General features: G+C 45.6%; 4 protein-coding genes and 1 long non-coding RNA gene across 33 annotated transcripts in view; all 5 read left to right on the forward strand.

Annotated features, from left to right (window-relative positions):
* Window positions 1–3,384, forward strand: part of LOC110527176 (charged multivesicular body protein 2b) — an 8,273-nt gene extending 4,889 nt beyond the window's left edge. Inside the window, exons 4-6 of the mRNA XM_036951440.2 lie at window positions 1–21; window positions 1,710–1,816; window positions 2,915–3,384. The exon at window positions 1–21 is cut by the window's left edge and continues 82 nt beyond it. Of these exons, the coding sequence (XP_036807335.2) occupies window positions 1–21; window positions 1,710–1,816; window positions 2,915–3,028 (242 nt within the window). The 3' untranslated portion in view covers window positions 3,029–3,384. The remainder of the gene's footprint in view (window positions 22–1,709; window positions 1,817–2,914) is intronic.
* Window positions 3,385–4,296: 912 nt separating this feature from the next.
* Window positions 4,297–6,666, forward strand: LOC149975341 (uncharacterized). 4 transcript variants are annotated; one of them, XR_016488188.1, is made up of 3 exons: window positions 4,297–6,029; window positions 6,063–6,285; window positions 6,395–6,666. It is a non-coding gene; the product is annotated as an uncharacterized LOC149975341 (long non-coding RNA). The 4 variants fall into 4 exon arrangements; XR_016488187.1 differs by having other exon boundaries at window positions 6,063–6,094; window positions 6,143–6,666; XR_016488185.1 differs by having other exon boundaries at window positions 6,063–6,666.
* A 4,793-nt stretch (window positions 6,667–11,459) lies between these two features.
* On the forward strand, window positions 11,460–41,218 carry LOC110527174 (uncharacterized). Of its 3 annotated transcripts, XR_016488213.1 has the most exons (10): window positions 11,460–11,659; window positions 12,947–13,092; window positions 15,048–15,129; window positions 15,402–15,537; window positions 16,046–16,248; window positions 26,066–26,202; window positions 28,222–28,363; window positions 29,435–35,474; window positions 36,553–40,663; window positions 40,735–41,218. XR_016488213.1 is itself a non-coding variant. In XM_090206873.1 (9 exons), the coding sequence occupies exons 1-9, from the start codon at window positions 11,534–11,536 to the stop codon at window positions 36,561–36,563; spliced, it is 7,023 nt and encodes a 2,340-aa protein (XP_090062999.1). In that variant the 5' UTR covers window positions 11,460–11,533; the 3' UTR covers window positions 36,564–41,218. The 3 variants fall into 3 exon arrangements, 2 of the variants coding, with proteins under 2 accessions (XP_090062999.1, XP_090063000.1); XM_090206873.1 differs by having other exon boundaries at window positions 36,553–41,218; XM_090206874.1 differs by lacking the exons at window positions 11,460–11,659; window positions 12,947–13,092; window positions 15,048–15,129; ... (1 more) ...; window positions 16,046–16,248; window positions 26,066–26,202 and adding an exon at window positions 26,221–26,370 and having other exon boundaries at window positions 36,553–41,218.
* A 961-nt stretch (window positions 41,219–42,179) lies between these two features.
* On the forward strand, window positions 42,180–92,841 carry LOC110510643 (ADP-ribosylation factor-like protein 13B). Of its 6 annotated transcripts, XM_090206887.1 has the most exons (11): window positions 47,813–48,399; window positions 51,160–51,230; window positions 51,355–51,460; window positions 51,715–51,858; window positions 53,147–53,252; window positions 54,467–54,669; window positions 70,297–70,414; window positions 71,805–72,023; window positions 72,148–72,175; window positions 79,874–79,942; window positions 86,259–92,841. In XM_090206887.1, the coding sequence occupies exons 1-11, from the start codon at window positions 48,326–48,328 to the stop codon at window positions 86,336–86,338; spliced, it is 1,218 nt and encodes a 405-aa protein (XP_090063013.1). In that variant the 5' UTR covers window positions 47,813–48,325; the 3' UTR covers window positions 86,339–92,841. The 6 variants fall into 6 exon arrangements, with proteins under 6 accessions (XP_090063014.1, XP_090063017.1, XP_090063013.1 ...); XM_090206888.1 differs by lacking the exons at window positions 47,813–48,399; window positions 72,148–72,175 and adding an exon at window positions 42,180–43,218 and having other exon boundaries at window positions 71,805–72,057; XM_090206890.1 differs by lacking the exon at window positions 79,874–79,942 and having other exon boundaries at window positions 47,814–48,399; window positions 86,259–86,483.
* A 372-nt stretch (window positions 92,842–93,213) lies between these two features.
* nsun3 (NOP2/Sun RNA methyltransferase 3) lies at window positions 93,214–102,718 on the forward strand. Of its 19 annotated transcripts, none has more exons than XR_016488216.1 (6): window positions 93,214–93,586; window positions 93,774–93,902; window positions 95,239–95,840; window positions 96,245–96,399; window positions 100,701–101,389; window positions 101,868–102,718. XR_016488216.1 is itself a non-coding variant. In XM_090206875.1 (6 exons), the coding sequence occupies exons 1-6, from the start codon at window positions 93,431–93,433 to the stop codon at window positions 102,139–102,141; spliced, it is 1,332 nt and encodes a 443-aa protein (XP_090063001.1). In that variant the 5' UTR covers window positions 93,214–93,430; the 3' UTR covers window positions 102,142–102,718. The 19 variants fall into 19 exon arrangements, 11 of the variants coding, with proteins under 11 accessions (XP_090063001.1, XP_090063006.1, XP_090063008.1 ...); XR_016488217.1 differs by having other exon boundaries at window positions 101,262–101,389; XR_016488214.1 differs by having other exon boundaries at window positions 95,239–95,728.
* Window positions 102,719–144,179: the final 41,461 nt, after the last annotated feature.

A 144,179-nucleotide genomic window follows, 5' to 3' on the forward strand; every position in this document is an offset into this window, starting at 1 on the left:
TGGAGATGTCAGAGGAGCTGAGTAAGACTGGATCTATACTACACATTCTATGTTATTGTCCTCATGATGATAAGACTGGATCTATTTTACACATTCTATGTTGTCCTCCATGAAGGTAAGACTGGATCTATACTACACATTCTATGTTGTCCTCATGATGATAAGACTGGATCTATATTACACATTCTATGTTGTCCTCATGATGATAAGACTGGATCTATTTTACACATTCTATGTTGTCCTCCATGATGGTAAGACTGGATCTATACTACACATTCTATGTTGTCCTCGTGATGATAAGACTGCTAACGTAGCATAATATATATATAGTGTACTACATGCTATTAATACCTATATAGTGTACTACATGCTATTAATACCTATATAGTGTACTACATGCTATTAATACCTATATAGTGTACTACATGCTATTATTACCTATATAGTGTACTACATGCTATTAATACCTATATAGTGTACTACATGCTATTAATACCTATATAGTGTACTACATGCAATAATAGTATTTCCATTAACAGCTGTGCCTTATGTTAATTAGAGGGATTTCTTTCTTTCCTTAATGCATTTGAGCCAATCAGTTGTGTTGTGACAAGGTAAGGGTGGTATACAGAAGATACCCCTATTGGGTAAAAGACCAAGTCCATATTATGGCAAGAACAGCTCAAATAAGCAAAGAGAAACGACAGTCCATCATTACTATAAGACATGAAGGTCAGTCAATCATTAGTTTAAGACATGAAGGTCAGCCAATACGGAATATTTCAATAACTTTGAAAGGTTCTTCAAGTGCAGTCGCAAAAACCATCAAGCACTATGATGAAACTGGCTCTCAGGAGGACCACCACAGAAAAGGAAGACCCAGAGTTACCTCTGCTGCTGAGGATAAGTTCATTAGAGTTTACCAGCCTCAGAAATTGCAGCCCAAATAAATGCTTCACAGAGTTCAAGTAACAGACACATCTCAACATCAACTGTTCAGAGGCGACTGTATGAATCAGGCCTTCATGGTCGAATTGCTGCAAAGAAACCACTACTAAAGGACACCAATAAGAAGAAGAGACTTGATTGGACCAAAAAACACGAGCAATGGACATTAGACTGGTGAAGAATGTTGGTTCCAACCGCGGTGTCTTTGAGACGCAGAGTAGGTGAACGAATAACTCCCCATTTGTGGTTCCCACGTTGAAGCATGGAGGAGGAGGTGTGGGGGTGCTTTGCTGGTGTCTGTGATTTTATTTAGAATTTAAAGCACGCTTAACCAACATCGCCCTACACAATCACCCGACCTCAACCCAATTTGAGATGGTTTGGGATGAGTTGGATCGCAGAGTGAATGAAAAGCAGCCAACAAGTGCTCAGCATATGTGGGAACTCCTTCAAGACTGTCGGAAAAGCATTCCAGGTGAAGCTGGTTGAGAGAATGCCAAGAGTGTGGAAAGCTGTCATCAAGGCAAAAGGGTGAAGAATCTCAAATATAAAATATTATGATTTGTTTAACACTTTTTTTTGGTTACTACGTGATATTTCATAGTTTTGATGTCTTAACTATTATACTACGATGTAGAAAATAGTCAAAATAAAGAAAAACCCTTGAATGAGTAGGTGTTCTAAAACTTTTGACTGGTAGTGTGTGTGTGTGTGTGTGTGTGTGTTTTAATAGGAGTCATCTCTCTGTCCCCTTCTCTCAGTTAACGACACGCTGGATGAGATCTTTGACGAGTCTGGAGACGAGGAGGAGTCTGATAGCATTGTTAACCAGGTTCTGGACGAGATCGGCATCGAGATATCAGGAAAGGTGAGACATTGGTGTTTTTAATTGTTCTCGATGATGTACCTGATTTTTAATAAATCTAGAGACTAAACCCTGAACGAGATCCTTGGGGCTGGTTTCCCAGAAATAGATCTGAAATAGAACCAGGGTTCGTCAGTGTCCGGGAAACTGGACCTGTGCTTCTACACCTGCATTGCTTGCTGTTGGGGGTTTTCGGCTGGGTTTCTGTACAGCACTTTGAGATATCAGCTGATGTACGAAGGGCTATATAAATACATTTGATTTGATTTTGATTTGATATCTAGCATTATAAACTGTCTGGTTCCAGCCCTGAATGCTGATTGGCTGACAAGGGTCCCACTGGGTTAGGGTCCCACTGGGTTAGGGTTCAAATGGGTTAGGGTGCCACTGGATTAGGGTTCTACTGGGTTAGGGTTCTACTGGGTTAGGGTCTTACTGGGTTAGGGTCTTACTGGGTTAGGGTCCCACTGGGTTAGGGCCTTACTGGGTTAGGGTCCTTCTGGGTTAGGGTCCTTCTGGGTTAGGGTCCTACTGAGTTAGGGTCCTACTGGGTTAGGGTCCCACTGGGTTAGGGTCCCACTGGGTTAGGGTCCCACTGGGTTAGGGTCCCACTGGGTTAGGGTCCCACTGGGTTAGGGCCTTACTGGGTTAGGGTCCTTCTGGGTTAGGGTCCTTCTGGGTTAGGGTCCTACTGAGTTAGGGTCCTACTGGGTTAGGGTCCCACTGGGTTAGGGTCCCACTGGGTTAGGGTCCCACTGGGTTAGGGTCCTACTGGGTTAGGGTCCTACTGGGTTAGGATCCAACTGGGGATGTCATTCTGCAGCTCTATGGAAATACTCTGTAAAGTAAGTTAGCCTTGTCTGAGCCAGAATGGCCCATAGGGCAGGAGCTGAATCTCCTGTTTCTGTAGTGAGACAGCTTGATGTACAGGACACCCCCTGGACAGGACACTAGTCTATCTCCTGTTTCTGTAGTGAGACAGCTTGATGTACAGGACACCCCCTGGACAGGACACTAAGTCCTGTGGAAATACTATGAATGGCGTATGGTTGGGAGAATCAAGGTTGAGTTGATTAATTTGTTGTTGTTTATTGATCGTAGATGGTGAACGCTCCTTCAACCAGCCGAAACAAACCCACCTCTTCTGCCACCAAATCAGACGGCATCTCAGACGAAGACATCGAACGACAGCTCAAAGCCTTGGGAGTGGACTAACACACACACACACACACACACCCTGTGCCTGGACACACACACACGACTCCCCCTGTTCAGTTTCTGACATGCCTTTTCTGGGATATAGTGACACTATTATATATATATATATAGTCTATATGACTATAGATGGCACTTGTAGTTGTAGATGTCCTGCTGTGTATTGGGTCTACGCAGTGTAGATGTCCTGCTGTGTATTGGGTCTACGCAGTGTAGATGTCCTGCTGTGTATTGGGTCTACGCAGTGGGCCACACAAGGAGACTGAGTTTTGAATAACAGGGCCACCACGTTCAGTGGCCTAACGTTGTAGAACGTCGCAGGTACAATAAAATGTAACGAATAAAGAGTCTCATTCCACACGTCAGAGAGGCGTGTTTTTGTTCTGTATAGCACATTTCTATCTGAACGCGCCCCCCCCCCCAGGTTTTCCACCTGTGTGGAGTTTCAGAACAGGAAGTAAAGGAGAGAATGCTGCTTTAGTTCCAGGTCAGTGCTCCAAAAGGTCACGGGATTTATCAAGATTTAAAGTTTAATAACAGCCTATCAATTAAAAAAAATCTAACTTAAAAAAAAAAAAATTAAGAAACAACAAAGTTGAATTGCATGTGTAACTGATGATTATACTCATTGTCAGTCATATCTTTTCATTTTGAATGCATGAACAGTAGAATCTGAAACTACCTTTCACCCCCCCCACTTAGCCTCACCTCTCCCTGTCCCCCCACCTCTCCCTGTCCCCCCCCTTAGCCCCAGCTCTCTCTGTGTCCCCCCCTTAGCCCCACCTCTCCCTGTCCCCCCCCTTAGCCCCAGCTCTCTCTGTGTCCCCCCTTAGCCCCACCTCTCCCTTTCCCCCCACTTAGCCCCACCTCTCCTTGTCCCCCCCCACTTAGCCCCACCTCTCCCTTTCCCCCCACTTAGCCCCACCTCTCCTTGTCCCCCCCACTTAGCCCCACCTCTCCTTGTCCCCCCCACTTAGCCCCACCTCTCCTTGTCCCCCCCCCCCCCCACTTAGCTCCACCTCTCCTTGTCCCCCCCCACTTAGCTCCACCTCTCCTTGTCCCCCCCCACTTAGCTCCACCTCTCCCTGTCCCCCCCATTTAACCCCACCTCTCCCTGCCCCCCCTCCCTAGCCCCACCTCTCCCTGTGCCCCCCCCCTCTCCTTGTTCCCTCCCACTTAGCTCCACCTCTCCCTGTCCCCCCCTTAGCCCCACCTCTCCTTGTCCCCCCCCTCCACTTAGCTCCACCTCTCCCTGTCCCCCCCTTAGCCCCACCTCTCCTTGTCCCCCCCCTCCACTTAGCTCCACCTCTCCCTGTCCCCCCCTTAGCCCCACCTCTCCTTGTCTTACTTCCCAATCAATCCTTTCCAGAACAGGTCCGTACAACTGCGGGACTGCTAGCTGTGTGTGTGTGGATCTGAAGGGGGAGTTTTACACAGGTGTGTGAGACACTCCTGCGTCTTCGTCTAGCGAGTCCGTCCTTCCAAACGTCACGGAAACCTGGGCTTCTGAGGCCGACTGGATCTCAATGTTGCTACATGTCTGTCGGTAGTGACTGTCTGAACCAGTAGGGGACTTTAACAGGGCTCACAAAGCCTCTGACTGGATCTCAATGTTGCTACATGTCTGTCGGTAGTGACTGTCTGAACCAGTAGGGGACTTTAACAGGGCTCTCAATATGATCAGGTCCCCTCTTATTCATTATGATCTAGGATCAGGTCCCCTCTTATTCATTACGATCTAGGATCAGGTCCCCTCTTATTCATTATGATCTAGGATCAGGTCCCCTCTTATTCATTATGATCTAGGATCAGGTCCCCTCTTATTCATTATGATCTAGGATCAGGTCCCCTCTTATTCATTATGAGCTAGGATCAGGTCCCCTCTTATTCATTATGATCTAGGATCAGGTCCCCTCTTATTCATTATGAGCTAGGATCAGGTCCCCTCTTATTCATTATGATCTAGGATCAGGTCCCCTCTTATTCATTATGATCTAGGATCAGGTCCCCTCTTATTCATTATGATCTAGGATCAGGTCCCCTCTTATTCATTATGATCTAGGATCAGGTCCCCTCTTATTCATTATGATCTAGGATCAGGTCCCCTCTTATTCATTATGATCTAGGATCAGGTCCCCTCTTATTCATTATGATCTAGGATCAGGTCCCACTCTTATTCATTATGATCTAGGATCAGGTCCCCTCTTATTCATTATGATCTAGGATCAGGTCCCCTCTTATTCATTATGATCAGGTCCCCTCTTATTCATTATGATCTAGGATCAGGTCCCCTCTTATTCATTATGATCTAGGATCAGGTCCCCTCTTATTCATTATGATCTAGGATCAGGTCCCCTCTTATTCATTATGATCTAGGATCAGGTCCCCTCTTATTCATTATAATCTAGGATCAGGTCCCCTCTTATTCATTATGATCTAGGATCAGGTCCCCTCTTATTCATTATGATCTAGGATCAGGTCCCCTCTTATTCATTATGATCTAGGATCAGGTCCCCTCTTATTCATTATGATCTAGGATCAGGTCCCCTCTTATTCATTATGATCAGGTCCCCTCTTATTCATTATGATCTAGGATCAGGTCCCCTCTTATTCATTATGATCTAGGATCAGGTCCCCTCTTATTCATTATGATCTAGGATCAGGTCCCCTCTTATTCATTATGATCTAGGATCAGGTCCCCTCTTATTCATTATGATCTAGGATCAGGTCCCCTCTTATTCATTATGATCTAGGATCAGGTCCTCTCTTATTCATTATGATCTAGGATCAGGTCCCCTCTTATTCATTATGATCTAGGATCAGGTCCCCTCTTATTCATTATGATCTAGGATCAGGTCCCCTCTTATTCATTATGATCTAGGATCAGGTCCCCTCTTATTCAATATGATCAGGTCCCCTCTTATTCATTATGATCAGGTCCCCTCTTATTCATTATGGTCTAGGATCAGGTCCCCTCTTATTCATTATGATCTAGGATCAGGTCCCCTCTTTATTCAATATGATCTAGGATCAGGTCCCCTCTTATTCATTATGATCTAGGATCAGGTCCCCTCTTATTCATTATGATCAGTAGTAATGCTGATCTAGGATCAGGTCCCCTCTTATTCATTATGATCAGTAGTAGTGCTGATCTAGGATCAGGTCCCTCTTATTCATTATGATCAGTAGTAGTGCTGATCTAGGATCAGGTCTCCTCTTATTCATTATGATCAGTAGTAGTGCTGATCTAGGATCAGGTCCCCTCTTATTCATTATGATCTAGGATCAGGTCTCCTCTTCATTATGATCAGTAGTAGTGCTGATCTAGGATCAGGTCCCCTCTTATTCATTATGATCTAGGATCAGGTCTCCTCTTCATTATGATCAGTAGCAGTGCGGATCTTGGATCAGGTCCCTCTTATCCATTATAAACTGATGCTAGATCAGCACTCCTGTTCTGAGACGCTTTGTGAACACGGCCCGATGTCTTAGAGCTGTGATGTGGTGGCCAACTCTTGTCCTGGGGAGCTACGCTCCTGCAGGGATTTGTTCCGGCCCAACAGTCATCTTTGTTTTTCTGCTATCCTCTCGTTTTGAGAAAGTGTAAATAAATAAAAATACCTTTATTTCATCAGAAATACAGTCTGAAACAGATAGCTGTCAGTGGAACCTGGTCTAAAGTAGTGCACTATATAGGGCTCTGGTCTAAAGTAGTGCACTATATAGGACTCTGGTCTAAAGTAGTGCACTATATAGGGCTCTGGTCTAAAGTAGTGTACTATATAGGGCTCTGGTCTAAAGTAGTGCACTATATAGGGCTCTGGTCTAAAGTAGTGCACTATATAGGGCTCTGGTCTAAAGTAGTGCACTATATAGGGCTCTGGTCTAAAGTAGTGCACTATATAGGGCTCTGGTCTAAAGTAGTGTACTATATAGGGCTCTGGTCTAAAGTAGTGTACTATACAGGGCTCTGGTCTAAAGTAGTGTACTATATAGGGCTCTGGTCTAAAGTAGTGCACTATATAGGGCTCTGGTCTAAAGTAGTGCACTATATAGGGCTCTGGTCTAAAGTAGTGCACTATATAGGGCTCTGGTCTAAAGTAGTGTACTATAGAGGGCCCTGGTCTAAAGTAGTGTACTATAGAGGGCCCTGGTCTAAAGTAGTGTACTATACAGGGCCCTGGTCTAAAGTAGTGTACTATACAGGGCCCTGGTCTAAAGTTGTGTACTATACAGGGCCCTGGTCTAAAGTAGTGTACTATATAGGGAATAGGGCCCTGGTCTAAAGTAGTGCACTATATAGGGAATAGGGTTCTATAGGGCCCTGGTCTAAAGTAGTGCACTATATATAGGGAATAGGGTTCTATAGGGCTCTGGTCTAAAGTAGTGCACTATATAGGGAATAGGGTTCTATAGGGCTCTGGTCTAAAGTAGTGCACTATATAGGGAATAGGGCCCTGGTCTCCAAATACCATCCTATTCTCTAGGGAACATGTCGTGCACTACATAGGAAATAGGGTCCTCCTCTGGTCGGGCAGATCAGACGTGACCTGGCTGTGGACAGGGTTAGTGGTGGTTGCCTTTTATCATACCAACCCTTATCCTGTCCTTTATTTCACCAACCCTTATCCTGTCCTTTATTTCACCAACCCTTATCCTGTCCAGGGTTAGTGGTGGTTTATTATACCAACCCTTATCCTGTCCAGGGTTAGTGGTGGTTGTCTTTATTATACCAACCCTTATCCTGTCCAGGGCCGTCCCTCTGTGGGCACGAGAACACCAGGAGACCCCCTGAATGAATGGAAGGACATTTAAAATACATAGTTGTTTCAGTACAACAATAAATCCATCAAAATTGAGGATAAAAAAATAAATTAAAAAAAAAAAAAGTCTGATTTACTGCATTGTGGTCCGTATCTGGCCATGAGAGCTTTCCCTCCCCGGCAGATAAAGATGGCCGCACCCAGCTCTTTAATCCCTGGTGTTCCAGAGGATTATAGAAGTCAGTGATGACACGGAGCTGTCCAGCTGAGAGACACCACACTCAGCACCCCGGCAAATCAGGAACAGAACCTCAGCTGCCGTGGCAACCTGGGCCTTGGTTCCGGAACCCTCGCGCCGAGCAGCTGTTGCACTTTCCCCATCCCGGCGATGCTGGCGACCATGGAGACCAAGATGGAGACGATGGTTCTGCAGGTCTCTGGGGAGAGTCAACATGGAGTCGTACACCTTGACCAGGAAGAGAAGAGGAAGTCATGCTGATACCTCAACTGTTAATGTGAACTTTTAGTTTTAATACAGAACCATCACTCTGTGTGTATGTAGGTTAAAATGTCTACTCACCATCTTTAAAAAGGTGAATGAAACACCAGTCAGAGAAAGTATTTAGAAAATGTGCTTTTGTTCCTGAAAATAAAACATCTTTGCATTAACTAGTGATGCCTCCACTTGTGTCACTTGTTGTATTCAAAATGGCAGCGTATTCCCCAAAGTACAGTGCCTTGCGAAAGTATTCGGCCCCCTTGAACTTTGCGACCTTTTGCCACATTTCAGGCTTCAAACATAAAGATATAAAACTGTATTTTTTTGTGAAGAATCAACAACAAGTGGGACACAATCATGAAGTGGAACGACATTTATTGGATATTTCAAACTTTTTTAACAAATCAAAAACTGAAAAATTGGGCGTGCAAAATTATTCAGCCCCTTTACTTTCAGTGCAGCAAACTCTCTCCAGAAGTTCAGTGAGGATCTCTGAATGATCCAATGTTGACCTAAATGACTAATGATGATAAATACAATCCACCTGTGTGTAATCAAGTCTCCGTATAAATGCACCTGCACTGTGATAGTCTCAGAGGTCCGTTAAAAGCGCAGAGAGCATCATGAAGAACAAGGAACACACCAGGCAGGTCCGAGATACTGTTGTGAAGAAGTTTAAAGCCGGATTTGGATACAAAAATATTTCCCAAGCTTTAAACATCCCAAGGAGCACTGTGCAAGCGATAATATTGAAATGGAAGGAGTATCAGACCACTGCAAATCTACCAAGACCTGGCCGTCCCTCTAAACTTTCAGCTCATACAAGGAGAAGACTGATCAGAGATGCAGCCAAGAGGCCCATGATCACTCTGGATGAACTGCAGAGATCTACAGCTGAGGTGGGAGACTGTCCATAGGACAACAATCAGTCATATATTGCACAAATCTGGCCTTTATGGAAGAGTGGCAAGAAGAAAGCCATTTCTTAAAGATATCCATAAAAAGTGTTGTTTAAAGTTTGCCACAAGCCACCTGGGAGACACACCAAACATGTGGAAGAAGGTGCTCTGGTCAGATGAAACCAAAATGGAACTTTTTGGCAACAATGCAAAACGTTATGTTTGGCGTAAAAGCAACACAGCTCATCACCCTGAACACACCATCCCCACTGTCAAACATGGTGGTGGCAGCATCATATTTTGGGCCTGCTTTTCTTCAGCAGAGACAGGGAAGATGGTTAAAATTGATGGGAAGATGGATTGAGCCAAATACAGGACCATTCTGGAAGAAAACCTGATGGAGTCTGCAAAAGACCTGAGACTGGGACGGAGATTTGTCTTCCAACAAGACAATGATCCAAAACATAAAGCAAAATCTACAATGGAATGGTTCAAAAATAAACATATCCAGGTGTTAATGGCCAAGTCAAAGTCCAGACCTGTATCCAATCGAGAATCTGTGGAAAGAACTGAAAACTGCTGTTCACAAATGCTCTCCATCCAACCTCACTGAGCTCGAGCTGTTTTGCAAGGAGGAATGGGAAAAAATGTCAGTCTCTCGATGTGCAAAACTGATAGAGACATACCCCAAGCGACTTACAGCTGTAATCGCAGCAAAAGGTGGCGCTACAAAGTATTAACTTAAGGGGGCTGAACAATTTTGCACGCCCAATTTTTCAGTTTTTGATTTGTTAAAAAGGTTTGAAATATCCAATAAATGTCGTTCCACTTCATGATTGTGTCCCACTTGTTGTTGATTCTTCACAAAAAAATACAGTTTTATATCTTTATGTTTGAAGCCTGAAATGTGGCAAAAGGTCGCAAAGTTCAAGGGGGCCGAATACTTTCGCAAGGCACTGTATCTGGTCTAAAAAAATAATAGTGCACTATATAGGGAATACGGAGAAATCTTTGGCCCTTGGCCCTCTGACCTTGCATCTGTCCAGTACTCTGCACGTCACAGTATCATCCACAGCCTCTACCAGAAGATCTGAGCCGTCACTATGTTGTTGCCGATAAAGACTGGGACTCTCCACAGCAACAGGACAAGATGATTACCAACCAGCCCACGACCCCTGAGATGAACGTGAATTCATCCCCTCATGGGGAAATGAGTGTCATCCTTACAGACATAGTATATTCACAACAGTTAAAATATATATAGAAAAAAATCATAGGATAATAAATATATGATTGGTCAGGTAAAACGTACAGTATAGTCTGCACAGTGGCCGTTACGGTGCTGGGTGATGTCATGCGGTGTAGGACTACCTACAGCCCGACAGACATGGTGGTCAACAAGAGTCCTGAACTACTGCTACCTGCAGGGGAACTGGAGCCAAAACAGGATCAATAAGGACATGATGCAATGAGACAGCGATCAATTACCTTTTGAGGAATCGGTCTGAAGAATAAAATTACCCTTTTACTCAAAGGGTGTAGGCCTAGTATGAACCACACGGGGTAGCATCTCAAATGGGCCAGTCGGCTCTTCGTCGTCATATTCACAACGGCTACGTTTAAAACACATGCCAATTCCAGGTTACATATACTGCCTTTACATAGTAGGTTTTAAAAATGGCAGAGAAATAAGGGGTAAAGGTAGATAAAAATGTACTTGCATAAACCAAATTGTTTGACAAACTCAAAGGATGAGGAAGGTTTTTTTTCCCCAAAGCATTCCATAAATGAAGCAGTTATAAGCATTGGTCACCTGCTGCTCAACTGTGACCTAGTCCTCCTTGGAATCAACAGCCAGAACTGATTCCTTTTAACGAGACAGTAGGGGATTGATTTATATAGGTAGGCGCGCTGGTGTCACCTGTTAATTAATAAATGAGCACAAGTCCAATATCATCTCATGTCAACCAATCAACGGAATGGAAAGATATAACGTGTTTCTGATCATGCCGCCGTTCTGAAATGAGAGAGACACAGACAGATAAAATCACTAATTGACTCGTTCAATATTAGGTTGGTGACAACGTTCAAAGAAACGTTAATCAAACACGTTGCAACAATGTTCCAATGTAACCCATAATATATAAACACACAAGATACCTTTCAATGTAGGGGCGTTTTTTTATTTTATTTTTTATGTGCAGTGTCCTCCAATCACAAGACGTATTTTCCGCCGTAGGGCAATACAGACGTGAGTTTCATCCAATCAAATCTCTCGACCGCGATACGCTCGGACGCGTCGCGTTTTAGTCGCTGTAGCTACGCGCTAGGCAAGACAAGCAGTATGGCGGAAGAAGAGAGTGAATTTGAGTTAGAAGGTTTTAAAAAAGAATTGAATGGTTTATTTGTCAGTAGTTCAAGTGAAGAATACGGACTTCAAAGCAAGTTATATTGTGTACGGTTCTGTAAGGTAAAGCAATGTATTGGAATTACACCTGGGGGAGAGAGAGGAAAAATACTTGTTTTCCCCAGGACAGACTCGTACTAGCTAACGGTAGCTAGCTAGCTAGCCAGAGCTCCTTTCTCTAATCTATGCTAAGGCTAACTAGCCAACCAACCTATTCCCCTCCCCCCCTCAAACAGACAGATAACAACCCGTAAATGGCTAGCTAGCAACCAATAAACCAACCTGTTTTTTCCCCCTGTAATGTCACATATGTTATATACTAATTCACCCTTTTCAAAATGCATGATAGTAGCTAGCTACGGGGAAAAGCATTGTCAAGTCGTTCTCGGGTAGCTTGCTTGTTAGCCAAGTTATCTTCAGTTCCCACTTTAGCGAGTTAGTTTAGTTGCTAGTTTACCAACAGTAGATTCGGGAAGGTGTTTAATAAGACCTCTAGTGGAATTCAATGTCTGCCCTTGTTTTTACAGTTTGTCAGATTGAAGCGTTAACGTTACATATACTTGTAGCTAGCTACAGTGTCTAGTTAGTGTGACTATGGCCTAGTTCTGTAATAATGTAGCTAGCTACAGTGTCTAGTTAGTGTGACTATGGCCTAGTTCTGTAATAATGTAGCTAGCTACAGTGTCTAGTTAGTCTGACTATGGCCTAGTTTGGTAATAATGTAGCTAGCTACAGTGTCTAGTTAGTGTGACTATGGCCTAGTTTGGTAATAATCTAGCTAGCTACAGTGTCTAGTTAGTGACTATGGCCTAGTTTGGTAATAATGTAGCTAGCTACAGTGTCTAGTTAGTGTGACTATGGCCTAGTTTGGTAATAATGTAGCTAGCTACAGTGTCTAGTTAGTCTGACTATGGCCTAGTTTGGTAATAATGTAGCTAGCGAAGTATTCAGTTGCTACTAAATAAGTTGAGATGGTGATACAGTGAAAGGGACAACAATTGTTTTTAATTGGGCCCATCCAACGTCTTGTTATGGTTTCCCTATCCACTGTCTTTATTTTTCCTCCCCCCTTTCCTACCTGTATCCCCCCCTTTCCTACCTGTATCTCCCCCCTTTCCTACCTGTATCTCCCCCCTTCCTACCTGTATCCCCCCCTTTCCTACCTGTATCCCCCCCTTTCCTACCTGTATCCCCCCTTTCCTACCTGTATCCCCCCCCTTTCCTACCTGTATCTCCCCCTCCCCACCCCCTACCTGTATCTCCCCTACCTGTATCTCCCCCACCCCCTTTCCTACCTGTATCTCCCCCACCCCCTTCCCTCTCTCCTCCCTCTGCTCCCTTCCCTTGTAGTTGGTGGAGGTGTATTCAGGACGATGGCAGGTACCCTTGCCACAGCTGCAGGTGCTCCAGACTGCTCTATGTTCCTTTGTCCAAGCCTCGGCCTGCTTCCCGTCTGACTGTGAACATGTATGCTACACACTGAGTAGCCTTGCCCTGTAAGTATGATGTGTTGACTTGTTTACCTGCTCCTTGGGGTACATAGTCATGTCACCCCCAGTCTCCATCTCCAGTATGAGTGTTGTTTTCTAGGGTGACTCTGCTCCTTGGAGTCCATAGTCATGTCACCCCCAGTCTCCATCTCCAGTATGAGTGTTGACTTGTTTACCTGCTCCTTGGAGTCCATAGTCTTGTCACCCCCAGTCTCCATCTCCAGTATGAGTGTTGACTTGTTTACCTGCTCCTTGGGGTACATAGTCATGTCACCCCCAGTCTCCATCTCCAGTATGAGTGTTGTTTTCTAGGGTGACTCTGCTCCTTGGAGTCCATAGTCCTGTCACCCCCAGTCTCCATCTTCAGTATGAGTGTTGACTTGTTTACCTGCTCCTTGGAGTTCATAGTCCTGTCACCCCCAGTTTCCATCTCCAGTATGAGTGTTGTTTTCTAGGGTGACTCTGCTCCTTGGAGTCCATAGTCCTGTCACCCCCAGTCTCCATCTCCAGTATGAGTGTTGACTTGTTTACCTGCTCCTTGGAGTCCATAGTCCTGTCACCCCCAGTTTCCATCTCCAGTATGAGTGTTGTTTTCTAGGGTGACTCTGCTCCTTGTGTCCATAGTCCTGTCACCCCCAGTCTCCATCTCCAGTATGAGTGTTGACTTGTTTACCTGCTCCTTGGAGTCCATAGTCTTGTCACCCCCAGTCTCCATCTCCAGTATGAGTGTTGACTTGTTTACCTGCTCCTTGGAGTCCATAGTCCTGTCACCCCCAGTCTCCATCTCCAGTATGAGTGTTGACTTGTTTACCTGCTCCTTGGGGTACATAGTCATGTCACCCCCAGTCTCCATCTCCAGTATGAGTGTTGTTTTCTAGGGTGACTCTGCTCCTTGGAGTCCATAGTCCTGTCACCCCCAGTCTCCATCTCCAGTATGAGTGTTGACTTGTTTACCTGCTCCTTGGGGTACATAGTCATGTCACCCCCAGTCTCCATCTCCAGTATGAGTGTTGTTTTCTAGGGTGACTCTGCCCCTTTCAGCCTTGTTATTCCGTCCCTGTTGTTACATTTATTAAAGGAGGTATGAGGCTCAAACAGTCCCCTCCCCTTTCTCTCCCCCACACCCCTCCCCTTTCTCTCCCCTCCCCTTTCTCTCCCCTCCCCTTTCTCTTCCCCTCCCCTTTCTCTTCCCCTCCCCTTTCTCTCTCCCCCTCCCCTTTCTCTCTCCCCCTCCCCTTTCTCTCTCCCCCTCCCCTTTCTCTCCCCCTCCCCTTTCTCTCTCCCTCCCCTTTCTCTCCCCCTCCCCTTTCTCTCCCCCTCCCCTTTCTCTCCCCCTCCCCTTTCTCTCCCCCTCCCCTTTCTCTCTCCCTCCCCTTTCTCTCTCTCCCTCCCCTTTCTCTCTCTCTCTCCCCTTTCTCTCTCTCCCTCCCCTTTCTCTCTCCCTCCCCTCTCTCTCCCTCCCCTTTCTCTCTCCCTCCCCTTTCTCTCTCCCTCCCCTTTCTCTCTCCCTCCCCTTTCTCTCTCCCTCCCCTTTCTCTCCACCTCCCCTTTCTCTCCACCTCCCCTTTCTCTCCACCTCCCCTTTCTCTCTCCCTCCCCTTTCTCTCTCCCTCCCCTTTCTCTCTCTCCCTCCCCTTTCTCTCTCTCCCTCCCCTTTCTCTCTCTCCCTCCCCTTTCTCTCTCTCCCTCCCCTTTCTCTCTCTCCCTCCCCTTTCTCTCTCTCCCTCCCCTTTCTCTCTCTCCCTCCCCTTTCTCTCTCTCCCTCCCCTTTCTCTCTCTCCCTCCCCTTTCTCTCTCTCCCTCCCCTTTCTCTCTCTCCCTCCCCTTTCTCTCTCCCCCTCCCCTTTCTCTCTCTCTCCCTCCCCTTTCTCTCCCCACCCCTCCCCTTTCTCTCTCTCCCCTCCCCTTTCTCTCTCCCCCTCCCCCTTCTCTCCCCACCCCTCCCCTTTCTCTCCCCACAGGAGTGCTTTTGAGCTCTTGCTGTTTTTGAACAGAAATAAGATCCTGCAGGATCCCTTGAAAACAATCCTTGATTCGTTCCAGGTGAGTTGTCTTAACAACCCCTTGCTTCCTAGCCTGGTTCCATATCTGTTTGTGCTGTCTTGCCAGCTCCTATGGTTGTTGTCATGTCAACAAGACGACACAAAGAGGCTGTGTTGACTCAGCTGACCAATCAGATCATATCCGTTTGAATCAGCTGACCAATCAGATCATATCCATTTCTCACTGCTTTATGGAATGCTCTAAAACCTCACTCTGAGTTTGGCAAGATGGTAAGATCTTGGACCAGGCTAGCCTCTCCCTCCTTTTTTCAGGAATGTTTTTCCCAGCTGGAGAGACACCAGAACATCCACCTGCTGCAGGTGGGACAGATCATCAGAGAGAAGGGACCGTGGACCAACCCCATACTACAGGCCATCCTGAAGGACTCACAACTGCCCCGGGATGAAGGTGAGAGTCTGGGAGAGAAAGGCAGGATGAGAGGGGAGGGCCATGGACCAACTACTCATCCATGTACCATGTTGTATTACTGACTAGAAATCTGTCCTGTAAATATCTGCTCTGGAGTCGTCCACCTATAATGACAGGAGTCCGTTAACTAGAGGTTCCTCTCTCTGTGGATTTAATATTTACTACTGTTACACTCCTTTCTCTCTCTTTACCCCAAATATAGAGCACTATTTGGGATGCAACATTGACCCTTGACCTGTCTCTCTCCACAGTGGACCGGTACCTAGGCTCAGAGGTGCTACATTGACCCTTGACCTGTCTCTCTCCACAGTGGACCGGTACCTAGGCTCAGAGGTGCAACATTGACACTTGACCTGTCTCTCTCCACAGTGGACTGGTACCTAGGCTCAGAGGTGCAACATTGACCCTTGACCTGTCTCTCTCCACAGTGGACCGGTACCTAGCCTCAGAGGTGCAACATTGACCCTTGACCTGTCTCTCTCCACAGTGGACCGGTACCTAAGCTCAGAGGTGCCAGTGTTCTTTGAGCTGCGTGTTCGTTACCTGCTGTCCAGTGAGATGTTCACAGAGGCGGTGGTCTTGGCTAAGACCTGCTCTCAGCACCCCGTTGCCGGGCGACACCTGTTCTTCCGACAGGCCTACCTCACCTGTCTGTTGAAGGCATCGCTCCCTCGCCATATGCACGAAGAGGTGAGGGGAACAAACTTTGGTTATTAGGATTCCTGGGTTCTGGATAATAGCATCTGCTATATGACTTAAATATAACATGTTGGGAATGGGGGGGGGGGGGGGGGCTAATGACTGCTCGGGATAATTACTGTAATTGATAGATGGGATCTACTGTAGAGACGAGGATGGACTGATATGCTAGATGGGATGTAGAGATGAGAGGATGGACTGATGCTAGCTGGGATCCACAGTAGAGATGAGAGGATGGACTGATATGCTAGCTGGGATCTACAGTAGAGATGAGAGGATGGACTGATGCTAGCTGGGATCTACAGTAGAGATGAGAGGATGGACTGATATGCTAGCTGGTATCCACAGTAGAGATGAGAGGATGGACTGAAATGCTAGCTGGGATCTACAGTAGAGATGAGAGGATGGACTGATATGCTAGATGGGATGTAGAGATGAGAGGATGAACTGATATGCTAGATGGGATGTAGAGATGAGAGGATGGACTGATATGCTAGCTGGGATCTACAGTAGAGATGAGAGGATGGACTGATGCTAGATGGGATGTAGAGATGATAGGATGAACTGATATGCTAGATGGGATGTAGAGATGATAGGATGGACTGATATGCTAGCTGGGATGTAGAGATGAGAGGATGAACTGATATGCTAGCTGGGATCTACAGTAGAGATGAGAGGATGGACTGATATGCTAGTTGGGATCTACAGTAGAGATGAGAGGATGGACTGATATGCTAGATGGGATGTAGAGATGATAGGATGAACTGATATGCTAGATGGGATGTAGAGATGATAGGATGGACTGATATGCTAGCTGGGATCTACAGTAGAGATGAGAGGATGGACTGATATGCTAGATGGGATCTACAGTAGAGATGAGAGGATGGACTGATATGCTAGCTGGGATCTACAGTAGAGATGAGAGGATGGACTGATGTGCTAGATGGGATGTAGAGATGAGAGGATGAACTGATATGCTAGCTGGGATCTACAGTAGAGATGAGAGGATGGACTGATATGCTAGCTGGGATCTACAGTAGAGATGAGAGGATGGACTGATATGCTAGATGGGATGTAGAGATGAGAGGATGAACTGATATGCTAGATGGGTTGTAGAGATGATAGGATGAACTGATATGCTAGATGGGATGTAGAGATGAGAGGATGGACTGATATGGTATCTGGGATCTACAGTAGAGATGAGAGGATGGACTGATATGGTATCTGGGATCTACAGTAGAGATGAGAGGATGGACTGATATGCTAGCTGGGATCTACAGTGGAGATGAGAGGATGGACTGATATGCTAGCTGGGATCTACAGTAGAGATGAGAGGATGGACTGATATGCTAGCTGGGATGTACAGTAGAGATGAGAGGATGGACTGATATGCTAGCTGGGATCTACAGTAGAGAGGAGAGAATGGACTGATATGCTAGCTGGGATGTAGAGATGAGAGGATGGACTGATATGCTAGCTGGGATCTACAGTAGAGATGTTAGGATGGACTGATATGCTAGCTGGGATCTACAGTAGAGATGAGAGGATGGACTGATATGCTAGCTGGGATCTACAGTGGAGATGAGAGGATGGACTGATATGCTAGATGGGATCTACAGTAGAGATGAGAGGATGGACTGATATGCTAGCTGGGATCTACAGTAGAGATGAGAGGATGGACTGATATGCTAGATGGGATGTAGAGATGATAGGATGAACTGATATGCTAGCTGGGATCTACAGTGGAGATGAGAGGATGGACTGATATGCTAGATGGGATGTAGAGATGATAGGATGAACTGATATGCTAGCTGGGATCTACAGTCGAGTTGAGAGGATGGACTGATATGCTAGCTGGGATCTACAGTAGAGATGAGAGGATGGACTGATATGCTAGCTGGGATGTAGAGATGAGAGGATGAACTGATATGCTAGATGGGATGTAGAGATGAGAGGATGAACTGATATGCTAGATGGGATCTACAGTAGAGATGAGAGGATGGACTGATGCTAGCTGGGATCTACAGTAGAGATGAGAGGATGGACTGATATGCTAGCTGGTATCCACAGTAGAGATGAGAGGATGGACTGAAATGCTAGCTGGGATCTACAGTAGAGATGAGAGGATGGACTGATATGCTAGATGGGATGTAGAGATGAGAGGATGAACTGATATGCTAGATGGGATGTAGAGATGAGAGGATGGACTGATATGCTAGCTGGGATCTACAGTAGAGATGAGAGGATGGACTGATATGCTAGATGGGATGTAGAGATGATAGGATGAACTGATATGCTAGATGGGATGTAGAGATGATAGGATGGACTGATATGCTAGCTGGGATCTACAGTAGAGATGAGAGGATGGACTGATATGCTAGCTGGGATCTACAGTAGAGATGAGAGGATGGACTGATGTGCTAGATGGGATGTAGAGATGACAGGATGAACTGATATGCTAGCTGGGATCTACAGTAGAGATGAGAGGATGGACTGATATGCTAGCTGGGATCTACAGTAGAGATGAGAGGATGGACTGATATGCTAGATGGGATGTAGAGATGAGAGGATGAACTGATATGTTAGATGGGATGTAGAGATGATAGGATGAACTGATATGCTAGCTGGGATGTAGAGATGAGAGGATGAACTGATATGCTAGCTGGGATCTACAGTAGAGATGAGAGGATGGACTGATATGCTAGCTGGGATCTACAGTAGAGATGAGAGGATGGACTGATATGCTAGATGGGATGTAGAGATGATAGGATGAACTGATATGCTAGATGGGATGTAGAGATGATAGGATGGACTGATATGCTAGCTGGGATCTACAGTAGAGATGAGAGGATGGACTGATATGCTAGCTGGTATCCACAGTAGAGATGAGAGGATGGACTGAAATGCTAGCTGGGATCTACAGTAGAGATGAGAGGATGGACTGATATGCTAGATGGGATGTAGAGATGAGAGGATGAACTGATATGCTAGATGGGATGTAGAGATGAGAGGATGGACTGATATGCTAGCTGGGATCTACAGTAGAGATGAGAGGATGGACTGATATGCTAGATGGGATGTAGAGATGATAGGATGAACTGATATGCTAGATGGGATGTAGAGATGATAGGATGGACTGATATGCTAGCTGGGATCTACAGTAGAGATGAGAGGATGGACTGATATGCTAGCTGGGATCTACAGTAGAGATGAGAGGATGGACTGATGTGCTAGATGGGATGTAGAGATGACAGGATGAACTGATATGCTAGCTGGGATCTACAGTAGAGATGAGAGGATGGACTGATATGCTAGCTGGGATCTACAGTAGAGATGAGAGGATGGACTGATATGCTAGATGGGATGTAGAGATGAGAGGATGAACTGATATGTTAGATGGGATGTAGAGATGATAGGATGAACTGATATGCTAGCTGGGATGTAGAGATGAGAGGATGAACTGATATGCTAGCTGGGATCTACAGTAGAGATGAGAGGATGGACTGATATGCTAGCTGGGATCTACAGTAGAGATGAGAGGATGGACTGATATGCTAGATGGGATGTAGAGATGATAGGATGAACTGATATGCTAGATGGGATGTAGAGATGATAGGATGGACTGATATGCTAGCTGGGATCTACAGTAGAGATGAGAGGATGGACTGATATGCTAGATGGGATCTACAGTAGAGATGAGAGGATGGACTGATATGCTAGATGGGATGTAGAGATGAGAGGATGAACTGATATGCTAGATGGAATGTAGAGATGATAGGATGAACTGATATGCTAGCTGGGATGTAGAGATGAGAGGATGGACTGATATGCTAGCTGGGATCTACAGTAGAGATGAGAGGATGGACTGATATGCTAGCTGGGATCTACAGTAGAGATGAGAGGATGGACTGATGTGCTAGATGGGATGTAGAGATGAGAGGATGAACTGATATGCTAGCTGGGATCTACAGTAGAGATGAGAGGATGGACTGATATGCTAGCTGGGATCTACAGTAGAGATGAGAGGATGGACTGATATGCTAGATGGGATGTAGAGATGAGAGGATGAACTGATATGCTAGATGGGATGTAGAGATGATAGGATGAACTGATATGCTAGATGGGATGTAGAGATGAGAGGATGAACTGATATGCTAGCTGGGAAATACAGTAGAGATGAGAGGATGGACTGATATGCTAGCTGGGATGTAGAGATGAGAGGATGAACTGATATGCTAGCTGGGATCTACAGTGGAGATGAGAGGATGGACTGATATGGTATCTGGGATCTACAGTAGAGATGAGAGGATGGACTGATATGCTAGCTTGGATCTACAGTGGAGATGAGAGGATGGACTGATATGCTAGCTGGGATCTACAGTAGAGATGAGAGGATGGACTGATATGCTAGCTGGGATGTACAGTAGAGATGAGAGGATGGACTGATATGCTAGCTGGGATCTACAGTAGAGAGGAGAGAATGGACTGATATGCTAGCTGGGATGTAGCGATGAGAGGATGGACTGATATGCTAGCTGGGATCTACAGTAGAGATGTTAGGATGAACTGATATGCTAGCTGGGATCTACAGTAGAGATGATTGGATGGACTGATATGCTAGATGGGATCTACAGTGGAGATGAGAGGATGGACTGATATGCTAGCTGGGATCTACAGTAGAGATGAGAGGATGGACTGATATGCTAGCTGGGATCTACAGTGGAGATGAGAGGATGGACTGATATGCTAGATGGGATCTACAGTAGAGATGAGAGGATGGACTGATATGCTAGCTGGGATCTACAGTAGAGATGAGAGGATGGACTGATATGCTAGATGGGATGTAGAGATGATAGGATGAACTGATATGCTAGCTGGGATCTACAGTGGAGATGAGAGGATGGACTGATATGCTAGATGGGATGTAGAGATGATAGGATGAACTGATATGCTAGCTGGGATCTACAGTGGAGTTGAGAGGATGGACTGATATGCTAGCTGGGATCTACAGTAGAGATGAGAGGATGGACTGATATGCTAGCTGGGATGTAGAGATGAGAGGATGAACTGATATGCTAGATGGGATGTAGAGATGATAGGATGAACTGATATGCTAGATGGGATGTAGAGATGAGAGGATGAACTGATATGCTAGATAGGATCTACAGTAGAGATGAGAGGATGGACTGATATGCTAGCTGGGATCTACAGTGGAGATGAGAGGATGGACTGATATGCTAGATGGGATCTACAGTAGAGATGAGAGGATGGACTGATATGCTAGCTGGGATCTACAGTGGAGATGAGAGGATGGACTGATATGCTAGATGGGATGTAGAGATGATAGGATGAACTGATATGCTAGCTGGGATCTACAGTGGAGTTGAGAGGATGGACTGATATGCTAGCTGGGATCTACAGTAGAGATGAGAGGATGGACTGATATGCTAGCTGGGATGTAGAGATGAGAGGATGAACTGATATGCTAGCTGGGATCTACAGTAGAGATGAGAGGATGGACTGATATGCTAGCTGGGATCTACAGTAGAGATGAGAGGATGGACTGATATGCTAGATGGGATGTAGAGATGATAGGATGAACTGATATGCTAGATGGGATGTAGAGATGATAGGATGGACTGATATGCTAGCTGGGATCTACAGTAGAGATGAGAGGATGGACTGATATGCTAGATGGGATCTACAGTAGAGATGAGAGGATGGACTGATATGCTAGATGGGATGTAGAGATGAGAGGATGAACTGATATGCTAGATGGAATGTAGAGATGATAGGATGAACTGATATGCTAGCTGGGATGTAGAGATGAGAGGATGGACTGATATGCTAGCTGGGATCTACAGTAGAGATGAGAGGATGGACTGATATGCTAGCTGGGATCTACAGTAGAGATGAGAGGATGGACTGATGTGCTAGATGGGATGTAGAGATGAGAGGATGAACTGATATGCTAGCTGGGATCTACAGTAGAGATGAGAGGATGGACTGATATGCTAGCTGGGATCTACAGTAGAGATGAGAGGATGGACTGATATGCTAGATGGGATGTAGAGATGAGAGGATGAACTGATATGCTAGATGGGATGTAGAGATGATAGGATGAACTGATATGCTAGATGGGATGTAGAGATGAGAGGATGAACTGATATGCTAGCTGGGAAATACAGTAGAGATGAGAGGATGGACTGATATGCTAGCTGGGATGTAGAGATGAGAGGATGAACTGATATGCTAGCTGGGATCTACAGTGGAGATGAGAGGATGGACTGATATGGTATCTGGGATCTACAGTAGAGATGAGAGGATGGACTGATATGCTAGCTTGGATCTACAGTGGAGATGAGAGGATGGACTGATATGCTAGCTGGGATCTACAGTAGAGATGAGAGGATGGACTGATATGCTAGCTGGGATGTACAGTAGAGATGAGAGGATGGACTGATATGCTAGCTGGGATCTACAGTAGAGAGGAGAGAATGGACTGATATGCTAGCTGGGATGTAGCGATGAGAGGATGGACTGATATGCTAGCTGGGATCTACAGTAGAGATGTTAGGATGAACTGATATGCTAGCTGGGATCTACAGTAGAGATGATTGGATGGACTGATATGCTAGATGGGATCTACAGTGGAGATGAGAGGATGGACTGATATGCTAGCTGGGATCTACAGTAGAGATGAGAGGATGGACTGATATGCTAGCTGGGATCTACAGTGGAGATGAGAGGATGGACTGATATGCTAGATGGGATCTACAGTAGAGATGAGAGGATGGACTGATATGCTAGCTGGGATCTACAGTAGAGATGAGAGGATGGACTGATATGCTAGATGGGATGTAGAGATGATAGGATGAACTGATATGCTAGCTGGGATCTACAGTGGAGATGAGAGGATGGACTGATATGCTAGATGGGATGTAGAGATGATAGGATGAACTGATATGCTAGCTGGGATCTACAGTGGAGTTGAGAGGATGGACTGATATGCTAGCTGGGATCTACAGTAGAGATGAGAGGATGGACTGATATGCTAGCTGGGATGTAGAGATGAGAGGATGAACTGATATGCTAGATGGGATGTAGAGATGATAGGATGAACTGATATGCTAGATGGGATGTAGAGATGAGAGGATGAACTGATATGCTAGATAGGATCTACAGTAGAGATGAGAGGATGGACTGATATGCTAGCTGGGATCTACAGTGGAGATGAGAGGATGGACTGATATGCTAGATGGGATCTACAGTAGAGATGAGAGGATGGACTGATATGCTAGCTGGGATCTACAGTGGAGATGAGAGGATGGACTGATATGCTAGATGGGATGTAGAGATGATAGGATGAACTGATATGCTAGCTGGGATCTACAGTGGAGTTGAGAGGATGGACTGATATGCTAGCTGGGATCTACAGTAGAGATGAGAGGATGGACTGATATGCTAGCTGGGATGTAGAGATGAGAGGATGAACTGATATGCTAGATGGGATGTAGAGATGATAGGATGAACTGATATGCTAGATGGGATGTAGAGATGAGAGGATGAACTGATATGCTAGCTGGGATCTACAGTAGAGATGAGAGGATGGACTGATGCTAGATGGGATGTAGAGATGATAGGATGAACTGATATGCTAGATGGGATGTAGAGATGAGAGGATGAACTGATATGCTAGCTGGGATCTACAGTAGAGATGAGAGGATGAACTGATATGCTAGATGGGATGTAGAGATGATAGGATGAACTGATATGCTAGATGGGATGTAGAGATGATAGGATGAACTGATATGCTAGCTGGGATCTACAGTGGAGTTGAGAGGATGGACTGATATGCTAGCTGGGATCTACAGTAGAGATGAGAGGATGGACTGATATGCTAGATGGGATGTAGAGATGAGAGGATGAACTGATATGCTAGCTGGGATCTACAGTGGAGATGAGAGGATGGACTGATATGCTAGCTGGGATCTACAGTAGAGATGAGAGGATGGACTGATATGCTAGATGGGATCTACAGTAGAGATGAGAGGATGGACTGATATGCTAGATGGGATCTACAGTGGAGATGAGAGGATGGACTGATATGCTAGCTGGGATCTACAGTAGAGAGGAGAGAATGGACTGATATGCTAGCTGGGATGTAGAGATGAGAGGATGAACTGATATGCTAGCTGGGATCTACAGTAGAGATGATTGGATGGACTGATATGCTAGATGGGATCTACAGTGGAGATGAGAGGATGGACTGATATGCTAGCTGGGATCTACAGTAGAGATGAGAGGATGGACTGATATGCTAGCTGGGATCTACAGTAGAGATGAGAGGATGGACTGATATGCTAGCTGGGATCTACAGTAGAGATGAGAGGATGGACTGATATGCTAGCTGGGATCTACAGTGGAGATGAGAGGATGGACTGATATGCTAGATGGGATGTAGAGATGATAGGATGAACTGATATGCTAGCTGGGATCTACAGTAGAGATGAGAGGATGGACTGATATGCTAGATGGGATGTAGAGATGAGAGGATGGACTGATATGCTAGATGGGATGTAGAGATGAGAGGATGGACTGATATGCTAGCTGGGATCTACAGTGGAGATGAGAGGATGGACTGATATGCTAGCTGGGATCTACAGTAGAGATGAGAGGATGGACTGATATGCTAGCTGGGATCTACAGTGGAGATGAGAGGATGGACTGATATGCTAGCTGGGATCTACAGTGGAGATGAGAGGATGGACTGATATGCTAGCTGGGATCTACAGTGGAGTTGAGAGGATGAACTGATATGCTAGCTGGGATCTACAGTAGAGATGAGAGGATGAACTGATATGCTAGATGGGATCTACAGTAGAGATGAGAGGATGGACTGATATGCTAGATGGGATCTACAGTAGAGATGAGAGGATGGACTGATATGCTAGCTGGGATCTACAGTGGAGTTGAGAGGATGGACTGATATGCTAGCTGGGATCTACAGTAGAGATGAGAGGATGAACTGATATGCTAGCTGGGATCTACAGTAGAGATGAGAGGATGGACTGATATGCTAGCTGGGATCTACAGTAGAGATGAGAGGATGGACTGATGTGCTAGCTGGGATCTACAGTAGAGATGAGAGGATGGACTGATATGCTAGATGGGATGTAGAGATGAGAGGATGAACTGATATGCTAGATGGGATGTAGAGATGATAGGATGAACTGATATGCTAGCTGGGATCTACAGTAGAGATGAGAGGATGAACTGATATGCTAGATGGGATCTACAGTAGAGATGAGAGGATGGACTGATATGCTAGCTGGGATCTACAGTAGAGATGAGAGGATGGACTGATATGCTAGATGGGATCTACAGTAGAGATGAGAGGATAAGGTTTTGACGAAGATGATGTGTTTTGTACAAGAGCACTAATACAAGCACTAAGTAATTCCTAAATGTGGTTGTTGCAGTCCATATTTGGAGTTGCTGCCTTTTCCCCTTGTTTGAAAGGTTTAGTCGGTCACGTATGGGGGGTGGGTGGGATTGCTGACTACAGGTAGAAGACAATAGTCATTTCTGCTAGCCTGCAATGTAGCGGGGAGAATTTTGCCGGTGTAGCGGGGAGAATTTTGCCGGTGTAGCGGGGAGAAATAGCTGATGTAGCGGGGAGAAATAGCTGAAAGTAACGCTCCCCTAACGGTGTAGCCCTGCGTTCGCCCTCCACTACACCACTGGAATCTACCGTATAAATGCTTGAATGATGTCACCATTTCTTCTTCTCTCTCTCTATCTGTAGATGTCTGACATTGACGGTAAGGACGCTGTGGATATCGTGTGTAACACAGAGAGTGAGGAGAGCGACGAGACGCTCCTGGCCCTCTGCACAGCCTTCCTCTCTCAGCAGCTACACCGGGGAGACATGTACTGCATGTGGTGAGCCCCGTCACTGTCTATACACATCATACTGGTCTGTGTTCACTGTCTATACACATCATACTGGTCTGTGTTCACTGTCTATACACATCATACTGGTCTGTGTTCACTGTCTATACACATCATACTGGTCTGTGTTCTACACCGGGGAGACATGTACTGCATGTGGTGAGCCTCGTCACTGTCTATACACATCATGGAAATCGATCCTATATCGCACAACTGACTTAATGCAATATCCAATCAGTGAGCAGAAACAAGTTGACGAGACTCGTCGTAATCGTTCCGTTTGGAAATCTGACCCCAGTTGTCATAGCTGTCAGTGCTGCTGCAAACTGTGACAGAAGAGGCATACCAAATGGGAAATGTAGAAAACATTGTCGAGACAGCGTGGCTAGTTCTGGGGTACGTGGTCTGGCCACTCTTGTTGCGGGGTACGTGGTCTGGCCACTCTTGTCGTGGGGTACGTGGTCTGGCCACTCTTGTCGTGGGGTACGTGGTCTGGCCACTCTTGTTGCGGGGTACGTGGTCTGGCCACTCTTGTCGTGGGGTACGTGGTCTGGCCACTCTTGTCGTGGGGTACGTGGTCTGGCCACTCTTGTCGCGGGGTACGTGGTCTGGCCACTCTTGTCGCGGGGTACGTGGTCTGGCCACTCTTGTCGCGGGGTACGTGGTCTGGCCACTCTTGTCGTGGGGTACGTGGTCTGGCCACTCTTGTCGTGGGGTACGTGGTCTGGCCACTCTTGTCGTGGGGTACGTGGTCTGGCCACTCTTGTCGTGGGGTACGTGGTCTGGCCACTCTTGTCGTGGGGTACGTGGTCTGGCCACTCTTGTCGTGGGGTACGTGGTCTAGCAACTCTTGTCGTGGGGTACGTGGTCTGGCCACTCTTGTCGTGGGGTACGTGGTCTGGCCACTCTTGTCGCGGGGTACGTGGTCTGGCCACTCTTGTCGCGGGGTACGTGGTCTGGCCACTCTTGTCGTGGGGTACGTGGTCTGGCCACTCTTGTCGTGGGGTACGTGGTCTGGCCACTCTTGTCGTGGGGTACGTGGTCGGGCCAGTCTTGTCGTGGGGTACGTGGTCTGGCCACTCTTGTCGTGGGGTACGTGGTCTGGCCACTCTTGTCGTGGGGGACGTGGTCTGGCCACTCTTGTCGTGGGGTACGTGGTCTGGCCACTCTTGTCGCGGGGTACGTGGTCTGGCCACTCTTGTCGCGGGGGACGTGGTCTGGCCACTCTTGTCGTGGGGGACGTGGTCTGGCCACTCTTGTCGCGGGGTACGTGGTCTGGCCACTCTTGTCGCGGGGTACGTGGTCTGGCCACTCTTGTCGTGGGGTACGTGGTCTGGCCACTCTTGTCGTGGGGTACGTGGTCTGGCCACTCTTTCCAGTTTCAATGTGAACGGCGCTAACTAGCTTAGCTCATTTATGAAACCGTGATCTGATGTGTGACCGGATTGGATGTTGCATTACAATTGATTTACTTTGTTAACTTTAAAAAAAAAAACTTTATTTACTTTTTTTACAAAGATGCTTGAGATGGTCACCTGCATCTGAGTAGACATTGTGTCCAAGTGGTTTCCCTAAATAAGAATTTGTTCTTAACTGACTTGCCTTGTTAAAATAAAGGTTAAATAAAATAAAAATATATATATATATATATATATATATATATATATATATATATAAAAAAATAAAAATACCTAAATAAATACAAGTACTGACATGTATTTATCCTGCTTGTTCTTTGATGTTTGGGGTTTTCTGGGCCTGGTTACCGTTCAGCACCTGGTGAGAACTGTTGGCATTAATGGGGCTTTATAGACAACATTGATTGATTGATTGATCTTGGACCACTTCCTACTCCCCCGTTGGGATCTGATTTACAAACCCAGGTTTTTAATTGAGTCCGCTAATGAATAAACTGACTTTTTTTTATTTTTTACACCAAGTAATAATGAACGTTTTTATTAATGAAGAGGATTTTTTATCATTTTGTTATTAAATCACTTTCTCTTCCAGGGATTTGGTGTTCATATGGAGTCGACTCCGCCTGCGGGTCAACCCTTCCAAACAGGCCTTCCTGGAAGAGAGTCATCGGTTGCTGCTGTCTGCCACCAACATCAGATCCATATTCTCTTTCATTAGAGTGATCCTTGCAGAGGTGAGCCAGGAACTCCTGCGATTGTTGATTTTTAGTGCTGAAATTCCAGCTGCCATTTTGTTTGTTCAGATGTAATGGAGTTGTTGTGGTAGAGGATGATGTGAAAAGCTTGTTTTTTGATTTGGGTTGTACCTCCGCTCAGGTGGCTTGGCTTAGGTCAGCCTTCTTCAGATGCTTTGTTGAGGATTACTGTGCCGACTAGAGAGATGAATAGAAGTCATGGCTTTTATTTGGGGTTTGACTGAGAATTTGTGTTGAACTGTCAAACAACATGAGCATTGTACGAGTAACTGAAAGGTTGCAAGATCGAATCCCCGAGCTGACGAGGTACAAATCTGTCGTTCTGCCCCTGAACAAGGCAGTTAACCCCACTGGTCCCCGGTAGGCCGTCATTGAAAATAAGAATTTGTTCTTTAACTGACTTGCCTAGTAAAATAAATAAAAATACCATCAGCTGGGGTGCGACTCAAATGGGCCCCTACTTATGGTCCCTGGTTAAGAATAGCACACTACAGTATATAGGGAATAGTTTACTTTTTTTGGGACAGAGCCCTGATCATTATTAGGCCGACTCGTTAGTATAATTGTTTGTTTTTCAGTCAAAAATAGACACCTTTTGATGAAGATGAGCAACAAAGACTGGATAAATACATGATCCAAATACTGAGCTATATTTTATTCTCCAAAACATTTTGGTATTATTTTATACTCGTATACAATCGCTCAGGGAAAGATTTGAGTTTAACCAGTACACAGAGTTTTCTAAACGACGCTTGGATTGGAACCTGGTGCTTCGGGTCAGATCACCTGTAAATAGAGCTCTTTGTCCACGCAGACCAGCGGTGTGTTTGTTGTCCAAATCAGGATGTATGAGCAGAGAATAACCCCATTACCTACTGTGGAATATGGTGCTGGATCTTTGATGTTATAGGGGGTCGTTCTGCTTCCGCTGATCCTGGACCTGACAGTGTGCCTAAAAATATATATATATATATATATAAATACATGTTTTTGTACAGCATGGGTAATTCACTGACCCCCTTCTGTTCTATTTCTGTTCTGCTCTCCCAGCTGGGAAAGGATGGTCTCCAGTTCTGTGTGGAGCTCTGCACCCACGCCCTCCAGACGAACCCCTGCGACACCGCCACCAAGTCCCTCGTCTACAAGACGGTAGCCTACCTCCTCCCCAACGACCTGGAGGTCTGCCGGGCCTGCGCCCTCCTCGTCTTCTTCCTGGAACGCACCGTGGAGGCCTACAAAACGGTGTTCCTCCTCTACACGCACCCCGACCAGGAGTACCACGTCGAAGCCGGTCCCATCGGGAACCACATCCGCTTTGAGATCCTCCAGACCCTGAAGAGAGGTCTCTACTTCGATCCAGAGTTCTGGAACCTTTTGAATCTCCGGACCAACTGCCTGAAGCTGATGAGCGAGAAGAAGGCGGCGTTGGCGAGGATGATGATGGAGGAGGAGGATGATGGGTGGGTGTCCAACTACTGCAGCACCGCCACCAAAGAGCCCTGTTGCAGCTGGAGCGCTGACCTGTCGGAGCGTGCGCAGCCTAAACATGTAGAGACTAAACCGGCACAGAAACACGTTCAGATTAAACCCTTTCACCAGGTAACAGCGCCCAAAAGGCGGTTCCAAAAAGAAGAGAAGAATCACGTTTCGACGGCGCCGGTGGCAGCCAAACGTGTCAAAGCTCAAAGGTTGGAAAAAAACTCTGTTGTTGAGTCGCAGCGGCTGCCTGTTAATCATGTGACGCCGGCGATGGCGAAGACTGAGAAGCTGGCTGAACCCCCTGTTGGCGAGGAACAACCTGTTATAAAAAGAAGAGGGAGGAAGCCTGGGCCGAAGCCGGGACCGCGGTCATCCGTCAAAACAACAGAGCCCCCAGTCGAGACCACCTCTGTCAGACGGTCCTTCAGACAACTGGACATGGCGCAGGAGAACCTGGCCAGGCAAGTCGGTCACAGACCACATAGGCACATGACCAGACTCTCGGAGAAGAAACCTCCTAAACGGAGGGGTAGGAAACCCCGGTGGCTCCTGGAGGGTACGTTCCAGGCTGAGAACAGTGCTCCCCGGAAGGGTCGCCGACCGGGGAGGAAACCTACACAGCAGAAGACCCAGCAGACACCAGTGGACAAGACCAATAAGACCTCTCGGTCTGGTGCCACTGTCAAGGAAAGCACAACCAAACAAAAGAATGCTGTGACCTCACAAAATAAAATGGCGGCCGCTCGTCTAACAGCTTCGAGGGAACAGGAAGGTAAACGTCAGAAGGAGATTCCCGCTAATAACCACCTACCAGTAGTATCTCCTGCTCATGACTCAAAGCTGGAGGTCTCCCTACCTGACAATGAAGTATTTGGGTTCTTCCATGAGGATTATCTCAGTAGGCAAGGACTGGTGACTCTAAACTGTGATAAATCTAAGGCACCAATCCAGGCACAGTATCGGGTGAAGGACAGACTCGGAGAGGTGTTTCTCCTTTCCGCTCAGAACGCCAGTCTCTTCATAGAGCAGTTGCACAACTACGCCCAGACGCCTAAGGCGGAAGGTGTCACGTTGAACACCGAAACCTGTTTGTTGAAAGCGACAGATGTCCGTCCCTCCCTGAACCAAAGTTGTCTGCCGGTGCCGTGTGACGCTTCAAGGGTATTTTACCAGACGTCTGCAGTGGAAATGGAAGTTGAGGTCTACTCACAAACTGTCACTGCTACAGACATGACTTTCACACCACAAGGTGGCGCTGTCGAACACATCGCAAGTCCCAAGGAGGACGGATTCTCTACCGATGCTCAGCAAACATGTATTCCATCTGTTCTCTCAGTGAATGTAATTGTTCCTAATAACACAAGAAGAAGAACAAATACATATGTAACTAATGTTCCAAGAGAACCAACGGAAGTTACGAATATTCCAAAAAAGCGAACCGCTTCTGAAGTCGGGGAGATTCTAGAATCGTCCAGGAAGTCCGAAGTTACCGACATTCTGAAAGAGGCTATGGATATAGCGAACATTGGTGTGGATGAAGCAATGGTGGGGGACACTGGCAGCGTCCCTGGAAAGGAAACTCGGGAGCTAGTTGTTCTTACTCCTTTCTGCTGGCTGGCTAATACCTCAATGGATGCGTTTGCTAGAGAGTTTGAAAAGTTTGCCAAGGCTCCGGATTCTGACGTTGTCGCAAAGCAGCAGTCGGTGACACCACAGACCACAGATGGTGTCTCGCGCGAAACGTTTGAGACGACATCGTCAACGTTGACACCACAGTCTCCAAAAGTCATCACTACGGCCGTCGCAGACCCAGTGGTCCTTGAGGACACTTCGAAAATAACCAAAGTCACCCCACAGGACACTACAGACATCCAGGAAAACATGGACACTCGACACACCCAACTGGACATTAAAGCTACCTCACAAAACGCGGAGCCGGAGGATATCCCAATGGCCGCTGAGAGCTTCCCACGGCTCACTGATGAGACCCGGCAGCTTGAGCACCCTGTGGACTCGACACAGGACAATGACACCCCTCAGTTCACTGAAGACCCCCCACAGAATACACAGGACATAAGACTACTCGCAGAGGACACCCTGAAAGTCACTTTCACCGAGGTCACCCCACAGGCTACTGAGGACCGCAGAAAAGCCACCGTGGATACTCCAGAGGCTGTGGACACACTACCACAGAACATAGAGGAGGACAGCTCGGAGGGAATTGAGGATAGCCGGGAAGTTACTGTAGACAGCCGGGAAGTTACTGTAGACAGCCGGGAAGTTACTGTAGACAGCCGGGAAGTTACTGTAGACAGCCAGGAAGTCACTGTAGACAGCCAGGAAGTCACTGTAGACAGCCAGGAAGTCACTGTAGACAGCCAGGAAGTCACTGTAGACAGCCAGGAAGTCACTGTAGATACTTCTGAGCACATTGAGGACGCCCTACAAATACAAAACACTGCAGACACCCTACAGCTCACAGTGGATGCCCCAATGGTCTCTGAAGAGTTCACCAAGGACACACGTGGTGCCACACGGAACAATGGGGACACGCCACAGCTCCATGAGGACACACCGGTCACTGAGGACACACTAAGAGTCCCCGAAGAGACGTCACAGGAACCCAAAGACCCCTCAAAGGTCAGCAGAGATACCCCGATGGTCTCTGAGGACACACTAAGAGTCCCTGAAGAGACGTCACAGGAACCCAAAGACTCCTCAAAAGTCACTGAAAACTCTCCACAGAAAACACAGGACACCCCAAAATTCACAAAGGACAACCCAACTGTCTCTGGGGATATCGGACAAACTCCTGGAGATGGCACCCCACAGGAAAATGAGAACAGCCCACTGGCATATCGCTGTAGTCTCTGCAACAAGGTTTTCAAAGGCAAACGTGTTATAGCCCACGCCATGTACCACTTCCGCAGGGACCAATGTATGTTCTGTAGGATGCTGTTCAAAAACGACCTGCTCGCTATGATGCATCTGTCCCAACACATCGACAAGTTGAAAAAAGGAAACCTACCGCCTGATATTGAGGAGGTCCGTGAGAACTGTAAAGCTGGGATGTCAGACACTCCTGGACGCTCAACGCAGAGGGGGAGACGGGGACGCAAGAGGATCCCTGTAAACTCCACAGAGTCAACACCTCCGGATTACAGGAAGCTACGGTCGACCAATAGGATCTCCTCTATAAACTGCTCGGAGTCAACTCCACCAGATCGCAGGAAGCTACGGTCTAACCCTAAGCTACTGTCGACCAATAGGCTCTCAACTGACTCTCAACCTTCACCAGATACTAAACTCGCAACAGAAGAGTCTGAAGGCAAGCAGTTGACGCAGAGGGTCAATGGACAGAGGGGCAGAAGACGAGTTAAGGTTGAAGGAACTGAGGGTGATGGTGATACTCAGGCAGAGGAACAAGAAAAGATCAGTAGGAGACAAGAGGAGGAGCACTCGGCTCTGGAACAGAGGGAGGAACCGGTGGAGATTGCTACTTCTCTGGTGAAGATATCGACAGGTGAACAAGGGGGAACCTGCTCCTCTCCTCTGACAAAGTTTTTGGAAGAAGGGGAGAAACCCTGTTCCTCGGCAAAGACCATGGAGGTCAACACAGAATCTCAGGCTGTATCGGTAACACAGGACAGGCTTTCAGTTTCACCTCTAGAGACCTCAGTTCAGGGTAAGGAGACTCCCGGAAGCTGCCCTGTGGAGGGATGCACAGAGATATTCACTGGAAAACGGCGTTCTCTCCTCGGACATATTCTGGACGATCACCGCGGCGACGCCAAACCCTTGGAAACGACGTTCCGTCACGGGAATGGCAAATGCAATATTTGCCAGAAACCTGTTTTGACTTTGCAGCATTACCAGCACCACATTTTATGGCACAAAGGAATTCCCAGGCATCCCTGTCTACATGATGGATGTAAAGCCCGGTTCAGTGCAGCGACAGAAATGAGGAACCACGCGAAGACCCATCAGCCGCTCCTGGCAGTGTGCTGCTTCCCAGGTTGTCGGGAGCGCTTGGCTTGTCTTCCGGAGCTGAACCGCCACGAACAAGAACACTATCGTCTTCCAAAGGAAGGGAAGGATGAATCCATTTCCTCTACCCTTGTCACCAATACCACCTCTGTTAACGTGATTAGACCGCGTAAGACGGGGAGGAATAAGCTACAGGAGATGCAGGGTGTAAAGAGACGATGGCCTCTTAGAGAAAAGGAGGGATCGGCAAAGGACCTCACTACTACTGTAAAGGTAACCAGGAAGTATGACTTGACCAAGACGTTAAAGAAAACACAGGTCACAAAGAAACTGCATGTTCATAGAGATCCTCGTACTACTGACCCCTCTACCGTCTCTGTAAAGGTAACAAATACGTTGAGGAAATTGCAGGTTAAGAGGAAATCGTGTGTTGGTAAGAAAATGGACGCTCTAAACACTCCCGTCACCACGTCCAATGAAAAAGCTGAGCAAGCGAGCAAGAAGTTAAAGATGATTCATAAGGTGAAGAAAGCGTGGGCTGTAAAGAGACAGAACGTTAGCGAAGATGATTATACCCCAACTGGTCCAACCACCTCCACCACCACTACCGCCACTGAAAAAGTTACCAAAAAGCTAAAAATCATAAACAAGTTGAAGAAAATGCGAGTGATTAAGAAACCGAACGTTAGCGAAGAAAAGGATACCCAACTGGATCCAGCCACCGACACAAAAGTTACAGAAAAGTTGAAGAAAACGCAACTTGTGAAGAAACCGAGTGTTGGAAAAGACCCCAGGAAGATGTCAAACGTTAGCACAGACGAGGACAACCCCCCCCAACCTGTTCCTCCCACCGTCACGCCGAAAGTCACCGAGAAGTTACCCGTGGTGACCGAGAAGTTAAAGAAAACACAAGTTCTAAAGAAACAAAGAGTTATCAAGGAACCCAAGAGGCCCGTTAGCAAAGAACCCAGGAAGACCTCCAGAAAACCTGTGAAGTCCAAGACCTCTGGTCCAGAGAAACATGTTCATGAAGTCACAGAAGTGGTAGGAGGTAAATCAAAGGAAGAAGATGATAAACCGTTGGTGGAAACATCAGACTCATCAACAGCTAGCGATGTCTGTGACCAGAAGATGGTTAACGGACACGTAAAGGACCTCCCTAAAGAATCGCCAAAATACCAGAGGAGTCTTAAAACAAGTACAGTTTCCAAATCCAAGAAATGTGACCCACGAAACCATAAACCTGCTACTCCCAAACCCCCTACAAATACTCCCAAACCCCCTACAAATACTCCCCAACCCCCTATCAAGGAGGAAGCGAAAAACTCAACTTTCTTTGGGAAGATTAACAACAGGCCATACATCCGGCCTCCACCCACGGCTTACCTAGACGAGCGGTACACCACCATGCCAAAACGCAGGAAAGAGATGTCCTGGACCCCTCGCTTCTCTCCGACGCGCCCGGACCTCGTGGTGGAGGCGTCGGGGACCACGGCGACACCGTCCGTCCGTAGGCAGCGCTGCGCCAAGTGTTTCTTGTCCTTCGACAGTGGAGAAGAGTTGCAGACGCACGTCTCGCTGAAGAAGTGCGCTACCCTTTTCGGCTTCGACTCAGACGAGGACAGTAAGTATAACATTGTCACTTGTTGTTAACATAGTTGTCTACTTCGGGGATTTGATTTCTCGTTGATTGATTGAATTAAAAAAAAAACATTATTTGAATGATAGTTAATACAAGGTAATTTAGGAGCTGTTTCCGGATGCAGATTTAAGCTTAGAAGTCGTGGATTTAAAAACAATCTCAACGGGGAATCCATCAAAGTATTCTTAGTCCCAGACTACCCTTAATATGTGTCTGGTAATCCTCCTGTAGTAGATTATGTGTCTGGTAAACCTCCTGTAGTAGATTGTGTCTGGTAAACCTCCTGTAGTAGATTACGTGTCTGGTAAACCTCCTGTAGTAGATTATGTGTCTGGTAAACCTCCTGTAGTAGATTATGTGTCTGGTAAACCTCCTGTAGTAGATTATGTGTCTGGTAAACCTCCTCAAAGTGTAGTAGATTATGTGTGTCTGGTAAACCTCGTGTAGTAGATTGTGTGTGTCTGGTAAAACTCCTGTAGTAGATTGTGTGTGTCTGGTAAAACTCCTGTAGTATATTATGTGTGTCTGGTAAACCTCCTGTAGGAGATTATGTGTGTCTGGTAAACCTCCTGTAGGAGATTATGTGTGTCTGGTAAACCTCCTGTAGTAGATTATGTGTGTCTGGTAAACCTCCTGTAGTAGATTATGTGTGTCTGGTAAACCTCCTGTAGTAGATTATGTGTGTCTGGTAAACCTCCTGTAGTAGATTATGTGTGTCTGGTAAACCTCCAAGTGTAGTAGATTATGTGTCTGGTAAACCTCCTGTAGTAGATTATGTGTCTGGTAAACCTCCTGTAGTAGATTATGTGTCTGGTAAACCTCCTGTAGTAGATTATGTGTCTGGTAAACCTCCTGTAGTAGATTATGTGTGTCTGGTAAACCTCCTGTAGTAGATTATGTGTGTCTGGTAAACCTCCTGTAGTAGATTATGTGTGTCTGGTAAACCTCCTGTAGTAGATTATAGAAATGATTTTATATGTGATTTTTCCTTCATATTGTTTTTATGCTGAAAGCTCCAGATATATGCTGATTTATGGTTTGTGATTTACTATTGTTTCAGGTAGCTCGTGAAAGCTGATAGACAAGAGGACATGTTTGGATGTGCTGCTAGGGAAGGGGGTGGTGTGGGAGCTGTTGAACCCCCCCTCCAAAACCTGCTAGGAGTGTTGAACCCCTTTCGACCCTGCTACCTCACTGAGGGGCGACCAGGGTTTACAGGACTCTGACATGACTTGCTGGCTAGTCTGGGACAGCCGTGCCAGGCCTCCCCTTGTGACTGAGGCTGGCAATCTGAGGCGGCTACAACAGGAGACGCCTCTCAACCCTGCTCCCCTTTTATTATTGAAGAGGATTCCTAAAGCGTTAACTCTTTTTTTACATGACTTGCTGACTAGCCTGGGATGTGACTGAAGTTGGCCCGGTTGGCTACAGCAGAAGACGGAGAACAGTAAAAGGGTTGTGACCATTTCTTCCATGTTCTGTCTCCCATGGTCATAGGAGTGACCTACGACCTTTGAACCCTGACCTCAAATCCAAAGTTCAAAGAGGTCTTTTGGGCTGACCGATTTTTTTGATTCGTCGACCAGGAAGCGTCTCTAAACTAAAGCCTTGAAGGACTTATGAGGCCTGGCCTGGATAGTTAATATATTCTTTGTTTTTTTATTTGTTTTCGACCGTATTTACTTTGGACTGAAGAAGTGCCTGGAATCCAACCTGCTACTTCCTGCTTCTCTTCTATTGGTCAATGGTCCAGGGGTTTCCTCCCAATTTGGCATCTTATTCCCTCTATAGTTGCACTACCCTATGTGAGCCCTGGTCAAAAGCAGTGTACTATTAAAAGGGAATAATTTGGGCCACGGAGACTCATTGCCGGGGTCAAGGAGTGACTCTTGAAGATGTGAGAACTGATGTTATGCAGGGATGTTAACTATACAAAATGTTCAAATATTTAACACACACTAAAAAAAAAATGTTTTTTTTTTTTATTGCTCATTGCTTTGCACTTGTCACTTAAACCCAAAACCCCCCTAGTGAGTTTAACAGTCAAACTGCCAGGGGGAACGAGGCTCCTAAACCCCCCTAGTGAGTTTAACAGTCAAACTGCCAAGGGGAACGAGGCTCCTAAACCCCCCTAGTGAGTTTAACAGTGAAACTGCCAAGGGGAACGAGGCTCCTAAACCCCCCTAGTGAGTTTAACAGTCAAACTGCCAGGGGGAACGAGGCTCCTAAACCCCCCTAGTGAGTTTAACAGTCAAACTGCCAAGGGGAACGAGGCTCCTAAACCCCCCTAGTGAGTTTAACAGTCAAACTGCCAAGGGGAACGAGGCTCCAAAACCCCCCTAGTGAGTTTAACAGTCAAACTGCCAAGGGGAAAGAGGCTCCTAAACACCCCTAGTGAGTTTAACAGTCAAACTGCCAAGGGGAACGAGGCTCCTAAACCCCCCTAGTGAGTTTAACAGTCAAACTGCCAAGGGGGAAAGAGGCTCCAAAACCTCTTCTATGGATTATATGTCTACGGCCCACAATGCAACAACGTGTATATTTAGATATCGTGTTGTTAGGCAACCGGTAACTGTCCAAATAAAGGAAACCCTTGAGTAAATGAGGGGATACAGAAGTTTTGTATATGTGTGGGGTGCCATTTTCCAGGCATGGTCCAGGTCCACTTGTAGAATCTATGCCAAGGTGCATTGAAGCTGTTCTGGCAGCTCGTGGTGACACGACACCTATTTAAGACATTTATGTAGGTGTTTCCTTTATTTTGGCAATTACATGTATTTGATCAAATTTTAACCAGTTATTATGATTTATTTTTATTTTTTTTAACTATTGATCCTCTGTGACTAAATTCTGTTCATTGAGAGCATGCTCCTGTGATTGGATATTTTTTTTACAACTCAATATTATTTTATATATATATTTTTTTGCTTCTTGGGCCCCATATGGGCTTGGGGTCCAGCCCCTGACTCACACCAATTGACCCGTCACATTTATTTATTATGCAGTTTATTTTATTAAATCAGTTGACCAATCAAGGCAGGGCCCCGCACAGTTACCCAATCAAGGCAGGGCCCCGCCCAGTTACCCGCGTGGATGCCCCTGCCTCCTCTTCTCTCCCCCTGTCTGATAATTAGCAGAGCGGCAGCAGGCTGTCTAAAACTCATTGACAGCGGGCTCCTGAATCCTCCTGTGGTTGGCGGTTGCAGTAAAATAAAAATAAATATCTCTATCTAATATATACTGTATAGAAGTGTCTTGGGGTGCCCCCCCTCCCCCACAGGCCTGGGCCCAGGGTTTTCAGCCCCGGTAAGCCCCTGCATTAATCCGGCCCTGTATGTAGGGAACAGGTTGCCATTTGAGACCATTGTGTCTGCAATGTGTCTTTCATTTCCATATTACCGCTTAAATTTACTATAATACAAACAACGTGTTAGCCATCAGGACTAAACAACAACAACAACAACCTGTTTGAAGCCATCAGGACTAAACAACAACATCAACAACAACCTGTTTGAACATATTAGCCATCAGGACTAAACAACAACATCAACAACAACCTGTTTGAACATATTAGCCATCAGGACTAAACAACAACAACATCAACAACCCATTTGAACATATTAGCCATCAGGACTAAACAACAACAACAACCTGTTTGAAGCCATCAGGACTAAACAACAACATCAACAACAACCTGTTTGAACATATTAGCCATCAGGACTAAACAACAACAACATCAACAACCCATTTGAACATATTAGCCATCAGGACTAAACAACAACAACAACCTGTTTGAAGCCATCAGGACTAAACAACAACATCAACAACAACCTGTTTGAACATATTAGCCATCAGGACTAAACAACAACAACATCAACAACCCATTTGAACATATTAGCCATCAGGACTAAACAACAACAACAACCTGTTTGAAGCCATCAGGACTAAACAACAACATCAACAACAACCTGTTTGAACATATTAGCCATCAGGACTAAACAACAACATCAACAACAACCTGTTTGAACATATTAGCCATCAGGACTAAACAACAACAACATCAACAACCCATTTGAACATATTAGCCATCAGGACTAAACAACAACAACAACCTGTTTGAAGCCATCAGGACTAAACAACAACAACAACAACCTGTTTGAAGCCATCAGGACTAAACAACAACATCAACAACAACCTGTTTGAACATATTAGCCATCAGGACTAAACAACAACAACATCAACAACCCATTTGAACATATTAGCCATCAGGACTAAACAACAACAACAACAACCTGTTTGAAGCCATCAGGACTAAACAACAACAACAACCTGTTTGAAGCCATCAGGACTAAACAACAACAACAACAACCTGTTTGAACATATTAGCCATCAGGACTAAACAACAACAACAACCTGTTTGAAGCCATCAGGACTAAACAACAACAACAACAACCTGTTTGAACATATTAGCCATCAGGACTAAACAACAACAACAACAACAACCTGTTTGAAGCCATCAGGACTAAACAACAACATCAACAACCCGTTTGAAGCCATCAGGACTAAACAACAACATCAACAACCTGTTTGAAGCCATCAGGACTAAACAACAACAACAACCTGTTTGAAGCCATCAGGACTAAACAACAACAACAACCTGTTTGAAGCCATCAGGACTAAACAACATCAACAACCTGTTTGAAGCCATCAGGACTAAACATCAACATCAACAACCTGTTTGAAGCCATCAGGACTAAACAACAACAACAACCTGTTTGAAGCCATCAGGACTAAACAACATCAACAACCTGTTTGAAGCCATCAGGACTAAACAACAACAACAACAACCTGTTTGAAGCCATCAGGACTAAACAACAACAACAACAACCTGTTTGAAGCCATCAGGACTAAACATCATTCCATATTTAAAATGGACTCTTCATCTTTTCTTTCTGTAATGTATGTGACTTTAATCCATATTATAGTTTGATGCACATTTTAAGTTTCCCTCTTTGTATATCTGTCTGGGATGAGTTGACGCGATGTCAGTCGGTCTCCACACAACCAGAACTACGCTGTCAGCTGTTGTTCAATGTATGTCCCTGTCCCAAACGGTTCCTTGTGTACTACTTGGGACCAGGGGCCCCATTTGGGTTAACTATAAGGAATAGGCCAGGGGCCCCATTTGGGTTAACTATAAGGAATAGACCAGGGTGCTACTTGGGTTAACTATAAGGAATAGGCCAGGGGCCCCATTTGGGTTAACTATAAGGAATAGACCAGGGTGCCACTTGGGACTCATATTTTATAAAAAGAGGTTAGGAACTTGTTACGTGTATTAATCGGACCCATCTGTCCCCAACCAACAACGCTGCGTTCAGAAACCAGTGTATTGATATTGTCTATTGCTCAACACATGGACGAGACTAAATGCTTCTATGAGCTTCTGACATCACTTCCTTTTTTTTTTTTTTTAAGATTAATCTATTGTGATGTCAGCGAGGCGGCAGCCCACCGGGCGGTGACTGACTGTTCTACTGAACCCAACAGAACAGTGGCAGCAGGTGTAATGTATTATTCACATGGGGTTTTTCTATTTGGCTCCTGTAAATATGTGAAGAGTTCGAATGGCTTATTATTTACTGGGTGTTTTGAAACGGGTTTATATATCATCAAGTTCTTGGTGTAAAATAATAAAAACACATGTTATTAAACTGGTATAAGTCGACCGAGTCGTATTTATTTATCAAGAGTTCAGTACATGCATAAGGTGGGGAAGAACTGTGTCAAGGTGTGATCACTGTGTGGTGGGCCCTCTTTTTCTCAATTCATCTTTCATTGATTGCTTGTAATCTTCCTCTCCTTGCCTCCCTTCTCAAACGGCATTAGCTGTGTTTGAGTGGATCGCGATACCGTAATGTATCGTGGGTAAATTGACTGATAGTGATTTATGATGCCATGGGGTTTTATGTACATCGGGAACTTAGCTTAGTTTGACATTTCAGGTGACCGCTAACATACGGACTTGTTTTAACATGCTTATCCCATGGCTCATTTATTTGATTTTGAATTTTTAGGGCCCCTTTTTTAATGTGGATATAAAAACAAAAAATAGATAAGAGTGAATTTGGTCTTCACTACTATAGCCCACAGAAACCGATTTGAATAACACATAAATCGCAGAAAAGACAGTCCAATAAATCCTAAGGAATAATGTTTAAGGTTTTGAAGTGTCTGTATATCTCGGAGATCTAAGAAAGCTCAGGAAATATATTAGGTTGTTGGACACATTTAACCCCTTGTTATTCTTGTTGACACATAACTGCCTCCATACTTCCATTCATTTGTATGGGTTACCTTCAGACAAGTCCCATGACGCCGTCATGAGTCATCTTTCCATAGAGTGGTCTGAACGCTACTAGTTTTGTAGGCCAAACCGTTCAGATGCTACAAACATTTTTGTGATATCTCATGGTCTAACCGCTGTAGCTCCACCACAGATGTGGAAGACACATACAGGCAGATTGAGACGCAGCCCATGCAAAAACATTTCTCTTAACTTCATCTGACAGATTTGGCTGGGGATGTTATTTAGATTGACACGAGGGGTGCGTCAATAGATTTAAGGATTTCTGTTAAAGCCAGAACACTTGTCATATTTATTAGACCCGTGTAGTTCCACGCTTTGTCCACAGAAGGTGCTGTTGCAGACTTTTACAGTAAAGATTGTCACTAGTTACCACAGCCACAAAGCATTTTTTTAGACTTCTTTTAAAGGTTTAAGCATAAGGTTAGCAGTGTGCTTAAGGTTATGTTTAAACCCAGATTTTAAGAAATTGTAGGAATAGTCAGTTTATCCATAATTATGACTGTGGCTGTGGTATCTAGGAACGACCACTAAAAGAGTGGGGTGCCTGATTTCTCGACCACTGATGATGACGTCCCCCCACGGCTCTTGTAGCCATAGCAGCCGAACACTACAACGGTCGTAAACACACAAAAAAACGGATTCCAGAAATATTTTTCTCACTGAAGAGATCTTTACAAAGGAATATTACCTTTACTTTTGTTGTTGTTTTGTTTTACCTGACAACGCCAGCTGTACGTAAAACTAGCTATGGTCGCTAGCAGCGCCTAAATTGTATGCTAGCTAGTTTCGCTAACTAACGTTAGCTAGCTACATTGTATTGCTAGCTAGGTTAGCCTAGCTTGTTTACATTGTCTAGCCGCTATCTTTTGTAGTTTGTGAAAAATACTAAACATAATAGTTTGCTAGTGTAGTTTAGCAAGGAAACTTACCTACTAATGTTATTAGCTAGTTCTAGCTAACGTTACAAGCTGGCCAATATTTTATGTTGCTTTTCAATAGGTTTTAAAAAAAATCTTATTAACACTTTGTTCTAGCTAGCTAATTTGTGTAGGTAGGTAAAGTAAACACAATGATATAGTTAGAGAAACAGCAAGTACACTCACTAGTACTAGCTGTGGCTAGTGTTTTTAGTTTGACAATCTGACGATGTCAAAGAATGCCACTTGTATTGGCCCCTAGGCCTAACTCATGCAGCTGTATGGTGATAATGAGCTGAAATGCCGACTAGAGGCATTTGATCCATTCAGAATCGCTGCTACATGAATCTTTTCCGACAAATATCTGAGTTTGGACAGCAATGTTTAGTCTGATGGCGAATTGTTGCAACTGGTTGAAACGCTGGCGGCAGCCCGCAAGGTGAGTGCATGAAGTATCATTCCATGTGTAACTCTCTGTGTTGTTGTATGTGTCGAACTGCTATGCTTTATCTGGGCCAGGTCGCAGTTGCAAATGAGAACTTGTTCTCAACTAGCTTACCTGGTTAAATAAAGGTTAAATAAAAATAAAAAAGACTAGTTAGCTAACGGAAGTTAAATTGTCTGGTTATGTATTTAAATATTCACACTATTTTTGATTTATTGGCTATTTGATTTGTGAATGTGGTACCAGTGCTGCCAGCCAGCCACCCAGTTCACCCCATGTCAGAATCTGTGATTTCATAGAATGTCTTGTTCGCTATATATCACCCAACAGAGATGTGTGGTATATATCATGCTGCTGCCTGATTACCGGGTAGTCATGTAACCAGTGACTAAGGTGCTAAACTACAGCCACTTTTGGCAGCTGTCACTCCTTAAAACTGCAGAAGTACCCCCCCTCTCTCCGGGGGCCGGATTAAAAAGGCATAAACCCCAGGGCTGTTATTCTGTATGTTCTCTTTCATTCTGTTTGATTTCATGACATGCCTATTCTTACTGTAACATATATATATGTGTGTTGTTGACTGTGATAAAGGCACAGGATCGTAGGCAGTGTGTGAGTTTCAAGTTTGGGGGAAGCTTATTTTCACTATAAAAATGCACGTTTTATTATTAATAAGCATTCGTAGCATCATTACATTTGCATACTGATGTAAGATAATGTGATGAGTAGATTGGATAGTCATAATTTAGGCTGATAATATAACCCAATCACTGTTGGCAAAAAAAAAGTTTCGACACATGGCTGACAGTGTATTGTGTGGAGTAGGCCTAGGTTATAGGCCCGGGTTCCCCAACTTGTGGCCGGAAGGTGGTTTTATTTGGCCCCCCAAATTCTTAGAATTTGTTTTCTTCCCCCCCCCCCCTCCATTGTTGGACATAAGACTGTAAAAACACCCAGGAAATCGGAAATATGTTCCCATTTATTCCCGCCATAATAGAGAGACACGTGATCCTATACAAACGTAATCAGGGTTTGAAGTTATTACTTTAGTATCATATCTGTTTGGGCTTCTTGTAGTCAATTTGCAGTCTACAAATGGTTTGTAATTATGTTCAGGCCCCCCGACCATCCGCTCCAGAAAAAACACCGTCCCTCAGCTGAATCTTGTTGATGATCCCTGCTATAGGCTATGTTTCTGCTATAGGCTATAGGCTACGTTTCTGCCATAGGCTATAGGCTACGTTTCTGCTATAGGCTATAGGCTACGTTTCTGCTATAGGCTACGTTTCTGCTATAGGCTACGTTTCTGCTATAGGCTATAGGCTACGTTTCTGCAATAGGCTATAGGCTACGTTTCTGCTATAGGCTATAGGCTACGTTTCTGCTATAGGCTATAGGCTACGTTTCTGCTATAGGCTATAGGCTACGTTTCTGCTATAGGCTATAGGCTACGTTTCTGCTATAGGCTACGTTTCTGCTATAGGCTACGTTTCTGCTATAGGCTATAGGCTACGTTTCTGCTATAGGCTATAGGCTACGTTTCTGCTATAGGCTATAGGCTACGTTTCTGCTATAGGCTACGTTTTTGCTATAGGATTTTTTGTTGTTGTTGCTTTTTATCAACACATTTCATGCAATTCTACTACACTTTATATGACTGGAGACATCAGAATCTCTTCTCTACTTTTCAGACAGTCGCAACTCAACAGTAAATCAGCCCGTATTGCACAACACCACCTTTTCCTCCCGACTGCAGGCAATGCCACTTTAAAACGATCCACAACTTTCCTTCATTAAAGAAGCTAATGATCGTCTGTGGCCAAAATCACACTTTAGTTGCCTAATTTAGAACTATTGTATTTCTGTATAGACAGGAGTAGGTTTAATAACACACTTGTTAGCGTTTACAGCACAAAACCAATGTAAGTCAATGTCTCTGATGTTAGCATTTACAGCACAAAACCAATGTCTCTGATGTTAGCATTTACAGCACAAAACCAATGTAAGTCAATATCTCTGACGTTAGCATTTACAGCACAAAACCAATGTAAGTCAATGTCTCTGATGTTAGCATTTACAGCACAAAACATTTGCAAGTGGATATCCCCCCCCCCCCCCCAAACAAAAACTACTTTTTATAGTACTTTAAATAATAATTTTCACTTGTTATGTCCAAATCACGTTCCAGTGAAAACAACAGACTGTATCGCCCAATAAAGTTACTTTAATATGATATGGAAATGAAATGTGAAAAATAGTAACATCAGAGACATTGACTTGCATTGGTTTTGTGCTGTAAATAGTAACATCAGAGACATTGGTTTTGTGCTGTAAATGCTAACATCAGAGACATTGGTTTTGTGCTGTAAATGCTAACATCAGAGACATTGGTTTTGTGCTGTAAATGCTAACATCAGAGACATTGACTTGCATTGGTTTTGTGCTGTAAATGCTAACATCAGAGACATTGACTTGCATTGGTTTTGTGCTGTAAATGCTAACATCAGAGACATTGACTTGCATTGGTTTTGTGCTGTAAATGCTAATAAGATGGAGACCGTGACAAACTATCCCTTGAAGTCCACATCCCAGGCCATTCATTGTGTAAATACCTTCATTATGCAAAACATTTTAATAAATGACTGAAAAAGATAAGCACCAAATAAGATCTGGAAGTGATATGGTGTTCATCTTTTCCTGTTGTTGTTGAGGCATGCAACTGGCTCTACACAACCAATGGGGTGGGTTTATCTGGTGAACAGCTGTCTCTACACAACCAATGGTGTGGGTTTATCTGGTGAACAGCTGGCTCTACACAACCAATGGGGTGGGTTTATCTGGTGAACAGCTGGCTCTACACAACCAATGGGGTGGGTTTATCTGGTGAACAGCTGGCTCTACACAACCAATGGGGTGGGTTTATCTGGTGAACAGCTGGCTCTACACAACCAATGGGGTGGGTTTATCTGGTGAACAGCTGGCTCTACACAACCAATGGGGTGGGTGGGTTTATCTGGTGAACAGCTGGCTCTACACAACCAATGTGGTGGGTTTATCTGGTGAACAGCTGGCTCTACACAACCAATTGCATGGGGTGGGTGAGTTTATCTGGTGAAAAGCATGAGTTGGTGGAGGGGCCGACCTGACGGCCGGAACAGTTGGTGGAGGGGAACAGTTGGCGGAGGGGCCGACCTGACGGCTGGGAACAGTTGGCGGAGGGGCCGACCTGACGGCTGGGAACAGTTGGCGGAGGGGCCGACCTGACGGCTGGGAACAGTTGGCGGAGGGGCCGACCTGGCGGCTGGGAACAGTTGGTGGAGGGGCCGACCTGACGGCTGGGAACAGTTGGTGGAGGGGCCGACCTGACGGCCGGGAACAGTTGGTGGAGGGGCCGACCTGACGGCTGGGAACAGTTGGTGGAGGGGCCGACCTGACGGCTGGGAACAGTTGGTGGAGGGGCTGACCTGACGGCCTGAACAGTTGGTGGAGGGGAACAGTTGGTGGAGGGGCCGACCTGACGGCTGGGAACAGTTGGTGGAAGGGCCGACCTGACGGCTGGGAACAGTTGGTGGAGGGGCCGACCTGACGGCCGGGAACAGTTGGTGGAGGGGCCGACCTGACGGCCGGGAACAGTTGGTGGAAGGGCCGACCTGACGGCTGGGAACAGTTGGTGGAGGGGCCGACCTGACGGCCGGGAACAGTTGGTGGAGGGGCCGACCTGACGGCTGGGAACAGTTGGTGGAAGGGCCGACCTGACGGCTGGGAACAGTTGGTGGAGGGGCCGACCTGACGGCTGGGAACAGTTGGTGGAGGGGCCGACCTGACGGCTGGGAACAGTTGGTGGAGGGGCCGACCTGACGGCTGGGAACAGTTGGTGGAGGGGCCGACCTGACAGCCGGGAACAGTTGGTGGAGGGGCCGACCTGACGGCCTGAACAGTTGGTGGAGGGGCTGACCTGACGGCCGGAACAGTTGGCGGAGGGGCCGACCTGACGGCTGGGAACAGTTGGTGGAGGGGCCGACCTGACGGCTGGGAACAGTTGGTGGAGGGGCTGACCTGACGGCCGGAACAGTTGGCGGAGGGGCCGACCTGACGGCCGGAACAGTTGGCGGAGGGGCCGACCTGACGGCTGGGAACAGTTGGTGGAGGGGCCGACCTGACGGCTGGGAACAGTTGGCGGAGGGGCCGACCTGACGGCTGGGAACAGTTGGTGGAGGGGCCGACCTGACGGCTGGGAACAGTTGGTGGAGGGGCCGACCTGACGGCTGGGAACAGTTGGTGGAGGGGCCGACCTGACGGCTGGGAACAGTTGGTGGAGGGGCCGACCTGACGGCCTGAACAGTTGGTGGAGGGGCTGACCTGACGGCCGGAACAGTTGGCGGAGGGGCCGACCTGACGGCTGGGAACAGTTGGTGGAGGGGCCGACCTGACGGCTGGGAACAGTTGGTGGAGGGGCTGACCTGACGGCCGGAACAGTTGGCGGAGGGGCCGACCTGACGGCCGGAACAGTTGGCGGAGGGGCCGACCTGACGGCTGGGAACAGTTGGTGGAGGGGCCGACCTGACGGCTGGGAACAGTTGGCGGAGGGGCCGACCTGACGGCTGGGAACAGTTGGTGGAGGGGCCGACCTGACGGCTGGGAACAGTTGGTGGAGGGGCCGACCTGACGGCTGGGAACAGTTGGTGTCCCTCTGGCGCTAAACAGACAAGAGTATCGTGAGAACACGTGTCCTGCTGTAGAGAGATTTAAGGAAATCCCTAGCTAATCCTGCTGCTCTCTGGGCCTGTAGAGTGGGCGGGGGGTGGTTATGAAGTGTGTGTGTGTGACGTGTTTTCTGTCAGGGAGGCGTACTGTATATTTCGGGGGACATGTTGTGGTTACTAGTTCGTGTCCCTGACGTCTGTCTGGTCAGTGCTCTCTGGGTCTGTAGAGTGGGGGGTGTTGTGGTCAGTGCTCTCTGGGTCTGTAGAGTGGGGGTTGTTGTGGTCAGTGCTCTCTGGGTCTGTAGAGTGGGGGTTGTTGTGCTCAGTGCTCTCTGGGTCTGTAGAGTGGGGGTGTTGTGCTCAGTGCTCTCTGGGTCTGGACTGGTTGAAGCTCCCAGATGAAGTCCTCCTGGCTCCAGAGGACTGTCCACTGGATAGTGTGCTGGAAGTCCATACGGCGGAAGAGCCGCAGGCAAGTATTTCTACACGTTGATGTAGGATGTGTGTGTGTGTGTGTGTGTGTTGTCAGAATGTGTGTGTGTGTTGTCAGAATGTGAGTGTGTGTGTGTGTGTGTTGTCAGAATGTGAGTGTGTGTGTTTTGGTTCTGTAAGCTTGTTGTTTTTGGTCGTTTCCATGTGGAGGGTAGACGTATGTTTATTTGGTCAGCTGGTGTGTGTCTTTGTGTGTTTGTGTCTTTGTGTGTGTGTGTGTGTCTGTCTGTGTTTTGTGGAAGTGTGTGTTCCATAGGAGAGGCACTTTTTGATGGAGGCTAGGTGTCTGTCTGTCTGTCTGTGTGTGTGTGTGTGTGTGTGTGTGTGTGTGTGTGTTCCATAGGAGAGGCACTTTTTGATGGAGGCTAGGTGTGTGTGTGTGTGTGTTCCATAGGAGAGGCACTTTTTGATGGAGGCTAGGTGTGTGTGTGTGTGTGTGTGTGTGTGTGTGTGTGTGTGTGTGTGTTCCATAGGAGAGGCACTTTTTGATGGAGGCTAGGTGTGTGTGTGTGTGTGTTCCATAGGAGAGGCACTTTTTGATGGAGACTATGTGTGTGTGTGTCTGTGCTCCATAGGAGAGGCACTTTTTGATGGAGGCTAGGTGTGTGTGTGTGTGTTCCATAGGAGAGGCACTTTTTGATGGAGACTATGTGTGTGTGTGTGTGTGTGTGTGTGTCTGTGCTCCATAGGAGAGGCACTTTTTGATGGAGGCCAGGTGTGTGTGTGTGTTCCATAGGAGAGGCACTTTTTGATGGAGGCTAGGTGTGTGTGTGTGTGTGTGTGTGTTCCATAGGAGAGGCACTTTTTGATGGAGGCTAGGTGTGTGTGTGTGTGTGTTTCTAACAAGAATGATGACTGGGACCTTTTTATGCAATTTCACTATTTTCATACAGTGACACAGAAGCTTTTTCCTGAGTGTAAAGGGTGGATTTAGGATCTGGGCTTTACCTGAGTGTAAAGGGTGGATTTAGGATCTGGGCTTTACCTGAGTATAAAGGGTGGATTTAGGATCTGGGCTTTTCCTGAGTATAAAGGGTGGATTTAGGATCTGGGCTTTTTCCTGAGTATAAAGGGTGAATTTAGGATCTGGGCCGATTCATTGGAAGGTGAATGAATGATGGACAATAGTTCTAACATCCACCTCCCTTATAAAGGAATGTCTCGAGGTGTTCGATAAGTCTGTTGACTCTGTATCGCTGTCTGTGTACATCCATAGATGTACCTAGCTGTTCACCGTGATTATGGAAAGAGTGCTGACTCACCCAATCTGTGGTCATGTCCCTGTGGTGTTAGCCCTGGGGGGGGGGAGCTGTATTAGTGACCTGGGCTGCTGGCTAAGCCCCTCTTACAGTTACCACCTTAACCAGTAACATCTGAAGGACAGGGTGAGGTGAGGGCGGGAGTCACTCTGTCTGAGCTCTAAACCTGTCCTAGTGTGAGTCACTCTGTCTGAGCTCTGATGCGTTGGGCTAATATCAGATTATTCATCGTTTCTGTGTGAAGACTGGCGTTGAATGTTTTCTTTGGAAGTGGCTCAAGCTATAAAGTCATTATTTATTTAACCTTTATTTAACTAGGCAAGTCAGTTCAATTTTCAATGACGGCCCTAGGAACAGTGGGGTTAACTGCCTGTTCAGGGGCAGAACGACAGATGTTATACCTTGTCAGCTCGGGGGATTTGATCTTGCAACCTTTCAGTTACTGGCCCAATGCTCTAACCACTAGGCTACCTGCCGCCCCTACACTCTAACCACTAGGCTACCTGCCTCCTCTACACTCTAACCACTAGGCTACCTGCTGCCCCTACACTCTAACCACTAGGATACCTGCCTCCCCTACACTCTAACCACTAGGCTACCTGCCTCCTCTACACTCTAACCACTAGGCTACCTGCCGCCCCTACACTCTAACCACTAGGCTACCAGCCGCCTCTATCTACACTCTAACCACTAGGCTACCTGCCTCCTCTACACTCTAACCACTAGGCTACCTGCCGCCCCTACACTCTAACCACTAGGCTACCAGCCGCCTCTATCTACACTCTAACCACTAGGCTACCTGCCACCTCTACACTCTAACCACTAGGCTACCTGCCTCCTCTACACTCTAACCACTAGGCTACCTGCCGCCCCTACACTCTAACCACTAGGCTACCTGCCTCCTCTACACTCTAACCACTAGGCTACCTGCCTCCTCTACACTCTAACCACTAGACTACCTGCCTCCTCTACACTCTAACCACTAGGCTACCTGCCTCCTCTACACTCTAACCACTAGACTACCTGCCTCCTCTACACTCTAACCACTAGGATACCTGCCTCCCCTACACTCTAACCACTAGGCTACCTACCTCCCCTACACTCTAACCACTAGGCTACCTGCCTCCCCTACACTCTAACCACTAGGCTACCTACCTCCCCTACACTCTAACCACTAGACTACCTGCCTCCTCTACACTCTAACCACTAGGCTACCTGCCGCCTCTACACTCTAACCACTAGACTACCTGCCTCCTCTACACTCTAACCACTAGACTACCTGCCTCCCCGAATAGAGAGCAATATGTCTTGCTCTCTATCTTTTATGGAAGGGACACATGACATGTTGTAGACTACCCCCCCCCCCCCCCCCATGTGAATATTGCCCTATCATTTTCCCTGCATGTCCTTCTCCTACCACACCTCCATTTGAGTCTCTGTGTCATCTCTCTAGTAATCCAGCTTCTCTGTGGTGTTTTTAGGAAAATAACACTGGTGATGGTTGGACTTGACAACGCTGGGAAGACTGCTACAGTACGCGGGATCCAGGGAGGTGAGTGGGTCGTCTTGCCTTGAATCACTCACTTCTATTCTACTCGGATTATAAATGTAAGATGTTTTTTTGGGGGGCTCGTTCTCTTCGTCGCTGAGTGTGTGTGTGTTGTGTTCCATCACAGAGAGCCCAGAGGACGTGGCCCCTACGGTAGGGTTCTCCAAGGTGGATCTGAAGCAGGGGAAGTTTGAGGTCACCATCTTTGACCTGGGCGGAGGGAAGAAGATCAGGTCTTTATACTCGTTGTCTTTCTGACACTCAACACCTGCACTGTCTGCCCTGATTCTGCTGATAGGACTATTTTAAACAAAGGTCTACTTGCAGTGGCTGTGATATGTGGTCCCCCCCCCCTACTAAACGTATAGTTGAATGCACTTCCTGTGGTGGCTGTGATATGTGCCCCCCCCTAATAAACGTATAGTTGAATGCACTTCCTGTAAGTGGCTCTGGATAAGAGTCTGCTAAATGACTCCAATGTGATCAGGGGCATCTGGAAGAACTACTACAGCGAGTCGTACGGGGTGGTGTTCGTGGTGGACTCCAGTGATGTTCAGAGGATCCAGGAGACCAGGGACACCATGGCTGAGGTCCTCCGACACCCTCGCATCTCTGGGAAACCTGTCCTAGTGTGAGTCACTCTGTCTGAGCTCTAAACCTGGCCTAGTGTGAGTTACTGACTGTCTGAGCTCTAAACCTGGCCTAGTGTGAGTTACTGTCTGAGCTCTAAACCTGGCCTAGTGTGAGTTACTGTCTGTCTGAGCTCTAAACCTGGCCTAGTGTGAGTCACTCTGTCTGAGCTCTAAACCTGGCCTAGTGTGAGTCACTCTGTCTGAGCTCTAAACCTGGCCTAGTGTGAGTCACTCTGTCTGAGCTCTAAACCTGGCCTAGTGTGAGTCACTCTGTCTGAGCTCTAAACCTGGCCTAGTGTGAGTCACTCTGTCTGAGCTCTAAACCTGGCCTAGTGTGAGTTACTGTCTGTCTGAGCTCTAAACCTGGCCTAGTGTGAGTCACTCTGTCTGAGCTCTAAACCTGGCCTAGTGTGAGTCACTCTGTCTGAGCTCTAAACCTGGCCTAGTGTGAGTTACTGTCTGAGCTCTAAACCTGTCTGTCTGTCTGTCTGTCTGCCTACCCGTCTGCCCGCCCGTCTGTCTGTCTGTCTGTCTGTCTGTCTGTCTGTCTGTCTGTCTGTCTGTCTGTCTGTCTGTCTGCCCGCCCGTCTGTCTGTCTGTCTGTCTGTCTGTCTGTCTGCCCGTCTGTCTGTCTGTCTGTCTGTCTTTAAAGTAACGTATTATATTCTGCCCAACATATTGAGAAAAGGGAATCCATGTTAGCAGGAATCCAACTATATTTCCAGTTCCCTGACTGGCTGCATTAGATCATGAAGTGTCTTCTTCCTACACCATATGTTTCTGTCACACACGCACGCACGCACACACACACACACACACACAGAGAGAGACATACACACACACACACACACAGAGAGACATACACACACACACACACACAGAGAGACATACACACACACACACAGAGAGACATACACACACACACACACACACACACACACAGAGAGACATACACACACACACACACACACATCCTCATCCTCCTGGAGAACTCAACTTCATTTCTATAAAAAAATAAATCTATTTCCCCTTACCGGAACCCCTAACCTCGTACCCTAATTCTAAGCCTAATTCTAACCCTGAATCTCTAAGCTTAAAATAGCCTCTGTCCTCATTGGGACGAGGGAGAATTTCCCTTGTTCTACTATCCTTGTAGTGGGCTTTCTGAGATTGTAGATCCCCACAAGGATAGAAGAACCAACACACAGACACACACACACACACACACACCACCCCACCACTTGCTGTCTGACACCTGTTTCTGACATATCCCTGTCGGCTCCACAGATTGGCTAACAAGCAGGATCGGGACGGGGCATTGGCTGAGGCAGACATCATTGAGAACCTGTCACTGGAGAAGCTAGTGAACGAGAACAAGTGTCTCTGTCAGATCGTGAGTGATGCTGTGGTTTATCTTTCAATACTACACCTGCAGTAACTACAGTACTGTGGCTATGAGACTGTACCTTGTTATACTACAGTACTGTGGCTATGAGACTGTACCTTATTATACTACAGTACTGTGGCTATGAGGCTGTACCTTGTTATACTGCAGTACTGTGGCTATGAGGCTGTACCTTGTTATACTACAGTACTGTGGCTATGAGGCTGTACCTTGTTATACTACAGTACTGTGGCTATGAGGCTGTACCTTGTTATACTACAGTACTGTGGCTATGAGACTGTACCTTGTTATACTACAGTACTGTGGCTATGAGACTGTACCTTGTTATACTACAGTACTGTGGCTATGAGACTGTACCTTGTTATACTACAGTACTGTGGCTATGAGACTGTACCTTGTTATACTACAGTACTGTGGCTATGAGGCTGTACCTTGTTATACTACAGTACTGTGGCTATGAGACTGTACCTTGTTATACTACAGTACTGTGGCTATGAGACTGTACATTATTATACTACAGTACTGTGGCTATGAGACTGTACATTATTATACTACAGTACTGTGGCTATGAGACTGTACCTTATTATACTACAGTACTGTGGCTATGAGGCTGTACCTTGTTATACTACAGTACTGTGGCTATGAGGCTGTACCTTGTTATACTACAGTACTGTGGCTATGAGGCTGTACCTTGTTATACTGCAGTACTGTGGCTATGAGACTGTACCTTGTTATACTACAGTACTGTGGCTATGAGACTGTACCTTGTTATACTACAGTACTGTGGCTATGAGACTGTACCTTGTTATACTACAGTACTGTGGCTATGAGACTGTACCTTGTTATACTACAGTACTGTGGCTATGAGGCTGTACCTTGTCATACTACAGTACTGTGGCTATGAGACTGTACCTTGTTATACTACAGTACTGTGGCTATGAGACTGTACCTTGTTATACTACAGTACTGTGGCTATGAGACTGTACATTATTGCAGCTGGTCAGGATTGTGTGTTCTTCATACATTCTATTAGCAAAGAGTTCCTCCTGGTTTCAACAATGATCCCCCCCCCCCCCCCCCTTATTGTTCTCTCTCTTGTGAGAATAGCTGTCTATAAAATACATGACTTAAGAAATCAAATGTTGTGTGACCTGTAAATCCTCTCTGTCTCTCTACCCGTCTGACTTCCTGTGTGTTGTCAGGAGCCGTGTTCTGCTGTTCTGGGCTACGGTAATAAGGGAGACAAGTCCATCAGGAACGGACTCAACTGGCTGCTGAACAACATCGCTAAAGACTACGAAGCCATCTCTGAACGCGTCCGGAAGGACACGGCCGAACAGAGGGCTCAGGAGGAACAGGAGAAGAGAGAGAGACAGGAGAGAGTACGGAGGATACGGGAGGAGAGGTGAGGAGGGGGAGAGGAGGAGAGGGTGAGGAGGAGGAGAGGGTGAGGAGGAGGAGAGAGGTGAGGAGGAGGAGGAGAGAGTAGGAGGAGGGGGAGAGGAGAGAGTAGGAGGAGGGGGAGAGGAGAGAGTACGAAGGACACGGCCGAACAGAGGGCTCAGGAGGAACAGGAGAAGAGAGAGAGACAGGAGAGAGTACGGAGGATACGGGAGGAGAGGTGAGGAGGAGAGAGGAGAGGAAGATGAGAGAGAGGAGGAGGAGGGGGAGAGGAGAGAGTACGAAGGACACGGCCGAACAGAGGGCTCAGGAGGAACAGGAGAAGAGAGAGAGACAGGAGAGAGTACGGAGGATACGGGAGGAGAGGTGAGGAGAGGAGAGGAGGAGGAGAGAGGTGAGGAGGAGAGAGGGGAGGAGGAGAGAGGAGAGGTGAGGAGGAGGAAGAGAGGAGAGAGTACGGAGGATACGGGAGGAGAGGTGAGGAGGAGGAGGAGAGGAGGAGAGGGAGAGAGGAGGTGAGGAGGAGGAGAGGTGAGGAGGAGGAAGAGAGGGAGGAGAGGTGAGGAGAGGGAGAGGAGGAGAGTGTGGAGAGGAGGAGAGGTGAGGAGGAGGAGAGAGGAGAGGTGAGGAGGAGGAAGAGAGAGGAGAGTGTGGAGAGGAGGAGGAGAGAGTACAGAGGATACGGGAGGAGAGGTGAGGAGGAGGAGAGGAACTTTACTGTGCCCGTGGGGGCACTGTGTAGCAGTATCATGTACATGTTTAAAATGGAGGTTAAGAAACAGAGCGACAATACAGTAGACAATAGGAGAGATATCACACCTTAGTGAAGGGGACAATACAGTAGACAATAGGAGAGATATCACACCTTAGTGAAGGGGACAATACAGTAGACAATAGGAGAGATATCACACCTTAGTGAAGGGGACAATACAGTAGACAATAGGATAGATATCACACCTTAGTGAAGGGGACAATACAGTAGACAATAGGAGAGATATCACACCTTAGTGAAGGGGACAATACAGTAGACAATAGGAGAGATATCACACCTTAGTGAAGGGGACAATACAGTAGACAACAGGAGAGATATCAATACAGTAGACAATAGGAGAGATATCACACCTTAGTGAAGGGGACAATACAGTAGACAACAGGAGAGATATCACACCTTAGTGAAGGGAACATTAACCAGCTGGTTAGGAGAGATTTCACACCTTAGTGAAGGGGACAATACAGTAGACAATAGGATAGATATCACACCTTAGTGACGGGGACAATACAGTAGACAATAGGAGAGATATCACACCTTAGTGAAGGGGACAATACAGTAGACAATAGGAGAGATATCACACCTTAGTGAAGGGGACAATACAGTAGACAATAGGAGAGATATCACACCTTAGTGAAGGGGACAATACAGTAGACAATAGGAGAGATATCACACCTTAGTGAAGGGGACAATACAGTAGACAATAGGAGAGATATCACACCTTAGTGAAGGGGACAATACAGTAGACAATAGGATAGATATCACACCTTAGTGAAGGGGACAATACAGTAGACAATAGGATAGATATCACACCTTAGTGAAGGGGACAATACAGTAGACAATAGGAGAGATATCACACCTTAGTGAAGGGGACAATACAGTAGACAATAGGAGAGATATCAATACAGTAGACAATAGGAGAGATATCACACCTTAGTGAAGGGGACAATACAGTAGACAACAGGAGAAATATCACACCTTAGTGAAGGGGACAATACAGTAGACAATAGGAGAGATATCACACCTTAGTGAAGGGGACAATACAGTAGACAATAGGAGAGATATCACACCTTAGTGAAGGGGACAATACAGTAGACAATAGGAGAGATATCACACCTTAATGAAGGGGACAATACAGTAGACAATAGGAGAGATATCACACCTTAGTGAAGGGGACAATACAGTAGACAACAGGAGAGATATCACACCTTAGTGAAGGGGACAATACAGTAGACAATAGGAGAGATATCACACCTTAGTGAAGGGGACAATACAGTAGACAACAGGAGAGATATCACACCTTAGTGAAGGGGACAATACAGTAGACAATAGGAGAGATATCAATACAGTAGACAATAGGAGAGATATCAATACAGTAGACAATAGGAGAGATATCACACCTTAGTGAAGGGGACAATACAGTAGACAACAGGAGAGATATCACACCTTAGTGAAGGGGACAATACAGTAGACAATAGGAGAGATATCACACCTTAGTGAAGGGGACAATACAGTAGACAATAGGAGAGATATCAATACAGTAGACAATAGGAGAGATATCGCACCTTAGTGAAGGGGACAATACAGTAGACAATAGGAGAGATATCAATACAGTAGACAATAGGAGAGATATCACACCTTAGTGAAGGGGACAATACAGTAGACAATAGGAGAGATATCACACCTTAGTGAAGGGGACAATACAGTAGACAATAGGAGAGATATCACACCTTAGTGAAGGGGACAATACAGTAGACAATAGGAGAGATATCACACCTTAGTGACGGGGACAATACAGTAGACAACAGGAGAGATATCACACCTTAGTGAAGGGGACAATACAGTAGACAATAGGAGAGATATCACACCTTAGTGAAGGGGACAATACAGTAGACAATAGGAGAGATATCAATACAGTAGACAATAGGAGAGATATCACACCTTAGTGAAGGGGACAATACAGTAGACAATAGGAGAGATATCAATACAGTAGACAATAGGAGAGATATCACACCTTAGTGAAGGGGACAATACAGTAGACAATAGGAGAGATATCACACCTTAGTGAAGGGGACAATACAGTAGACAATAGGAGAGATATCACACCTTAGTGAAGGGGACAATACAGTAGACAATAGGAGAGATATCAATACAGTAGACAATAGGAGAGATATCACACCTTAGTGAAGGGGACAATACAGTAGACAACAGGAGAGATATCACACCTTAGTGAAGGGGACAATACAGTAGACAATAGGAGAGATATCAATACAGTAGACAATAGGAGAGATATCAATACAGTAGACAATAGGAGAGATATCACACCTTAGTGAAGGGGACAATACAGTAGACAACAGGAGAGATATCACACCTTAGTGAAGGGGACAATACAGTAGACAATAGGAGAGATATCACACCTTAGTGAAGGGGACAATACAGTAGACAACAGGAGAGATATCACACCTTAGTGAAGGGGACAATACAGTAGACAATAGGAGAGATATCACACCTTAGTGAAGGGGACAATACAGTAGACAATAGGAGAGATATCACACCTTAGTGAAGGGGACAATACAGTAGACAATAGGAGAGATATCACACCTTAGTGAAGGGGACAATACAGTAGACAACAGGAGAGATATCACACCTTAGTGAAGGGGAGATTACAGTAGACAATAGGAGAGATATCACACCTTAGTGAAGGGGACAATACAGTAGACAATAGGAGAGATATCAATACAGTAGACAATAGGAGAGATATCAATACAGTAGACAATAGGAGAGATATCGCACCTTAGTGAAGGGGACAATACAGTAGACAATAGGAGAGATATCAATACAGTAGACAATAGGAGAGATATCACACCTTAGTGAAGGGGACAATACAGTAGACAATAGGAGAGATATCACACCTTAGTGAAGGGGACAATACAGTAGACAATAGGAGAGATATCACACCTTAGTGAAGGGGACAATACAGTAGACAACAGGAGAGATATCACACCTTAGTGAAGGGGACAATACAGTAGACAATAGGAGAGATATCAATACAGTAGACAATAGGAGAGATATCAATACAGTAGACAATAGGAGAGATATCACACCTTAGTGAAGGGGACAATACAGTAGACAATAGGAGAGATATCAATACAGTAGACAATAGGAGAGATATCACACCTTAGTGAAGGGGACAATACAGTAGACAATAGGAGAGATATCACACCTTAGTGAAGGGGACAATACAGTAGACAATAGGAGAGATATCACACCTTAGTGACGGGGACAATACAGTAGACAATAGGAGAGATATCACACCTTAGTGATGGGGACAATACAGTAGACAATAGGAGAGATATCACACCTTAGTGACGGGGACAATACAGTAGACAATAGGAGAGATATCACACCTTAGTGAAGGGGACAATACAGTAGACAATAGGAGAGATATCACACCTTAGTGATGGGAACATTAACCAGCTGGTTAGGAGAGATATCACACCTTAGTGAAGGGGACAATACAGTAGACAATAGGATAGATATCACACCTTAGTGAAGGGGACAATACAGTAGACAATAGGATAGATATCACACCTTAGTGACGGGGACAATACAGTAGACAATAGGAGAGATATCACACCTTAGTGAAGGGGACAATACAGTAGACAATAGGAGAGATATCACACCTTAGTGAAGGGGACAATACAGTAGACAATAGGAGAGATATCACACCTTAGTGAAGGGGACAATACAGTAGACAATAGGAGAGATATCACACCTTAGTGAAGGGGACAATACAGTAGACAATAGGATAGATATCACACCTTAGTGAAGGGGACAATACAGTAGACAATAGGAGAGATATCACACCTTAGTGACGGGGACAATACAGTAGACAATAGGAGAGATATCACACCTTAGTGAAGGGAACATTAACCAGCTGGTTAGGAGAGATATCACACCTTAGTGAAGGGGACATTAACCAGCTGGTTAGGAGAGATATCACACCTTAGTGAAGGGAACATTAACCAGCTGGTTAGGAAAGATATCACACCTTAGTGACATTAACCAGCTGGTTAGGAGAGATATCACACCTTAGTGAAGGGGACAATACAGTAGACAATAGGAGAGATGTCACACCTTAGTGAAGGGAACATTAACCAGCTGATTAGGAAAGATATCACACCTTAGTGACATTAACCAGCTGGTTAGGAGAGATATCACACCTTAGTGATCGGAACATTAACCAGCTGGTTAGGAGAGATATCACACCTTAGTAATGGGAACATTAACCAGCTGGTTAGGAGAGATATCACACCTTAGTGAAGGGAACATTAACCAGCTGGTTAGGAGAGATATCACACCTTAGTGATGGGAACATTAACCAGCTGGTTAGGAGAGATATCACACCTTAGTGATGGGAACATTAACCAGCTGGTTAGGAAAGATATCACACCTTAGTGACATTAACCAGCTGGTTAGGAGAGATATCACACCTTAGTGATGGGAACATTAACCAGCTGGTTAGGAGAGATATCACACCTTAGTGATGGGAACATTAACCAGCTGGTTAGGAGAGATATCACACCTTCGTGAAGGGAACATTAACCAGCTGGTTAGGAGAGATATCACACCTTAGTGAAAGGAACATTAACCAGCTGGTTAGGAGAGATATCACACCTTAGTGAAGGGAACATTAACCAGCTGGTTAGGAGAGATATCACACCTTAGTGACATTAACCAGCTGGTTAGGAGAGATATCACACCTTAGTGATGGGAACATTAACCAGCTGGTTAGGAGAGATTTCACACCTTAGTGAAGGGGACAATACAGTAGACAATAGGAGAGATATCACACCTTAGTGAAGGGAACATTAACCAGCTGGTTAGGAGAGATATCACACCTTAGTGAAGGGGACAATACAGTAGACAATAGGAGAGATATCACACCTTAGTGAAGGGGACAATACAGTAGACAATAGGAGAGATATCACACCTTAGTGAAGGGGACAATACAGTAGACAATAGGATAGATATCACACCTTAGTGAAGGTGACAATACAGTAGACAATAGGAGAGATATCACACCTTAGTGACGGGGACAATACAGTAGACAATAGGAGAGATATCACACCTTAGTGAAGGGAACATTAACCAGCTGGTTAGGAGAGATATCACACCTTAGTGAAGGGGACATTAACCAGCTGGTTAGGAGAGATATCACACCTTAGTGAAGGGAACATTAACCAGCTGGTTAGGAAAGATATCACACCTTAGTGACATTAACCAGCTGGTTAGGAGAGATATCACACCTTAGTGAAGGGGACAATACAGTAGACAATAGGAGAGATATCACACCTTAGTGAAGGGAACATTAACCAGCTGATTAGGAAAGATATCACACCTTAGTGACATTAACCAGCTGGTTAGGAGAGATATCACACCTTAGTGATGGGAACATTAACCAGCTGGTTAGGAGAGATATCACACCTTAGTAATGGGAACATTAACCAGCTGGTTAGGAGAGATATCACACCTTAGTGAAGGGAACATTAACCAGCTGGTTAGGAGAGATATCACACCTTAGTGATGGGAACATTAACCAGCTGGTTAGGAGAGATATCACACCTTAGTAATGGGAACATTAACCAGCTGGTTAGGAGAGATATCACACCTTAGTGAAGGGAACATTAACCAGCTGGTTAGGAGAGATATCACACCTTAGTGATGGGAACATTAACCAGCTGGTTAGGAGAGATATCACACCTTAGTGATGGGAACATTAACCAGCTGGTTAGGAAAGATATCACACCTTAGTGACATTAACCAGCTGGTTAGGAGAGATATCACACCTTAGTGATGGGAACATTAACCAGCTGGTTAGGAGAGATATCACACCTTAGTGATGGGAACATTAACCAGCTGGTTAGGAGAGATATCACACCTTCGTGAAGGGAACATTAACCAGCTGGTTAGGAGAGATATCACACCTTAGTGAAAGGAACATTAACCAGCTGGTTAGGAGAGATATCACACCTTAGTGAAGGGAACATTAACCAGCTGGTTAGGAGAGATATCACACCTTAGTGACATTAACCAGCTGGTTAGGAGAGATATCACACCTTAGTGATGGGAACATTAACCAGCTGGTTAGGAGAGATTTCACACCTTAGTGAAGGGGACAATACAGTAGACAATAGGAGAGATATCACACCTTAGTGAAGGGAACATTAACCAGCTGGTTAGGAGAGATATCACACCTTAGTGAAGGGGACAATACAGTAGACAATAGGAGAGATATCACACCTTAGTGAAGGGGACAATACAGTAGACAATAGGAGAGATATCACACCTTAGTGAAGGGGACAATACAGTAGACAATAGGATAGATATCACACCTTAGTGAAGGTGACAATACAGTAGACAATAGGAGAGATATCACACCTTAGTGAAGGGGACAATACAGTAGACAACAGGAGAGATATCACACCTTAGTGACGGGGACAATACAGTAGACAATAGGAGAGATATCACACCTTAGTGAAGGGAACATTAACCAGCTGGTTAGGAGAGATATCACACCTTAGTGAAGGGGACATTAACCAGCTGGTTAGGAGAGATATCACACCTTAGTGAAGGGAACATTAACCAGCTGGTTAGGAAAGATATCACACCTTAGTGACATTAACCAGCTGGTTAGGAGAGATATCACACCTTAGTGAAGGGGACAATACAGTAGACAATAGGAGAGATATCACACCTTAGTGAAGGGAACATTAACCAGCTGATTAGGAAAGATATCACACCTTAGTGACATTAACCAGCTGGTTAGGAGAGATATCACACCTTAGTGATGGGAACATTAACCAGCTGGTTAGGAGAGATATCACACCTTAGTAATGGGAACATTAACCAGCTGGTTAGGAGAGATATCACACCTTAGTGAAGGGAACATTAACCAGCTGGTTAGGAGAGATATCACACCTTAGTGATGGGAACATTAACCAGCTGGTTAGGAGAGATATCACACCTTAGTGATGGGAACATTAACCAGCTGGTTAGGAAAGATATCACACCTTAGTGACATTAACCAGCTGGTTAGGAGAGATATCACACCTTAGTGATGGGAACATTAACCAGCTGGTTAGGAGAGATATCACACCTTAGTGATGGGAACATTAACCAGCTGGTTAGGAGAGATATCACACCTTCGTGAAGGGAACATTAACCAGCTGGTTAGGAGAGATATCACACCTTAGTGAAAGGAACATTAACCAGCTGGTTAGGAGAGATATCACACCTTAGTGAAGGGAACATTAACCAGCTGGTTAGGAGAGATATCACACCTTAGTGACATTAACCAGCTGGTTAGGAGAGATATCACACCTTAGTGAAGGGAACATTAACCAGCTGGTTAGGAGAGATATCACACCTTAGTGACATTAACCAGCTGGTTAGGATAGATATCACACCTTAGTGATGGGAACATTAACCAGCTGGTTAGGAGAGATTTCACACCTTAGTGAAGGGGACAATACAGTAGACAATAGGAGAGATATCACACCTTAGTGAAGGGAACATTAACCAGCTGGTTAGGAGAGATATCACACCTTAGTGAAGGGGACAATACAGTAGACAATAGGAGAGATATCACACCTTAGTGAAGGGGACAATACAGTAGACAACAGGAGAGATATCACACCTTAGTGAAGGGGACAATACAGTAGACAATAGGAGAGATATCAATACAGTAGACAATAGGAGAGATATCACACCTTAGTGAAGGGGACAATACAGTAGACAATAGGAGAGATATCAATACAGTAGACAATAGGAGAGATATCACACCTTAGTGAAGGGGACAATACAGTAGACAATAGGAGAGATATCACACCTTAGTGAAGGGGACAATACAGTAGACAATAGGAGAGATATCACACCTTAGTGAAGGGGACAATACAGTAGACAATAGGAGAGATATCACACCTTAGTGAAGGGGACAATACAGTAGACAATAGGAGAGATATCACACCTTAGTGAAGGGGACAATACAGTAGACAATAGGAGAGATATCACACCTTAGTGACGGGGACAATACAGTAGACAATAGGAGAGATATCACACCTTAGTGAAGGGGACAATACAGTAGACAATAGGAGAGATATCACACCTTAGTGATGGGAACATTAACCAGCTGGTTAGGAGAGATATCACACCTTAGTGAAGGGGACAATACAGTAGACAATAGGATAGATATCACACCTTAGTGAAGGGGACAATACAGTAGACAATAGGATAGATATCACACCTTAGTGACGGGGACAATACAGTAGACAATAGGAGAGATATCACACCTTAGTGAAGGGGACAATACAGTAGACAATAGGAGAGATATCACACCTTAGTGAAGGGGACAATACAGTAGACAATAGGAGAGATATCACACCTTAGTGAAGGGGACAATACAGTAGACAATAGGAGAGATATCACACCTTAGTGAAGGGGACAATACAGTAGACAATAGGATAGATATCACACCTTAGTGAAGGGGACAATACAGTAGACAATAGGAGAGATATCACACCTTAGTGACGGGGACAATACAGTAGACAATAGGAGAGATATCACACCTTAGTGAAGGGAACATTAACCAGCTGGTTAGGAGAGATATCACACCTTAGTGAAGGGGACATTAACCAGCTGGTTAGGAGAGATATCACACCTTCGTGAAGGGAACATTAACCAGCTGGTTAGGAGAGATATCACACCTTAGTGAAAGGAACATTAACCAGCTGGTTAGGAGAGATATCACACCTTAGTGAAGGGAACATTAACCAGCTGGTTAGGAGAGATATCACACCTTAGTGATGGGAACATTAACCAGCTGGTTAGGAGAGATATCACACCTTAGTGATGGGAACATTAACCAGCTGGTTAGGAGAGATATCACACCTTCGTGAAGGGAACATTAACCAGCTGGTTAGGAGAGATATCACACCTTAGTGAAGGGAACATTAACCAGCTGGTTAGGAGAGATATCACACCTTAGTGACATTAACCAGCTGGTTAGGAGAGATATCACACCTTAGTGATGGGAACATTAACCAGCTGGTTAGGAGAGATTTCACACCTTAGTGAAGGGGACAATACAGTAGACAATAGGAGAGATATCACACCTTAGTGAAGGGAACATTAACCAGCTGGTTAGGAGAGATATCACACCTTAGTGAAGGGGACAATACAGTAGACAATAGGAGAGATATCACACCTTAGTGAAGGGGACAATACAGTAGACAATAGGAGAGATATCACACCTTAGTGAAGGGGACAATACAGTAGACAATAGGATAGATATCACACCTTAGTGAAGGTGACAATACAGTAGACAATAGGAGAGATATCACACCTTAGTGACGGGGACAATACAGTAGACAATAGGAGAGATATCACACCTTAGTGAAGGGAACATTAACCAGCTGGTTAGGAGAGATATCACACCTTAGTGAAGGGGACATTAACCAGCTGGTTAGGAGAGATATCACACCTTAGTGAAGGGAACATTAACCAGCTGGTTAGGAAAGATATCACACCTTAGTGACATTAACCAGCTGGTTAGGAGAGATATCACACCTTAGTGAAGGGGACAATACAGTAGACAATAGGAGAGATATCACACCTTAGTGAAGGGAACATTAACCAGCTGATTAGGAAAGATATCACACCTTAGTGACATTAACCAGCTGGTTAGGAGAGATATCACACCTTAGTGATGGGAACATTAACCAGCTGGTTAGGAGAGATATCACACCTTAGTAATGGGAACATTAACCAGCTGGTTAGGAGAGATATCACACCTTAGTGAAGGGAACATTAACCAGCTGGTTAGGAGAGATATCACACCTTAGTGATGGGAACATTAACCAGCTGGTTAGGAGAGATATCACACCTTAGTGATGGGAACATTAACCAGCTGGTTAGGAAAGATATCACACCTTAGTGACATTAACCAGCTGGTTAGGAGAGATATCACACCTTAGTGATGGGAACATTAACCAGCTGGTTAGGAGAGATATCACACCTTAGTGATGGGAACATTAACCAGCTGGTTAGGAGAGATATCACACCTTCGTGAAGGGAACATTAACCAGCTGGTTAGGAGAGATATCACACCTTAGTGAAAGGAACATTAACCAGCTGGTTAGGAGAGATATCACACCTTAGTGAAGGGAACATTAACCAGCTGGTTAGGAGAGATATCACACCTTAGTGACATTAACCAGCTGGTTAGGAGAGATATCACACCTTAGTGAAGGGAACATTAACCAGCTGGTTAGGAGAGATATCACACCTTAGTGACATTAACCAGCTGGTTAGGATAGATATCACACCTTAGTGATGGGAACATTAACCAGCTGGTTAGGAGAGATTTCACACCTTAGTGAAGGGGACAATACAGTAGACAATAGGAGAGATATCACACCTTAGTGAAGGGAACATTAACCAGCTGGTTAGGAGAGATATCACACCTTAGTGAAGGGGACAATACAGTAGACAATAGGAGAGATATCACACCTTAGTGAAGGGGACAATACAGTAGACAACAGGAGAGATATCACACCTTAGTGAAGGGGACAATACAGTAGACAATAGGAGAGATATCAATACAGTAGACAATAGGAGAGATATCACACCTTAGTGAAGGGGACAATACAGTAGACAATAGGAGAGATATCAATACAGTAGACAATAGGAGAGATATCACACCTTAGTGAAGGGGACAATACAGTAGACAATAGGAGAGATATCACACCTTAGTGAAGGGGACAATACAGTAGACAATAGGAGAGATATCACACCTTAGTGAAGGGGACAATACAGTAGACAATAGGAGAGATATCACACCTTAGTGAAGGGGACAATACAGTAGACAATAGGAGAGATATCACACCTTAGTGAAGGGGACAATACAGTAGACAATAGGAGAGATATCACACCTTAGTGATGGGAACATTAACCAGCTGGTTAGGAGAGATATCACACCTTAGTGAAGGGGACAATACAGTAGACAATAGGATAGATATCACACCTTAGTGAAGGGGACAATACAGTAGACAATAGGATAGATATCACACCTTAGTGACGGGGACAATACAGTAGACAATAGGAGAGATATCACACCTTAGTGAAGGGGACAATACAGTAGACAATAGGAGAGATATCACACCTTAGTGAAGGGGACAATACAGTAGACAATAGGAGAGATATCACACCTTAGTGAAGGGGACAATACAGTAGACAATAGGAGAGATATCACACCTTAGTGAAGGGGACAATACAGTAGACAATAGGATAGATATCACACCTTAGTGAAGGGGACAATACAGTAGACAATAGGAGAGATATCACACCTTAGTGACGGGGACAATACAGTAGACAATAGGAGAGATATCACACCTTAGTGAAGGGAACATTAACCAGCTGGTTAGGAGAGATATCACACCTTAGTGAAGGGGACATTAACCAGCTGGTTAGGAGAGATATCACACCTTAGTGAAGGGAACATTAACCAGCTGGTTAGGAAAGATATCACACCTTAGTGACATTAACCAGCTGGTTAGGAGAGATATCACACCTTAGTGAAGGGGACAATACAGTAGACAATAGGAGAGATATCACACCTTAGTGAAGGGAACATTAACCAGCTGATTAGGAAAGATATCACACCTTAGTGACATTAACCAGCTGGTTAGGAGAGATATCACACCTTAGTGATGGGAACATTAACCAGCTGGTTAGGAGAGATATCACACCTTAGTGAAGGGAACATTAACCAGCTGGTTAGGAGAGATATCACACCTTAGTGAAGGGAACATTAACCAGCTGGTTAGGAGAGATATCACACCTTAGTGATGGGAACATTAACCAGCTGGTTAGGAGAGATATCACACCTTAGTGATGGGAACATTAACCAGCTGGTTAGGAAAGATATCACACCTTAGTGACATTAACCAGCTGGTTAGGAGAGATATCACACCTTAGTGATGGGAACATTAACCAGCTGGTTAGGAGAGATATCACACCTTAGTGATGGGAACATTAACCAGCTGGTTAGGAGAGATATCACACCTTCGTGAAGGGAACATTAACCAGCTGGTTAGGAGAGATATCACACCTTAGTGAAAGGAACATTAACCAGCTGGTTAGGAGAGATATCACACCTTAGTGAAGGGAACATTAACCAGCTGGTTAGGAGAGATATCACACCTTAGTGACATTAACCAGCTGGTTAGGAGAGATATCACACCTTAGTGATGGGAACATTAACCAGCTGGTTAGGAGAGATTTCACACCTTAGTGAAGGGGACAATACAGTAGACAATAGGAGAGATATCACACCTTAGTGAAGGGAACATTAACCAGCTGGTTAGGAGAGATATCACACCTTAGTGAAGGGGACAATACAGTAGACAATAGGAGAGATATCACACCTTAGTGAAGGGGACAATACAGTAGACAATAGGAGAGATATCACACCTTAGTGACGGGGACAATACAGTAGACAATAGGAGAGATATCACACCTTAGTGATGGGGACAATACAGTAGACAATAGGATAGATATCACACCTTAGTGAAGGGGACAATACAGTAGACAATAGGAGAGATATCACACCTTAGTGAAGGGGACAATACAGTAGACAATAGGAGAGATATCACACCTTAGTGAAGGGAACATTAACCAGCTGGTTAGGAGAGATATCACACCTTAGTGAAGGGAACATTAACCAGCTGGTTAGGAGAGATATCACACCTTAGTGAAGGGAACATTAACCAGCTGGTTAGGAGAGATATCACACCTTAGTGAAGGGAACATTAACCAGCTGGTTAGGAGAGATATCACACCTTAGTGAAGGGAACATTAACCAGCTGGTTAGGAGAGATATCACACCTTAGTGAAGGGAACATTAACCAGCTGGTTAGGAGAGATATCACACCTTAGTGAAGGGAACATTAACCAGCTGGTTAGGAGAGATATCACACCTTAGTGAAGGGAACATTAACCAGCTGGTTAGGAGAGATATCACACCTTAGTGAACGGAACATTAACCAGCTGGTTAGGAGAGATATCACACCTTAGTGATGGGAACATTAACCAGCTGGTTAGGAGAGATATCACACCTTAGTGAAGGGAACATTAACCAGCTGGTTAGGAGAGATATCACACCTTAGTGACATTAACCAGCTGGTTAGGGGAGATATCACACCTTAGTGAAGGGAACATTAACCAGCTGGTTAGGAGAGATATCACACCTTAGTGAAGGGAACATTAACCAGCTGGTTAGGAGAGATATCACACCTTAGTGAAGGGAACATTAACCAGCTGGTTAGGAGAGATATCACACCTTAGTGAAGGGAACATTAACCAGCTGGTTAGGAGAGATATCACACCTTAGTGAAGGGAACATTAACCAGCTGGTTAGGAGAGATATCACACCTTAGTGAAGGGAACATTAACCAGCTGGTTAGGAGAGATATCACACCTTAGTGAAGGGGACAATACAGTAGACAATAGGAGAGATATCAATACAGTAGACAATAGGAGAGATATCACACCTTAGTGAAGGGAACATTAACCAGCTGGTTAGGAGAGATATCACACCTTAGTGAAGGGAACATTAACCAGCTGGTTAGGAGAGATATCACACCTTAGTGAAGGGAACATTAACCAGCTGGTTAGGAGAGATATCACACCTTAGTGAAGGGAACATTAACCAGCTGGTTAGGAGAGATATCACACCTTAGTGAAGGGAACATTAACCAGCTGGTTAGGAGAGATATCACACCTTAGTGAAGGGAACATTAACCAGCTGGTTAGGAGAGATATCACACCTTAGTGAAGGGAACATTAACCAGCTGGTTAGGAGAGATATCACACCTTAGTGAAGGGAACATTAACCAGCTGGTTAGGAGAGATATCACACCTTAGTGAAGGGAACATTAACCAGCTGGTTAGGAGAGATATCACACCTTAGTGAAGGGAACATTAACCAGCTGGTTAGGAGAGATATCACACCTTAGTGAACGGAACATTAACCAGCTGGTTAGGAGAGATATCACACCTTAGTGATGGGAACATTAACCAGCTGGTTAGGAGAGATATCACACCTTAGTGAAGGGAACATTAACCAGCTGGTTAGGAGAGATATCACACCTTAGTGACATTAACCAGCTGGTTAGGGGAGATATCACACCTTAGTGAAGGGAACATTAACCAGCTGGTTAGGAGAGATATCACACCTTAGTGAAGGGAACATTAACCAGCTGGTTAGGAGAGATATCACACCTTAGTGAAGGGAACATTAACCAGCTGTTTAGGAGAGATATCACACCTTAGTGAAGGGAACATTAACCAGCTGGTTAGGAGAGATATCACACCTTAGTGAAGGGAACATTAACCAGCTGGTTAGGAGAGATATCACACCTTAGTGAAGGGAACATTAACCAGCTGGTTAGGAGAGATATCACACCTTAGTGAAGGGGACAATACAGTAGACAATAGGATAGATATCAATACAGTAGACAATAGGAGAGATATCACACCTTAGTGAAGGGAACATTAACCAGCTGGTTAGGAGAGATATCACACCTTAGTGAAGGGAACATTAACCAGCTGGTTAGGAGAGATATCACACCTTAGTGAAGGGAACATTAACCAGCTGGTTAGGAGAGATATCACACCTTAGTGAAGGGAACATTAACCAGCTGAATTTTAGGCCGTCATTGTAAATAAGAATGAGTTATTAACTGACTTGCCTAGTTAACATTTGAGGTAAATAAAAAAGTCATTTTGTTCCCCTGATCCCAGAGACCGTCAGGAGAAAGAGGAGGCGGAGAGGGAGGGTCGGACACTGCAGGAGGAGGAGGAGACCGACGACGCCGCCGTACACAGCCCCTTCCAGCCAATCGGCAACGTCATCAATGAGGTGTGGAATACACTGGGCCAATCAGCATCACCTTTGTTGATTTGCTTGAAATGGCACTCTATTCCCTATGTAGTGCACTGGTTTTGACCAGAGCCCTATGTGTTCGTTATAGTGTCCCCTTTAGGGAATAGGGTGCCATTTGAGCCCCAAGATCAATGGGTTGGGTGTTTCCATCTGTATTAATGCCATGGGGAGGTTCCATCTGTATTAATGCCATGGGGAGGTTCCATCTGTATTAATGCCATGGGAAGGTTCCATCTGTATTAATGCCATGGGGTGTTTCCATCTGTGTTAATGACATGGGCAGGTACCATCTGTATTAATGCCATGGGGTGGTTCCTTCTGTATTAATGCCATGGGGAGGTTCCATCTGTATTAATGCCATGGGGAGGTTCCATCTGTATTAATACCATGGGGGGTTCCAGCTGTATTAATGCCATGGGGAAGTTCCATCTGTATTAATGCCATGGGGGGGTCCAGCTGTATTAATGCCATGGGGGGTTCCAGCTGTATTAATGCCATGGGGAGGTTCCATCTGTATTAATGCCATGGGGGGGTCCAGCTGTATTAATGCCATGGGGAGGTTCCAGCTGTATTAATGCCATGGGGGGTCCAGCTGTATTAATGCCATGGGGGGTCCAGCTGTATTAATGCCATGGGGTGGTTCCAGCTGTATTAATGCCATGGGGTGGTTCCAGCTGTATTAATGCCATGGTGGGGTTCCAGCTGTATTAATGCCATGGGGGGTTCCAGCTGTATTAATGCCATGGGGAGGTGTTCCATCTGTATTAATGCCACGGGGTGGGTTCCAGCTGTATTAATGCCATGGGGGGGGGGGGGGGTCCAGCTGTATTAATGCCATGGGGGGGTTCCAGCTGTATTAATGCCATGGGGTGTTCCATCTGTATTAATGCCATGGGGTGGTTCCAGCTGTATTAATGCAATGGGGAGGTTCCAGCTGTATTAATGCCATGGGGGGGTTCCAGCTGTATTAATGCCATGGGGAGGTGTTCCATCTGTATTAATGCCATGGGGGGGAGGTTCCAGCTGTTTTAATGCCATGGGGGTGGTTCCAGCTGTATTAATGCCATGGGGTGGTTCCAGCTGTATTAATGCCATGGGGAGGTTCCAGCTGTGTTAATGCCATGGGGTGGTTCCAGCTGTATTAATGCCATGGGGGGTCCAGCTGTATTAATGCCATGGGGGGGTTCCAGCTGTATTAATGCCATGGGGGGTCCAGCTGTATTAATGCCATGGGGAGGTTCCAGCTGTGTTACTGCCATGGGGGGTTCCAGCTGTATTAATGCCATGGGGGGTCCCATCTGTATTAATGCCATGGGGGGTGCAGCTGTATTAATGGGTGTGTACCATGGGTGTTCCATCCATGCAGAATGAAGACAAGCTGAAGAAGAGACCGACAGGAGGGCAGGTGGGTGGTGCCAACGATGCTAGAGAAGGAGGGCAGGAAGAGGAGGAGGAGGAAGAGGACAGCGAGAGACAGACTCCAGAGAGCGGTGCAGCCTCAGTGGAGCGGACGAAGAAGAAGACTAGTAAACTGAGACTGAAGAGGAAACACAGAGTGGACCCCCTGAGGACGGAGGAGACAGCAGCCCCCGAGAGCCCCACACCTCCTCCACTACCTGGTGAGAGACACACCTCCACCACTACCTGGTGAGAGAGAGACACCTCCACCACTACCTGGTGAGAGATACCCACACCTCCACCACTCCCCCGAGAGCCCCACACCTCCTCCACTACCTGGTGAGATACCTCCACCACTACCTGGTGAGAGACACACCTCCACCACTACCTGGTGAGAGACACACCTCCTCCACTACCTGGTGAGAGACACACCTCCACCACTACCTGGTGAGAGACACACCTCCACCACTACCTGGTGAGAGACACACCTCCTCCACTACCTGGTGAGAGACACACCTCCACCACTCCCTGGTGAGAGACACACCTCCACCACTACCTGGTGAGAGACACACCTCCTCCACTACCTGGTGAGAGACACACCTCCACCACTACCTGGTGAGAGACACACCTCCACCACTACCTGGTGAGAGACACACCTCCACCACTCCCTGGTGAGAGACACACCTCCACCACTCCCTGGTGAGAGACACACCTCCACCACTACCTGGTGAGAGACACACCTCCTCCACTACCTGGTGAGAGACACACCTCCACCACTACCTGGTGAGAGACACACCTCCACCACTACCTGGTGAGAGACACACCTCCACCACTCCCTGGTGAGAGACACACCTCCACCACTCCCTGGTGAGAGACACACCTCCACCACTACCTGGTGAGAGAGACACACCTCCACCACTACCTGGTGAGAGAGACACACCTCCACCACTACCTGGTGAGAGAGACACACCTCCACCACTACCTGGTGAGAGAGACACACCTCCACCACTACCTGGTGAGAGACATACCTCCACCACTACCTGGTGAGAGACACACACCTCCACCACTACCTGGTGAGAGAGACACACCTCCACCACTACCTGGTGAGAGAGACACACCTCCACCACTACCTGGTGAGAGACATACCTCCACCACTACCTGGTGAGAGAGACACACCTCCACCACTACCTGGTGAAAGAGACACACCTCCACCACTACCTGGTGAGAGACACACCTCCACCACTACCTGGTGAGAGAGACACACCTCCACCATTACCTGGTGAGAGAGACACACCTCCACCACTACCTGGTGAGAGAGACACACCTCCACCACTACCTGGTGAGAGAGACACACCTCCACCACTACCTGGTGAGAGAGACACACCTCCACCACTACCTGGTGAGATACCCACACCTCCACCACTACCTGGTGAGATACCCACACCTCCACCACTACCTGGTGAGATACCCACACCTCCACCACTACCTGGTGAGATACCCACACCTCCACCACTACCTGGTGAGATACCCACACCTCCACCACTACCTGGTGAGATACCCACACCTCCACCACTACCTGGTGAGATACCCACACCTCCACCACTACCTGGTGAGATACCCACACCTCCACCACTACCTGGTGAGATACCCACACCTCCACCACTACCTGGTGAGATACCCACACCTCCACCACTACCTGGTGAGATACCCACACCTCCACCACTACCTGGTGAGACACCCACACCTCCACCACTACCTGGTGAGATACCCACACCTCCACCACTACCTGGTGAGATACCCACACCTCCACCACTACCTGGTGAGATACCCACACCTCCACCACTACCTGGTGAGACACCCACACCTCCACCACTACCTGGTGAGACACCCACACCTCCACCACTACCTGGTGAGACACCCACACCTCCACCACTACCTGGTGAGACACCCACACCTCCACCACTACCTGGTGAGACACCCACACCTCCACCACTACCTGGTGAGACACCCACACCTCCACCACTACCTGGTGAGACACCCACACCTCCACCACTACCTGGTGAGACACCCACACCTCCACCACTACCTGGTGAGACACCCACACCTCCACCACTACCTGGTGAGACACCCACACCTCCACCACTACCTGGTGAGACACCCACACCCCCACCACTACCTGGTGAGACACCCACACCCACACCACTACCTGGTGAGAGACACACACCTCCACCACTACCTGGTGAGAGACACACACCTCCACCACTACCTGGTGAGAGATACCCACACCTCCACCACTACCTGGTGAGAGAGACACACACACTTTTAATCCTTCCATAGGTGTGGCAGACCAATGACTGGGCTGGAACCCAGTTTAATCAGTATTAATCAACATGTTGATTTCTTTACTTTCTTTGTTTTAGTGGGATGGACTTCTACTGATAATGTATTTCGTTGTTGTTTTAGTGGGATGGGCTTCTACTAATAATGCGTTTAGTTGTTTTAGTGGGATGGGCTTCTACTAATAATGTATTTAGTTGTTGTTTTAGTGGGATGGGCTTCTACTAATAATGTATTTGTTGTTGTTTTAGTGGGATGGGCTTCTACTAATAATGTGTTTAGTTGTTGTTTTAGTGGGATGGGCTTCTACTAATAATGTGTTTAGTTGTTGTTTTAGTGGGATGGGCTTCTACTAATAATGTGTTTAGTTGTTGTTTTAGTGGGATGGGCTTCTACTAATAATGTGTTTAGTTGTTGTTTTAGTGGGATGGGCTTCTACTAATAATGTGTTTAGTTGTTGTTGTTTTAGTGGGATGGGCTTCTACTGATAATGTGTTTTGTTGTTGTTTTAGTGGGATGGGCTTCTACTAATAATGTGTTTAGTTGTTGTTTTAGTGGGATGGGCTTCTACTAATAATGTGTTTTGTTGTTGTTTTAGTGAGATGGGCTTCTACTAATAATGTATTTAGTTGTTGTTTTAGTGGGATGGGCTTCTACTAATAATGTGTTTAGTTGTTGTTGTTTTAGTGGGATGGGCTTCTACTAATAATGTATTTAGTTGTTGTTGTTTTAGTGGGATGGGCTTCTACTAATAATGTGTTTAGTTGTTGTTGTTTTAGTGGGATGGGCTTCTACTAATAATGTATTTAGTTGTTGTTGTTTTAGTGGGATGGGCTTCTACTAATAATGTGTTTCGTTGTTTTAGTGGGATGGGCTTCTACTAATAATGTGTTTTGTTGTTGTTTTAGTGGGATGGGCTTCTACTAATAATGTGTTTTGTTGTTGTTTTAGTGGGATGGGCTTCTACTAATAATGTGTTTAGTTGTTGTTGTTTTAGTGGGATGGGCTTCTACTAATAATGTGTTTTGTTGTTGTTGTTTTAGTGGGATGGGCTTCTACTAATAATGTCTTTAGTTGTTGTTGTTTTAGTGGGATGGGCTTCTACTAATAATGTATTTAGTTGTTGTTGTTTTAGTAGGATGGGCTTCTACTAATAATGTATTTAGTTGTTGTTTTAGTGGGATGGGCTTCTACTAATAATGTGTTTCGTTGTTGTTTTAGTGGGATGGGCTTCTACTAATAATGTATTTAGTTGTTGTTGTTTTAGTGGGATGGGCTTCTACTAATAATGTGTTTCGTTGTTTTAGTGGGATGGGCTTCTACTAATAATGTGTTTTGTTGTTGTTTTAGTGGGATGGGCTTCTACTAATAATGTATTTAGTTGTTTTAGTGGGATGGGCTTCTACTAATAATGTATTTCGTTGTTGTTGTTTTAGTGGGATGGGCTTCTACTAATAATGTGTTTTGTTGTTGTTGTTTTAGTGGGATGGGCTTCTACTAATAATGTGTTTAGTTGTTGTTGTTTTAGTGGGATTGGCTTCTACTAATAATGTGTTTCGTTGTTGTTGTTTTAGTGGGATGGGCTTCTACTAATAATGTATTTAGTTGTTGTTTTAGTGGGATGGGCTTCTACTAATAATGTATTTAGTTGTTTTAGTGGGATGGGCTTCTACTAATAATGTATTTAGTTGTTGTTTTAGTAGGATGGGCTTCTACTAATAATGTGTTTAGTTGTTGTTGTTTTAGTGGGATGGGCTTCTACTAATAATGTGTTTAGTTGTTGTTTTAGTGGGATGGGCTTCTACTAATAATGTGTTTAGTTGTTGTTGTTTTAGTGGGATGGGCTTCTACTAATAATGTGTTTTGTTGTTGTTGTTTTAGTGGGATGGGCTTCTACTAATAATGTGTTTAGTTGTTGTTGTTTTAGTGGGATGGGCTTCTACTAATAATGTATTTAGTTGTTTTAGTGGGATGGGCTTCTACTAATAATGTATTTGTTGTTTTAGTGGGATGGGCTTCTACTAATAATGTGTTGTTGTTGTTGTTGTTTTAGTGGGATGGGCTTCTACTAATAATGTATTTAGTTGTTGTTGTTTTAGTGGGATGGGCTTCTACTAATAATGTGTTTCGTTGTTGTTTTAGTGGGATGGGCTTCTACTAATAATGTGTTTTGTTGTTGTTTTAGTGGGATGGGCTTCTACTAATAATGTGTTTTGTTGTTTTAGTGGGATGGGCTTCTACTAATAATGTATTTAGTTGTTGTTTTAGTGGGATGGGCTTCTACTAATAATGTGTTTTGTTGTTGTTTTAGTGGGATGGGCTTCTACTAATAATGTGTTTCGTTGTTGTTTTAGTGGGATGGGCTTCTACTAATAATGTGTTTTGTTGTTGTTTTAGTGGGATGGGCTTCTACTAATAATGTGTTTTGTTGCTGTTTTAGTGGGATGGGCTTCTACTAATAATGTATTTAGTTGTTTTAGTGGGATGGGCTTCTACTAATAATGTGTTTTGTTGTTGTTGTTTTAGTGGGATGGGCTTCTACTAATGTGTTTTGTTGTTGTTTTAGTGGGATGGGCTTCTACTAATAATGTGTTTTGTTGTTGTTGTTTTAGTGGGATGGGCTTCTACTAATAATGTGTTTAGTTGTTGTTGTTTTAGTGGGATGGGCTTCTACTAATAATGTGTTTAGTTGTTGTTGTTTTAGTGGGATGGGCTTCTACTGATAATGTGTTTTGTTGTTGTTTTAGTGGGATGGGCTTCTACTAATAATGTATTTAGTTGTTGTTTTAGTGGGATGGGCTTCTACTAATAATGTGTTTTGTTGTTTTAGTGGGATGGGCTTCTACTAATAATGTATTTAGTTGTTGTTTTAGTGGGATGGGCTTCTACTAATAATGTGTTTAGTTGTTGTTTTAGTGGGATGGGCTTCTACTAATAATGTGTTTTGTTGTTTTAGTGGGATGGGCTTCTACTAATAATGTATTTAGTTGTTGTTTTAGTGGGATGGGCTTCTACTAATAATGTGTTTAGTTGTTGTTTTAGTGGGATGGGCTTCTACTAATAATGTGTTTTGTTGTTTTAGTGGGATGGGCTTCTACTAATAATGTATTTAGTTGTTGTTTTAGTGGGATGGGCTTCTACTAATAATGTGTTTTGTTGTTGTTTTAGTGGGATGGTCTTCTACTAATAATGTGTTTAGTTGTTGTTTTAGTGGGATGGGCTTCTACTAATAATGTGTTTAGTTGTTGTTTTAGTGGGATGGGCTTCTACTAATAATGTGTTTTGTTGTTTTAGTGGGATGGGCTTCTACTAATAATGTATTTAGTTGTTGTTTTAGTGGGATGGGCTTCTACTAATAATGTGTTTAGTTGTTGTTTTAGTGGGATGGGCTTCTACTAATAATGTGTTTTGTTGTTGTTTTAGTGGGATGGGCTTCTACTAATAATGTGTTTTGTTGTTTTAGTGGGATGGGCTTCTACTAATAATGTATTTTGTTGTTTTAGTGGGATGGGCTTCTACTAATAATGTATTTAGTTGTTGTTTTAGTGGGATGGGCTTCTACTAATAATGTGTTTAGTTGTTGTTTTAGTGGGATGGGCTTCTACTAATAATGTGTTTTGTTGTTTTAGTGGGATGGGCTTCTACTAATAATGTATTTAGTTGTTGTTTTAGTGGGATGGGCTTCTACTAATAATGTGTTTTGTTGTTGTTTTAGTGGGATGGGCTTCTACTAATAATGTGTTTAGTTGTTGTTTTAGTGGGATGGGCTTCTACTAATAATGTGTTTAGTTGTTGTTGTTTTAGTGGGATGGGCTTCTACTAATAATGTATTTAGTTGTTGTTTTAGTGGGATGCGCTTCTACTAATAATGTGTTTCGTTGTTGTTTTAGTGGGATGGGCTTCTACTAATAATGTGTTTCGTTGTTGTTTTAGTGGGATGGGCTTCTACTAATAATGTGTTTAGTTGTTGTTTTAGTGGGATGGGCTTCTACTAATAATGTATTTAGTTGTTGTTGTTTTAGTGGGATGGGCTTCTACTAATAATGTGTTTCGTTGTTGTTGTTTTAGTGGGATGGGCTTCTACTAATAATGTGTTTCGTTGTTGTTTTAGTGGGATGGGCTTCTACTAATAATGTGTTTCGTTGTTGTTGTTTTAGTGGGATGGGCTTCTACTAATAATGTATTTTGTTGTTGTTGTTCTAGTGGGATGGGCTTCTACTAATAATGTGTTTCGTTGTTGTTTTAGTGGGATGGGCTTCTACTAATAATGTGTTTCGTTGTTGTTGTTTTAGTGGGATGGGCTTCTACTAATAATGTGTTTAGTTGTTGTTGTTTTAGTGGGATGGGCTTCTACTAATAATGTGTTTTGTTGTTGTTGTTCTAGTGGGATGGGCTTCAACTAATAATGTGTTTAGTTGTTGTTTTAGTGGGATGGGCTTCTACTAATAATGTGTTTCGTTGTTGTTTTAGTGGGATGGGCTTCTACTAATAATGTATTTAGTTGTTGTTTTAGTGGGATGGGCTTCTACTAATAATGTGTTTAGTTGTTGTTTTAGTGGGATGGGCTTCTACTAATAATGTATTTAGTTGTTGTTTTAGTGGGATGGGCTTCTACTAATAATGTGTTTAGTTGTTGTTTTAGTGGGATGGGCTTCTACTAATAATGTATTTAGTTGTTGTTTTAGTGGGATGGGCTTCTACTAATAATGTGTTTAGTTGTTGTTTTAGTGGGATGGGCTTCTACTAATAATGTATTTAGTTGTTGTTTTAGTGGGATGGGCTTCTACTAATAATGTGTTTAGTTGTTGTTTTAGTGGGATGGGCTTCTACTAATAATGTGTTTAGTTGTTGTTGTTTTAGTGGGATGGGCTTCTACTAATAATGTGTTTCGTTGTTGTTTTAGTGGGATGGGCTTCTACTAATAATGTGTTTAGTTGTTGTTTTAGTAGGATGGGCTTCTACTAATAATGTGTTTAGTTGTTGTTGTTTTAGTGGGATGGGCTTCTACTAATAATGTGTTTCGTTGTTGTTTTAGTGGGATGGGCTTCTACTAATAATGTATTTAGTTGTTGTTTTAGTGGGATGGGCTTCTACTAATAATGTATTTAGTTGTTGTTTTAGTGGGATGGGCTTCTACTGATAATGTGTTTAGTTGTTGTTTTAGTGGGATGGGCTTCTACTAATAATGTGTTTAGTTGTTGTTTTAGTGGGATGGGCTTCTACTAATAATGTGTTTAGTTGTTGTTTTAGTGGGATGGGCTTCTACTAATAATGTGTTTAGTTGTTGTTGTTTTAGTGGGATGGGCTTCTACTAATAATGTGTTTAGTTGTTGTTGTTTTAGTGGGATGGGCTTCTACTAATAATGTGTTTAGTTGTTGTTTTAGTGGGATGGGCTTCTACTAATAATGTGTTTAGTTGTTGTTGTTTTAGTGGGATGGGCTTCTACTAATAATGTGTTTAGTTGTTGTTGTTTTAGTGGGATGGGCTTCTACTAATAATGTATTTAGTTGTTGTTGTTTTAGTGGGATGGGCTTCTACTAATAATGTGTTTAGTTGTTGTTGTTTTAGTGGGATGGGCTTCTACTAATAATGTGTTTAGTTGTTGTTGTTTTAGTGGGATGGGCTTCTACTAATAATGTGTTTAGTTGTTGTTTTAGTGGGATGGGCTTCTACTGATAATGTATTTGTTGTTGTTTTAGTGGGATGGGCTACTCCCAAAATGTCTAGGCTTCCCAAGCTGGAGCCTCTTGGCGATAGGAGTCGATCCGGTAATGATGATTTATAGTGACTGTCTAGACCTGTCATCTGACTGTCCCCACCACCACTCCACTGCTGTATGTTAACCACTAACTAACCACTAACTAACTACTAACTAACCATCTGTCTGTTCCTCATCTAGCAGCCTGTTCATGCTGTTGTTTCTTCTCTTTCACTAACAGCTGATGATGTCTCTTATTCCATGTTAAACACTGACCCCATTTCCTCTCTGTCTATAGAGCATGTTAAACACTGACCCCATTTCCTCTCTGTCTATAGAGCATGTTAAACACTGACCCCATTTCCTCTCTGTCTACAGAGCATGTTAAACACTGACCCCATTTCCTCTCTGTCTACAGAGCATGTTAAACACTGACCCCATTTCCTCTCTGTCTATAGAGCATGTTAAATACTGACCCCATTTCCTCTCTGTCTACAGAGCATGTTAAACACTGACCCCATTTCCTCTCTGTCTACAGAGCATGTTAAACACTGACCCCATTTCCTCTCTGTCTACAGAGCATGTTAAACACTGACCCCATTTCCTCTCTGTCTACAGAGCATGTTAAACACTGACCCCATTTCCTCTCTGTCTATAGAGCATGTTAAATACTGACCCCATTTCCTCTCTGTCTACAGAGCATGTTAAACACTGACCCCATTTCCTCTCTGTCTACAGAGCATGTTAAACACTGACCCCATTTCCTCTCTGTCTACAGAGCATGTTAAACACTGACCCCATTTCCTCTCTGTCTACAGAGCATGTTAAACACTGACCCCATTTCCTCTCTGTCTATAGAGCATGTTAAATACTGACCCCATTTCCTCTCTGTCTACAGAGCATGTTGAACACTGACTCCATCTCCTCTCTGTCTACAGAGCATGTTAAACACTGACCCCATCTCCTCTCTGTCTATAGAGCATGTTAAACACTGACCCCATTTCCTCTCTGTCTACAGAGCATGTTAAACACTGACCCCATTTCCTCTCTGTCTACAGAGCATGTTAAACACTGACCCCATTTCCTCTCTGTCTACAGAGCATGTTAAACACTGACTCCATTTCCTCTCTGTCTACAGAGCATGTTAAACACTGACCCCATTTCCTCTCTGTCTATAGAGCATGTTAAACACTGACCCCATTTCCTCTCTGTCTATAGAGCATGTTAAACACTGACCCCATTTCCTCTCTGTCTACAGAGCATGTTAAACACTGACTCCATTTCCTCTCTGTCTACAGAGCATGTTAAACACTGACCCCATTTCCTCTCTGTCTACAGAGCATGTTAAACACTGACCCCATTTCCTCTCTGTCTACAGAGCATGTTAAACACTGACCCCATTTCCTCTCTGTCTACAGAGCATGTTCAACACTGACCCCATTTCCTCTCTGTCTACAGAGCATGTTAAACACTGACCCCATTTCCTCTCTGTCTACAGAGCATGTTAAACACTGACCCCATTTCCTCTCTGTCTACAGAGCATGTTAAACACTGACCCCATTTCCTCTCTGTCTACAGAGCATGTTAAACACTGACTCCATTTCCTCTCTGTCTACAGAGCATGTTAAACACTGACTCCATTTCCTCTCTGTCTACAGAGCATGTTAAACACTGACCCCATTTCCTCTCTGTCTATAGAGCATGTTAAACACTGACCCCATTTCCTCTCTGTCTACAGAGCATGTTAAACACTGACCCCATTTCCTCTCTGTCTATAGAGCATGTTAAACACTGACCCCATTTCCTCTCTGTCTACAGAGCATGTTAAACACTGACCCCATTTCCTCTCTGTCTACAGAGCATGTTAAACACTGACCCCATTTCCTCTCTGTCTATAGAGCATGTTAAACACTGACCCCATTTCCTCTCTGTCTATAGAGCATGTTAAACACTGACTCCATTTCCTCTCTGTCTACAGAGCATGTTAAACACTGACCCCATTTCCTCTCTGTCTACAGAGCATGTTAAACACTGACCCCATTTCCTCTCTGTCTACAGAGCATGTTAAACACTGACTCCATTTCCTCTCTGTCTACAGAGCATGTTAAACACTGACTCCATTTCCTCTCTGTCTATAGAGCATGTTAAACACTGACTCCATTTCCTCTCTGTCTATAGAGCATGTTAAACACTGACTCCATTTCCTCTCTGTCTACAGAGCATGTTAAACACTGACCCCATTTCCTCTCTGTCTATAGAGCATGTTAAACACTGACTCCATTTCCTCTCTGTCTATAGAGCATGTTAAACACTGACCCCATTTCCTCTCTGTCTATAGAGCATGTTAAACACTGACTCCATTTCCTCTCTGTCTACAGAGCATGTTAAACACTGACTCCATTTCCTCTCTGTCTATAGAGCATGTTAAACACTGACTCCATTTCCTCTCTGTCTACAGAGCATGTTAAACACTGACCCCATTTCCTCTCTGTCTATAGAGCATGTTAAACACTGACCCCATTTCCTCTCTGTCTACAGAGCATGTTAAACACTGACCCCATTTCCTCTCTGTCTACAGAGCATGTTAAACACTGACCCCATTTCCTCTCTGTCTATAGAGCATGTTAAACACTGACCCCATTTCCTCTCTGTCTACAGAGCATGTTAAATACTGACCCCATTTCCTCTCTGTCTATAGAGCATGTTAAACACTGACCCCATTTCCTCTCTGTCTACAGAGCATGTTAAACACTGACCCCATTTCCTCTCTGTCTACAGAGCATGTTAAACACTGACCCCATTTCCTCTCTGTCTACAGAGCATGTTAAACACTGACCCCATTTCCTCTCTGTCTACAGAGCATGTTAAACACTGACTCCATTTCCTCTCTGTCTACAGAGCATGTTAAACACTGACTCCATTTCCTCTCTGTCTATAGAGCATGTTAAACACTGACCCCATTTCCTCTCTGTCTACAGAGCATGTTAAACACTGACCCCATTTCCTCTCTGTCTATAGAGCATGTTAAACACTGACCCCATTTCCTCTCTGTCTACAGAGCATGTTGAACACTGACTCCATTTCCTCTCTGTCTACAGAGCATGTTAAACACTGACCCCATTTCCTCTCTGTCTACAGAGCATGTTAAACACTGACCCCATTTCCTCTCTGTCTACAGAGCATGTTAAACACTGACTCCATTTCCTCTCTGTCTACAGAGCATGTTAAACACTGACCCCATTTCCTCTCTGTCTACAGAGCATGTTAAACACTGACCCCATTTCCTCTCTGTCTATAGAGCATGTTGAACACTGACTCCATTTCCTCTCTGTCTACAGAGCATGTTAAACACTGACCCCATTTCCTCTCTGTCTACAGAGCATGTTAAACACTAACCCCATTTCCTCTCTGTCTACAGAGCATGTTAAACACTGACCCCATTTCCTCTCTGTCTACAGAGCATGTTAAACACTGACCCCATTTCCTCTCTGTCTATAGAGCATGTTAAACACTGACCCCATTTCCTCTCTGTCTACAGAGCATGTTAAACACTGACCCCATTTCCTCTCTGTCTACAGAGCATGTTAAACACTGACCCCATTTCCTCTCTGTCTACAGAGCATGTTAAACACTGACCCCATTTCCTCTCTGTCTACAGAGCATGTTAAACACTGACCCCATTTCCTCTCTGTCTACAGAGCATGTTAAACACTGACCCCATTTCCTCTCTGTCTACAGAGCATGTTAAACACTGACCCCATTTCCTCTCTGTCTACAGAGCATGTTAAACACTGACCCCATTTCCTCTCTGTCTACAGAGCATGTTGAACACTGACTCCATTTCCTCTCTGTCTACAGAGCATGTTAAACACTGACCCCATTTCCTCTCTGTCTACAGAGCATGTTAAACACTGACCCCATTTCCTCTCTGTCTACAGAGCATGTTAAACACTGACTCCATTTCCTCTCTGTCTACAGAGCATGTTAAACACTGACCCCATTTCCTCTCTGTCTACAGAGCATGTTAAACACTGACCCCATTTCCTCTCTGTCTACAGAGCATGTTAAACACTGACCCCATTTCCTCTCTGTCTATAGAGCATGTTAAACACTGACCCCATTTCCTCTCTGTCTACAGAGCATGTTAAACACTGACTCCATTTCCTCTCTGTCTACAGAGCATGTTAAACACTGACCCCATTTCCTCTCTGTCTATAGAGCATGTTAAACACTGACCCCATTTCCTCTCTGTCTACAGAGCATGTTAAACACTGACCCCATTTCCTCTCTGTCTACAGAGCATGTTAAACACTGACCCCATTTCCTCTCTGTCTATAGAGCATGTTAAACACTGACCCCATTTCCTCTCTGTCTATAGAGCATGTTAAACACTGACCCCATTTCCTCTCTGTCTATAGAGCATGTTAAACACTGACCCCATTTCCTCTCTGTCTATAGAGCATGTTAAACACTGACCCCATTTCCTCTCTGTCTATAGAGCATGTTAAACACTTACCCCATTTCCTCTCTGTCTATAGAGCATGTTAAACACTGACCCCATTTCCTCTCTGTCTATAGAGCATGTTAAACACTGACCCCATTTCCTCTCTGTCTACAGAGCATGTTAAACACTGACCCCATTTCCTCTCTGTCTATAGAGCATGTTAAACACTGACTCCATTTCCTCTCTGTCTATAGAGCATGTTAAACACTGACCCCATTTCCTCTCTGTCTACAGAGCATGTTAAACACTGACCCCATTTCCTCTCTGTCTACAGAGCATGTTAAACACTGACCCCATTTCCTCTCTGTCTATAGAGCATGTTAAACACTGACCCCATTTCCTCTGTCTATAGAGCATGTTAAACACTGACCCCATTTCCTCTCTGTCTACAGAGCATGTTAAACACTGACCCCATTTCCTCTCTGTCTACAGAGCATGTTAAACACTGACTCCATTTCCTCTCTGTCTACAGAGCATGTTAAACACTGACCCCATTTCCTCTCTGTCTACAGAGCATGTTAAACACTGACCCCATTTCCTCTCTGTCTACAGAGCATGTTAAACACTGACCCCATTTCCTCTCTGTCTACAGAGCATGTTAAACACAGACCCCATTTCCTCTCTGTCTATAGAGCATGTTAAACACTGACCCCATTTCCTCTCTGTCTATAGAGCATGTTAAACACTGACTCCATTTCCTCTCTGTCTACAGAGCATGTTAAACACTGACCCCATTTCCTCTCTGTCTACAGAGCATGTTAAACACTGACCCCATTTCCTCTGTCTACAGAGCATGTTAAACACTGACCCCATTTCCTCTCTGTCTACAGAGCATGTTAAACACTGACCCCATTTCCTCTCTGTCTACAGAGCATGTTAAACACTGACCCCATTTCCTCTCTGTCTACAGAGCATGTTAAACACTGACCCCATTTCCTCTCTGTCTACAGAGCATGTTAAACACTGACCCCATTTCCTCTCTGTCTACAGAGCATGTTAAACACTGACCCCATTTCCTCTCTGTCTACAGAGCATGTTAAACACTGACCCCATTTCCTCTCTGTCTATAGAGCATGTTAAACACTGACCCCATTTCCTCTCTGTCTATAGAGCATGTTAAACACTGACCCCATTTCCTCTCTGTCTACAGAGCATGTTAAACACTGACCCCATTTCCTCTCTGTCTATAGAGCATGTTAAACACTGACCCCATTTCCTCTCTGTCTATAGAGCATGTTAAACACTGACCCCATTTCCTCTCTGTCTACAGAGCATGTTAAACGCTGACCCCATTTCCTCTCTGTCTACAGAGCATGTTAAACACTGACCCCGTTTCCTCTCTGTCTACAGAGCATGTTAAACACTGACCCCATTTCCTCTCTGTCTATAGAGCATGTTAAACACTGACCCCATTTCCTCTCTGTCTATAGAGCATGTTAAACACTGACCCCATTTCCTCTCTGTCTACAGAGCATGTTAAACACTGACTCCATCTCCTCTCTGTCTATAGAGCATGTTAAACACTGACCCCATCTCCTCTGAAAACATATTGTAATTGTCTGTCTTCTCTGTCTGATGGAAGTTGTATTAAATCTCTCTGTTGATCCTACGAACATCCTACATGCCTCCTGTATCCTGTCCCTTTAGTCTGTGTCTGTTACGTGGTTCAGGTCATCTTGATGTATGGGCTGTATATAGTTGACCGAGTTAAAATATTGTACAGGAAGTTGTCAGGACACATTTCTGACACGCTGTGTTTTTTGATTTCAGCTAACAGAAACCAGTTGCCAGCCTTATATAGATGTAGCTAATTTAATCCTGTCTCCTCCTCCTCTTCCTCCTCCTCTCTCTTCCTCCATTCCTCCTCCTCACTCTCTTTCAGAGTTCTTCGGCAAGCCCCTCCCTCCCGTGGCCAACCGCCAACAACAACCTAACAGCGACACTCATGATGTCATATCCTAGCCCCTCCCCTCCACCGGGCTCCTCCTTCCTTACCTGATTGGTTTATCCATCCCCAAGCCCCACCTTCAATTCAAACAACATTATTTGTCCTCTTCAGGCATTTCTATTAGGCTTTGACCTGACCCCCCCTCACCACCCCCCCCCCCCCCAAAAAAAAATGACAGTTTCTTTGGTTTCTTTTCAAAGTACGTGCTGTGTAGAGGTCTACAGACTCCACCACCACCAGCCGAGATGACGCTCCCAAGACCAATGAACCAGCGCCACTGTCGGCCCCGAGCTCACAGGAATACGATGGGGGAGCGGACTGTCCAACCCTGGAGAGAGAGACTGGGTGGGCCCTGGAGAGAGAGACTGGGTGGGCCCTGGAGAGAGAGACTGGGTGGGCCCTGGAGAGAGAGACTGGGGATGACTGGGTGGGCTCTGGAGAGAGATGGAGGGTGACTGGGTGGGCCCTGCAGAGAGAGACTGGGGATGACTGGGTGGGCCCTGGAGAGAGAGACTGGGGATGACTGGGTGGGCCCTGGAGAGAGATGGAGGGTGACTGGGTGGGCCCTGCAGAGAGAGACTGGGGATGACTGGGTGGGCCCTGGAGAGAGAGACTGGGGATGACTGGGTGGGCCCTGGAGAGAGAGACTGGGTGGGCCCTGCAGAGAGAGACTGGGGATGACTGGGTGGGCCCTGGAGAGAGAGGGAGGGTGACTGGGTGGGCCCTGGAGAGAGAGGGAGGGTGACTGGGTGGGCCCTGGAGAGAGACTGGGTGGGCCCTGGAGAGAGACGGAGGGTGACTGGGTGGGCCCTGGAGAGAGACGGAGGATGACTGGGTGGGCCCTGGAGAGAGAGGGAGGGTGACTGGGTGGGCCCTGGAGAGAGACTGGGTGGGCCCTGGAGAGAGACGGAGGGTGACTGGGTGGGCCCTGGAGAGAGACGGAGGATGACTGGGTGGGCCCTGGAAAGAGAGACTGGGGATGACTGGGTGGGCTCTGGAGAGAGACAGAGGATGACTGGGTGGGCCCTGGAGAGAGACGGAGGATGACTGGGTGGGCCCTGAGAGAGAGGGTGACTGGATGGGCCCTGGAGTGAGAGGGAGGGTGACTGGGTGGGCCCTGGAGAGAGAGACTGGGGATGACTGGGTGGGCTCTGGAGAGAGATGGAGGGTGACTGGGTGGGCCCTGCAGAGAGAGACTGGGGATGACTGGGTGGGCCCTGGAGAGAGATGGAGGGTGACTGGGTGGGCCCTGGAGAGAGATGGAGGGTGACTGGGTGGGCCCTGGAGAGAGATGGAGGGTGACTGGGTGGGCCCTGCAGAGAGAGACTGGGGATGACTGGGTGGGCCCTGGAGAGAGAGACTGGGGATGACTGGGTGGGCCCTGGAGAGAGAGACTGGGTGGGCCCTGCAGAGAGAGACTGGGGATGACTGGGTGGGCCCTGGAGAGAGAGGGAGGGTGACTGGGTGGGCCCTGGAGAGAGAGGGAGGGTGACTGGGTGGGCCCTGGAGAGAGACTGGGTGGGCCCTGGAGAGAGACGGAGGGTGACTGGGTGGGCCCTGGAGAGAGACGGAGGATGACTGGGTGGGCCCTGGAGAGAGAGGGAGGGTGACTGGGTGGGCCCTGGAGAGAGACTGGGTGGGCCCTGGAGAGAGACGGAGGGTGACTGGGTGGGCCCTGGAGAGAGACGGAGGATGACTGGGTGGGCCCTGGAAAGAGAGGGAGGGTGACTGGGTGGGCCCTGGAGAGAGACAGAGGATGACTGGGTGGGCCCTGGAGAGAGACGGAGGATGACTGGGTGGGCCCTGAGAGAGAGGGTGACTGGATGGGCCCTGGAGTGAGAGGGAGGGTGACTGGGTGGGCCCTGGAGAGAGAGGGAGGGTGACTGGGTGGGCCCTGGAGACAGACGGAGGATGACTAGGTGGGCCCTGGAGAGAGACTGGGTGGGGATGACTGGCTGGGCCCTGAGAGAGACTGGGGATGACTAGGTGGACCCTGAGAGAGACGCTTGTTTCCATTGTGTGTTGCAAAACATTTTAGTACGATGTGTCCTAATGAATAGGACCATGTTGACGCTGAAGAACACAGCATTGTGTTAAACACAGACTGAGAAATAAATGCATATTGATATGGACTTTATGGATAGTTATATTTATATGTACGAATGTGTATATCACATATATATGTAATATATCTCACACACATAAGTATGTGGACACCCCTTCAAATGAGTGGATTCGGCTATTCCCGACGATTCATTGCTTCCAACTTTGTGGCAACAGTTTGGGGAAGGCCCTTTCCTGTTTCAGCATGACAATGAATTGGAACGCCGACTGTGAGCCAGGCCTTATCGCCCAACATCAGCGCCCGACCTCACTAATGATTTTGTGGAGGAATGGAAGCAAGTCCCCCTGCAGTAATGTTCCGACATCTAGTGGAAAGCCTTCCCAGAAGAGTGGAGGCTGTTATAGCAGCAACGTTCCAACATCTAGTGGAAAGCCTTCCCAGAAGAGTGGAGGCTGTTATAGCAGCAAGGGGGGGGTCCAACTCCATATTAAAGCCCATGATTTTGGAATGAGATATTTGATGAGCAAGTGTCCACATACTTTTGGTCATGTAGTGTGTGTGTGTATATATACACAAACACACTGAGTATGCAGAACATTAAGAACACCTATTCTTTCCGTGACACAGACTGACCAGGTGATCCCTTATTGATGTTAAATCCACTTCAATCAGTGTAGATGAAGAGGGGAGGAGACGGGTTTAAAGAAGGATTTTCAAGCCTTGAGACAATTGGCGACATGGATTGCGAATGTTACAAGACAAGCGTATTTTAATTGTATTTTTTTAACAGGGGATGGTAGTAAGAGCCAGTTGCACCCGTTTGTGTCAAGAACTGCAAAGATGCTGGTTTTTGTTGTTGTTTTTTTTCATGCTAAACAGTTTTCCTGTGTGTATCAAGAATGGTCCACCATCCAAACGACATCCAGCTAATTATGACACAACTGTGAGAACAGCATTGGAGTCGACATGGGGCCAGCGTCCCTGTGGAACGCTTTCCAAACCTTGTGAGGTCCCCGACCAATCCAGGCTGTTCTGATCGGGAGAGGGAGGGGGGGGGGGGGTACAACTCAATATTACTGTGTTCCTAATGTTTAGTATACTCGGTGTGTGTGTGTATGTGTGTGTGTATAACTTTGCATTGCAGTAATTTCATTGGTCTCATCCTGTTTTTAATCTGACTAAAACATCCTCCCTGGAGACTGAAACCTGTCCACCTTATTCCTACTTCCTGTTTTAATCTGACTAAAACATCCTCCCTGGAGACTGAAACCTGTCCACCTTATTCCTACTTCCTGTTTTAATCTGACTAAAACATCCTCCCTGGAGGCTGAAACCTGTCCACCTTATTCCTACTTCCTGTTTTAATCTGACTAAAACATCCTCCCTGGAGACTGAAACCTGTCCACCTTATTCCTACTTCCTGTTTTAATCTGACTAAAACATCCTCCCTGGAGGCTGAAACCTGTCCACCTTATTCCTACTTCCTGTTTTAATCTGACTAAAACATCCTCCCTGGAGGCTGAAACCTGTCCACCTTATTCCTACTTCCTGTTTTAATCTGACTAAAACATCCTCCCTGGAGACTGAAACCTGTCCACCTTATTCCTACTTCCTGTTTTAATCTGACTAAAACATCCTCCCTGGAGGCTGAAACCTGTCCACCTTATTCCTACTTCCTGTTTTAATCTGACTAAAACATCCTCCCTGGAGGCTGAAACCTGTCCACCTTATTCCTACTTCCTGTTTTAATCTGACTAAAGCATCCTCCCTGGAGGCTGAAACCTGTCCGCCTTATTGTTTAGTTCCTGTTTTAATCTGACTAAAACATCCTCCCTGGAGGCTGAAACCTGTCCACTTTATTCTTAGTTCCTGTTTTAATCTGACTAAAACATCCTCCCTGGAGGCTGAAACCTGTCCACTTTATTCTTAGTTCCTGTTTTAATCTGACTAAAACATCCTCCCTGGAGGCTGAAACCTGTCCACCTTATTCCTACTTCCTGTTTTAATCTGACTAAAACATCCTCCCTGGAGGCTGAAACCTGTCCACTTTATTCTTAGTTCCTGTTTTAATCTGACTAAAACATCCTCCCTGGAGGCTGAAACCTGTCCACCTTATTCCTACTTCCTGTTTTAATCTGACTAAAACATCCTCAACCTGTCCACCTTATTCCTACTTCCTGTTTTAATCTGACTAAAACATCCTCCCTGGAGGCTGAAACCTGTCCACCTTATTCCTACTTCCTGTTTTAATCTGACTAAAGCATCCTCCCTGGAGGCTGAAACCTGTCCACCTTATTGTTTAGTTCCTGTTTTAATCTGACTAAAACATCCTCCCTGGAGGCTGAAACCTGTCCACTTTATTCTTAGTTCCTGTTTTAATCTGACTAAAACATCCTCCCTGGAGGCTGAAACCTGTCCACCTTATTCCTACTTCCTGTTTTAATCTGACTAAAACATCCTCCCTGGAGGCTGAAACCTGTCCACTTTATTCTTAGTTCCTGTTTTAATCTGACTAAAACATCCTCCCTGGAGGCTGAAACCTGTCCACCTTATTCCTACTTCCTGTTTTAATCTGACTAAAACATTCTCAACCTGTCCACCTTATTCCTACTTCCTGTTTTAATCTGACTAAAACATCCTCCCTGGAGGCTGAAACCTGTCCACCTTATTCCTACTTCCTGTTTTAATCTGACTAAAACATCCTCAACCTGTCCACTTTATTCCTACTTCCTGTTTTAATCTGACTAAAACATCCTCCCTGGAGGCTGAAACCTGTCCACCTTATTCCTACTTCCTGTTTTAATCTGACTAAAACATCCTCCCTGGAGACTGAAACCTGTCCACCTTATTGTTTAGTCCCTGTTTTATTTTTTTCCCTGCTAATAATATCAGTATTATAGGGTGTACTGTCTGTGATAAAGACATCTTTCAATGCATCCTTAGTGCACTACATGATAAAGTAGTGCACTACATGATAAAGTAGTGCACTACATGATAAAGTAGTGCACTACATGATAAAGTAGTGCACTACATGATAAAGTAGTGCACTACATGACAAAGAAGTGCACTACATGACAAAGTCTACAGTCTGTTATAGTCACTACATACTGTACTCTACAGTCTGTTATAGTCACTACATACTGTACTCTACAGTCTGTTATAGTCACTACATACTGTACTCTACAGTCTGTTATAGTCACTACAAACTGTATTGCTGTTGTACATGAACTGGTACATCATAGTTCATTCACCTGGCTTTATACATGTAAATATCTATTACCTCTAAGCTCTGGTCCAGAGACTGACCCCGTTTCTACTCTGCATTGAGACTGACCCCGTTTCTACTCTGCATCGAGACCGACCCCATTTCTACTCTGCATAGAGACTGACCCCGTTTCTACTCTGCATAGAGACTGACCCCGTTTCTACTCTGCATAGAGACTGACCCCGTTTCTACACTGCATCGAGACTGACCCCGTTTCTACTCTGCATAGAGACTGACCCCGTTTCTACTCTGCATCGAGACTGACCCCGTTTCTACACTGCATCGAGACTGACCCCGTTTCTACTCTGCATAGAGACTGACCCCGTTTCTACTCTGCATAGAGACTGACCCTGTTTCTACTCTGCATAGAGACTGACCCCGTTTCTACTCTGCATAGAGACTGACCCCGTTTCTACTCTGCATAGAGACTGACCCTGTTTCTACTCTGCATAGAGACTGACCCCGTTTCTACTCTGCATAGAGACTGACCCCGTTTCTACACTCCATAGAGACTGACCCCGTTTCTACACTCCATAGAGACTGACCCCGTTTCTACTCTGCATAGAGACTGACCCCGTTTCTACTCTGCATAGACTGACCCCGTTTCTACTCCACCGAGACTGACCCCGTTTTTACACTGCATAGAGACTGACCCCGTTTCTACTCTGCATAGAGACTGACCCCGTTTCTACACTGCATAGAGACTGACCCCGTTTCTACACTGCATAGAGACTGACCCCGTTTCTACTCTGCATAGAGACTGCCCCTGTTTCTACTCTGCATAGAGACAGACCCCGTTTCTACTCTGCATAGAGACGGACCCCGTTTCTACTCTGCATCGAGACTGACCCCGTTTCTACACTGCATCGAGACTGACCCCGTTTCTACTCTGCATCGAGACTGACCCCGTTTCTACTCTGCATAGAGACTGACCCCGTTTCTACACTCCATAGAGACTGACCCCGTTTATTGTTTGACTGTAGGCCACACCTTACCATGTGAACGGGGTCACGGGGTCAGGGGGTCAGTCTTGTCCTGTATCACCTTACCATGTGAATGCATCTTGTACATTTCCATAACATGTTACTTTAGTCACACAGCTACATTCTTGGGATTTTATAGTCACATTTTCTACCTTGTGTAAATTTTTGTTATAAAATGCTAATAAATGCGTATATGGATTTGTACCCTTGTCTCTATTCCAAACTCTATTGGCCTCCACAATCACCCGGCTTCAACCCAATTTGAGATGGTTTGGGATGAGTTGGATCGCAGAGTGAAGGAAAAGCAGCCAACAAGTGCTCAGCATGTGTGGGAACACTTTCAAGACTGTTGGAAAAGCATTCCAGGTGAAGCTGGTTGAGAGAATGCCAAGAGTGTTCAAAGCTGTCATCAAGGCAAAGGGTGGCTACTTTGAAGAATCTCAAATATAAAATATATTTTTAATTTAACACTTTTTTTTTGGTAACTACAGGATATCATGTGTGTTATTTCATAGTTTTGATGTCTTCACTATTATTCTACAATGTATAAAATAGTCAAAATTAAAGAAAAACCCTTGAATGAGTAGGTGTATACGATTTGTACCCGTATCTATTCCAAAATCTTCGGGTCTCAATTTTGCTTGATGTTAGGGAGGGGAACTGAGTTTAAAATAGCCAAGGAGAAGGGGGTAAATTATAAGACACGGACACGTCTAAAGAAAAACACGAATGAAATTGACATTTCGGGGTCAACCGTTTGCTTAAATTTATTTAATTCTGATTTATTTATGAAATGTTTACACGTTTAGTCTCGGAAGAGTTATTTATTCTACAATGGAGACATTCTCAGTGGTCGACATGTCTGAGATTACTGTCGTGCAACTCCGTTATCGGTCCCGACCGTGGACAGGACCTGTCGAGAGAGGAGCGAACTGTTCCGACCGAACGGGTAAGGTTGGTTCATACGAATACACGAATAGGACCAGCAGACAATACGTTTGTGGGTTATTTGATTCTGCTATTAAACCATGACAAAATTCACTGTTGGTTATTTGATAAAATAAATTATTAGATTAGTTATACTTTTAGTTGCACACACGCACACACTCATCAGCCGTCGTCCTGTTTGAATCTAGACGTGTTCCTCAAACTCACAGGTTCTTTCCCGACCCGAGAAACAGAAACGGGTGTGTAAAGTCATATTGGACCGTTTTGACCAACAGTACGGTCAGGAACTTGGCCCCCTATGGCCGTCTGCAAGGTATGTACGCGTTCACCTCGTCCTCGTATCCTTTTATACAGTCTATGCAGCATTACGTGCCAATAACTATATTATAAATCGTTGTATTACTCTGAACTTAAATCGCATGGGAACTCTGTTGTAGTCTTGTTTCCCAAATGGCACCGTATTCCCCATAGGTCTTGGTCTACAGTTGTGCAGTGCATTCTGGAAGTATTCAGACCACATTGATTTTTTTACACATTTTGTTATGTTACAGCCTTATTCTAAAATGGCTCATCAATCTACACACAATACCACATGATGACATCACAATACCCCATAATGACATCACAATACCCCATGATGACATCACAATACCCCATGATGACAACACAATACCCCATGATGACATCACAATACCCCATGATGACAACACAATACCCCATGATGACATCACAATACCCCATGATGACATCACAATACCCCATGATGACAAAACAGGTTTAGACAGTTTTGCAAATGTATATAATAAAAAAAATAACAACAACCTGAAATCACATTTTTCCATAAGTATTCAGACCCTTTACTCAGTACTTTGTTGAAGCACCTTAGGCAGCGATTACAGCCTTGAGTCTTCTTGAGTATGACGCTACAGGCTTGGCACACCTGTATTTGGGGAGTTTCTCCCATTCCTCTCTGCAGATTCTCTCAAGCTCTGTCAGGTTGGATGGGGAACATCGTTGCACAGCTATTTTCAGGTCTCTCCAGAGATGTTTGATCGGGTTCAAGTCCGTGTTCCTGCTGGGACACTCAAGGACATTCAGAGACTTGTCCCGAAGCCACTCCTGCGTTGTCTTGGTTGTGTGCTTAGGGTCGTTGTCCTGTTGGAAGGTGAATCCCCCAGTCTGAGGTCCTGAGCGCTTTGGAGCAGGTTTTCATAAAGGATCTCTCTGTACTTTTCTCCGTTCATCTTTGCCTCGATCCTGACTAGTCTCCCAGTCCCTGCCTCTGAAAAACATCCACACAGCATGATACTGCCACCACCATGCTTCACCATAGGGATGGTGCCAGGTTTCCTCCAGACATGATGCTTGGCATTTAGGCCAAAGAGTTCAATATTGGTTCCATCAGACCAAACAATCTTGTTTGTCATGGTCTGAGTGTCCTTTAGGTGCCTTTTGGAAAACTCCAAGCGAGCTGTCATGTGCCTTTTACTGAGGAGTGGCTTCCGTCTGGCCACTCTACCATAAAGGCCTGATTGGTGGAGTGCTGCAGAGATGGTTGTCCTTCTAGAAAGTTCTCCCATCTCCAAAGAGGAACTCTGGAGCTCTGTTAGAGTGACCATCGGGTTCTTGGTCACCTCCCTGACAAAGGGAAAGGTGTTGTTGAACCCTGGGTGCTGGCAGTATGGAGTGATGCTCAACCTCTTCTCCTCTCCTCCGGTCTCCTACAGGGCTGTGTTGTTGAACCCTGGGTGCTGGCAGTATGGAGTGATGCTCAACCGTTTTGCTGCGGTGTCAGAGGTCAAACAACGCCTCCAAGGGCAAGGCTTCGTCAGTCTACTGCCCCACACGGACCTGCCTCTTAACTCCTCTCTCCCCCAGCCTCACCCTGCCTCTCCCACCCAGCCTAGCTCCATCCCTCACCCCGGTCCTCCTCCTCCCTCCCTGCAGTGTTTCATCCACCCCTCCCCAGTGCGTTACCCCTCTCCTCCTCACCGCCAGGGCCAGTTGAAACCCTACTACCTGATGAACGCTGCCTCCCTGCTGCCTGTCTTAGCCCTGGGGGTAGAGGAGGGGGACAGGGTCCTGGATCTCTGCTCTGCTCCTGGAGGGAAGGCCTTGGTTATACTACAGACTGCTGACCCAGGTCAGGACATGAGCATTACACTGTTAGGGTGTAGAGGAGGGGGACAGGGTCCTGGATCTCTGCTCTGCTCCTGGAGGAAAGGCCTTGGCTATACTACAGACTGCTGACCCAGGTCAGGAGCATTACACTGTTAGGGTGTAGGGGGTCAGGGTGTAGGGGGTCAGGGTGTAGGGGGTCAGGGTGTAGGGGCTAAGGGTGTAGGGGCTAAGGGTGTAGGGGCTAAGGGTGTAGGGGCTAAGGGTGTAGGGGCTAAGGGTGTAGGGGCTAAGTGGTTAGGGTGTAGGGGCTAAGGGTGTAGGGGGTTAGGGAGTAAGGGGGCTAATTAGGGTGTAGGGGCTAATTAGGGTGTAGGGGCTAATTAGGGTGTAGGGGGTTAGGGTGTAGAGGGTTAGGGTGTAGGGGCTAACCCCTTAAGGGTAGGACTGCTAACCCAGGTCCTGTTAAACTCATTAATGGGAACGGTTAACACCGTTATATTGATAACTTGAGTCAGTCTTATCTGTCGTTGTGTTCCAGCTCTGTTGTGTTGTAATGAAATGGACCCACACCGACGTGATTGGCTGGCCAAAACCCTGGAATCCTTCATCCCCCAATCGCTGAGCAGCACTGTCACCGTGTCCAATCAGGATGGACGGAACTTTGGGCAGAGTGAAGCCGGAATGTATGACAAGGTGAGGGAAGAAGACACAAGGGCTCCATCTCAGTGTGTCGTGCATCCTATCTCCTTACCTGCTTCCTTCCCATCCGTATCTATAGGAGACGCTCCATCTCAGTGTGTTGTGCATCCTATCTCCTTACCTGCTTCCTTCCCATCCGTATCTATAGGAGACGCTCCATCTCAGTGTGTCGTGCATCCTATCTCCTTACCTGCTTCCTTCCCATCTGTATTGGTAGGAGACGCTCCATCTCAGTGTGTCGTGCATCCTATCTCCTTACCTGCTTCCTTCCCATCCGTTTGGTAGGAGACGCTCCATCTCAGTGTGTCGTGCATCCTATCTCCTTACTTGCTTCCTTCCCATCCGTATCGTTTGGAGACGCTCCATCTCAGTGTGTCGTGCATCCTATCTCCTTACCTGCTTCCTTCCCATCCGTATTGGTAGGAGACGCTCCATCTGTGTGTCGTGCATCCTATCTCCTTACCTGCTTCCTTCCCATCCGTATTGGTAGGAGACGCTCCCTCTCAGTGCATCCTATCTCCTTACCTGCTTCCTTCCCATCCGTATTGGTAGGAGACGCTCCCTCTCAGTGCATCCTATCTCCTTACCTGCTTCCTTCCCATCCGTATCTATAGGAGACGCTCCCTCCCTTCAGACTGGTTTCTCCAATGGGTTTTAAGAAGGGGGCTAGGAGACAGGCTGCAAGGAGTCCTGGACTGAGGAAGAGCCATGTTAACCGGTTTTAATTTCTCTGAAGTGAGCGTCTCCGACCTGCAGTTACAGCAGGGGGCGCTCTTGTTCCTCTGAACGGTCATCAAATCAGATCCCGTTTATCTGGTCACATGCGCGTGGGTTTAGCAGATGTTGTTGCAGGTGTAGAGAAATGCCTGTAAATAACATAACAGCCCAGATCAGTGGAAAGACACACTGCAGCTATTCTGAACGTTTCCTGTTGAAGGACAATATGCCCGTATGAATACAGTAATGGACTCACACATAACGGTCCCATTTATCTTTGTTTGCAAAATAATAATAATAATAATAATTTTTTTTTAGACAAGTTAAAATCTCGATAGTGGTCTAAGGCACTGCATCTCCGTGCTAGAGGCGTCACTACAGACCCTGGTTCAATCCCGGGCTGTATCACAACCAGGCCGTGATCTGGAGTCCCATAGGGCGGCGCACAATCTATCTACTTCCTGTCACATGATCTCCTGGATGCCATGTTTGTCTCTGTGTACGGGTTGACATGGAGGTCTTTTATCTACTTCCTGTCACATGATCTCCTGGATGCCATGTGTGTCTCTGTGTACGGGTTATAGTCCTCGTTCTGCTCTGTATGTTTTGGGTTTTGACTTGTACACAAAGTATTGTTGTTGTTGTTGTTGCAGATTTCTGCAGAGTCTCAATAGATTTGGGGGTTTGGTCCCATTTTGGTTAGTGAGTGGACTCCAGATTTCTGCAGAGTCTCAATAGATTGGGGGTTTGGTCCCATTTTGGTTAGTGAGTGGACTCCAGATTTCTGCAGAGTCTCAATAGATTGGGGGTTTTTGTCCCATTTTGGTTAGTGAGTGGACTCCAGATTTCTGCAGAGTCTCAATAGATTGGGGGTTTGGTCCCATTTTGGTTAGTGAGTGGACTCCAGATTTCTGCAGAGTCTCAATAGATTGGGGGTTTTTGTCCCATTTTGGTTAGTGAGTGGACTCCAGATTTCTGCAGAGTCTCAATAGATTGGGGGTTTTTGTCCCATTTTGGTTAGTGAGTGGACTCCAGATTTCTGCAGAGTCTCAATAGATTGGGGGTTTTTGTCCCATTTTGGTTAGTGAGTGGACTCCAGATTTCTGCAGAGTCTCAATAGATTGGGGGTTTTTGTCCCATTTTGGTTAGTGAGTGGACTCCAGATTTCTGCAGAGTCTCAATAGATTGGGGGTTTGGTCCCATTTTGGTTAGTGAGTGGACTCCAGATTTCTGCAGAGTCTCAATAGATTGGGGGTTTTTGTCCCATTTTGGTTAGTGAGTGGACTCCAGATTTCTGCAGAGTCTCAATAGATTTGGGGGTTTGGTCCCATTTTGGTTAGTGAGTGGACTCCAGATTTCTGCAGAGTCTCAATAGATTGGGGGTTTGGTCCCATTTTGGTTAGTGAGTGGACTCCAGATTTCTGCAGAGTCTCAATAGATTGGGGGTTTGGTCCCATTTTGGTTAGTGAGTGGACTCCAGATTTCTGCAGAGTCTCAATAGATTGGGGGTTTTTGTCCCATTTTGGTTAGTGAGTGGACTCTAGATTTCTACAGAGTCTCAATAGATTGGGGGTTTGGTCCCATTTTGGTTAGTGAGTGGACTCCAGATTTCTGCAGAGTCTCAATAGATTGGGGGTTTTGTCCCATTTTGGTTAGTGAGTGGACTCCAGATTTCTGCAGAGTCTCAATAGATTGGGGTTTTTTGTCCCATTTTGGTTAGTGAGTGGACTCCAGATTTCTGCAGAGTCTCAATAGATTGGGGGTTTGGTCCCATTTTGGTTAGTGAGTGGACTCCAGATTTCTGCAGAGTCTCAATAGATTGGGGGTTTTTGTCCCATTTTGGTTAGTGAGTGGACTCCAGATTTCTGCAGAGTCTCAATAGATTGGGGGTTTTGTCCCATTTTGGTTAGTGAGAGGACTCCAGATTTCTGCAGTCTCAATAGATTGGGGGTTTTGTCCCATTTTGGTTAGTGAGTGGACTCCAGATTTCTGCAGAGTCTCAATAGATTGGGGGTTTTTGTCCCATTTTGGTTAGTGAGTGGACTCCAGATTTCTGCAGAGTCTCAATAGATTGGGGGTTTGGTCCCATTTTGGTTAGTGAGTGGACTCCAGATTTCTGCAGAGTCTCAATAGATTGGGGGTTTTTGTCCCATTTTGGTTAGTGAGTGGACTCCAGATTTCTGCAGAGTCTCAATAGATTGGGGGTTTTGTCCCATTTTGGTTAGTGAGTGGACTCCAGATTTCTGCAGAGTCTCAATAGATTGGGGGTTTTGTCCCATTTTGGTTAGTGAGTGGACTCCAGATTTCTGCAGAGTCTCAATAGATTGGGGGTTTGGTCCCATTTTGGTTAGTGAGTGGACTCCAGATTTCTGCAGAGTCTCAATAGATTGGGGGTTTTTGTCCCATTTTGGTTAGTGAGTGGACTCCAGATTTCTGCAGAGTCTCAATAGATTGGGGGTTTTTGTCCCATTTTGGTTAGTGAGTGGACTCCAGATTTCTGCAGAGTCTCAATAGATTGGGGGTTTGGTCCCATTTTGGTTAGTGAGTGGACTCCAGATTTCTGCAGAGTCTCAATAGATTGGGGGTTTGGTCCCATTTTGGTTAGTGAGTGGACTCCAGATTTCTGCAGAGTCTCAATAGATTGGGGGTTTTTGTCCCATTTTGGTTAGTGAGTGGACTCCAGATTTCTGCAGAGTCTCAATAGATTGGGGGTTTGGTCCCATTTTGGTTAGTGAGTGGACTCCAGATTTCTGCAGAGTCTCAATAGATTGGGGTTTTTGTCCCATTTTGGTTAGTGAGTGGACTCCAGATTTCTGCAGAGTCTCAATAGATTGGGGGTTTGGTCCCATTTTGGTTAGTGAGTGGACTCCAGATTTCTGCAGAGTCTCAATAGATTGGGGGTTTTGTCCCATTTTGGTTAGTGAGTGGACTCCAGATTTCACAACCACAGAGGGAAAATCAGTTTTGCCAGATCCTAATTGGGAGGTTGAGTTTTCAAGTTCCATTTCGATGGCATAGAAGATGTTTCACAGCCTTTTTTAATTTAACTAGACAAGTCAGTTAAAACAAGTTCTTATTTACAATTACGGCCTAGGAACAGTGGGTTAACTGGCCTAGGAACAGTGGGTTAACTGGTCTAGGAACAGTCGGTTAACTGGTCTAGTGGGTTAACTGGTCTAGGAACAGTGGGTTAACTGGTCTAGGAACAGTGGGTTAACTGGTCTAGGAACAGTGGGTTAACTGGTCTAGGAACAGTGGGTTAACTGGTCTAGGAACAGTGGGTTAACTGGTCTAGGAACAGTGGGTTAACTGGTCTAGGAACAGTGGGTTAACTGGTCTAGGAACAGTGGGTTAACTGGTCTAGGAACAGTGGGTTAACTGGTCTAGGAACAGTGGGTTAACTGCAGTGTTGATGTTTATGCCGAGGTAGGTATAATTATTTGTGTGCTCTGTCTCCCTCCCCTCTCTTCACTCCCCCCTGCCTCTCTTCCTCTCTCCCCCTGCCTCTCTTTCTCTCTCCCCCTGCCTCTCTTTCTCTCGCTCCGCCCTGCCTCTGTCTCTTATCTCCTCTCCCACAGAGGGCTATAGGATTAGCTCTTGTTCTCCTCTGTGGCACTCATTAGCGTTGTCTCACTGACTGGAGAGGCCCTGTGGAGGAGAGGAGCCCACGCCTCTACCCACCGGAGGAAAACCCATCCTATCTCATCCCCCCTCAGCAGCTAGCATCACACGTCACTTAGCATCACATAGAGACTCTACATTACAGTCATCCTCTCTCTGCTCTGTTCTCTCTCTCTCTTCTCTCTCTGTTGCTCTCTTCTCTCTCTCCTCTTTTCTCTCCTCTGTTCTCTCCTCTTTTCTCTCCTCTCTTTTCTCTTTCCTCTGTTCTCTCCTCTGTTCTCTCTCTCTCTCTCTCTCTCTCTCTCTCTGTTGCTCTGTTCTGTTCTCTGTTCTCTCTCCTCTGTTCTCTCCTCTCCCCTCTGTTCTCTCCTCTCTGTTCTCTCTCCTCTCTGTTCTCTCTCCTCTCTGTTCTCTCTTTTCTCTCTCCTCTGTTCTATTCTCTCCTCTCTGTTCTCTCCTCTCCTCTCTGTTCTCTCTCCTCTGTTCTCTCTTCTCCCTCTCTCCTTCCTCCCTCCCAGGTTCTGCTGGATGCTCCATGTTCTAATGATCGTAGCTGGCTGTTCTCTGGACCAGGAGGGGAGCAGCATGGAGCTGGGAGGCTGAGGGAGAGGGCCAGGCTGCCCACACTACAGACACAACTGCTCAGGTATGAATTCATGCTTTAATTATGAAATCAGCTTGGCAATATACAGACATACCTGGCCTACATACAGACATACCTGGCCTACATACAGACATACCTGGCCTACATACAGACATACCTGGCCTACATACAGACATATCTGGTCTACATCCAGACATACCTGGCCTACATACAGACATACCTGGCCTACATACAGACATACCTGGCCTACATACAGACATACCTGGCCTACTTACAGACATACCTGGCCTACATACAGAAATACCTGGCCTACATACAGAAATACCTGGCCTACATACAGACATACCTGTCCCTTTTCCACTGGGGTTTTACACCAGAGTTTTGTGTTTCTACTTCTGAGGCCGGGGGTGTAAAAACAGTCCTGGGCCAGGCCTATGTTGACCTTTAACCTGAAATCAATCCACAGCCCTCTCCTCCAGCTGCTACTGATCTGTCTCATCACATCCTGTCTGTTCCCCAGGTCTGCGCTGGCTGCGTTGCGTCCGGGGGGCGTGGCCGTCTACTCCACCTGCACATTGTCCCGCTCTGAGAACCAGGAAGTGGTGGAGGCGGTCCTAAACACCTGTCCAGGGGTGGAGCTTCAAGACCTGGAGGAGGAGCTAGCCCTTCCGCTCCAGGAACACTTCACCTTCACCCCGTTAGGCCACACCCCCTCGTTAGGCCTCCTTGTGGTTCCACAGCAGGGTCAGACCTGGGGGCCCATGTTCCTGTCGCGCATCAAGAGGATTCACTGATTGGTTGATTGACTCGCTGACTTCCTGTCACGCATTAAGAGGACTCGCTGACTTCCTGTCACGTATCAAGAGGACGAACTGACTGAGCATGTCAGACGCTGAGGCTGGTCTTCGATGGATTCCACAATGCAACATGTTTTCATGTGACGGCTACTGCTAACGAGCTAACTCTCTAGGGCTGTGTTCCAAATGCCACTCTATATATAGCACACACAAGTAGTGCACTATTTAGGGAATAGGGTGCTATTTAGGAAGCACCCTTTGTCTCACACGCTCTTTGCCCATGTTCCTATCTGGCATCAAGAAGACCCACTGAACTCCTAAAGAAAGGTTACATAAAGAATAAATCCCAATGACCTCTGAATACCCACAACAGTTGTTGATACAAAGAAGCAGTGGCGGCTGCTGATTGGCTGAATACCCGAGGTGCATTATGGTTTGAATTGTCAACAAAGCAGCATGACAGAAATATGAGGCCAAGTTTTCAAACTACCTGTAGTTTCTTTGAGAATATATATATATAGACACAATACTTATTTTCAATCATAATTTGCAAATAAATTCATTAAAAATCCTACAATGTGATTTTCTGGATTTTTTTCTCATTTTGTCTGTCATAGTTGAAGTGTACCTATGATGAAAATTACAGGCCTCTCTCATCTTTTTAAGTGGGAGAACTTGCACAATTGGTGGCTGACTAAATACTTTTAGTCTGTTTCACCTGTGAGCTGGAGTGATGTTCTATCTGTGGTATGTGAGCTGTGTGGAGAGACTGTTATAGCCTGGTAGACCCCAACCTGCTATAGCCTGGTAGACCCCAACCTGCTATAGCCTGGTAGACCCCAACCTGTTATAGCCTGGTAGACCACAACCTGCTATAGTTGGTTTGGTATGTGAGATGTGTGGAGAGACTGTTATAGCCTGGTAGGTATTTGAGCTGTGTGGGGAGACTGTTATAGCCTGGTAGGTATTTGAGCTGTGTGGGGAGACTGTTATAGCCTGGTAGACCCCAACCTGTTATAGTAGGCCTGATTCAGGCGTAGGTTTTGATTCCTATTCTAAGCTGTATGTTGAGTCTGTTCCTGTTGTAAATACCTTGGTAGATTGTGTAAATATTGATCAGATTTCTTCATTCACCTGGAACCACCTTTCAGTGTTAATGAACGGGTCACTATTTAGCACCTGGAACCACCTTTCAGTGTTAATGAACGGGTCACTATTTAGCACCTGATCCTGAGCATCACTGTTAATGAACGGGTCACTATTTAGCACCTAATCATCACTGTTAATGAACGGGTCACTATTTAGCACCTGATCCTGATCATCAGTGTTAATGAATGGGTCACTATTTAGCACCTGATCCTGCTGATCACTGTTAATGAACGGGTCACTATTTAGCACCTGATCCTGCTGATCACTGTTAATGAACGGGTCACTATTTAGCACCTGATCCTGCTGATCACTGTTAATGAACGGGTCACTATTTAGCACCTGATCCTGCTGATCACTGTTAATGAACTGGTCACTATTTAGCACCTGATTCTGCTGATCACTGTTAATGAACGGGTCACTATTTAGCACCTGATCCTGATCATCACTGTTAATGAACAGGTCACTATTTAGCACCTGATCCTGCTGATCACTGTTAATGAACGGGTCACTATTTAGCACCTGATCCTGATCATCACTGTTAATGAACGGGTCACTATTTAGCACCTGATCCTGCTGATCACTGTTAATGAACGGGTCACTATTTAGCACCTGATCCTGATCATCACTGTTAATGAACGGGTCACTATTTAGCACCTGATCCTGCTGATCACTGTTAATGAACGGGTCACTATTTAGCACCTGATCCTGATCATCACTGTTAATGAACGGGTCACTATTTAGCACCTGATCCTGCTGATCACTGTTAATGAACGGGTCACTATTTAGCACCTGATCCTGATCATCACTGTTAATGAACGGGTCACTATTTAGCACCTGATCCTGCTGATCACTGTTAATGAACGGGTCACTATTTAGCACCTGATGCTGATCATCACTGTTAATGAACGGGTCACTATTTAGCACCTGACCCTGCTGACCACTGTTAATGAACGGGTCACTATTTAGCACCTGATCCTGATCATCACTGTTAATGAACGGGTCACTATTTAGCACCTGATCCTGATCATCACTGTTAATGAACGGGTCACTATTTAGCACCTGATCCTGCTCATCACTGTTAATGAACGGGTCACTATTTAGCACCTGATCCTGATCATCACTGTTAATGAACGGGTCACTATTTAGCACCTGATCCTGCTGATCACTGTTAATGAACGGGTCACTATTTAGCACCTGATCCTGATCATCACTGTTAATGAACGGGTCACTATTTAGCACCTGATCCTGATCATCACTGTTAATGAACGGGTCACTATTTAGCACCTGATCCTGCTGATTGATCACTGTTAATGAACGGGTCACTATTTAGCACCTGATCCTGCTGATCACTGTTAATGAACGGGTCACTATTTAGCACCTGATCCTGCTGATTGATCACTGTTAATGAACAGGTCACTATTTAGCACCTGATCCTGCTGATCACTGTTAATAAACGGGTCACTATTTAGCACCTGATCCTGATCATCACTGTTAGTGAACTGATCACTATTTAGCACCTGACCCTGCTGATCACTGTTAATAAACTGGTCACTATTTAGCACCTGACCCTGCTGATCACTGTTAATAAACTGGTCACTATTTAGCACCTGATCCTGATCATCACTGTTAATAAACGGGTCACTATTTAGCACCTGATCCTGATCATCACTGTTAAGAACTGGTCACTATTTAGCACCTGATCCTGCTGATCACTGTTAATGAACTGCCCCCCCCCCCCCCCTCACACTGAAAAGACATTGGTTAACTGTGAGGTTGGTTAACTTAGATAACGGAGTATAGAGGTAACTGGGTCAAGGTGTTATACCAACATCAATATTATCAACATCATAATTACTGACATAATTACGGACATCATAATTACTGACATCATAATTACTGACATCATGTACTCTCTCCTCGGCCTCAGGATAGATATTTAGATATTTACATCATCACTTTACGTTTCAGAGGGGAGTTGTAACCATGTTTCACTCTTTATGTTTCAGAGGGGAGTAGAAACCATGTTTCACTCTTTACGTTTCAGAGGGGAGTAGAAACCATGTTTCACTCTTTACGTTTCAGAGGGGAGTAGAAACCATGTTTCACTCTTTATGTTTCAGAGGGGAGTAGAAACCATGTTTCTCTCTTTATGTTTCAGAGGGGAGTAGAAACCATGTTTCACTCTTTACGTTTCAGAGGGGAGTAGAAACCATGTTTCACTCTTTACGTTTCAGAGGGGAGTAGAAACCATGTTTCACTGTTCAAAATGATATTTTAGTCACATAATTATCCGCTTTTTCTAACATTCCATGTTCTGTATCCCAATGTTATCAGCATGTAGTCAAGCGAATTGATTGCAAAACCCTGCCCTGTTGCAATGTCCGTCACAATGGCGCTGGAACGTTGACAGCAGCTCCACACGGCATCTTGACGGTGATCCTGAAGATTGATGGATGGAGAAGTCAGGCAGAGAGGTGTCAGGATGGTTACAAATGTTTCAGCAGGAAGAGACTAATCCTACACCTGTCAAAACTAATTTAATGAAGGTTAGTTTCAGCAGTAAGATTGGATCAGCTGTAGGATTGGATCAGCTGTAGGATTGGATCAGCTGTAGGATTGGATCAGCTGTAGGATTGGATCAGCTGTAGGGTTGGATCAGCAGTAGGGTTGGATCAGCAGTAGGGTTGGATCAGCTGTAGGGTTGGATCAGCAGTAGGGTTGGATCAGCAGTAGGATTGGATCAGCAGTAGGATTGGATCAGCAGTAGGGTTGGATCAGCAGTAGGGTTGGATCAGCAGTAGGATTGGATCAGCAGTAGGGTTGGATCAGCAGTAGGATTGGATCAGCAGTAGGATTGGATCAGCTGTAGGATTGGATCAGCAGTAGGGTTGGATCAGCAGTAGGATTGGATCAGCAGTAGGGTTGGATCAGCAGTAGGGTTGGATCAGCAGTAGGATTGGATCAGCAGTAGGGTTGGATCAGCAGTAGGGTTGGATCAGCAGTAGGATTGGATCAGCAGTAGGGTTGGATCAGCAGTAGGATTGGATCAGCAGTAGGGTTGGATCAGCTGTAGGATTGGATCAGCAGTAGGATTGGATCAGCAGTAGGATTGGATCAGCAGTAGGGTTGGATCAGCAGTAGGGTTGGATCAGCAGTAGGATTGGATCAGCTGTAGGGTTGGATCAGCAGTAGGGTTGGATCAGCAGTACGATTGGATCAGCAGTAGGGTTGGATCAGCAGTAGGATTGGATCAGCAGTAGGGTTGGATCAGCAGTAGGATTGGATCAGCAGTAGGATTGGATCAGCTGTAGGATTGGATCAGCAGTAGGGTTGGATCAGCAGTAGGATTGGATCAGCAGTAGGGTTGGATCAGCAGTAGGGTTGGATCAGCAGTAGGATTGGATCAGCTGTAGGGTTGGATCAGCAGTAGGGTTGGATCAGCAGTACGATTGGATCAGCAGTAGGGTTGGATCAGCAGTAGGGTTGGATCAGCAGTACGATTGGATCAGCAGTAGGGTTGGATCAGCAGTAGGGTTGGATCAGCAGTAGGGTTGGATCAGCAGTAGGATTGGATCAGCAGTAGGGTTGGATCAGCAGTAGGATTGGATCAGCTGTAGGATTGGATCAGCAGTAGGGTTGGATCAGCAGTAGGGTTGGATCAGCTGTAGGATTGGATCAGCAGTAGGGTTGGATCAGCAGTAGGGTTGGATCAGCAGTAGGGTTGGATCAGCAGTAGGATTGGATCAGCAGTAGGGTTGGATCAGCTGTAGGATTGGATCAGCAGTAGGGTTGGATCAGCAGTAGGATTGGATCAGCAGTAGGGTTGGATCAGCTGTAGGGTTGGATCAGCAGTAGGATTGGATCAGCTGTAGGGTTGGATAAGCAGTATTCTCTCTATCTGAGTCCTTGGCAGACAGACAAGCAGAGAGACAAGCAAGCAGACAAGCAAACAGACAGACAGACAGGCAGCCAGGTGGAATGTCCTAATGGCTGAAGTGAATGGCCCTTTATTCCCTAGTACTCTGGTAGTAGTGTCATAAACAGGGAATAGGGTGCCATTTGGGACCGCCACTCTGTCTACGTTCATATCCGTCAGTTTGTTCTCAGCGTGTCTCTCGGCCCTGGAGGACACCAGACCTCAGACAGCGTCATCTGAATGTCTCAGTCAAAGGGAGACATTCGATTTTTGAGGATTTTTTTAAAGCTGAGATTTTACTCCGTTTCGGTCTGGTCTATGTCGCCTAGGCAGTCTATGTTAAGGAAAGAGCTGATGTAATGAATCACCTGGTCAGTCTGTCAGGAATCACCTGGTCAGTCTGTCAGGAATCACCTGGTCAGTCTATGTCAAGGAAAGAGCTGATGTAATGAATCGCCTGGTCAGTCTGTCAGGAATCACCTGGTCAGTCTATGTCCAGGAAAGAGCTGATGTAATGAATCACCTGGTCAGTCTATGTCAAGGAAAGAGCTGATGTAATGAATCACCTGGTCAGTCTATGTCCAGGAAAGAGCTGATGTAATGAATCACCTGGTCAGTCTATGTCAAGGAAAGAGCTGCTGTAATGAATCACCTGGTCAGTCTATGTCAAGGAAAGAGCTGATGTAATGAATCCCTCCCACTCCCAAAGAGCTCGTTGAGGACCTGCGTAAGTAAGGTATGTCTGAATACCAAATACTGAGAAGTGCTTAAATCAACATGTGTAGGAAAGGTATACTTCTCCTCAGTCTGAATTGGGCCCCTCTATGTCCTACAGCTTGAATACTGAAAGCATGCATTCCAAATGGCACCCTGTACAGTGCACTACTTTAGAACTGAGACCATAGGGCTCTGGTCAAATGCAGTGCACTACATAGAAAGGGGGGCCCATTTTGGACAGAGCCAGAGTTTCACTCATCCTATTCTCCATTTCTCTGTTCGTTTCTCTTTGTCAGTCTCCAGGGTGAGAGCGAGGGACTGTCGGAGAGACGCGCAGACAGCCGCCTCTGTTTCTGGTGGTGGATCATGGGTAATTGAAAGTGGTGTCACAGACGCTTGGCGTTTGACAGCTGTGGAGGTTTGAAGCCTCTGTCATGGCATTTTCCTTTAGTTACCAATTGCTTGTTGTCCACAGAATGCACTCTGTCTCTCGCTGTACCCCCCCCCCCCCACCGCCCACCGCCACCAACCAGGGCTGTCTCACTATGTTCCCAGCTAGCACGTAACGTTCAGAGAACCATATGTTGCTGAGAGCGTGGTTGTCCTATGTTTTGTTTTTTTGTATAGAACCTTCCCACCACATTCTGGGAAAGGTGCAGGATAGTTACTTGGGTTTGGAACACGCTCGGCACATTTTTACAAATGTTATCAAATAGTTCAGAGGACGTTTAAGAAAACTTTCCAGTAAAATAAACATAAAAACCAAGAAAACTTGAGTCGTGTTCAGACAACGTTCTAAAAAAAAAAAAAGTTTATTTAAAAACACACACATTCCATTCTCGGCGTCAACAAAACTCTCTCTATCCTCCAGCTGGTTTAAATCAAATCAAATCAAATTTTATTTGTCACATACACATGGTTAGCAGATGTTAATGCGAGTGTAGCGAAATGCTTGTGCTTCTAGTTCCGACAATGCAGTAATAACAAGTAATCTAACTAACAATTCCAAAACTACTGTCTTGTACACAGTGTAAGGGGATAAAGAATATGTACATAAGGATATATGAATGAGTGATGGTACAGAGCAGCATAGGCAAGATACAGTAGATGGTATCGGGTACAGTATGTACAAATGAGATGAGTATGTAAACAAAGTGGCATAGTATAGTATAAAGTGGCTAGTGATACATGTATTACATAAGGATACCGTCGATGATATAGAGTACAGTATATACGTATGCATATGAGATGAATAATGTAGGGTAAGTAACATTTATATAAGGTAGCATTGTTTAAAGTGGCTAGTGATATATTTACATCATTTCCCATCAATTCCCATTATTAAAGTGGCTGGAGTTGAGTCAGTGTCAGTGTGTTGGCAGCAGCCACTCAGTGTTAGTGGTGGCTGTTTAACAGTCTGATGGCCTTGAGATAGAAGCTGTTTTTCAGTCTCTCGGTCCCAGCTTTGATGCACCTGTACTGACCTCGCCTTCTGGATGATAGCGGGGTGAACAGGCAGTGGCTCGGGTGGTTGATGTCCTTGATGATCTTTATGGCCTTCCTGTGACATCGGGTGGTGTAGGTGTCCTGGAGGGCAGGTAGTTTGCCCCCGGTGATGCGTTGTGCAGACCTCACTACCCTCTGGAGAGCCTTACGGTTGAGGGTGGTGCAGTTGCCATACCAGGCGGTGATACAGCCCGCCAGGATGCTCTCGATTGTGCATCTGTAGAAGTTTGTGAGTGCTTTTGGTGACAAGCCGAATTTCTTCAGCCTCCTGAGGTTGAAGAGGCGCTGCTGCGCCTTCTTCACGATGCTGTCTGTGTGAGTGGACCAATTCAGTTTGTCTGTGATGTGTATGCCGAGGAACTTAAAACTTGCTACCCTCTCCACTACTGTTCCATCGATGTGGATAGGGGGGTGTTCCCTCTGCTGTTTCCTGAAGTCCACAATCATCTCCTTAGTTTTGTTGACGTTGAGTGTGAGGTTGTTTTCCTGACACCACACTCCGAGGGCCCTCACCTCCTCCCTGTAGGCCGTCTCATCGTTGTTGGTAATCAAGCCTACCACTGTTGTGTCGTCCGCAAACTTGATGATTGAGTTGGAGGCGTGCGTGGCCACGCAGTCGTGGGTGAACAGGGAGTACAGGAGAGGGCTCAGAACGCAACCTTGTGGGGCCCCAGTGTTGAGGATCAGCGGGGAGGAGATGTTGTTGCCTACCCTCACCACCTGGGGGCGGCCCGTCAGGAAGTCCAGTACCCAGTTGCACAGGGCGGGGTCGAGACCCAGGGTCTCGAGCTTGATGACGAGCTTGGAGGGTACTATGGTGTTGAATGCCGAGCTGTAGTCGATGAACAGCATTCTCACATAGGTATTCCTCTTGTCCAGATGGGTTAGGGCAGTGTGCAGTGTGGTTGAGATTGCATCGTCTGTGGACCTATTTGGGCGGTAAGCAAATTGGAGTGGGTCTAGGGTGTCAGGTAGGGTGGAGGTGATATGGTCCTTGACTAGTCTCTCAAAGCACTTCATGATGACGGATGTGAGTGCTACGGGGCGGTAGTCATTTAGCTCAGTTACCTTAGCTTTCTTGGGAACAGGAACAATGGTGGCCCTCTTGAAGCATGTGGGAACAGCAGACTGGTATAGGGATTGATTGAATATGTCCGTAAACACACCGGCCAGCTGGTCTGCGCATGCTCTGAGGGCGCGGCTGGGGATGCCATCTGGGCCTGCAGCCTTGCGAGGGTTAACACGTTTAAATGTCTTACTCACCTCGGCTGCAGTGAAGGAGAGACCGCATGTTTTCGTTGCAGGCCGTGTCAGTGGCACTGTATTGTCCTCAAAGCGGGCAAAAAAGTTATTTAGTCTGCCTGGGAGCAAGACATCCTGGTCCGTGACTGGCCTGGGTTTCTTCCTGTAGTCCGTGATTGACTGTAGACCCTGCCACATGCCTCTTGTGTCTGAGCCGTTGAATTGAGATTCTACTTTGTCTCTGTACTGGCGCTTAGCTTGTTTGATAGCCTTGCGGAGGGAATAGCTGCACTGTTTGTATTCGGTCATGTTACCAGACACCTTGCCCTGATTAAAAGCAGTGGTTCGCGCTTTCAGTTTCACACGAATGCTGCCATCAATCCACGGTTTCTGGTTAGGGAATGTTTTAATCGTTGCTATGGGAACGACATCTTCAACGCACGTTCTAATGAACTCGCACACCGAATCAGCGTATTCGTCAATGTTGTTATCTGACGCAATACGAAACATGTCCCAGTCCACGTGATGGAAGCAGTCTTGGAGTGTGGAGTCAGCTTGGTCGGACCAGCGTTGGACAGACCTCAGCGTGGGAGCCTCTTGTTTTAGTTTCTGTCTGTAGGCAGGGATCAACAAAATGGAGTCGTGGTCAGCTTTTCCGAAAGGGGGGCGGGGCAGGGCCTTATATGCGTCGCGGAAGTTAGAGTAACAATGGTCCAAGGTCTTTCCTCCCCTGGTTGCGCAATCGATATGCTGATAAAATTTGGGGAGACTTGTTTTCAGATTAGCCTTGTTAAAATCCCCAGCTACAATGAATGCAGCCTCCGGATAAATTGTTTCCAGTTTGCAGAGAGTTAAATAAAGTTCGTTCAGAGCCATCGATGTGTCTGCTTGGGGGGGGATATATACGGCTGTGATTATAATCGAAGAGAATTCTCTTGGTAGATAATGCGGTCTACATTTGATTGTGAGGAATTCTAAATCAGGTGAACAGAAGGATTTGAGTTCCTGTATGTTTCTTTCATCGCACCATGTCACGTTAGTCATAAGGCATACGCCCCCGCCCCTCTTTTTACCAGAAAGATGTTTTTTCCTGTCTGCGCGATGCGTGGAGAAACCTGTTGGCTGCACCGCTTCGGATAGCGTCTCTCCAGTAAGCCACGTTTCCGTGAAGCAAAGAACGTTACAGTCTCTGATGTCCCTCTGGAATGCTACCCTTGCTCGGATTTCATCAACCTTGTTGTCAAGAGACTGGACATTGGCAAGAAGAATGCTAGGGAGTGGTGCGCGCTGTGCCCGTCTCCGGAGTCTGACCAGAAGACCGCCTCGTTTCCCTCTCTTTCGGAGTCGTTTTTTTGGGTCGCTGCATAGGATCCACTCCGTTGTCCTGTTTGTAAGGCAGAACACAGGATCCGCGTCGCGAAAAACATATTCTTGGTCGTACTGATGGTGAGTTGATGCTGATCTTATATTCAGTAGTTCTTCTCGACTGTATGTGATGAAACCTAAGATGACCTGGGGTACTAATGTAAGAAATAACACGTAAAAAAACAAAAAACTGCATAGTTTCCTAGGAACGCGAAGCGAGGCGGCCATCTCTGTCGGCGCCGGAAGAATGTTGTTAAGCGTGTTCAGGTGTGTTGGCCGCGCCCACTAATTGGCCACACCTGATCTTAATGAGTGTTTGTTCCCTTTGAAATGGGCTTCTGATTGAACAGACTCAAATGAACAGATTCAAATGAACAGACTCAAATGAACAGACTCAAATGAACGGACTCAAATGAACAGACTCAAATGAACAGACTCAAATGAACAGACTCAAATGGACAGACTCAAATGAACAGACTCAAATGAACAGACTCAAATGAACAGACTCAAATGAACAGACTCAAATGGACAGACTCAAATGAACAGACTCAATTGAACAGACTCAAATGGACAGACTCAAATGAACAGACTCAATTGAACAGACTCAAATGAACAGACTCAAATGAACAGACTCAATTGAACAGACTCAAATGAACAGACTCAAATGAACAGAGTCAAATGAACAGACTCAAATGAACAGACTCAAATGAACAGACTCAAATAAACAGACTCAAATGAACAGAGTCAAATGAACAGACTCAAATGAACAGACTCAAATGAACAGACTCAAATGAACAGAGTCAAATGAACAGACTCAAATGAACAGACTCAAATGAACAGAGTCAAATGAACAGACTCAAATGAACAGAGTCAAATGAACAGACTCAAATGAACAGACTCAAATGAACAGAGTCAAATGAGCAGAGTCAAATGAACAGACTCAAATGAACAGAGTCAAATGAACAGAGTCAAATGAACAGACTCAAATGGACAGACTCAAATGAACAGAGTCAAATGAACAGAGTCAAATGAACAGACTCAAATGAACAGAGTCAATTGAACAGTGTTGCATGTGTAAAGGAACGTGGCATGCTCGCTGAAGGCTCGAGGCGCGGTGGACTCATTCAATAGATAGATAACAGAATATCATAGGTGGGAATTTTAGTGGTTAGAGCGTTGGACTAGTAACCGAAAAGGTTGCTGGATCGAATCCCCCCGAGCTCACAAGGTAAAAATCTGTCGTTTTGCCGCTCGACACGGCAGTTAACCCACTGTGTGATTAATGCCGAAGGAAAATAATTTCCATGTGTCCTACTTGTGATTGGAGTTGAAAATAGTTGACTCGAAATAAGATGGCAGTTATATATCTTATTGAAACATGAATAAAACCTCCCTGGAAAACATTAAACCAGAGTAAAACCTTCTCAGAACCTATTATCTGACCCTGCTGGTCATCTAGGAACATTTGAACATCTTGGCCATTTTCTGTTATAATGTCCACCCGGCACAGCCAGAAGAGGACTGGCCACCCCACATAGCCTGGTTCCTCTCTACCCAGTACAGCCAGAAGAGGACTGGTCACCCCACATAGCCTGGTTCCTCTCTACCCAGTACAGCCAGTAGAGGACTGGCCACCCCTCATAACCTGGTTCCTCTCTACCTGGTACAGCCAGTAGAGGACTGGCCACCCCTCATAGCCTGGTTCCTCTCTACCCAGTACAGCCAGTAGAGGACTGGTCAACCCTCAGAGCCTGGTTCCTCTCTACCCAGTACAGCCAGAAGAGGACTGGCCACCCCTCATAGCCTGGTTCGTCTCTACCTGGTACAGCCAGTAGAGGACTGGCCACCCCTCATAACCTGGTTCCTCTCTACCTGGTACAGCCAGTAGAGGACTGGCCACCCCTCATAGCCTGGTTCCTCTCTGCCTGGCACAGCCAGTAGAGGACTGGCCACCCCTCATAGCCTGGTTCCTCTCTACCTGCTACAGCCAGAAGAGGACTGGCCACCCCTCATAGCCTGGTTCCTCTCTACCTGGTACAGCCAGAAGAGGACTGGCCACCCCACATAGCCCGGTTCCTCTCTGCCAGGCACAGCCAGAAGAGGACTGGCCACCCCTCATAGCCTGGTTCCTCTCTACCCAGTACAGCCAGAAGAGGACTGGCCACCCCTCATAGCGTGGTTCCTCTCTAGGTTTCTTCCTAGGGAGTTTTTCCTAGCCACCGTGCTTCTACACCTGCATTGCTTGCTGTTTGTGGGTTTTAGGCTGGGTTTCTGTACAACACTTTGTGACATCAGCTGATGTACGAAGGGCTTTATAAATACATTTGATATGAGAACCTCCCTGGAAAATATTCAACCAGAGTAAAACCTTCCCAGAACCTCCCTGCAACCCAAAACACTGTATGTCTCCAGAACAGGCGAACTGCTCAGTTTCACCCGTCAGGAAACACATGGCTTTGTTCCCACAACCAACGTGAAGCATTAAAAACATACATTGGCACAACTTCAAAGGAACCAAATGTGCTGGGTTATCTCTGGTGTTTCTTCTTGTTTGGTTCTTGAGAAACATCGAGGGCGTAGGACTGTATATAGGACACATTTCAAGGGTGTAGGGCTGTATATAGGACACATCAAGGGTGTAGGACTGTATATAGGACCCATCAAGGGTGTAGGGCTGTATATAGGGCACATCAAGGGTGTAGGGCTGTATATAGGACCCATCAAGGGTGTAGGGCTGTATATAGGACACATCAAGGGTCTAGGGCTGTATATAGGACACATCAAGGGTCTAAGGCTGTATATAGGACACATCAAGGGTCTAGGCCTGTATATAGGACACATCAAGGGTGTAGGGCTGTATATAGGACACATGAAGGGTGTACGGGCTGTATATAGTCATTTAGGACACTCGGTGACAGTATTGTGCTCCTCTGGCTTCCATTCTAAGTGTTCTCTCTTCTCTGAATGAAATCGGTCTCCGGTTTTCATCTCCTCAGGGCTCAGTTGGCTCTCAAGCCATATTATTTTACAGGTTATTTTTCTGGTGATCGGGAAGGGGGAATAGTCCACAGGCTCTCTCCTCCCCCCACGTCTCCAACCCCCCCCTCCCCCACGTCTCCAGCCCCCCTCCCCCCACGTCTCCAGCCCCCCTCCCCCCACGTCTCCAATCCCCCCCTCCCCCCACGTCTCCAATCCCCCCTCCCCCCACGTCTCCAATCCCCCCCTCCCCCCACGTCTCCAATTCCCCCCCCCCCCCACGTCTCCAATTCCCCCCTCCCCCAACGTCTCCAGCCCCATCAGTCAATACCCCATCAGTCAATAATACCCCATCAGTCAATAATACCCCATCAGTCAATAATACCCCATCAGTCAATAATACCCCATCAGTCAATACCCCATCAGTCAATAATACCCCATCAGTCAATAATACCCCATCAGTCAATAATACCCCATCAGTCAATACCCCATCAGTCAACAATACCCCATCAGTCAATACCCCATCAGTCAACAATACCCCATCAGTCAACAATACCCCATCAGTCAATAATACCCCATCAGTCAATAATACCCCATCAGTCAATAATACCCCATCAGTCAATACCCCATCAGTCAATAATACCCCATCAGTCAATAATACCCCATCAGTCAATAATACCCCATCAGTCAATAATACCCCATCAGTCAATACCCCATCAGTCAATACCCCATCAGTCAATACCCCATCAGTCAATAATACCCCATCATTCAATAATACCCCATCAGTCAATACCCCATAAGTCAATAATACCCCATCAGTCATCAATACCCCATCAGTCAATACCCCATCGGTCAATAATACCCCATCAGTCAATAATACCCCATCAGTCAATAATACTCCATCAGTCAATAATACTCCATCAGTCAATAATACCCCATCAGTCAATAATACCCCATCAGTCATTACCCCATCAGTCAATACCCCATCAGTCAATACTCCCCCATCAGTCAATAATACCCCATCATTCAATAATACCCCATTAGTCAATACCCCATCAGTCAATAATACCCCATCAGTCATCAATACCCCATCAGTCAATACCCCATCAGTCAATAATACCCCATCAGTCAATAATACCCCATCAGTCAATACCCCATCAGTCAATAATACCCCATCAGTCAATAATACCCCATTAGTCAATAATACCCCATCAGTTAATACCCCATCAGTCAACAATACCCCATCAGTCAATACCCCATCAGTCAATAATACCCCATCAGTCAATAATACCCCATCAGTCAATACCCCATCAGTCAATAATACCCCATCAGTCAATACCCCATCAGTCAACAATACCCCATCAGTCAATACCCCATCAGTCAACAATACCCCATCAGTCAATACCCCATCAGTCAATAATACCCCATCAGTCAATACCCCATCAGTCAATAATACCCCATTAGTCAATACCCCATCAGTCAACAATACCCCATCAGTCAATACCCCATCAGTCAACAATACCCCATCAGTCAATAATACCCCATCAGTCAATACCCCATCAGTCAATAATACCCCATCAGTCAATAATACCCCATCAGTCAATAATACCCCATCAGTCAATAATACCCCATCAATCAATACCCCATCAGTCAATACCCAATACGTCAGTCAGCTGAGAGAGGAGTTGCACCCCTATGGCACTCTTTGTGTCTCTCTATGTCTGTCTCTCCTCTCTCTATGTCTCTGTCCTCTCTCTCCTATTGCTCTCTCTCTCTGTCTCTCTCTCTGTCCTCTCTCTCCTATCGCTCTGTCTCTCTGTCCTCTCTCTCTCTGTCCTCTCTATCTCTGTCGGTCTGTCTCTCCTCTCTCTCTCTGTCGGTCTGTCTCTCCTCTCTCTCTGTCCTCTCTCTCTCTGTTGGTCTGTCCCTCTCTGTCCTCTCTCTCTGTCTCTCTGTCCTCTCTCTCTCTGTCAGTCTGTCTCTCCTCTCTCTCTCTCTGTCGGTCTGTCTCTCCTCTCTCTCTGTCGGTCTCTCTCCTCTCTCTCTCTCTCTCTCTCTCTCTCTCTCTCTCTCTCTGTCTGTCTCTCCTCTCTCTCTCCCATCTGTCCGTTCTCTCTCTCTACTCTCTCCCCTCTCTCTCTCCTCTCTGTCCTTTCTCGCTCTCTCCTCTCTCCTCTCTCTCTCTCTCTGTCTCTCCTCTCTCTGTCTCTCTCTGTCTCTCCTCTCTCTCTCTCCTCTCTGTCCTCTCTCTCTCTCCTCTCTCCTCTCTGTCGGTCTGTCTCTCCTCTCTCTCTTTTCGGTGTGTGTGAGCATCCCCACAGTGTTGATTCTTCTCTCACTAATTACCAACCAGCCCAGGAAATAATTGTCTCAAAGTAATGGCATGTAGAGGTCTAATTAACATATCTCCATGGGCTGTCAGAATAGTTCAACTTTTGTTTTGTCTTTTCCCCCACATCTGCAACCCTCGCAGGCTGAGGAAACTAATGCTCTCCCTCCTTCCTTCAGTCTCTGTTTCAGGAGATGCCTGGCAGGCAGGCGGTCGTCAGGGAGACAGATGGTGAGCTTCTCCAAGATCTTCCAACAGCAACACTTCCTCTTCTTCCTCTACTTCCTCTTCTTCCTCTACTTCCTCTTCTTCCTTTTCTTCCTCTACATCCTCTTCTTCCTCTACTTCCTCTACTTCCTCTTCTTCGTCTACTTCCTCTTCTTCCTTTTCTTCCTCTACTTCCTTTTCTTCCTCTACTTCCTCTTCTTCCTTTTCTTCCTCTACTTCCTCTACTTCCCTTTCTTCCTCTATGTCCTCTACTTCCTTTTCTTCCTCTATGTCCTTTACTTCCTTTTCTTCCTCTTCTTCCTCTACTTCCCTTTCTTCCTCTATGTCCTCTACTTCCTTTTCTTCCTCTACTTCCTCTACTTCCCTTTCTTCCTCTATGTCCTTTACTTCCTTTTCTTCCTCTACTTCCTCTACTTCCCTTTCTTCCTCTACTTCCTCTACTTCCTTTTCTTCCTCTACTTCCCTTTCTTCCTCTACTTCCTCTACTTCCTTTTCTTCCTCTACTTCCTTTTCTTCCTCTACTTCCTCTACTTCCCTTTCTTCCTCTATGTCCTTTACTTCCCTTTCTTCCTCTACTTCCTCTTCTTCCCTTTCTTCCTCTACTTCCTCTACTTCCCTTTCTTCCTCTATGTCCTTTACTTCCTTTTCTTCCTCTACTTCCCTTTCTTCCTCTATGTCCTTTACTTCCTTTTCTTCCTCTACTTCCTCTACTTCCCTTTCTTCCTCGATGTCCTTTACTTCCTTTTCTTCCTCTACTTCCCTTTCTTCCTCTATGTCCTTTACTTCCCTTTCTTCCTCTACTTCCTCTACTTCCTTTTCTTCCTATACTTCCTCTACTCAATATTTATCTATATATTATTATTATTATCAATATTATCAATATATTATTATTATTATCAATATATTATTATTATCAATCAGTATTATCAATATTTATCTATATATTATTATCAATATTATCAATATTTATCTATATATTATTAATATTATCAATCAATATTATCAATATTTATCTATATATTATTATTATTATCAATATTATCAGTATTTATCAATATATTATTATTATTATCAATTATTATTATCAATATATTATTATTATCAATCAGTATTATCAATATTTATCTATATATTATTATCAATATTACCAATATTTATCTATATATTATTAATATTATCAATCAATATTATCAATATTTATCTATATATTATTATTATTATCAATATTTATCAATATATTATTATATTATCAATATTATCAATATTTATCTATATAATATTATTATCAATCAATATGATCAATATTTATCTATATATTATTATTATCAATCAATATGATCAATATTTATCTATACATTATTGTTATCAATCAATATGATCAATATTTATCTATATATGATTATTATTATCAATCAATATGATCAATATTTATCTATATATTATTATTATCAATCAATATGATCAATATTTATCTATACATTATTGTTATCAATCAATATGATCAATATTTATCTATATATTATTATTATCAATCAATATGATCAATATTTATCTATATATTATTATTATCAATCAATATGATCAATATTTATCTATACATTATTGTTATCAATCAATATTATCAATATGTATATATTATTATTATTATCAATCAATATGATCAATATTTATCTATATATGATTATTATTATCAATCAATATGATCAATATTTATCTATATATTATTATTATCAATCAATATGATCAATATTTATCTATACATTATTGTTATCAATCAATATTATCAATATTTATATATTATTATTATTATCAATCAATATGATCAATATTTATCTATACATTATTGTTATCAATCAATATTATCAATATTTATATATTATTATTATTATCAATCAATATGATCAATATTTATCGCAGTCTAAAGTCCGAATTGCGTTGTGATTTTGAGTGGGGGGGATCCCTGATGAATTCGCAGACCCAAACAGTCTGTGAAGCCCCCCGCACTAGCCTACCATGACAGGGATGAGTTAGCAGCCTCCAGACATCATGATGGGAGCAGGCAGGGTGATAACAGAGGTCAGGTGGGATCGATGCTCCCACCGAGCGACGCAGCTCTCCTCTCTCCCTAGTAGGTGTCTTTGTTATTCAGAGAGAGAGAGATTGTCCTGTGTGAGGGTTAGCAACTTGGGGAGGGGGGGGGGAGGGGGAGTAAAGCACAGAGCTTAACCGACTGAAGGCAGGACAGATTACTGCACAGCACCCAATCATTCTTTCACTGAGAAAAGGACACAATTGATTCTGAGACATAAAACCAAGCTCAACGAAGGCTCATAGGGATCTGCCTGGCTGGCTGACTGGCTCTTAGGGGTCTGCTTGCCTGCCGACTGGCTGATTGGCTGGCTGACTGGCTGGCTGACTGACTGGCTGGCTGGCAGGCTGGCTGACTGACTGGCTGGCTGACTGACTCTTAGGGGTCTGCCTGCCAACTGACTGACAGACAGTCAGCTACTAGTCATTTCAGTGTCCATGTCCCAAATTACACCCTATGTTCCCTACGTAGTGAACTACTTCAGACCAGGACCCAGAGAGAGAATGAAATGGAACAAGAGGAAACTCAGCTACTGTTGTTTACTGTCTCTGTTCACTTCATTAGCACAGCTCTCTGTCTCTCTGTCTCCGCCCCCCCCTCTCTCTCTGTCCCTCCTCTCTCTCTCTCTCTCTCTCTCTCTCTCTCTGTCTCTCTCTCTCCCTCCCTCCCTCCCTCCCTCCCTCCCTCCCTCCCTCCCTCCTCCTCTCTCTCTCTCTCTCTCTCTCTCTCTGTCCTCTCTCTCCTCCCTCCCTCCCTCCCTCCCTCCCTCCCTCCTCTCTCTCTCTCTCTCTGTCTCTCTCTCTCCCTCCCTCCCTCCCTCCCTCCCTCCCTCCCTCCCTCCCTCTCTCTCTCTCTCTCTCTCTCTCTCTCTCTGTCTCTCTCTCTCTCTCCCTCCCTCCCTCCCTCCCTCTCCCTCCCTCCCTCTTCTCTCTCTCTCTCTCTCTCTCTCTCTCTCTCTGTCTCTCTCTCTCCCTCCCTCCCTCCCTCCCTCCCTCTCTCTCTCTCTCTCTGTCTCTCTCTCTCCCTCCCTCCCTCCCTCCCTCCCTCCCTCCCTCCCTCCCTCCCTCCCTCCCTCCCTCCCTCCCTCTCTCTCTCTCTCTCTCTCTCTCCTCTCTCTCTGTCTCTCTCTCTCCCTCCCTCCCTCCCTCCCTCCCTCCCTCCCTCCCTCCCTCCCTCTCTCTCTCTCTCTCTCTCCCTCCCCTCCCTCCCTCCCTCCCTCCTCCCTCCCTCCCTCCCTCCCTCCCTCTCTCTCTCTCTCTCTCTCTCTCTCTCTCTCTCTCTCTGTCTCTCTCTCCCTCCCTCCCTCCCTCCCTCCCTCCCTCCCTCCCTCCCTCCCTCCCTCCCTCCCTCCCTCCCTCTCTCCTCTCTCTCTCTCTCTCTCTCTCTCTCTCTCTCTCTCTCTCTCTCTCTCTCTCTCTCTCCTCTCTCTCTCTCTCTCTCTCTCTCTCTCTCGTGTGATTTCTATGGGGCGTTGATGATCAAAAACCCTATCATTACATTTGAGAGAAGAAAAGCCAGAGCTCATTCAGACGGAACCTGATTGGTTCTTCTAGAGCAGTAAAGGAAGCTGATTGGTTCTTCTAGAGCAGTAAAGGAAGCTGATTGGTTCTTCTAGAGCAGTAAAGGAAGCTGAAATCAAACGAAACGCTCTATCAGAATCAGATCCACTTTAGCCCACGTCCGCATAGGGGGTTGTTTTGGCCGTGCTGAGGTGGAACTGTGTGTTAGAGCTGTCGAGTGCTTCCTGGCATTATTACTGTACCTAAAAGGAGGACATTGGGGCGGCAGGGTAGCCTAGTGGTTAGAGTGTAGAGGTGGCAGGTAGCCTAGTGGTTAGAGTGTAGAGGAGGCAGGTAGCCTAGTGGTTAGAGTGTAGAGGAGGCAGGTAGCCTAGTGGTTAGAGTGTAGAGGAGGCAGGTAGCCTAGTGGTTAGAGTGTAGAGGAGGCAGGTAGCCTAGTGGTTAGAGTGTAGAGGTGGCAGGTAGCCTAGTGGTTAGAGTGTAGAGGAGGTAGGTAGTCTAGTGGTTAGAGTGTAGAGGAGGCAGGTAGCCTAGTGGTTAGAGTGTAGAGGAGGCAGGTAGCCTAGTGGTTAGAGTGTAGAGGAGGCAGGTAGCCTAGTGGTTAGAGTGTTGGACTATTAATCGGAAGGTTGCAAGTTCAAATCCCCGAGCTGACAAGGTAAAAATCTGTTGTTCTGCCCCTGAACAAGGCAGTGTTCCTAGACCAGTTAACCCACTGTTCCTAGACCAGTTAACCCACTGTTCCTAGACCAGTTAACCCACTGTTCCTAGAACAGTTAACCCACTGTTCCTAGACCAGTTAACCCACTGTTCCTAGACCAGTTAACCCACTGTTCCTAGACCAGTAAACCCACTGTTCCTAGACCAGTAAACCCACTGTTCCTAGACCAGTTAACCACTGTTCCTAGACCAGTTAACCACCTGTTCCTAGACCAGTTAACCCACTGTTCCTAGGCCGTCATTGTAAATAAGAATTTGTTCTTAATTGGCTGCACAGTCCCATTATTAACATGCAGCCTTATTTACGATTTCGAACACTGGAACGTGAGATGTAATCTACACCTCCATTAGGATGATATGCTGCCTTCTGAAAGTATTCAGACCCCTTGACTTTTTGCACATTTTTTTACCTTATTCTTATTCAGCCTTATTCTAAAATCGATTTAATTGTTTTTTTCCCTCATCAATCTACACACAAGGGATCACCCCATAATGACATCACAATACCCCATAATGACATCACAATACCCTATAATGACATCACAATACCCCATAATGACATCACAATACCCTATAATGACATCAAAATACCCCATAATGACATCACAATACCCCATAATGACAAAGCAAAAACAAGTTCAAGAAATATCACATTTACATAAGTATTCAGACCTTTTACTCAGTACTTTGTTGAAGCACCTTTGGCAGTGATTACAGCCTCTAGTCTTCTTGGGTATGATGCTACAAGCTTGGCACACTTGTATTTGGGGAGTTTCTACCATTCTTCTCTGCAGATCCTCTGAAGCTCTGTCAGGTTGGATGGGGAGCGTTGCTGCACAGCTATTTACAGGTCTCTCCAGAGATGTTTGATCAGGCCACTGTTCTCAGGGTCGTTGTCCTGTTGGATGTTGAACCTTCGCCCCAGTCTGAGGTCCTGAGCGCTCTTGAGAAGGTTTTCATCAAGGATCTCTCTGTACTTTGCTCCGTTCATCTTTCCCTCGATCCTGACTAGTCTCCCAGTCCCTGCCACTGAAAAACATCCCACAGCATGATGCTGCCACCACCATGTTTGCCAGCGTAGGGATGGTGGCAAGGTTTCCTCCAGACGTGGCACTGGAATTTCAGAACTGAAAGAGTTCAATCTTGGTTTCATCAGACCAGAGAATCTTGTTTCTCATGGTCTGAGAAGTCTTTAGGTTTATTTTGGCAAACTCCAAGCGAGCTGTCATGTGCCTTTTACTGAGGAATGGCTTCCGTCTGGCCACTCTACCATAAAGGCCTGATTGGTGGAGTGCTGCAGAGATGGTTGTCCTTCTGGAAAGTTCTCCCATCTCCAAAGAGGAACTCTAGAGCTCTGTCATCGGGTTCTTGGTCACCTCCCTGACCAAGGCCTTTCTCCCCTGATTGCTCAGTTTGGCCGGGCGGCCAGATCTAGGAAGAGTCTTGGTGGTTCCAAACTTCTTCCATTTAAGAATGATGTTCTTGGGGACCTTCGATGCTACAGAAATTTTTTGGTACCCTTCCCCAGATCTGTTCTTTGACTCAATTCTGTCTCGGCGCTCTAACGACAATTCCTTCGACCTCATGGCTTGGTTTTTGCTCTGACATGCACTGTCAACTGTGGGACCTTATATAGACAGGTGTGTGCCTTTCCAAATCATGTCCAATCTTATTTAAATTTACCACAGGTGGACCCCAATCAAGTTGTAGAAACACCTCACGGATGATCAATGGAAACAGGATGCACCTGAGCTCAATTTCAAGTCTCGATTTAAATGAATCACAGTGAGCACTGTTCTGTTGATTTAAATGAATCCAAACTAACACGACAATGAATCCAAACTAACATGACAATGAATCCAAACTAACATGACAATGAATCCAAACTAACATGACAATGAATCCAAACTAACATGACAATGAATCCAAACTAACACGACAATGAATCCAAACTAACATGACAATAAATCCAAACTAACATGACAATGAATCCAAACTAACATGACAATGAATCCAAACTAACATGACATTTTGTCAGCCGGTGATTGTGATGCAAAAGCCTGCCGGTCTCACGGTAATTGATCGTTAATTAACATAAACATGTTTAGCATCTCCAGGACTCCAAACTAGCCGCCAATGCGCCTTTGGAACATCTACATTTAAAAAAAAGTCTCATAATAATTTAATACACACCATCACAATACATCCCTGAGTACACCATCACAATAAATCCCTGAGTACACCATCACAATACATCCCTGAGTACACCATCACAATACATCCCTGAGTACACCATCACAATAAATCCCTGAGTACACCATCACAATAAATCCCTGAGTACACCATCACAATAAATCCCTGAGTACACCATCACAATACATCCCTGAGTACACCATCACAATAAATCCCTGAGTACACCATCACAATAAATCCCTGAGTACACCATCACAATACATCCCTGAGTACACTAACAATAAATCCCTGAGTACACCATCACAATAAATCCCTGAGTACACCATCACAATACATCCCTGAGTACACTAACAATAAATCCCTGAGTACACCATCACAATGCATCCCTGAGTACACCATCACAATGCATCCCTGAGTACACCATCACAATGCATCCCTGAGTACACCATCACAATACATCCCTGAGTACACCATCACAATGCATCCCTGAGTACACCATCACAATACATCCCTGAGTACACCATCACAATGCATCCCTGAGTACACCATCACAATACATCCCTGAGTACACCATCACAATAGAGCCCTGAGTACACCATCACAATACATCCCTGAGTACACCATCACAATAAATCCCTGAGTACACCATCACAATAAATCCCTGAGTACACCATCACAATAAATCCCTGAGTACACCATCACAACATCTGAGTACACCATCACAATAAATCCCTGAGTACACCATTACAATACATCCCTGAGTACACCATCACAATAAATCCCTGAGTACACCATTACAATAAATCCCTGAGTACACCATCACAATAAATCCCTGAGTACACCATCACAATAAATCCCTGAGAACACCATCACAATAAATCCCTGAGTACACCATCACAATAAATCCCTGAGTACACCATCACAATAAATCCCTGAGTACACCATCACAATAAATCCCTGAGTACACCATCACAATAAATCCCTGAGTACACCATCACAATAGAGCCCTGAGTACACCATCACAATAAATCCCTGAGTACACCATCACAATAAATCCCTGAGTACACCATCACAATAGAGCCCTGAGTACACCATCACAATAAATCCCTGAGTACCAGGCCATTAGTCCCTGGTGGAAGGACAATAGAGCCCTGAGTACACCATCACAATAAATCCCTGAGTACACCATCACAATAAATTCCTGAGTACACCATCACAATAAATCCCTGAGTACACCATCACAATAGAGCCCTGAGTACACCATCACAATAAATCCCTGAGTACACCATCACAATAAATCCCTGAGTACACCATCACAATAGAGCCCCGAGTACACCATCACAATAAATCCCTGAGTACACCATCACAATAAATCCCTGAGTACACCATCACAATAAATCCCTGAGTACACCATCACAATAGAGCCCTGAGTACCAGGCCATTAGTCCCTGGTGGAGGGACAATAGAGCCCTGAGTACACCATCACAATAAATCCCTGAGTACCAGGCCATTAGTCCCTGGTGGAGGGACAATAGAGCCCTGAGTACACCATCACAATAAATCCCTGAGTACACCATCACAATAAATCCCTGAGTACACCATCACAATAAATCCCTGAGTACACCATCACAATAGAGCCCTGAGTACACCATCACAATAAATCCCTGAGTACACCATCACAATAAATCCCTGAGTACACCATCACAATAAATCCCTGAGTACACCATCACAATAAATCCCTGAGTACACAATCACAATAGAGCCCCGAGTACACCATCACAATAAATCCCTGAGTACACCATCACAATAAATCCCTGAGTACACCATCACAATAGAGCCCTGAGTACCAGGCCATTAGGACCTGGTGGAGGGACAATAGAGCCCTGAGTACACCATCAGAATAAATCCCAGAGCACACCATCACAATAAATCCCTGAGTACACCATCACAATACATCCCTGAGTACACTAACAATAAATCCCTGAGTACACCATCACAATAAATCTCTGAGTAGATCATCACAATAAATCCCTGAGTACACCATCACAATAAATCCCTGAGTACACCATCACAATAGAGCTCTGAGTACCAGTCCATTAGGACCTGGTGGAGGGACAATAAAACCTTGAGTACCAGGCCATTAGGACCTGACTGAGGGACAATAGAGCCCTGAGTACCAGGCCATTAGGACCTGGTGGAGGGACAATAGAGCCTTGAGTACCAGGCCATTAGGACCTGACTGAGGGACAATAGAGCCCTGAGTACCAGGCCATTAGGACCTGATGGAGGAACAATAGAGCCCTGAGTACCATGTAATTAGGACCTGATGGAGGGACAATATAGCCCCGAGTACCAGGCCATTAGGACCTGATGGTAGTTATGGCCCTGAGTACCAGGCCATTAGGACCTGATGGAGGCACAATATAGCCCTGAGTACCAGGCCATTAGGACCTGATGGAGGGACAAAAGAGCCCTGAGTACCAGACCATTAGGACCTGATGGTAGTTAGAGCCCTGAGTACCAGGCCATTAGACCCTGATGGTAGTTAGAGCCCTGAGTACCAGGCCATTAGACCCTGATGGTAGTTAGAGCCCTGAGTACCAGGCCATTAGGACCTGATGGTAGTTAGAGCCCTGAGTGCCAGGCCATTAGACCCTGATGGTCGTTAGAGCCCTGAGTACCAGGCCATTAGACCCTGATGGTCATTAGAGCCCTGAGTACCAGGCCATTAGGACCTGATGGTCATTAGAGCCCTGAGTACCAGGCCATTAGGACCTGATGGTAGTTAGAGCCCTGAGTACCAGGCCATTACACCCTGATGGTAGTTAGAGCCCTGAGTACCAGGCCATTAGGACCTGATGGTAGTTAGAGCCCTGAGTACCAGGCCATTAGGACCTGATGGTAGTTAGAGCCCTGAGTACCAGGCCATTAGAACCTGGTGGAGGGACAATATAGCCCTGAGTACAGGCCATTAGGACCTGATGGTCGTTAGAGCCCTGAGTACCAGGCCATTAGACCCTGATGGTAGTTAGAGCCCTGAGTACCAGGCCATTAGGACCTGATGGTAGTTAGAGCCCTGAGTACCAGGCCATTAGACCCTGATGGTAGTTAGAGCCCTGAGTACCAGGCCATTAGACCCTAGTTAGTGAGTTGAGTACCAGGCCATTAGACCCTAGTTAGTGAGTTGAGTACTACTAACCAGAGAGGAGATTACCATAACTCAACGGTCACGTGGAATTTGACTGCAGTCATGACTTTTGACCTCCTCTGTGGCGGTAATACGCCCTAACCCAAACCGCAAGTTCTCCCCGTGTCAATAAAGAGTGTCTTTCCTTTTGGTCCGGCCCCCCGAAGGGAACCCTAGGCCACAGTTTTGGACTGAAAAGGCCCTGCTTCCCTGCATCCCAAATGGCACCCTTTACCCTATAGGGCCCTGGTCTAAAGTAGTGGACTATATAGGGAATAGGGTTCTATAGGGCCCTGGTCTAAAGTAGTGTACTATATAGGGAATAGGGTTATATAGGGCCCTGGTCTAAAGTAGTGCACTATATAGGGAATAGGGTTCTATAGGGCCCTGGTCTAAAGTAGTACACTATGTAGGGAATAGGGTACCATTTGGTTGCTGCCACGCCCCTGTTGACCTCCCTCTCTCTCTCTCTCTCTCTCTCTCTCTCTTTGTCTCTGATCGTTTTCTCAAAAGCAAAACTGATCCTGTGGTAGGTTGTAATAGGGTGAATTGTAACACTGGAAAATCAATCCCTCGTGAATAATGATGAGCTTTATCAGCCTAGTCATTAGGCCTCCAGCTCTTATAGCAAGGCTCCTAGAATCACTGTGAGAACATAGATCAGTCTCCAGCTCTTATAGCAAGGCTCCTAGAATCACTGGGAGAATATAGATCAGTCTCCAGCTCATATAGCAAGGCTCCTAGAATCACTGTGAGAATATAGATCAGTCTCCAGCTCATATAGCAAGGCTCCTAGAATCACTGTGAGAATATAGATCAGTCTCCAGCTCATATAGCAAGGCTCCTAGAATCACTGGGAGAATATAGATCAGTCTCCAGCTCTTATAACAAGGCTCCTAGAATCACTGGGAGAATATAGATCAGTCTCCAGCTCTTAAAGCAAGGCTCCTAGAATCACTTGGAGAATATAGATCAGTCTCCAGCTCTTATAACAAGGCTCCTAGAATCACTGGGATAATATAGATCAGTCTCCAGCTCATATAGCAAGGCTCCTAGAATCACTGGGAGAATATAGATCAGTCTCCAGCTCTTAAAGCAAGGCTCCTAGAATCACCTGCTCCTGCATTCCTGTCTCACCCACCGACCCTGTGGAAAGAAATGAGTGTGAATTTTGCCAATTTTAACTGCACACTTGTTGTTTGTGTAATTGGATTTTATGTGTTTCCTCCAACACCACTTTCCATCAATTTGTATGGAATCAACAAAGCATGAGAAGACTTTGCCTTTTGTTTTGGTTTGTTTGTTTGTCAATTAGGGTGTGCAGGGTGAATGCGTGGTCTGTCGTATGATAAAAAGCCATTTGCTCAGTACATTGTTTTCACTGAGGAAATGTACGAGTCTGCTGCTAATGATGTTGCAGAGGATTTTCCCAAGGTTGCTGTTGACGCATATCCCACGGTAGTTATTGGGGTCAAATATTGGAGAACATGCCAGAGCTGAGGATGATGTTAAAGAGTTTAAGTTTTCGCCAATTGGAATTTGTGGTCTGTATATTTTATAATTTCACTTAGGACATCATCAACTCCACAGGCCTTTTTGGGTTGGAGGGTTTGTATTTGGTCCTGTAGTTTGTCTCTGTCTCTCTCTCTCTCTGCATGCTGGGAGTGTTTAGTGCATGCTGGGAGTGTTTAGTGCATGCTGGGAGTGTTCAGTGCATGCTGGGAGGGTTTAGTGCATGCTGGGAGGGTTTAGTGCATGCTGGGAGGGTTTAGTGCATGCTGGGAGGGTTTAGTGCATGCTGGGAGTGTTTAGTGCATGCTGGGAGGGTTTAGTGCATGCTGGGAGTGTTTAGTGCATGCTGGGAGTGTTTAGTGCATGCTGGGAGTGTTTAGTGCATGCTGGGAGGGTTTAGTGCATGCTAGGAGTGTTTAGTGCATGCTGGGAGTGTTTAGTGCATGCTGGGAGTGTTTAGTGCATGCTGGGAGTGTATAGTGCATGCTGGGAGTTGTGTGAGTGGTGTCTGGAGTTAGATCTCCTGTGTTTTCTGTTTTGTTTCCTTGTCTTGGTGGTTTCCATTGTTCTGCTTGATTCACTTTTGTTTTTCCAGTGGTAGAATGAGGTATATTGTATTTTCTTGTTAGAATTGCCCTGTTTTTGGCGGGGATGGCGACCCACATGGAGACGCCGTCTCTGTCACTTCGGCACGGCTTCAGGTGTGTTACTGAAGCTACTGTCACGGTGGAGGAGTTTCTGGTCGTTGTAGGAGAGAAGGTGGGATATGAGAATGTTGCTTATGCATCCCGGATGAATAAAGCGGTGGTGGTTTTTCTTAAAGAAGGGAGTCTGGTAGATGGGATGGTTGAGCATGGTGTACTTCTTAAAGGAGAGTGTCTGGTAGATGGGATGGTTGAGCATGGTGTACTTCTTAAAGGAGAGTGTCTGGTAGATGGGATGGTTGAGCATGGTGTACTTCTTAAAGGAATGTTTATTCAAGTTACGCTGCTTTTTTCTCCGTCAACAAGGGTAACGATGTTCAAATGTACCTCCGTTTATTCCCAATGAGCTGTTGGAGCACGAGTTATTGTGGTTTGGGAAGTTTCAATTAAAATTGTCCCGTTGGGTTGTAAACACCCGGGCTCTGAAACAGGTTATGTCGTTTCAAACACCCGGCTCTGAAACAGGTTATATCGTTTCCAACACCCGGTTCTGAAACAGGTTATGTCGTTTCAAACACCCGGCTCTGAAACAGGTTACATGGTTTCAAACACCCGGCTCTGAAACAGGTTATGTCGTTTCAAACACCCGGCTCTGAAACAGGTTATGTCTTTTCAAACACCCGGGCTCTGAAACAGGTTATGTTGTTTCAAACACCCGGCTCTGAAACAGGTTATGTCGTTTCAAACACCCGGTTCTGAAACAGGTTATATCATTTCAAACACCCGGCTCTGAAACAGGTTACATGGTTTCAAACACCCGGCTCTGAAACAGGTTATGTCTTTTCAAACACCCGGCTCTGAAACAGGTTATGTCTTTTCAAACACCCGGCTCTGAAACAGGTTATGTCGTTTCAAACACCCGGCTCTGAAGCAGGTTACATGGTTTCAAACACCCGGCTCTAAACAGGTTACATGGTTTCAAACACCCGGCTCTGAAACAGGTTATGTCTTTTCAAACACCCGGCTCTGAAACAGGTTATGTCTTTTCAAACACCCGGCTCTGAAACAGGTTATGTCGTTTCAAACACCCGGCTCTGAAACAGGTTATGTCGTTTCAAACACCCGGCTCTGAAACAGGTTATGTCGTTTCAAACACCCGGCTCTGAAACAGGTTACATGGTTTCAAACACCCGGCTCTGAAACAGGTTATGTTGTTTCAAACACCCGGCTCTGAAACAGGTTATGTCTTTTCAAACACCCGGCTCTGAAACAGGTTATGTCGTTTCAAACACCCGGCTCTAAACAGGTTATGTCGTTTCAAACACCCGGCTCTGAAACAGGTTACATGGTTTCAAACACCCGGCTCTGAAACAGGTTATGTCGTTTCAAACACCCGGCTCTGAAACAGGTTACATGGTTTCAAACACCCGGCTCTGAAACAGGTTATGTTGTTTCAAACACCCGGCTCTGAAACAGGTTATGTCTTTTCAAACACCCGGCTCTGAAACAGGTTATGTCATTTCAAACACCCGGCTCTAAACAGGTTATGTCGTTTCAAACACCCGGCTCTGAAACAGGTTATGTCGTTTCAAACACCCGGCTCTGAAACAGGTTACATGGTTTCAAACACCCGGCTCTGAAACAGGTTATGTCGTTTCCAACACCCGGCTCTGAAACAGGTTATGTCGTTTCAAACACCCGGCTCTGAAACAGGTTATGTCGTTTCAAACACCCGGCTCTGAAACAGGTTATGTCTTTTCAAACACCCGGCTCTGAAACAGGTTATGTCGTTTCCAACACCCGGCTCTGAAACAGGTTATATCGTTTCCAACACCCGGCTCTGAAACAGGTTATGTCGTTTCAAACACCCGGCTCTGAAACAGGTTATGTCTTTTCAAACACCCGGCTCTGAAACAGGTTATGTCGTTTCAAACACCCGGCTCTGAAACAGGTTATGTCTTTTCAAACACCCGGCTCTGAAACAGGTTATGTCTTTTCAAACACCCGGCTTTGAAACAGGTTATGTCGTTTCAAACACCCGGCTCTGAAACAGGTTATGTCTTTTCAAACACCCGGCTCTGAAACAGGTTATGTCATTTCAAACACCCGGGCTCTGAAACAGGTTATGTCATTTCAAACACCCGGGCTCTGAAACAGGTTATGTTGTTTCAAACACCCGGCTCTGAAACAGGTTATGTCGTTTCAAACACCCGGCTCTGAAACAGGTTATGTCTTTTCAAACACCCGGCTCTGAAACAGGTTATGTCTTTTCAAACACCCGGGCTCTGAAACAGGTTATGTTGTTTCAAACACCCGGCTCTGAAACAGGTTATGTCGTTTCAAACACCCGGCTCTGAAACAGAAACAGAAAATGTCGTTTCGGGAACAGGTGTTTATGTTGTTGGACGCCCCAGGAGCAGACGTTGGAGTTATCGTTTAAAGTCACGTATGACAACAGTCAGGTTTATGCTGGTACCGGTAGTCAACGGTGTTTTGAGTGTGGGGATGTTGGTCATAAGCAACATGATGCTAAGGCTTCATTTAGTTTTTCTACAGGAGATACATAGTGATGAGGCTAATGAGGTGGACCACTACAGGAGATACATAGTGATGAGGCTAATGAGGTTGACTTCTACAGGAGATACATAGTGATGAGGTTGACGTCTACAGGAGATACATAGTGATCAGGCTAATGAGGTGGACTTCTACAGGAGATACATAGTGATGAGGCTAATGAGGTTGACTTCTACAGGAGATACATAGTGATGAGGTTGACATCTACAGGAGATACATAGTGATCAGGCTAATGAGGTGGACTTCTACAGGAGATACATAGTGATGAGACTAATGTGGTGGACTTCTATCTCTCTCTCTCTCTCTCTCCGTCCTCTCCCCTCTCTCTCCGTCCTCTCCCCTCTCTCTCCGTCCTCTCCCCTCTCTCTCCGTCCTCTCCCCTCTCTCTCCGTCCTCTCCCCTTGACTTCTACAGGAGATACATAGTGATGAGGCGGACTTCTACAGGAGATACATAGTGATGAGGCTAATGAGGTGGACTTCTACAGGAGACAGGTTGTTTGTATCTGAGCTCTACTGTAGTAGTTAATGAAGGCTCTCCTCTGCTCTCTTGTCTCCTCTGCTCTCTTGTATCCTCTGCTCTCTTGTCTCCTCTGCTCTCTTGTCTCCTCTGCTCTCTTGTCTCCTCTGTTCTCTTGTCTCCTCTGCTCTCTTGTCTCCTCTGCTCTCTTGTCTCCTCTGCTCTGCTCTCTGCTCTCTACTCTCCTCTTCTCTGCTCTCTACTCTCCTCTGCTTTGCTCTCTACTCTCCTCTCCTTTGCTCTCTACTCTCCTCTTCTCTGCTCTCTACTCTCCTCTCCTCTGCTCCCTACTCTCCTCTCCTCTGCTCTCTACTCTCCTCTCCTCTTCTCTGCTCTCTACTCTCCTCTTCTCTGCTCTCTACTCTCCTCTCTGCTCTCTCCTCTCCTCTCCTCTGCTCCCTACTCTCCTCTCCTCTGCTCTCTACTCTCCTCTCCTCTTCTCTGCTCTCTACTCTCCTCTTCTCTGCTCTCTACTCTCCTCTCCTCTGCTCTCTACTCTCCTCTCCTCTGCTCTCTCTCAGAATGACTTGAGTATGTTTTGATGTTCCTGTGAAGCTCACATCTGCACTCAGCACTCAGGAGCCCTAACATTACTTACACCTGTCACATCTCTCTCTCTCTCTCTCTCTCTCTCTCTCTCTATCTCTCTCTATCTCTCTCTCTGTCTCTGTCTCTCTCTCTCTCTCTCCCTCTCTCTCTCTCTCTCTCTCTCTCCCCTCTCTCTCTCTCTCTCTCTCTCTCCGTCCTCTCCCCTCTTCTCTCTTCTCCTTTCCTCTTCTCCTCTTTCTACATATCTCTCTCTCTCTCTCTCTCTCTCTCTCTCTCTCTCTCTCTCTCTCTCTCTCTCTCTGTCTCTCTCTCTCTCTGTCTCTCTCGCTCTCCGTTCTCTCCCCTCTTCTCTCTTCTCCTTTCCTCTTCTCCTCTTTCTACATCTCTCTCCGTCCTCTCCCCTCTTCTCTCTTGTCCTTTCCTCTTCTCCTCTTTCTACATCTCTCTCCGTCCTCTCCCCTCTTCTCTCTTCTCCTTTCCTTTTCTCCTCTTTCTACATCTCTCTCCGTCCTCTCCTCCTCCCTTCCTTCCACTCAGCCGCCCACCTCGTCTCTCTGGAGAGACGTAGAGGTCCCGGAGGTTACCAGTTTTCTTCTGTGCCAGTGTGTTCAGGAGTGTGTGTGCGTGTGCATGTTTGTTTGTGTGTGAGAGAGAGGTGGGCTGGTTGTTATAGAGGGGAGAAAGAGGGAGAGAGGAGGCCTGGTTGTCGTAGAGGGGAGAAAGAGGGAGAGAGAAGGGCTGGTTGTTATAGAGGGGAGAAAGAGGGAGAGAGGAGAGCTGGTTGTTATAGAGGGGAGAAAGAGGGAGAGAGGAGGGCTGGTTGTTATAGAGGGGAGAAAGAGGGAGAGAGGAGGGCTGGTTGATATAGAGGGGAGAAAGAGGGAGAGAGGAGGGCTGGTTGTTATAGAGGGGAGAAAGAGGGAGAGAGGAGGGCTGGTTGTTATAGAGGGGAGAAAGAGGGAGAGAGGAGGGCTGGTTGATATAGAGGGGAGAAAGAGGGAGAGAGGAGGGCTGGTTGATATAGAGGGGAGAAAGAGGGAGAGAGGAGGGCTGGTTGATATAGAGGGGAGAAAGAGGGAGAGAGAAGGGCTGGTTGTTATAGAGGGGAGAAAGAGGGAGAGAGGAGGGCTGGTTGATATAGAGGGGGAGAAAGAGGGAGAGAGGAGGGCTGGTTGTTATAGAGGGGAGAAAGAGGGAGAGGAGGGCTGGTTGATATAGAGGGGGAGAAAGAGGGAGAGAGAAGGGCTGGTTGTTATAGAGGGGAGAAAGAGGGAGAGAGGAGGGCTGGTTGTTGTAGAGGGGGAGAAAGAGGGAGAGAGGAGGGCTGGTTGGTCTGAGGAAGACATGTGTGGTACAGTGTTGGGTGGACATGGTTGGTCTGTAGGAGGGATGTGAGGTAGATGTGTTGTACCATCTCCCTTTACCATCTCCCTTTACCATCTCCCTTTTCCACCTCCTACCACCTCCCTTTACCACCTCCTACCATCTCCCTTTACCACCTCCTACCATCTCCCTTTACCACCTCCTACCATCTCCCTTTACCACCTCCTACCATCTCCTACCATCTCCCATTACCACCTCCTACCATCTCCTACCACCTCCTACCATCTCCCTTTACCACCTCCTACCATCTCCCTTTACCACCTCCTACCACCTCCCTTTACCACCTCCTACCATCTCCCTTTACCACCTCCTACCATCTCCCTTTACCACCTCCTACCATCTCCCTTTACCACCTCCTACCATCTCCCTTTACCACCTCCTACCACCTCCCTTTTCCACCTCCTACCATCTCCCTTTACCACCTCCTACCACCTCCCTTTACCACCTCCTACCACCTCCCTTTTCCACCTCCTACCATCTCCCTTTACCACCTCCTACCATCTCCCTTTACCACCTCCTACCATCTCCCTTTACCACCTCCTACCACCTCCCTTTACCACCTCCTACCACCTCCTACCATCTCCTACCATCTCCCTTTACCACCTCCTACCATCTCCCTTTACCACCTCCTACCACCTCCTACCATCTCCCTTTACGTCCTCCTACCATCTCCCTTTACCACCTCCTACCATCTCCCTTTTCCACCTCCTACCATCTCCCTTTACCACCTCCTACCATCTCCCTTTACCACCTCCTACCATCTCCCTTTACCACCTCCTACCACCTCCCTTTTCCACCTCCTACCATCTCCCTTTACCACCTCCTACCACCTCCCTTTACCACCTCCTACCACCTCCTACCATCTCCTACCATCTCCCTTTACCACCTCCTACCATCTCCCTTTACCACCTCCTACCACCTCCTACCATCTCCCTTTACGTCCTCCTACCATCTCCCTTTACCACCTCCTACCATCTCCCTTTACGTCCTCCTACCATCTCCCTTTACCACCTCCTACCATCTCCCTTTACGTCCTCCTACCATCTCCCTTTACCACCTCCTACCATCTCCCTTTACCACCTCCTACCACCTCCTACCATCTCCCTTTACCACCTCCTACCACATCCCTTTACCACCTCCTACCATCTCCCTTTACCACCTCCTACCATCTCCCTTTACCACCTCCTACCATCTCCCTTTACCACCTCCTACCACCTCCTACCATCTCCCTTTACCACCTCCTACCATCTCCCTTTACCACCTCCTACCATCTCCCTTTACCACCTCCCTTTACCACCTCCTACCATCTCCCTTTACCACCTCCTACCATCTCCCTTTACCACCTCCTACCACCTCCTACCATCTCCCTTTACCACCTCCCTTTACCACCTCCTACCATCTCCCTTTACCACCTCCTACCATCTCCCTTTACCACCTCCTACCATCTCCCTTTACTACCTCCTACCATCTCCCTTTACCACCTCCTACCATCTCCCTTTACGTCCTCCTACCATCTCCCTTTACCATCTCCTACCACCTCCTACCATCTCCCTTTACCACCTCCTACCATCTCCCTTTACCACCTCCTACCATCTCCCTTTACCACCTCCTACCACCTCCTACCATCTCCCTTTACCACCTCCTACCATCTCCCTTTACCACCTCCTACCATCTCCCTTTACCACCTCCTACCATCTCCCTTTACCACCTCCTACCATCTCCCTTTACCACCTCCTACCATCTCCCTTTACCACCTCCTACCACCTCCTACCATCTCCCTTTACCACCTCCCTTTACCACCTCCTACCATCTCCCTTTACCACCTCCTACCATCTCCCTTTACCACCTCCCTTTACCACCTCCTACCATCTCCCTTTACCACCTCCTACCATCTCCCTTTACCACCTCCTACCATCTCCCTTTACCACCTCCTACCACCTCCTACCATCTCCCTTTACCATCTCCCTTTACGTCCTCCTACCATCTCCCTTTACCACCTCCTACCACCTCCTACCATCTCCCTTTACCATCTCCCTTTACGTCCTCCTACCATCTCCCTTTACCACCTCCTACCATCTCCCTTTACCACCTCCTACCACCTCCTACCCTCTCCCTTTACCACCTCCTACCATCTCCCTTTACCACCTCCTACCATCTCCCTTTACCACCTCCTACCACCTCCTACCATCTCCCTTTACCATCTCCCTTTACGTCCTCCTACCATCTCCCTTTACCACCTCCTACCACCTCCTACCATCTCCCTTTACGTCCTCCTACCATCTCCCTTTACCACCTCCTACCACCCCCCTTTACCACCTCCTACCATCTCCCTTTACCATCTCCTACCATCTCCCTTTACCACCTCCTACCATCTCCCTTTACCACCTCCTACCACCTCCTACCATCTCCCTTTACCACCTCCTACCACCTCCCTTTACCACCTCCTACCACTTCCCCTTTACCACCTCCTACCACCTCCCTTTACCACCTCCTACCACCTCCCTTTACCACCTCCTACCACCTCCCTTTACCACCTCCTACCACTTCCCCTTTACCACCTCCTACCATCTCCCTTTACCACCTCCTACCATCTCCCTTTACCACCTCCTACCATCTCCCTTTACCACCTCCTACCATCTCCTACCATCTCCCATTACCACCTCCTACCATCTCCCTTTACCACCTCCTACCATCTCCCTTTACCACCTCCTACCATCTCCCTTTACCACCTCCTACCATCTCCCTTTACCACCTCCTACCACCTCCTACCATCTCCCTTTACCACCTCCTACCATCTCCCTTTACCACCTCCTACCATCTCCCTTTACCACCTCCTACCATCTCCCTTTACCACCTCCTACCATCTCCCTTTACCACCTCCTACCACCTCCTACCATCTCCCTTTACGTCCTCTCTCCTCCTCTCTCTCCTGCTCTTCCCCTCTCTCCTCCTCTCTCTCCTGCTCCTCTCCTCTCTCCTTTCGCCTCCTCTCTCTTGCTCCTCTCCTCTCTCCTCCTCTCTTCTCCCCTCTCCCCTCTCCCCTCTCTCCTCCTCTCTCTGCTGCTGCTCCTCAGACGTCATGGCTAGAATTCAATACCAAAATCTCAACACTGGGCCTCCCTCCCCTCTCTCTCCTCCTCCCTCCCCTCTCTCTCCTCCTCCCTCCCTTCTCTCTCCTCCTCCTTCTCCTGTGTCCTGGATCGATTGTGTCCACAGGAGGGGTGAGTGACTGGTTGTGTTTTTATTGATGTACCTTCTCAGCTTAAAGAGCAACAGGATATCACCTCTATAGAGGGAGGAAGAGGAGAGGGGAGAGATGAGATTTAAACCTCTACAGGTCAGACCTTTACACCTCCCTTCCCATCTCTCTCTCTCTCTCTCTCTACCTCTCTCACTCTCTTTACCTGTCCCCCCTCTCTCTCTCTCTCTCTCTCTCTCTACCTCTCTCACTCTCTTTACCTGTCCCCCCCCTCTCTCTCTCTCTCTCTCTCTCTCTCTACCTCTCTCACTCTCTTTACCTGTCCCCCCTCTCTCTCTCTCTCTCTCTCTACCTCTCTCACTCTCTCTACCTGTCCCCTCACTCTCACTCTCTCTACCTCTCCCATCAGCCTCTCTCTCTACTTCTCCCCTCTCTCTATCTCCTCCCTCTCTCTCTCTCCCCCCCTCTCTCCCCCCTCTCTCTCTCTCTCTCTCTCTCTCTCTACCTCTCTCACTCTCTTTACCTGTCCCCCCTCTCTCTCTCTCTCTCTACCTCTCTCTACCTGTCCCCTCACTCTCACTCTCTCTACCTCTCCCATCAGCCTCTCTCTCTACTTCTCCCCTCTCTCTATCTCCACCCTCTCTCTCACTTAGTCTACCTCACTCTATTGTGGAGAAGATGGTGATTGAGACAGAGAGAGAGAGAAAGAGAGAGAGAGAGACAGAGAGAGGAGGAGGAAGAGGGGGAGGATATATTGTCTTGAGTGTTTTGTACAGCAGCACAGGTTCTCTTGGAGTCCCTCACCACTCAATGAAGACCACACGGTCTGTGACAGCAGAGTACAGGCTCAACCTGAATCACTGCTCTGAGCTGAAAGGGAGAGGGCTTGGAGACAGAGGGAGAGGGCTTGGAGACAGAGGGAGAGGGCTTGGAGACAGAGGGAGAGGGCTTGGAGACAGAGGGAGAGGGCTTGGAGACAGAGGGAGAGGGCTTGGAGACAGAGGGAGAGGGCTTGGAGACAGAGGGAGAGGACTTGGAGACAGAGGGAGAGGACTTGGAGACAGAGGGAGAGGGCTTGGAGACAGAGTGAGAGGGCTTGGAGACAGAGGGAGAGGGCTTGGAGACAGAGGGAGAGGGCTTGGAGACAGAGGGAGAGGGCTTGGAGACAGAGGGAGAGGGCTTGGAGACAGAGACAGAGGGCTTGGAGACAGAGGGAGAGGGCTTGGAGACAGAGGGAGAGGGCTTGGAGACAGAGACAGAGGGCTTGGAGACAGAGGGAGAGGGCTTGGAGACAGAGACAGAGGGCTTGGAGCCTGAGGGAGAGGGCTTGGAGACAGAGGGAGAGAGAAGTCTGCCGCCCGCCTGCTACTAAAGTGTTATTTAAAGGTAAAGTAAAGTCTGTTCTTTCATTTACCTCAACCTGCTCCTGGCCTCAAGGGCCTTTTAAGCCTGTATGGTTGCCATAGATACTTTCAGACATCGTTTCCACGTCGTCTGGTTGAAGCCACAGTCAGTGCAACAAAAAAAAAAGCCAATTGAAGGTAAGAAACCTCTGCAAAAGAGTGAGTTTACCGTTTAGTTGAGGTAAAGAGTGAGTTTACCGTTTAGTTGAGGTAAAGAGTGAGTTTACTGTGTAGTTGAGGTAAAGAGTGAGTTTATTGTGTAGTTGAGGTAAAGAGTGAGTTTACCGTTTAGTTGAGGTAAAGAGTGAGTTTACCGTTTAGTTGAGGTAAAGAGTGAGTTTACCGTTTAGTTGAGGTAAAGAGTGAGTTTACCGTTTAGTTGAGGTAAAGAGTGAGTTTACCGTTTAGTTGAGGTAAAGAGTGAGTTTACCGTTTAGTTGAGGTAAAGAGTGAGTTTACCGTTTAGTTGAGGTAAAGAGTGAGTTCACCGTTTAGTTGAGGTAAAGAGTGAGTTTACTGTTTAGTTGAGGTAAAGAGTGAGTTTACCGTTTAGTTGAGGTAAAGAGTGAGTTTACCGTTTAGTTGAGGTAAAGAGTGAGTTTATCGTTTAGTTGAGGTAAAGAGTGAGTTTACCGTTTAGTCGAGGTAAAGAGTGAGTTTACCGTTTAGTCGAGGTAAAGAGTGAGTTTACCGTTTAGTTGAGGTAAAGAGTGAGTTTAACGTTTAGTTGAGGTAAAGAGTGAGTTTGCCGTTTAGTCGAGGTAAAGAGTGAGTTTACCGTTTAGTTGAGGTAAAGAGTGAGTTTACCGTTTAGTTGAGGTAAAGAGTGAGTTTACCGTTTAGTTGAGGTAAAGAGTGAGTTTACCGTTTAGTTGAGGTAAAGAGTGAGTTTACCGTTTAGTTGAGGTAAAGAGTGAGTTTACCGTTTAGTTGAGGTAAAGAGTGAGTTTACCGTTTAGTTGAGGTAAAGAGTGAGTTTACCGTTTAGTCGAGGTAAAGAGTGAGTTTACCGTTTAGTCGAGGTAAAGAGTGAGTTTACCGTTTAGTCGAGGTAAAGAGTGAGTTTACCGTTTAGTCGAGGTAAAGAGTGAGTTTACCGTTTAGTTGAGGTAAAGAGTGAGTTTAACGTTTAGTTGAGGTAAAGAGTGAGTTTACCGTTTAGTTGAGGTAAAGAGTGAGTTTACCGTTTAGTTGAGGTAAAGAGTGAGTTTACCGTTTAGTTGAGGTAAAGAGTGAGTTTACCGTTTAGTCGAGGTAAAGAGTGAGTTTACCGTTTAGTCGAGGTAAAGAGTGAGTTTACCGTTTAGTTGAGGTAAAGAGTGAGTTTACCGTTTAGTTGAGGTAAAGAGTGAGTTTACCGTTTAGTTGAGGTAAAGAGATAGTTTACCGTTTAGTTCAGGTAAAGAGAGAGTTTACCGTTTAGTCGAGGTAAAGAGTGAGTTTACCGTTTAGTCGAGGTAAAGAGAGAGTTTACCGTTTAGTTGAGGTAAAGAGTGAGTTTACCGTTTAGTCGAGGTAAAGAGTGAGTTTACCGTTTAGTTGAGGTAAAGAGTGAGTTTACCGTTTAGTTGAGGTAAAGAGTAAGTTTACCGTTCAGTTGAGGTAAAGACTGAGTTTACCGTTTAGTTGAGGTAAAGAGTGAGTTTACCGTTTAGTTGAGGTAAAGAGTGAGTTTACCGTTTAGTTGAGGTAAAGAGTGAGTTTACCGTTTAGTTGAGGTAAAAAGTGAGTTTACCGTTTATAGTTGAGGTAAAGAGTGAGTTTACCGTTTAGTTGAGGTAAAGAGTGAGTTTACCGTTTAGTTGGGGTAAAGAGTGAGTTTACCGTTTAGTTGAGGTAAAGAGTGAGTTTACCGTTTAGTTGAGGTAAAGAGAGAGTTTACCGTTTAGTCGAGGTAAAGAGTGAGTTTACCGTTTAGTCGAGGTAAAGAGAGAGTTTACCGTTTAGTTGAGGTAAAGAGTGAGTTTACCGTTTAGTTGAGGTAAAGAGTGAGTTTACTGTTTAGTCGAGGTAAAGAGTGAGTTTACCGTTTAGTCGAGGTAAAGAGTGAGTTTACCGTTTAGTTGAGGTAAAGAGTGAGTTTACCGTTTAGTTGAGGTAAAGAGTGAGTTTACCGTTTAGTTGAGGTAAAGAGTGAGTTTACCGTTGAGGTAAAGAGTGAGTTTACCGTTTAGTTGAGGTAAAGAGTGAGTTTACCGTTTAGTTGAGGTAAAGAGTGAGTTTACCGTTCAGTTGAGGTAAAGAGAGAGTTTACCGTTTAGTTGAGGTAAAGAGTGAGTTTACCGTTTAGTTGAGGTAAAGAGTGAGTTTACCGTTTAGTCGAGGTAAAGAGTGAGTTTACCGTTTAGTCGAGGTAAAGAGTGAGTTTACCGTTTAGTCGAGGTAAAGAGTGAGTTTACCGTTTAGTTGAGGTAAAGAGTGAGTTTACCGTTTAGTTGAGGTAAAGAGTGAGTTTACCGTTTAGTTGAGGTAAAGAGTGAGTTTACCGTTTAGTTGAGGTAAAGAGTGAGTTTACCGTTCAGTTGAGGTAAAGAGTGAGTTTACCGTTCAGTTGAGGTAAAGAGTGAGTTTACCGTTCAGTTGAGGTAAAGAGTGAGTTTACCGTTCAGTTGAGGTAAAGACTGAGTTTACCGTTTAGTTGAGGTAAAGAGTGAGTTTACCGTTTAGTTGAGGTAAAGAGTGAGTTTACCGTTTAGTTGAGGTAAAGAGTGAGTTTACCGTTTAGTTCAGGTAAAGAGTGAGTTTACCGTTTATAGTTGAGGTAAAGAGTGAGTTTACCGTTTAGTTAGGGTAAAGAGTGAGTTTACCGTTTAGTTGAGGTAAAGAGTGAGTTTACCGTTTAGTTGGGGTAAAGAGTGAGTTTACCGTTTAGTTGAGGTAAAGAGTGAGTTTACCGTTTAGTTGAGGTAAAGAGTGAGTTTACCGTTTAGTTGAGGTAAAGAGTGAGTTTACCGTTTATAGTTGAGGTAAAGAGTGAGTTTACCGTTTAGTTGAGGTAAAGAGTGAGTTTACCGTTTAGTTGGGGTAAAGAGTGAGTTTACCGTTTAGTTGAGGTAAAGAGTGAGTTTACCGTTTAGTTGGGGTAAAGAGTGAGTTTACCGTTTAGTTGAGGTAAAGAGTGAGTTTACCGTTTAGTTGAGGTAAAGAGTGAGTTTACCGTTTAGTTGAGGTAAAGAGTGAGTTTACCGTTTAGTTGAGGTAAAGAGTGAGTTTACCGTTTAGTTGAGGTAAAGAGTGAGTTTACCGTTTAGTTGAGGTAAAGAGTGAGTTTACCGTTTAGTTGAGGTAAAGAGTGAGTTTACCGTTTAGTTGAGGTAAAGAGTGAGTTTACCGTTCAGTTGAGGTAAAGAGTGAGTTTATCGTTTAGTTGAGGTAAAGAGTGAGTTTACCGTTTAGTTGAGGTAAAGAGTGAGTTTACCGTTTAGTCGAGGTAAAGAGTGAGTTTACCGTTTAGTCGAGGTAAAGAGTGAGTTTACCGTTTATTTGAGGTAAAGAGTGAGTTTACCGTTTAGTTGAGGTAAAGAGTGAGTTTACCGTTTAGTTGAGGTAAAGAGTGAGTTTACCGTTTAGTTGAGGTAAAGAGTGAGTTTACCGTTTAGTTGAGGTAAAGAGTGAGTTTACCGTTTAGTTGAGGTAAAGAGTGAGTTTACCGTTTAGTTGAGGTAAAGAGTGAGTTTACCGTTCAGTTGAGGTAAAGAGTGAGTTTACCGTTCAGTTGAGGTAAAGACTGAGTTTACCGTTTAGTTGAGGTAAAGAGTGAGTTTACCGTTTAGTTGAGGTAAAGAGTGAGTTTACCGTTTAGTTGAGGTAAAGAGTGAGTTTACCGTTTAGTTGAGGTAAAGAGTGAGTTTACCGTTTATAGTTGAGGTAAAGAGTGAGTTTACCGTTTAGTTGGGGTAAAGAGTGAGTTTACCGTTTAGTTGAGGTAAAGAGTGAGTTTACCGTTTAGTTGGGGTAAAGAGTGAGTTTACCGTTTAGTTGAGGTAAAGAGTGAGTTTACCGTTTAGTTGAGGTAAAGAGTGAGTTTACCGTTTAGTTGAGGTAAAGAGTGAGTTTACCGTTTAGTTGAGGTAAAGAGTGAGTTTACCGTTTATAGTTGAGGTAAAGAGTGAGTTTACCGTTTAGTTGAGGTAAAGAGTGAGTTTACCGTTTAGTTGGGGTAAAGAGTGAGTTTACCGTTTAGTTGAGGTAAAGAGTGAGTTTACCGTTTAGTTGGGGTAAAGAGTGAGTTTACCGTTTAGTTGAGGTAAAGAGTGAGTTTACCGTTTAGTTGAGGTAAAGAGTGAGTTTACCGTTTAGTTGAGGTAAAGAGTGAGTTTACCGTTCAGTTGAGGTAAAGAGTGAGTTTACCGTTTAGTTGAGGTAAAGAGTGAGTTTACCGTTTAGTTGAGGTAAAGAGTGAGTTTACCGTTTAGTTGAGGTAAAGAGTGAGTTTACCGTTTAGTTGAGGTAAAGAGTGAGTTTACCGTTTAGTTGAGGTAAAGAGTGAGTTTACCGTTTAGTTGAGGTAAAGAGTGAGTTTACCGTTTAGTTGAGGTAAAGAGAGAGTTTACCGTTTAGTTGAGGTAAAGAGAGAGTTTGCCGTTTAGTTGAGGTAAAGAGTGAGTTTACCGTTTAGTTGAGGTAAAGAGTGAGTTTACCGTTTAGTTGAGGTAAAGAGTGAGTTTACCGTTTAGTTGAGGTAAAGAGTGAGTTTACCGTTTAGTTGAGGTAAAGAGTGAGTTTACCGTTTAGTTGAGGTAAAGAGAGAGTTTACCGTTTAGTTGAGGTAAAGAGTGAGTTTACCGTTTAGTTGAGGTAAAGAGTGAGTTTACCGTTTAGTTGAGGTAAAGAGTGAGTTTACCGTTTAGTTGCAACAGAAGTACATTTTCTCTGTTTTTGTTTGATTGTTGTTGAATGCAAATATTCCTGTTCCTCTGTTTGTGAATATTCCTGTTCCTTCTGTTTGTGAATATTCCTGTTCCTTCTGTTTGTGAATATTCCTGTTCCTCTGTTTGTGAATATTCCTGTTCCTTCTTTTTGTGAATATTCCTGTTCCTTCTGTTTGTGAATATTCCTGTTCCTTCTGTTTGTGAATATTCCTGTTCCTCTGTTTGTGAATATTCCTGTTCCTTC

Source organism: Oncorhynchus mykiss, chromosome 18, assembly GCF_057628025.1.
Source record: "Oncorhynchus mykiss isolate SJ-2025 chromosome 18, ASM5762802v1, whole genome shotgun sequence".
Lineage (NCBI taxonomy): Eukaryota > Metazoa > Chordata > Actinopteri > Salmoniformes > Salmonidae > Oncorhynchus > Oncorhynchus mykiss.

Coding starts and splice junctions, on each gene's coding strand:
- LOC110527174 (XM_090206873.1), top strand. CDS start 11,534: ATGGCGGAAGAAGAGAGTGAATTTGAGTTAGAAGGTTTTAAAAAAGAA. Junction 15,130..15,401: donor CAATCCTTGATTCGTTCCAG/GTGAGTTGTCTT, acceptor TCCTTTTTTCAG/GAATGTTTTTCCCAGCTGGA. Junction 26,203..28,221: donor GGAGACATGTACTGCATGTG/GTGAGCCCCGTC, acceptor TTTCTCTTCCAG/GGATTTGGTGTTCATATGGA.
- LOC110510643 (XM_090206886.1), top strand. CDS start 48,326: ATGAAGTCCTCCTGGCTCCAGAGGACTGTCCACTGGATAGTGTGCTGG. Junction 51,231..51,354: donor AGTACGCGGGATCCAGGGAG/GTGAGTGGGTCG, acceptor GTTCCATCACAG/AGAGCCCAGAGGACGTGGCC. Junction 70,415..71,804: donor TCGGCAACGTCATCAATGAG/GTGTGGAATACA, acceptor CCATCCATGCAG/AATGAAGACAAGCTGAAGAA.
- nsun3 (XM_090206875.1), top strand. CDS start 93,431: ATGTTTACACGTTTAGTCTCGGAAGAGTTATTTATTCTACAATGGAGA. Junction 95,729..96,244: donor ACTACAGACTGCTGACCCAG/GTCAGGACATGA, acceptor GTTGTGTTCCAG/CTCTGTTGTGTTGTAATGAA. Junction 96,400..101,261: donor AAGCCGGAATGTATGACAAG/GTGAGGGAAGAA, acceptor CCTCCCTCCCAG/GTTCTGCTGGATGCTCCATG.